We start from the raw sequence: 144,179 nt of genomic DNA, 5'->3' as shown, positions 1-144,179 counted from the left end.
TAGGTATTTTGTTGCTTCGCAGGCCCTGACGAAATTCTTATGTTTTTAAAGTTTAAAAAAAGGACCTTTATTCCCTGAAGTTGAATGGAACAAATATATACCAAACTCTGATGCTGAGAAAGCATTTTTTTAAAAAAATCTTTTTGTTCAGTCCTCATCGTGTCATCGGTCTTCAATAACGTGTTAAAGAAAATAAAATGTTTTTTATTCACAGAGCATTCAATTGTTGAATTTTTTGTTGTCATTAGTTGTATTAACGTTGAGTCGGCCAGATATATTGCCTTATTCGCTTCTCAGTTTCAAAATAAATGATTCCAACCAAATATTATATTTTTTAAGCAATTTACTCTTAAAAATTTATAAATGACCTTGAGATCTTTTAATATAACAAAAAACCTCTCGAAAAGCTCGCCTACTCGAGCACTGCAGGTTTTAAAGGCAGTGGCTCAAAAAAGGCATTAGAGAAAAACTTATAAAGTAGCTTAAGCTCAACATAAAAATCCGCAAATCTTGGATTTCCGTTCCCTTGAACTTTTTCTAAGACTGGTGTTGCACTGGTATTCTATGTTGGTTCAATTTGCCTCGACATTATCCGAAAACATTGTACCCCTTCTGCAACAAGATCTCAGGCATCAGAAATCTGCGCTCACATTTCGCGGACTCAACATCAACCAGGCCACAAAAATGATTTGAAAAATAACTAAAAGATGATAAGTGGGTCTTAAGCGCGACATTATACCTTGGCAATACGTGATCAGCAACTGCGTCAAAAAGCACAGGAACAACTACAACACAGCCTAAAAGATCGAAGAAGAATGCTTAGGTAGGGTAGGTGTTTTGTTGCTTCGCAGGACCTCACAAAAATGTTTTGTTTTCTAAAGCTTACGAAAAGGACCTTTATTCTATGAAGCAGAATTGAACAGATATGTACCAAACAGTGATGCTGAAAAAACATTTTTTCAAAGGAATTATTTTTGGTTCAGTCTTCATCATGCCATCGGTCTTCAATAACAGTGTTAACGAAAGTAAATTGTTTTGTGGACACAAAAGATTCAATTGTTGAATTATTTGTTGTCATTAGTTGTATCAACAATGTGTGAGCCAGATAAATTGCCTTTTTCACTTCTCAGTTTCAAAATAAGTGATTCCAACCAAGTTATATATTTTTCAACAATTTATTCTTAGAAATTTATATATGACGTTGCGATCTTTAATATAACAAAAAACCCCTCAAAATACTCTTCTGCTCTCGCACTGCAGGTTCTAAAGACAGTAGCTAAAAAGGCATTAGCGAAAAACTTATATGGTAGATTCAGCTCAAAAAAAATCCGTAAATCTTGGTTTATTGTTCTTTTGAACTTTTTTTAAGACTGGTATTGCACTGTTATTCTGTGTTAATTCAAGTTGCCTCGATATTATCGGAAAATTTTGATTCCTTTCTGCAACAAGATCTCAAGCATCAGAAATCTGCGCCCAATTTTTTAACGACTCAACTTCAACCCAGCCACAAAAAATGATTCGAAATATAAATAAAAGAGGATAAGTTTGTCTTAAGTGCGACATTATTCGCTGGCACGACGTGATCAGCAAATGTGTCAAAAAGCACAAGAGCAACAGCGCAGCCTAAAAGATCAAGGACGAAAAATAAGGGCAGAAGGCAAAAGCGACGAAAACTGAGCAAAAAGAAGATCCGCAAAGACCTTATAATGTGAGTTTTTCAAAAAACTGTTTTTATCCAAAGCACCTAGGGTAGATATTTTGTTGCTTCGCAGGACCTGATCAAAATATTTTGTTTTTTTTTCACCGCACCTAAAGTAGATACTTTGTCGTCTCGAAAGTGCCAGTTAAAACCAAGTTCTTTTCCTCATTTCTGCTTTATGTCGTGTCCAAGATATTGAAATCCATCCATCCAGTTCACATCATAAAATAACGTTTAACACAACATTTGTCCGGATATTCCTTGCCGTTAGCTTATTTACTCACCAGCCGTCTTGTACGAAATATCAATTGTGTCGAACGCAGATCTCGCGGCGAGAAAAACACTTGATGCACTAATATGCAACGATTGATGAAGGTTGAAGAATATGTGAGCACTGTCAGTAAACATCCACTTAAAATGCAAACAGAATGGGTCATTTCATTGTTCCGCGTTTTATTAGCCTAACACAAAACTCGCTCGAGAAACATAAATATGCCAGTAGAACACAATATGATGACATCAAAGAAACCGTACATAAAGTAGTTAAAAAATGGCAAACTGTTCGAAAAAGAATGAGGAACTGCAAAATCAGTAACTCAATGCGCTAGGGAGGTTTGTACAGAAAACTACTGTTTGCTCGAAAAACAGAAATATGCAGGAGAACACAATATAAAATTAAACGAAATTCGGATCTTCGATATACCTGATGCCAAAGCCAAATCAGTTGAAGAACTGTTTAATGCGGATCACAAACAGGTTGATATTTAAATTGATTTCCATGGCGATCAAACAAAAGTACAAATCATTAGAAAACTGTAGAGAAACAGAATTAAAATTGTACGCAACTCGATACGTTCCTTTTAACTTTGAACATTCCGTGAGAACTGAGAAATCTTCTTGCAAAATGGCGGAAGTAGGCCGATAAAGACTCTCCTATCTTTCTATCTAGAGCTCTGAAACAAGTTGAAGTCCAAATTGAAACAACAAAAGGCGCGCCCTAGAAGCTTGTGGAGTACCTACACTGGATATCGGTACAAAATATGAACAGCCCTTCCCGAAGCCGTACCTCAAGGTTCAAAAGTCAAAGATCTTGTTTAACGAGCAAAAAAAATGCTTAGAAACCATCATTGCAAAACAATTTTTGGCTACAAAATTCATTTCAATGCTTAGTTTACAATACAAGAGCCTTCTTAAACTAGACAGAAGAACAAAGCTTGCCGTGGCGACCGGAAACTCTAAATATGACATCATTATTGCTTGAACTGAAGCTTGGTTGACATTATAAATCAGCGATAGTGAGTTTTGTTGCAAATTAGTCAGCTTTATAGAAGCCAAAGACAAGAAAATCTGAAAAGCAAACAAGGAGGTATAATGATTGGCGTGCAGAACAAAACCATTTTGTTCACAATTGATATAAAATTTCTAAATGAGAAACTAACGTCTCCATTTTTAGGTTCACTCATAGTTATTGATAGCGGAAAGGGACTTATTTTATAGTTGTATTGTATAAGCAAATCCATCATTAGGAGACGCTTTCTAGTATCAGCAAACGCTGAGTCAAAATTGTCGAAATCAACGCAATCTTCTCTTTTTTATACAACAATGAGAGAAGAGAGATAAAAATCATAGTAGTAGATAGAGATTTCAATCTTCTTTTCGTCAAATGGAAAACATTATAGAGTCGGCCGACTTATAAGAGAAGCAATTGATCAATCTGTTTAATTATCAAAAAATAGTTCTCATTGTTTTCTTTCCCACGTTTAGTAAAAAATCATACTAGATCAAGTTTTTATTACTGATTCTAGTTTCTTATTCTACAAATCAAAATTTTTTTGTTTTTCAAAATTTTTGATTTCCAAAATGTTTAATTTATCCGATCATATAATAATAGATTTTAATTTGAAGCTTGCTAGAAACGGGAAAACTGAATTGTTGAAAAAATGAGCCTCTGTAAAAGCAATTACGTTGGTTTGAAGAAAAACTCAAGAATAATTCTTTTTACTCCCAACTCTTTTAGCAACTGTGATCAAATGCTCCGTGAGTGGTATCATTGGTTATTCAAGGCGATCACAAAATTCAAACCAACAAGGAAAAACCGTAGTCTGTCTCCAGTGATTACGCCTGTGATCTCGCAACCAAAGAAAAATTTAGAAGAAATCAGATTTTAGTTACCAGCAGTGACTGGTCGAGACTTAAGCTATAATTATCTAGCAGAAACAATGGACCTAGATCAGAAACACTGTGAAGCGAAGCTTTTGAACGCAATTATTTCTCAGGCTATGTACGAGTGTCTAAAAGCGTACGGAAGGGACCTTCATCGACGTTGTGTGGGCCAGACACCTTGTCTGCAGTTGTCCTCAGGAACTGTGCAATAGAACTTGCGAAAAACAAAACAAACACGGATGTGGTGAATTATCTTCTTGTAACAATGTTAAGCATTGTCTCCAAAATCAGTAGAAAAATTGTTGTACATCTCATATGTCAGTTCTTTAAAAGAATTCATAAGAGATTTACAATACGGTTTTCCTGAAACAAGATCGGTTATTCATCAAATGATTACCTATTCACAAATGAACTTTGAAATTTACAAATTCAGTGATGAGAGCTATCAAGAAAAAATTCTCGGGCCCCCACTTTTTTCCGTTAACGACATACCTGAAATTATATTCAACTCCAAATAAAACTCTTTTTTGCGGTTAATCTCAAATTATTAAAAAGAGAAAATTCAGGAAACACATGCTGAATAAAAAAATTCATACTGGAAAATCGAAAAAATAAATTATATTCAATTTATCAAAATGCTAGTACAAAATTTTAGTCTACATCGAGACTGAGTCCAAGTGTGGTCAATGGGCACTGGGACGATCTAGACTTGTGGAGGACTTAAAAGTGACCTTGGATGAGAACCTCACTTGGAGGGAACTTGTAGAATAGCGGCCTGGTAACGCTAACATGTTCTTTCACCACGCTAAAAGAAACACATCAAATCTCCTAGCGCTTACTCCAATGTTAAAGTATGGATCGCACTGCTATAAGACCTTGAAGTCACGTTACTTCATCATAAATCCAGAAAAATTTTGAATTGATTCTACCGAATCTTAATCATTGCGAACAAATAATACTATTGATCTTATCAACTATCAACTGCTTACAGATCTTCTCCTGTTATCAAATACTTTAAAAAAATACTATGCGCTCAAAATAAGCGAGCATATAAGTATTGTGCAAAGACGGATAAATAATCGTTTTCTGTTTCAATAAAATAAAAAGGATTTGCAACGGTCAAATTTTTCCTACCGAGAGTAAACATTGTTGATTCAAATGCAAAAATTTTTGCAAACTTTGAGACTCAATAACTGAATCTTAAACTTGATATGGAAGCATCTCAATTTTTTGTTAAATGGATAATTCGTGCTCCAGAACAGATATCTGTCTTTGTGAAAAAATTGGTTCTCGATTGAACTATACCTAACAAACTTATATCAGTATGATTTTTCATCTAATTTCTGTTTTTCGCGGGAGCCCTCCCTCTTTTTGCGAACGTCATAATAAAAATAAAATTAATAAAAATAAAAATAGTAATAATCATAATAAAAATAAAAATAAATTACTATTAATAATAATAATAATATTATTAATAATAATCAATTAATTATAATGATAATTATCATAATAACAATAATAATAATAATAATAATAATAAAAATAATAATAATAATAATAAGAATAATAATAATAATAATAATGATTTTAAGGTATTTATAATATTAATAATAACAACAACAATAATAATAATAACAATAATAATAATAATAATAATAATAACAATAATAATAATAATAATAATAATAATAATAATAATAATAACAATAATAATAATAGTAATAATAATATTAATAACAATACAAATAATAATATGGTTTCTTTACGACGCATAGTTATATCCCAAAATTTCTGCCTCAGTATTAATTGTACAAAAAATAGGAGGCACGCTTAGTAGCTGTTTTTCAAAAAAGTGGTTCCGACTTTTTCGCCAAATTGACATAAATGCAATTTGGAAAATTTTAGATAAATCTTTCCGCAATTGTGTCAAAGTTAATGCCCGCTTTTGAGCATGCAAATTTGATTTGAATCTTTTTTTAATTGAGCATGAGAAATTGGTTTATAACAATATACCATATAGGGCTTCCATAATTTTACCAATCTGTTCACCAATGCGGACAAATTGATACAAAATTTAATTGCTTTGTAGGTCGGAATCAGCAATACACCACCAAGACAAAATCATCGCAGACCCAAATGGCATCCCAAAGCAAACAAACGACATCAGCACGAAAAATACCGAAGGGAAAATCCAACGAAAAAAATGCAAAAAAAAACTAAAACTCAAAAAAATGCGTATGAACCCAATTGCACATTGAAACCTGTATTCGAAATCTTCGAATCTACTGTCTTTAAATTGGATATAAAAATTTTTTCATCAACTTAGCCATGGTAAAACTTTGTTCTTTGAGGTATTCAGAAGAGTCAACGTGTCAATAGTCATTAGAAAAGATTATTAGACACCTGGCACTAGACACTTGTCAATGGACCCATCTAAATTTAAGCAAAAACATAGAAGCAAATGGAAAGATTCGAGACAAAATGCAACTGAACCTTAAACTTTTTGTTCATGATATTCCTAGATAGAACCAATGAAAACTTCCCTGAAATCTAAGTTAGATCCCAAGTTTTTCACCACTAAGATCTGGAACACTTACCCGACAGATCTGCCGAGCAGGTTGCCTGGGATTGTAAACAGTATACAGAATAAGAGCTTGCATTTCTGAGACAGAAAACATGGAGATATAGGAAGCCAGCAAGTAAAAACAGGCAGATTGTTAACGAACCTTGTCCTCATATTTTATGCCATTTATTTCCAATGTAAAGTTTTTGTTTTCTTTATAGCTCATTAGAAATAGGCCGAATGGTAAAGACGCAGAATGGAAGCGCTTTGATAAAAAAAAACATATAAAGCTGTAAAGAGACTCAGAAAGTAGGAATTTTTCAGAAAAAATATTAACACATGTAGATAGTCTTTTAGACGTCAATTTATTGCTCTCATTCATTTTTTTAATTATTCAAATGACCATGATATGTGTGTTATTGAGCTTTGAACCATTTTCATTCACTTTAGTTGCTATCAATTAATAAAGCTTTACACCAATTTTAAAATAAGGCACAATTTCGGATATTAGATACATTCTTTGCAAAAGTTAGATGCTTTCAGCGCAGATTCGAGTTACTCTTACTTCGAAAAAAATACACAAATCAAACTCAATTGTGAAAGTTAGCTTGCAAAAAATAGGGTACAAAGCTTGTATCTCAAATCATTGCTTCAAATTTGGACACGGGCTGCGCATTTATCTTGGTTTTTGGCCGATTTTGCTTATTTGTCCATTTTTCAATATTGTCGCATTTTTAATGTATGAACATAGGAAAAACGAACACGAGATGCACAGGTTTGGTTGTTTGAGTGAATATTTGCTCTTAAAATGCCTTTGATCAGCATTAAATTCTTCAATGATGAAGCCTCTATAATATAACAGATATATAGTTCAGAGCTTTGAATATTTGACACGTAACTGAGAAATCAATAAAAAAGATGAATTTCGTCTATAAATAGTTTATAAATAAATATTAAAAAAATGAAATGACAGTTCTGCGCAATACAGCTGCTAATCACCACAATTCTGGACTTAAAGCAATTCTTTTTGTTAGCTCCATTGATAGTTTAGTGGTAGCACTGGCATGTACCAAACTACCAAATTTTGTTGATTTTGTTAATCTGTTTTTTCTGATATCTTCGTTGATTGTAGTCCACTTAGTCAATTTTAACTGATAGAATTCCTTAGCCAGTTGTGGGGTGGTGGAAAATTTAAACAAATTGTCTTCATAAAAGTTTTTGGCTGAGTTTCCGTTAATTGTTCATTAGTTCAACATTTGACGCAGAGCGTAGTGTGGACAAATCAGCAAGCTTTGTGCCCCAAAAACCAGTCTTGCGCACTATAGTTGGATGTTGTAACTCAAGACAGCAATTTGATGAAATATCGAAGCACTTTGAGGAAACAGCGGTCATCATCTTTTCTCAGCTGTTATCATATCTCAGCGGTTTGGCGTCTTCGAAAGCGATCTCGGATGAATGGAAATTCAGATAAATGCTTGTAGTATAAGGCAACACTTTATAACTTTGCTGCTTCGTAGACTCTTCTGAAGTTTTCAGGTATGTAAAGATTGATGAAGGGTGACGAGGCAAGAGCCAAAGAAATTTATCGTTGGCATAATTTCGTTCTGCTTTTTCAATTTTACCAGCGCATCCAATTATTGAGGTCTTTGTCGATCGTACCTTAATAGCACCTCTTCAACGTCTCCTCATCCCGACCCGTTCGCAATTTGGGTAGAAAAACGTGTTAAGTGTAAAAACTGCACTAAGAGTCGCCATAAAAAGCAAGAGGAAAAACTTTTCTTACTTCATGCGTAAATTAATGCATATCCGCCAATTCATATCTAGACGGATCTGTAATAATTCATGCTTATACGAATTGAAAATCAGTTCTAAATAATGTATGTCTGTGGTCATTTTTAGTTCAAAAATTTCAATAAAAATATTCTGTTACTTCTGCTCAAGACCACTACAATAGTGCCCCGAGATCTGCAAACTGCGTGGATCGAGCTGGAGGTACCAAAATTCTTTCTTGGTATGCGAGGCCAGGACGTATTTTTGAAATTTAGGAGCTTTATGGGCTCTAAGAGGTAGTCAGACACTCCTTTTAAGAGAGAAAAAAAGAGTTCAAGAAAAGGAAACCAAGCAGAAGAGTAATAAAGCCAGAAGGGGCCATAGTCCTGACCAAATATCTGTTTGACAATACCAAAATTTTAAATCTTTTACATCTGCTTTGTAGCTTGTTATTTGCATCCGAAATTGTCTATTTTTTGTTTTATAGTCAATATCTACTTTTGTTTCGGAAAGGTAAACCACTTGAAAATTTTTGCCCAAAAAACACACGAATGGATCGTTTTTTAACATAAGAAGTGACCATATTTAGGAGATGGCCGTTTTTTAGTGTCTTTTGAACCTAGCAAATGACCGTCTGTTCTTTTTTTTTTTAGCATTTACGAAGCAATCATTTTCAGTAGGCTTTAGTTTTGTTATTCTCGATCCATGATTTTAGGACTTATGACTGGAAATTTTTGTTTATTTCAGCTAAAGCTATATTTTAAAAGATCTAAAATTTGTTTTTCAAATACACAATTGAGTTTTAATTGCGTACCCGGTTTTCCATGCACTTGTGTTTTGTAACACAACTGAAGTTTTAGTGAAGACACTCCCGATAGCAGTCAACTTTCACAAAAAAGAAATTCGCCCCAAGTATTTGAAGTCAAAACATTTTGATGCGACTCAACTCTTTATGAGCGGTTTCTCTCCAGGGAGGCTTCTTTTGACGTTGTGAAATCCTAATATCGGCTTCTTTGGTTTACATAGATGAAAATGCATAAAAAAATGTATAAAGATATTTTTACACCGTTAGTGCTACCCTTAAAATGGGTGGCAAAAGTGGAATTCAAAAGTGTAATTATAAGAAAAAGCGCGGAAGAGTGTAATAAAAAGATTTAATGGCGTTAAATAAAGGTGTGAAAATAAGTTAACAGTGTAAATAGGAAGAGGGTAAATGCAAGAAAGTACACCTAAATTACACCTTCAATTCTTTTTTAAACTCTTAAATTCCACCTTTTCCACCCTTAAGGGTAGCACTAACGGTGTAAAAATATTTTTTACACTCTTTACACTCTTTTCCCCGTTATTTTTTGGTAAACTCCTCGGCCCGGGTTGATGATATGAAGAAATTTGCTTTTATCAGTTAGGTATAGATATACTAGAATAATTAGGTTAACTTACTCTTTGGCATTATTCGTCCAGAGAACGTTTTGATTTGTCCATCTTTTGGCATTCTTGTGGTTCCACAAGTTTGGAGCCGTGGCTATGAGAAAGATTTCTCCTTGAAAATTACACTCGATTTTCAATTGCCTATTCACATTGATTCTATGTGAATCACTGGTTCAGGTGTTGCACTCAAACAATTTAGCCCTAGCTCTTTTATGGTGTCTACGTCAAAATTTAGCACTTCAACATTTGGAGAAAACAAACCAGATCAACAGAAAATTCTAAAATTGTGCGGTTTTTTTAGCGACTCTTTCAACCAAATCGGACTATTCACATAATACATTGAAGGAGAACAGATATCAACGAATTGTTAGTTTTACGTTTCGATAATTTTGAAACTTGAGAAACTTTCATGTGCGTTTGAGCATTTTGGCCAACATCTGTATAATTTAACCGAATTTTCAAAAAACAAATAAATTTTAATTTCAGAGCTGATTTTGCACACAAACATCTGTCAAAGCCACCGTAAAGATCTTGACTGTTTTTTGCTTTTCAGAGAATTTTTCACATTTCTAAAAAACAAACGAAATTATTAAGACGAAATTATAATCTCTGCAACATTTTCGGAACTTTTATGCCTTCTTCATATATGTAGTTTGTATTGTACGTCTTCATTTTCGTTGACAGTAGTTTTACTTTTACATTTTTTCGAAAAAGTTAGCGCAATTAACTCATCGGCCAAAGATGAAAAAATTGTTTTTTGTGTTCTTTAACAGCTAATATCGGTCTGTAATAGTCATTTAGCGGCTAATATCGGACGAGAATGGTCTTATCATAGTGCAGGCCTAGACTGGGGCAAGATAAAGCTTCACGTCATTGCGCTAAAAGATGTTGTGAATTCAAGTGTTTCTCAATTTTTCTGTTATTTACCAATAAAACCTATATATCAATTCATTAGAAGTGCTCAATACCAAACAAGCACGGTGTCGTTGCAATCAGAATCAACAAAGAAGCTTTGATTATATACATGTGCATGTTCCCTACTTCATATCTATCTTCATACGCACAGCATGCGAAAATTGAGACAGCTCTCATGTATTTATTCTTTTGAGTTTATGATGAAACATGCATCGGGGCTTCATTTTCTTAACTGTTTTTCTCTTTTTCTACTTTCTTAATTTTGCACGCTTCGATGATCATATAATGATCCAAGTTCGAACACGCTTGCCAATATTTCTACTGAGCTGGTAATAATTCTTGTCTGAGCTGAACATTTGATTCACCTTTAGTTTGAAAGTTAAAACGATAAGTCAATGCGGATTAGCCAAGAAAAGTCTAATTCAGTTCTTAGCAAGCGCACAGTCCCTCAAAACAACTTGAATGCAAAAAATGTACAACTTTTGTTAGTTTAATCATCAACTTGTCATTTTTGCTAATACAGTTAGAATATACTGTACACACATCTCTAAATTGATATCTGCTGATAATCTATTCAGCGCATATATTTTTCAGATTTGAGTGAATATGTAAATCAGTTGGTAATTGCCAAATTGGCCGACAGCGGACTATCAAATTATGAGCAATTAAGACGAGAATCCGACCGCACGCACACAGGCTGATGGTAGACGAACTGGTAATATTTTGAAAGTAAGATAAGCCGACCAAGCAGTAATAAGCTGTTGGCTTACTTTCTCAGTTTTTAATTGTCGGCTAAACGAAGCTGTCGATCGGCATTCCCAGCAAATCTTCCTCCCACCAAATCACTTTTACCAAACACTTTTATAGTGCTGTACATCTTTGATATGTGATTAAGCGATCTGTTCAAGCGTATCATTTTTAAGAGCCCTGAAACGAAGTTACTGAGTTGCAGTTTCTTTGATTTCATACAAGAATCTTATATGATTTCTTTCGGTCCATAGTTGATTTCTCAGCACGATCCAGGTATCAAATCAAAAAAAACCATGTAAGATCTTGTAAGACTACCAAGAATTACCATAAACACTTCAATCATGATTACCAGGAATCATCATTACCAGTGTCTAATCGTACCAAAAAAATCTACTTCCAAAAAAGTGACTACCGCTTTCAGGTGCTGACTTCGGGTCAATTAGGGAAGAGCTTAAAATTTTGAAAGTGGTTTTAGTGGCCTTAGAATGAATTAAGAGCTTTACAGTTTAAACGTGAAAAACTCTGACTGGAATTTCATATTGGGCACCACCCTTTCGTCCGCGAAGTTCCAAAGTATGTTTGACAAGCACTTTGTATTAATATAGAAAAAGTGAAATCTGTTAATAAAAACGAATACATTTACTCAGAAATTTAGTACCGGTAGATTCCCGTAATGACACATCTTTTTTCTTTTATTTTACGTTTTCATTTTTGCCGATAAGTTATCGCATATGTGATTCTCTAAAATCACTTTGTGATCCGCTAAAAGACTCTGAGTTCCAATAACTAATTAAAGATGTGTTCCATAAGAAAGACTAAATTGATCTATATGACTTTTTATATTCGGTTTTCATATTCCCTGAAACCAGTTTCTACCTAAAAGGGTTCATTTATTAGAAATATTCCAAAGAATTTCGCGGCATCTAACTTTAAAATCTTTTTATAAATACTTATATAATACAAAGTTATTGTTATATCACCCACAAATAGTCAGATGTGGACTGTACATACCATTTAAAATTTTTAGATGCCTTCTGACTGTACCATATATAACTTTGTAACCTTGTATGTATTCCATACAATTTTTTGATTTCTACAAAGAAAAAAGCATAATTTTTTGCTTTCAAAATTGTGTATGATTCCACTTCGATTTCCAAAAAATAATTAATGATCTTTATCACTACTAAGAAATCATACAAAACATATGTGACTTTTAATGGTTACTAAGAATCATACACAACCTAGTATGAAATCAGAAAAAAATGTATGATCGTTGAGCCGGGCAGCGTTTCTTTTTTTCACGATAGTGTACCTGTTCTTCTTCAAAACTTTTTCAGATTTGTTTATTTTCAGAGCAGGGAGAACCAAATATTTTGTGGTTATGTCATAGATTGCTAGATGAGAGTCTAGGTAACAGCTAAAAGAGTCCTGCAACGTTTCTGATCTTTTCGAGTTATCCGCTTTCCTGCCTCCCGTAGAAAAATGTAGAACAAGTGACAATTTCTGTAGTTTTCTCCAACTTTTCCTCCACATACGTAGAGTCTCACACTTGTAATTTAAATTATTTGCAAGTTAAGCAATCTTTAAGCGAGAGTGACAACTTTTTTTATCGAGCAATAGGGAAATTGAAAAAAAAGTCGAAGAATGGTAGCAGAAACCTCTCCTACAACTCCCATCAACAGGTTCTTCGGTACGTTGCTTTTACGAACATTCCAAAATACAAATAATGTTTTAAATTTCGTTTTTTTTTCAAATATTTTGAATTTTTTTTTGAAAATTTGTTCACCTGATACTAGATGTTTTCCTGAAATGTTAGACAAAATCACTTCATACAGTTGGTAAAATTTGCCAACGCAACTTAAAACTCTAGGCAGTGAAAGCTGTTGATTTGCTTTCAAAAACCATCAAAAAATATTTGAGAAACAACTTTTCGCCAGATTGTTTTTTCGTGTAAGTTCAGGCATATCTTTGCGTTGTTTTTGCATTACTTAGTTCAAGGTAGTTTTGGATTTCACTGACATTGCAATAACTTGCATTTATTGTGTCAATTTTAACGATCAAGATTAAAACCAAAAATCAGGCGGCAGGAAAACTTAAGTGTAAATCACATTAATCAAACTGGACATTTTGATTTGCATGAAATGTTGCAGCGTTGGAACGCTGATGTGAGAAGTGTCTATAGAAAATTATAAGTCACAAAATTGTAAGTGTTGTTAACGTCGCCTTGCACACTCCTCGTTGAAACGTTAACAGTCTTTGTACTACTTGTCAACTGGAAAAAAACTGAACGTCAAAAGTATGTTAGCATCCGTAGTTTTACAACGTAAAAATTCAATTTTTACCGCAGTATTGCCTCCTATTGGAATCCAATTCCTACCGTAGAAATGCCTGAAAAATTTAATTTTTACCTTGTAAAACTAGGGCGTGCTGACTTAATTTTGCCGTCCAGTATATATAAACTGCTTCAATGCACCAATCAACTGGCTTTTTCATTGGCCTGTTAATGGCCTGTTAATTCCTTGTTAAAATTTATTTATGCAATAAAGTGCCAAAATGTGTCAGATTTGAAAACAATTTTTTTAATCAGATGTAACTTGTTTTGTTATTGTATGTTTTAACCTTATATATTAATTTTACATTTTACAGAGATCATGTAACAATTCACCTTTTTTTCTGTATACGATTGCGCAACAGTTAAATTTCAAATTGAGGCAGTCTATATAAGGACGTTCTTAAATAAGTTTCAGTGGCTTTCTGTTACCCTGGCACTAGCCAAATCGGCAGACGTGTTACATTTTCCAGATTACTCCGAAAGTTCGGGGTTCGAAAGTTTTCTGTGCTGAAGGAATATTGTAAAAAATACGCTGTATTGGTAATGAAATATAATCACAATCTATTCAAAAGAACAACTAAAAAATTGTCCACTATCTGAAAAAACCTTCTCAAACGTCTCAACAAACGTTGGCAAGATGCGATAATAAGAGGTATTTGGACAATGCTGGCAATATAAGCTAATAACGTAGCATATATGGCAATAGATTGTTTTTGAAATCGTCCTTATAAGAGAAAAATTGGTACCCCGAAGTTTGAGACCAATAACAAAACCACATTGAATTCACATTATGTTATTAACAGCAAACAACTAAATGAGCAGTGTAGGTCAAAGTATAAATGAAATAAACTAAATATATTACGGTTAAAATTGAGACAATGGTACTATAAAAACTTAAAACTTTTCCATGATGCCTTGCAGTACGACGCATTCTTCGAGTTTTGCTGATATAAATGAAAGAAAAATATTTTCAGATGCTTCTTTAGAGCTACTGATCTTGCATCCATTTCAATTGTATTTTTTTAAAAAACTCACGTTAAGAAATTTATTATGAATGGTTGAGCCGATATTCAGGATAGAGTTTTCTAGTGTAGATGAGTTTATTTTGTGATTGAAGCAGTATTTTTTGGTTCGCTGGCTGTAGCGTAGATTTGATGTCGGTAAGAGTAGTGTTCTGAAGATCGGAAGCTGGTTACTGGTAAATTTAGAAAATAATTTAGTACTTTGTATTCCAAGAAAAATTTTTTTGGCAGAATTTGTTTTAGTTTCAGATCAGAAGAACTGTCGTATTTTTTGCGCTTGAAGCACGTTTTTACAGCCCAGCTTAAATGTTTCTCCAAAGTAATAAAGCAATTGTTTTTTGAGCTGGCCAAAAAAACGACTGAGTAGTGTAAATGACTTATCACTAAGGCGTTCAGAAGTTGTAGACTTGTCTGCTCAAGGAACGGGCGTGATATAATGTTTTTATCCCTGTAGCCATTTTGCGTAATACGTGTTTTAGTTCTTCTTGAAAGTTTAAAGATGCAATCAAGGTATATTCCGATGTATTTCACGCATTTGACGTTTGGTATTTTGTAATTATCAATTAACAGATTGTTTCTTTTCGTTTCTTTTAGTTTTGATTTTTTTGAGAATGTAATAAATTCAGTTTTTGAGTTATTGAGCATTAGACGGTGTTTTTTGTAATATTCAGATATATTTTTTAAGGATTGTTCAAGATTATATGTTGCTATTTTTAGGTCCGTTTTGTATGTAAGAATGATATTATCATCAGCGTATTGAATTATTTCTGTATTAGCAGGTATTTGTTTGTTCAAGTCATTAATGTACAGGTTAAAAAGAAGGGGACCCAAAAATGCTCCCCGTGGGACACCTTGATATAACCCAATCCAATTGGATTCCACACGATTCACTATGGTTTTTTGTAGCCTGTGTGAGAGATAACTTTCTATTAGGTTTAAGGCATTTTCGGAAAATCCTAATTCATGCAGTTTATGATGAAGAATCTTGTGATTTATCAAATCGACAGCTTCAGACAGATCTAGTAGAGCTGCAGTGATAAAATTATTATTATTTATATAGTACCTTATAGATTCAATACAGTAAACGAGGGCGTCAATCGTTGAGACTTTGTTACGGAAACCAAAATGAGTATTGGAAAGCAGCCCAAACTTTTCAAGATATTCTAAAATTTGCTCACGAAGCAAACGCTCAAATTTTTGCTAGTGAGCTTGTAATTGATATTGGTCTGCAGTTCTCAGGCAAAGAGTTTCCTTTTTTTTAAAAAAATTGGAGTAACAATAGCCTTTTTAAGATCTTCAGGAAGTTTTTCTTCAGCTAAAAATTGGTTAAAAAGCTATTTAATTGGATCAGCTAAAAAGAGAAACCCACCTTTAAGAGCTCATGATGGGATATCTGAAGGACCTGATGGCTTGTTTGAGATTAAATTTTTTAGTTTCAGTAAGACTTCTTTTGTGGTTACCAATTTAAAATCGAAACTGTTTTTAGATGTTCTATGGTTGGTGGGAAAAATGTTGCAAGCGATTCCAATGTAATCACCTAATTTAGAAAATTTAAAATTGAGCAATTGGGCCATTTTGTAGTTATCAGTAAAAATATCATCAAAACAGTTTTTGAGGTACAAGATATTTTGGGAGAACTTAGTAGAGTTTCTTGAGTCGTTTATAATATTCCAATTTGTCTTTTCCGAATCTGCTTTTTTAAAGATGCTCTTTATGAAACCATTGCTCTCTAGTTTAATTTTGGATTTTTCAGTCCTTATGAAGACCGTTCTTAGAGGGGCGTGATAGCGGATTACCTCAATCAAAATTTTCTTAAAGACACGATACATGTCTTCAGCGTCAGATGCCGTGTAAAGAACATCCCAATCAATTTGTTTCAGGTCTTGTAGGTATAAACTTTAACAATATTTTGATTTGTAGAAGATTATTTTTCTTCTTGGAATCCGCTTTTCATTCATAGTTACATTCGTTATCATTGCAATAAACAAACACCCTTAATACCCTTTGTAGCACTGCTTGAGATACGCATCGTATCAAAAAATGAGCCCAATCGGCGCACTCTTCAAGGAGTTATAGCAAAAACAAGGTACCGTATCAAATGACCCCAGAGCAGAGATACAGCACATTCAGAGCTAAAATTGACCTTCTCAACTACATAAAACGAGGTGTAAAATGTATATGGGGAGATTCCCCATTACAAATGGAGTTCAACGAGCGTATTCGTGGAGTCAAAGTAAAAAATTTCAACATTTCACATGTAGAAAAGTGAAACGTACCAGTCACATATTGGTCAAAATGACCGTATGTTTCTTGGCCAATTTCTCGAAAACGGCTGAAAGAAAAAAAAACGCTATTTACAGGGATTCAAGTACGGCTCAAGCTAAGTTCAAATCAACAAACAGATCGAAAATCGGTTCACTCTACGAGGAGATACTTCAACATCGATGTACCGTACCAAATGCTCAAATTGACATATTTCGGGTCCTGTTTCTGTACTATAACCAATAACCACTCATTCTCACTTATCATAACCACCTGTAAAATGTATATGGGACAATCCCCATTATCAAGCAAATCTAACGGACGAGCTATGGTGTCTAAATTCAAAGCTTCAAGGTGTCAATGGTGTCAACCGGTTGGTGTCAACCCCTTCTGGGGCTAAAACCGAGGGCAAGTTTACTGGCCAATTTCTCTAAAACGGCCGAACAAAAATAAACGCCCTAGTACAGTTTTTAGCACTGCTTGAGATACGCATTATATTAAAAAATGAGCCCAATCGGTTTATTCTTCGAGGAGTTATAGCAAAAAGAAGGTACCGTACCAAATGACCATGGAGGAGAGATACACCACCTCCAGAGCTAAATTTGACAACCTAAACCACAGAAAACGATATATAAAGTATATATATTCGGAATATGCATTAAACTGGCTATTCAAAACAGTATAATTTATACCAGAAGTGACGAAATTCAAAGGGTGGCCGACCCGGACCGCCCTGTCAAACGCTTCTAGAGGTAAAATCAAGGATAACTTCACTGGCCAATTTTTCTAAAACGGCCGAACGAAAATAAACCCTTAGTACAAATGGTAGCACTGTTTGAGATACGCATCATATTAAAAAATGAACCCAATCGGTACACTCTTCGAGGAGTTATAGCTGGCTATTCAAAACAGTATAATTTATACCAGAAGTGACGAAATTCAAAGGCTGGCCGACCCGGACCGCCCTGTCAAACGCTTCTAGAGGTAAAATCAAGGGTAACTTTACTGGCCAATTTCTCTGAAACGGCCAAACGAAAATAAACTTCCTTAGTACAGTTGGTAGCACTGCTTGAGATACGCATCATATTCAAAAATGAGCCCAATCGGTACGTTCTTCGAGCAGTTATAGCAATTATAAGGTACGGTACCAAATGACCAAAAAAGCAGGGGGACCTGACTTCAGAGCCAAATTTGACCATCTCGATCCCATAAAATGCTATGGAAAATATATATGGGGATACTCCCCACTAACTGACAATTCTAAAACACTAGCATTTATTCCGCAAATCAGCTGTTTTGTTGTACCGAAATTTGGGTCATCCCGAATAGCCCAAAATTTCAACCTATTTCAAATTTGATCATTAATAACTATTTGATCAGGCCGATTTGGGAAACTAACCAAACACTGCAAGCAAGAGGAGTTCAGTGCTAACAAAATGCGACCACTCCCGTTTAATTTGGTCCAGTACTTTAGCAGATATTAACAAAATACTGTTCTGTACCCCATTTTTGGGCCAAAATTCGAAGCCCAAGATCTCCGGAACCGACGTAAAACAACGTGAAACAGCGTTCCCGGCGTATTTGTGGGTGTAATTCCGGTCCACTTCCACGTTCTAGGTCACGGCAAACCTTCATGGTGAGGTGGGAAAAAATTTCCCACCTCACCATGAAGGCTAATATGTTTTGTGTGTTTTGACATAAAACAACATCCACAGAATTTTAATGAAATCGCGAAAAAAGATAAATTGTTGAATTAACCCCAATATTTGACACAATTAGCTTCAACAACATAAATAGTCTCTAGAAAACACAAAACGCACGCCGAAAAACTTGTTCAATTGCGCAAAACACCCCTCTGCCATAAAATTTGAGAAAAAATTTTAATTTTCTGCATTCATCAGTAAATAAGTGTTCTAAAGGATTTTTTCAGGAATGTGACTAGCCATTCCAGAGATGAACGTCTTAACAGCAACAGATTAAGCCAGTAACAACTCATTTTGGTCAAAAATTGAATGAGAAAATCGAAAATGACCAAAAAAGACCCCATATGACCAAAAATTACAAATTTTCTCAAAGTTTGGACATGAATAACTTTTTTCGGTTATTGATTCAGATTAACAATCGAATACATCAATCACAAGGAGTTCATAAGCAACAAAACGCGCCTATGCCCGTTTAATTTGGTGCTGTAGTTTTAGAGAAATCATCGATGACATGAAGCAGACTCGGATTTTTGGGCTATAGGGAGAGCCTAATTTCTCGCAAACACTAGCAAAACGGCTAAAAACGGTGCCACGTAGACAAATCCGAAGGCAATTCAAGTCCACTTATAAGATACGGAACGCCCAATACCTCTACTGCGAAGTGGGAAAAATTTCCCACCTCGCCCTAGAGGCCAGGGTGTTTTGTGTGTTTTGATAAAAAAAGAAATCTAACAAGAATTTCATGATTTCGCAAATAATAAAAAAGTTGTTGAATTGACAAAAACAAAGTACCCTAAAGCTTCAGGGACACAAGCCAAGCCTAAATAACACAATTTGCAAGCTACAATAACCCAAATTAGAAGAATAATTAAATCAGTACTGGAAAACATTTAAAACATCATTATTTTTTAATCTTTAAAAATTTACAGTATAAAAACGTTCGGAGCAGGCCAATTTAGACAACAATTAAAGACTGCAGGCCTTTACAAATCTCCCAGTCAGTAAAACGAGACTATGACCGGCCAAATTGGTTAAGTAACTCTGCAAAAATTGTCAAAAACCATAAGCGTGCCCCCGAAAATATAACTTTTACTTCAATTTTTTAAAATTTAAACATTATTACCTTTTCGATTAGGCTGATTTGGGAACCCAACTAAACATTGCAAGCAATAAGAGTTTAGTTTCAGTAAAATGCGACAATTGCCGTGCAATTTGGTACAGTAGTTATGGAGAAATCTTTGATGACATGAACCGTACCCCGATTTTTCGGCTATTGCGAGAGCCCAGTTTCTCGCAAAATCGCGCAAAATGACAAATAACGGTCCACCCTGTAGTTACTGAATACCCAGAAGTTCTTTTTCGAAATGGGAAAAAATCCCACCTCGCCATAAAGGCCAGGGTGTTTTGTGTCTTTTGACAAAAATGTAACTCGAACGAGAATTAACTGTTTTCGCAAAAAAAATTAATGAATTTCCAAAAACTAAGGATTCGAAAACCTTCAAGGACCCAAACAAAGCCTAAATAATACAAATTGCAAGTAACAATAACCATATTTAGAAGAAAAAATACATCAGTACTGAAAAAAATTGACACATCATTATTTTTTAATTTTTTTTTAGATTTAAGTCTAATCACCTTCTGAGCAGGCCAATTTAGACATCAATTAAAAAATGCACGCCTAAAAAAACTTAGAATCAGTAAAACAGGACTGTGCACGACCAAATTGGCGGAATAGTTTAAGAAAAATCATCAGAAAAATTAAGCGTGCCCCGCAAAAAAATTTTTCGAACTTTTTTTAAATTTAAACATTAATAACTTTTTGAGTAGGCCGATTTCAGGAAACAACTAAACGCTACATTCAAGAAATGTTTAGTGTCAACAAACGAAATTAGAGCCAAGCAATTTTGTACAGTAGTTTCAGAAAAATTGTCAAACACATGAAGCGTACCCGGATTTTTGAGCTAATGGGAAACGCCAACTTCCGGCAAAATCAAGATTTTGCCAACAAAAAACGAATTCCCAAAAACTAAGGAGCCGAAAAGTTCTATAGACCAAAAAAGTCTGAATAACGCATTTAACACTAACCCAATTTAGAAGAAAAATAACATCAATACTAAAAAAAATTTATAACAATTTTTGTTTCTTGAATTTTAAAATTTACAGATTAATAACCTTCTGATCATGTCAGTTTAGACAACAATTAAAAACTGCATAACATGAAAAATTAAATTAAACAAAACGCTATTATGCCCGGCCAAAATGGCAAAGTAGTTTAGGAAAAAAAAACTGAAAAGTGAAGCGTGCCCCTAAAATACAACAAAATTTTACTTCGAATTTTTTTCAATTATAAACATTAAAAACTTTTCGATTAGGCCAATTTGAGAGACCAATTAAACACTAAAGAAAACGGAGGTTAGTGCCGACAAATTGCAGCAATGAGCGTCTCACTTGGTAAAGTAGGTAAATTAGATTGGGAGAAATCGTCAAGAACATTAGGCCTAGCCCAATTTTCGGGCTATTATAAGACCCCAATTCCTAGGAAAATCACGCAAAACTACCAAAAACATTGCATCGTAGACTTATCAAGACGCAAGTAAAGAACACTCATGAATTACTGAACACCCAAAACCTCTACTGCGAAGTGGGAAAAAATTCCCACCTCATCCTAAGGCCAGGGTATTTTGTGAGTTTTGACAAAAAAAATCAAACAAGAGTTTCACGATTTCAAAAAAAACAACAAAATATTAAATTTCCCAAAGCTACGGATTCAAAAAACTGCATGGCCTCAAATAGAGCCTAAATAACACAATTTGCAAGTAACAATAACAATATTTAGAAGAAAAAGTACATCAATACTAAAATGTAATGACTAATTTATGTAATTTCAATGCATTCACTGCTGTTTTCGTGCAATTATAGCACTTTTTTTCCAAGCGGTGGGGTTGTGTAATTTCACCACTAAAACAAGCGTTGAATTTTTGTAATTAAACCGCATTCAGTGCTGTTTTCACCAAATTTTAACCTTTTTTTTTTCCAAGCGCTGAGTTTGTGTAGTTTCACCATTAAAACAAGCGGTGAATTTATGTAATTTCTTCGCTTTCACTTCGGTTCTCACACATTTTTACCACTGTTTTCTAAGCGGTGAATTTATATATTTTCACCACTAAGTTAAGCGGTGAATTTGTATAATTTCAACGCATTCAAGGCTGTTTAACACAATTTTAACACTTTTTTCCAAGCGGTGATCGAGTTTGTGTCATTTCACCACTAAAGAAAGCGGTGATTTCATGTAATTTCACCGCTTTCACTGCTGTTGTCTCACAATTTTACCACTTTTTTCTAAGCGGTGAATTTATGTAAGTTCACCATTAAGTTAAGCGGTGAATTTATGTAATTTCACCGCATTCACTGTTCTTCTCGCAAAATTTTAACACTTTTTTCCAAGCGGTGAATTTATGTAAGTTCACCACTAAATTAAGCATTGAATATATGTAATTTCACCGCATTCATCGCTTATTTTACACAATTTGCACATTTTGTTTCGAGGCGGTGAATTTATGTAATTTCACCGCTAAATTCTGCGGTATAATTATGTAATTTCACCGCTATCAGGCGATTAAGGTTTTTTTCACCGCATTCACCAACTGATTTATGTAAGTTCACCGCATTCACCGCTTATCTTACAAAATTTTCCGCATTCACCGCTTATCTTACATAATTTTGCGTTGAATGGCGGTGACACCTCGACCCGGGGAGAGCAATCTCTAATTTAATGCATGAAAAGTGTTTTTGCATTAATTTGGTGCATCACACGGCCTTGTTTTTTTGATAGCTGAAGTTCCGAATTCAATGTTTCTAACAAGCGACTTTTAAAAAAAACTTGAAGCAACCTACTATTGCTCCTGTTTGAAGTACTTTGACATATAACATGCTGTCCAGTTTTGAACCTGAGCACTGTGTCGCAAATTTGCATTCAAAGCCCCTTTTTTCCTTAAAATACTTCCGTGTGCGTGGCTTCACAGCTTTCTGGGTATCGTTATTGTAAAGGAACTTGAATTGGTCCCCAATTCCAGGTGCCATGTTTTTCTGCGCATAAAATTTTATTGGGCTCAAGTAATGATCCTCATTTTCGCCTTGTCCATTTCCTCTCTAAGATTGTATAGCCAAAATAAAAAACGTGTTGATATAATGTATACGCATGGAATTTCTCATTAAATAAGCTGTTTGTCTTTTTTATTGTTTTCTCAGAAAAACAGTTTCTGATTTTGACTTTGTGAAGGAATTTCTGCTCTCCACATTATTATGGATTCCGGAATAGTTGATCATACATGTTGTCAGCCCTAACAATAGACTATTACCCCACTCACCTGTTACAGTCTGTTGTTCTACTATGGTAATTTTTCGAAGTATGTCTACTTCTTAACTGTTATCGAATTATTTCTACGGAAAATCTTGCTTTATAGAATTATGTTAGACAAGCTTGTGAGAGAAAACCACGGTTTTTGTGTTTCATTTTGGGCGCCCACTCGTTGACAAAAAAACACTTTAGAATGACCAGCTCTTCACATTTTGACTTCAATATCACAACAAAACAATCTTCATGAACTTGTCTGCAAACACAATGCACATTCAAAAGCATAAATGACTTTGTATTTGGGAGAGTCCCATCAAACTGTCAACACTCTCATTAGCTCCGCTATGCTCCGTAATCTACAATTCTTGTTATTGGAGCTGTTGTGATCCTGTGCAACGACGTTCAACACATTACAGAGTAATCGATGCTCCCCAACTGTCTTTGATCAATCCTGATTTACTTCAATTGGATTCACCTCTGAATCTAAATATAGCAGTTCTCTTAAAAAACTTTGTTCATCTGGTTCGTGGCTGTATCAAAATCCACCAATTCCTTGTTTAGTTTGTACGTATGCCCCCTTCTGGAGCGTCGAAAATTTGTTACATCGTACAAAAGTGAAAAGGTTTCACCCAATCCTACATCCTGAGAAGGATAGCTAGTTTGCAGATTAGCGCGGCACACAAAACTGTTTTGAATAGGCATTAAATATTTCAGGTTAGATTATGTTGATCCTCCAACAACTTCTGCCTACCAATCTAGAGACCTTTTTTGATTTTCTGAACAGATGGACATGAATTCTAAAAAGGCATCAAGGTTCTGCAATATGTGCAACCACTGTCTTTTAGCATACCTGTTGTCCTTCAACAGCGGAGGCCCACTAGTTACGCTTCGCTTGGTGTAGTCAATGTTGGGCCCATGAATGTTGATTCACGTTTATTCACTTCTCTGATGTCCCTGCATACCCTGTTAAGGTATCTCTTCTCAGCAAAAAAACTCAGTTATACTGATTGCTTCCTCTTGTTTTTGTTGGGCAAAGTGTCCAGATTCCACACACAGTCGTGTCTTTCTTGGTAGTAGCCTTTTTCGAAACTCATGGCACTGATAATGCCCCTGAACCACTCTAGGCCTTGCATTTCTATACGGAGCACTCATGGAAATTCTGCAGCTCTTGTCCCAACTACGTGTAGTTTGTTGCCCGGTTAAACTTCTCTGTGACCAAGCTTTCACAATTTTTATGTAGACCACTGATGACTAAAAAATTGAATAGTGTCTGTTTGTTTCTTCCCTACTTCTTCTGACCTAGTGAGCAGCTCATGTCCTCTGATTAAGTAGCTGTCCAAATCCCCAAATCGATTAAGCTGCTTGAGAGCCAGCTTAGCAATCAAAGTCATTAGTTTGGGGTTAAATCACCATCTTAATTTTTTGCGATCAAATTATCCGTCAAAATTTTTTTTTTCAATTAACTTATTTTGAAAAAAAGCAGCTCATTTTTTAAAAAAAAAATGGATTAGCTGATTCAACTTTTTAGGTAGCTAAGAAACCAGACAACCAGAATTTTATAAAATCTGCGAACATTTCTAACCCGACGTAGCAAACTTGATTTCTGTTTGACTGAAGTTTGAAATTAATGCGATGAAATATTGACCTTTTTTTCCATGCAGATCTTTTTAATTGCTGATTGGTCAGAACCGTTTTGAAGTTTTTTTGCTAACAGTACATGTCCAACTAGAGCGATTATGATGAATTGGTCAACGTTTATAAGAACCATCATATTATCTATCATTTGGCTGCATAAAATTTTAATAATCTGTCAGTTTTAATTCAAGTATTAAATAAGCTGCTTGCAAAATTATCAGTTTGAATCTGGAGCCAAGAAAAACCACTCAATATGAGAGAGAGCTTTCGTAAATTCAACTCGGCTACATTTTTGGTCACTGCAGCTCTATGTGTTTTGTGTTTGCAGAACAGGGTAGCGGATGCGATTATTGGAGACAACCACGGTCCTTTCGATCTGTCGCTCTATGCGAGAGGAACTCAAATTCTGGACAAAACTGCGGATCTCTGTCCTTACGAAGCAACATCTACGGTATTTAAATTTTCGACTACTTTTTCACCAATATCCTTGCATTTGCGAATATAACCAGGCGGAGTATCTTGTTTAAACTTAAAAATAATCGACAGATCTCTATCTGGGCGGATGGAGACCCAATATCAGACTTTCCCAGTCATATATGCCACCGCAAGATAAAGTGTTGGGTTTTGGCTTCGGTTTGATCCGGGCACACTGATTTTGTGCTTCTATGTCACTAAAAAATTGACAACACAATGATATTACACAATGATATTAGGCATGTACACACAATGATATTAGGCAATCGATTTCATCCAAATCATGCATGTCTTTCCCCCGCTTTTTTGGATATCTTTTTTGTAGGGCCGTACATTAATTTTGAAACAGTTGGAATAAAGAACTACATCGAATCTTCTCTTTTGGATTTCAATAAAGAGCACCAGCTTGGGAGTTCAAACAAATAACCTACCCCATATGAAAAATCCGTATGATGCAAAAAAATTCAAACTATAGGGGTAGCCTAACTTACGTCGATAAAGTTCATAAGGAAGCTTGTAACCTAAAAAAAACACAGTCAAGTTCTTATGTGATCTCAATTATACACATTTCAGACGATACTTAATAAATACAAGGAGGCTCGTTAATGTGCTTACGCACGTAATGTTCCGACCCCCTCTCATCCCCACTCTTGAACTAATTGGCCACCAAATGAAAGCGAAAAATTTCAAAAACATACATATCGTTCAATAAACCAAAAATGGGATACCAAAAAACCAGTTTAGAGGACCGATGGAACCTGTTAAAAGGACTACTAGAAAAAACAATAAAAAAATCAAATAACAAACATTAATTACAACCAAAACTCGAAGTCAATTCTAAAAAAAAATAAAATCAATTTCGCATCAGACAAAACCTAAACACATCAAAATAAGCTATACTTCATCAGAAAAGGTGCGAAGTTCAAAAATATGTTTTGAATTTAAAAACAAATTTTTTCAAAGTGATTAAAACAATTAAATAATAACTGAAAAGGCTAAAAAGTTTATTTATATATTCATAGAAAGCAATTGAGACCGGTCATTATCCAGCATAGGTCATATCACTGCAAAAAGCAAGAAAAATACCCCCAAAATAAAAAGTTCAAGTAAACTTTGCGCGAAAATTGCAGTGAAGCAGTGAAAACCATAATTTTGTCACTAAGGGCATCAATATTTTCCAATTGCAAAATATTTTACAGCCAATTGGACCTACCAATGATGTTATTATTGAAAAAGAAAACAAAAATCTTGTAAAATATGCAAATATTTAATCTCATTTTTTGAAATAAAATAAGGATATATTTGTACATTTCATGAAATCTCTTAGTAAGAGTAGTTACAAAACCAAGATACAAACAATTGAAACTAAAACCGTTATAAAGAGTAACATACAGCTCAGTTGAAACGCGTTCTAACCTGTCTTTGCAGAGACTAGTCGTCTACAACTAGTCTCAAAAATCCAAATATGCTTTTGAAAACGAATATTCCCAAAAACCCGAACAAAGATAGGATTTCAAAAAAGTTGATTAATTAGGTTGCAACTCCTTAGCAAGACAATTTTGCTGGTTATTATTGAGACTACTGAATAAAAAGAAATACAAGCAGAAGCCCAAACTTCACAAACATTTTTACGACATCACAGTGTTCAAGGCATTATTATTTTAAGTTGTTGATTTCAAAAACTGTAAATCAACGCTTGTTTCTCATCTTAACATCAACTGGCCTCCCTTATGAAAGGATTACGTAGGCATCACAACAAAAACACCCAAAGTTGAACAGCATAGAAATATGAATTTTTTTTCATAAAACTGAATGGTCGAAGCCATCAGTCAAAACATATAACCAACCAAGAAGATAACCTTTGAATTAGGTAAAAGTAGTTGAGACTTCTTAATAGTGAGAATGATTACTTGATGACAAAAACAAAAACAAAAAATTGACAAGTGAAAAAATCTGTTTTTTTTTAAAGTGAATTTGAAAGCCGTTAAAACAAATAGCTATAATCTGAAGTCTTTGAAAACTTCAAATATACGTCCATGAAATTCAATTGAGACCTATCATTATCAAGTATATGTCGTACAACAACAAGTAGAAAGACAAACTTTGGCAAAGACAAAAAACCACCACTCACTTTTGCGAGAGAACTGTGTCTCAGCCAAATAGCACAAACATGGAACAAAAACAATGTCCTTTTTCTGATACGGCTCTTCTCATCGCCAGTGCATTGCTACCAATTATCTTGTTTTTCGATTGGACCTATCAATAATTCCTTGTCAGTGCAATAATTCGACATGGAAAGAAAGTGAACTAAAAAAATGTTCAAATATGCACAAAATACAAAAAAAATTTGAAAACTCGTAGTATCAAAACCAAAAAAAACTTCAGTTAATTATAGAATTGCTAAAAACAAAAATTCATAACTCGTCGGAAATGGATTTCTCCTGTTTTTACTGAGACTAAGCGTGAAGTAGAGAAAAAAAACAAGATAAATTAACTGAAAAGTTTGACTGAAAAGTTTGACATTTTATTAAAACCAATGAATTCAGTCAAGAGAGACATTAGACAACAACTGAAAACAATGTCTAGGTTCATATTTGACGTATGTCTTAAAAACTTAGTGGACGTTTGATCGTGGAGACTAAGTTATTGGACTAAAAAAAGCATAACAAGTGAAAGCAAAACATAAGAAGTCCATAAAATTTTACAAAAACAATTGGTCAGCCATAAATACCACAAGTTTAACTCTGAGTTCATGGGGCCTCTATCATTGGGCTTTTTTTCGTAAATAGGCTCTATCAATAATTGAGTCCTGGTTTGATATTGTCAGTAATTTACATAAAAAACTCTAAATGCGGAAAAAATTGTTAAAAAAAGGCAGCGCCCCATTGAAATCTTAAAATTTTTTAACCGCAAGGATCAATTTTGAGATCAAGAGCAGCCCGAAATACACTCATTTGTTCAAGTGGTTGCAAATAGATTGATATTCAAACAATTTTTCTATTTATCAAAAAAATCACGGTTTTTGTTTTTTTTATTGAGTTTAAAATAGCCAAAGACTCGCAATATTTTAATTCCAGAAGACTCTTAGCGCCGGCAGGAGTACCAATAGTTCTTTTTGAGCTTGCAAAGAAAATGATTGCAGTTTCAAGGTGTCCACTTTCGGCAAATTTGAAGAAAGTGGGCTAAAAAGCGTAATTGCTCCCATTTTGACGGAAACAAAGTCAGAATTTTGAAAAAAAATTAGCATTAATTCTAGTCAAAAACACAAACCGAACAATTCAGCAACCCTAGTTTATGTTTAGAGATAAAATAAACTACACCATCGTTAACAATTTCAACAACTTTTTCCAAAAATTAACGAAATTTTCGAAAACAAGGGGAAAATGTGTATTAAAACACGGTAATATCGTCTGCTATTCACAAGACTTTAAACCTCGGTAACTTACTTTAAAATTCGGAAATCAAAGAAATTTTTCTCTGGATCGGCTTTCTAATGATGATTATATCGATCGGCCAAAGTTGTCTGAACAAAAAAACAAAAAAAAACCACAAACCCCCCCCCCCCCCCAAAAAAAAAAAAAAAAAAAACTAAAGTGGGTCGGAACAATAATAAAATTTTTCAGGCTATGGTTTTTTTGTTTTTAAAGCTAAAATAATATTTAAAAACAGATTTGATATAAGAGATTATGCACGTTGATTGACATTTATTTTTTAAAGCTGTACTTTATCTCAATTCAACTTAAAGAATCGTGTTCTAATATGGAGGGGGAGAGGGGAGCAGGGTGCAAAGATTAAAGAGAGAGAGTGGACCACTTTTCACTTTTTATATAAAAGCTTCTTGTCTTTGCGCTGCTCATGTTGGTGGCTAGTTGTTTAGATAATTACAAAATCTTACCTTTTCACAAATCTTACTTATGAGCTAAGCAAATTGGACGACAACGGAAAACACCGTCTTTAATTGAAAAAATAAATAAAATAAAAAGTATTAAACCTGTGACGTTAGAAACAAACTGCCAACTTGAGCTCTGGGTGTTCCTGAAAAAAGCTTTCTGGAACTTTAAATGGAGAAAAGCGATAGGATTTCGAAGACAACTAGAATATAATGACAAGACCTTAATAATTTTGACTTTCTGTAAGTTTGTTGTGCGGGGGAATAAATAATCTCTATTTTGCGGTGCGACGTGACACCACTTCTGTACTATTACAAGCCGACTTCGCGAGTGATATCTAGGATTCGTTTCACTTTTAGTTGGCTCATGTTTTCTGAGAGCAAAATCCGGAGCGGAGACAAGACTTTAGTTCAACAACTGATTTGAATAGCGAAAATGAGATCATGAATTTATTCAAGGTTACAGAGTCAGCTTATCAGCTGAGAAGGCAGTTATTCAGCCACGCTGGAGATGAACAAAATTTAATGAATGAAAAAGCGTGTGAAATAAGTCTACCAACCAATTTAGGGGCTTAAATTAAACGAACTATATTACAATATCTTTAAAATTTTAGTCCAATGATTTCATGTATTATATACGTTTTTGAATTTTGAACTAAATGGAACACAAATTTTCTGAGTAATTTATTTTAATATTGGATCTTTTCCGTTTTTGCCCCCCAGCTTAGTGGGCGCGTATTATTTGCACCCCCCCCCCCCCCCCCCCCCCGACGAACGTGCCATATTTGTACATAATGATATACCATGTAATCATGTAATGACACGTGCTCTGTAACTGGGGGTGCATAACGTATTGGTGGGGGGGGGGGGCACAAACGAAAAGATCCTTAATAATTAATCATTCCGCGGTTAAACAAAATCAGCTGTAGATTTACTGGTTATATGAAAAGCTAGTGATAAAAAATAGTTTGGAAATGTTTTGCGGAGCTGTTTCTTAATCATCTGTGTGAGGTTTTTAACCAACCGCAAGACAGATCAATCTATCTGGTGTTGCATTGGGCGAGTAACCCGAATATCTGATCGGAAGAGTCTGCTGGGATAATTCGTCAATTATTGGAGACATTTTATGTTTCTGTAGGGGGAGCTAGGCAGGCTGTCTCCTGGGTCACTGTAACTACATATGTAGATTGCGCTGGGCTGTGGTTGAACATTTTCTACATCGCGTGATCGCTTTTTGTCTCTTTGGCTTTAGGTCTGTATTGGGTGAATTGAAAGAGTCTTCATAATTACCCGTAATAATTCGAACTTCCTCTCTTACGGCCGCATCATCTGGTGTTCATGCTGTTATCCTCAGTTAGAGAATCTAATTTTTTGGACAGAAGTTGAAGTGTTTGATGCGAGAATTGTTGTAATATGCTTAGCGGCGGCGAGACACGTTCGGAAGGTTGATGTCACGGAGAGCTCAAAGACTTTTTGGGAAAATCAATTTGGCAGAGCGCGTCAGATTTGGTCTCAATCGTTGAAACTCCGCTGCCTAGGTCACTCTTCTTGTGTTCAACATTCTTATCGCCTTTCTGATTCCTCGTAAAGTCTTCGATATGAGAATATATTTTCTCTCCCGCTTTCATCTCATTGTTCCTAGGTATGACACCTTTATCGGCAATTTGGTTCAAAGAAGTTTGCCGTTCTTGGCCGTTTCCGAAATTAGCCATATCTCTATTTTGAATAGTGGCAGATAATATCCCCTGCTATTTGGTTTGAGATGTGTTGTTACTCGTTTTTACAGTGGTAGACCCAGCCGCTAATACTTCGTACAAGCCTTCCAGACCAGATTCTTTTTTGGAATAAGTTTTCTCGGATCTTTCGAGCTATCATCAACTGTAATTTCTCAAAAACTGGAAACAATTGGTGTGCAAGCGTTTATTGTTTAGAGAACCCAAGATTCGACGTCTGTTGCTTGATTTTTACGTTTTAATGCATCGCTGTTAGAACGAGCCTTTTTGAGTTTAACTTCCAGGTTACTCTTTTAACTTAATTGCCAGGATTTTTCAGGCCAAATTGATTTGGGCGTCACGGTTCATCATCTAAATAATGAGAAATTGTATTTTCATAAAATAAATTAGATGATTTTGAAGTAGTAAATATATATTGCTTAACGGGTAATTTGGTTTTTTAACAAAGTTTGCCTTGAAGGGCGAAATTTTTAGTGCCTTTTGATTGCATAATCGTAACTGACATATGACGGATTTAAAGCGTCCAAGGCACCGTTTAATTATTTTGAAAAACACGTTTTAAGAGACATAGAGTGCGATAGTGATCAACAGGATCCTCAATATTATTACGGTTGCCAAAATTTAATTTAATTTAATTTTATTTCCTCCAAAATCAAAATGAAACTTTGATTCGGTTCACTAAATGATATGTGTGGTTGTGATTGTTAAGAGGAAGTAAATGTTTTGAGGTTCTTTTCTATCGCGTTTGTACTGGAATGATTTGAAGGTCCGTTTTGTGTTCAAGTTTGGCCGCCAGCAGTGCTTGGCCAATAAAATCATCCTCCTTGATCTCGGGTGGCTAGTAGACAATTCTTCGACTAGGTATTTCCGCAACGCCTCTGGTATTGCAAATTTCTCATCTACGCAAATGCAGCCCGACTTCAATTGAAGAACCCTTCAATAAAAAAGAACAGATGTGTTGGCATACTCAAGTAAACATTCCATTCGTTTTTTTCAGAATACAATCTAGCACATATTTCCACTATTATTATTCTCACTAGCAAGAGAGCCAATTAGCTGTTTGTTAAAGACTTTTTCCAGAAAGTTTCGAATGTTGAAATACTGAGATTGTTTGTGAGGGGTGTACTTTGATTAGACAAAGGGCCCAGTATCGAGGACATAGGTATCGTCTGTTCTTGTAAGAGGGGAATCGAATTCTGTTTGGAAGTAACGCAATTTTACGGCAAAATTTGCAAAATGAGGTGTGGACAAGGTGAGGTCAAGGTGTGGACAAGGTGGACAAAATGAGGACAAGGTGTGCTTTGTTATTTCTGTGAATTTTCAAAAATTGTCTAGGAATTGAAAATATTTTTTCGAAGTTAGAGAGTTTTGGACGAGTATTTCATATAGAGGAATCATTAAGTTCAATTCTATGATGTAAAGTTCTTGATGGATAGATTTTGAGGTGCGAAAAGTATGTTTATTTATAGTTAAGATGTAAAAGATTGTAATTGTTATTGCGATAGTGTTATGAATTTTGTTTAACGAGTGACGGATCTAATGTTTGCTTGCATACTCGCCCTGGGAAAGAGCAGTTTCAGTTCTTTTATCGGAAATGCATGCTAATTTTAGTTTACGTTTGCAGAAGTGATGCATCTCTTTAATATTGATAGTTTAAAAGAGGTGCAGATGTGTCCGAAATAAATTATTGTTGAAGTAGCCTTACTAGGTGTCAATTTCATTTTTGCATTTACAAAATCTTCATTGCAGTTCTTTCATCTGAAATGCATGCTAATTTTAGTTTACGTTTGCAGAAGTGATGCATCTCTTTAATATTGATAGTTTAAAAGAGGTGCAGATGTGTCCGAAATAAATTATTGTTGAAGTAGCCTTACTAGGTGTCAATTTCATTTTTGCATTTACAAAATCTTCATTCCAGTTCTTTTATTGGAATTGCATGCTAAATTTAGTTTACGCTTGCGAAAGTGATGCATCTCTTTAATATTGAGAGTTTAAAAGAGGTGCAGATGTGTCCGAATTTAATGATTTTTGCAGTAGCCTTACTAGGTGTCAATTTCATTTTCGCATTTATGAAATCTTCGTCGTCTGCTGATAAATTTCTAAAGCTTTTTCGAATGAATGGCGAGAGATACAATTAACCTAACCCAATTTTGGATCGGCAGTTAAACAACTATTACAGGATTTGTTTGATCAATGTTCTTTTTTTGAAGCAATGAAAGTGAAGATTGGTGGAGTACGACTAATTTGTTTTCTTGTCCCTGTAACTAATATTTTGGGTATTCCAAAATCATACGACTCCTATCAGCCCTAATGCTTTCACGTTACAACGTTCCTAGCAAGAGTGTCACAAACTACGGTCAAAAACATCCGCAGGCAGCTGATATAATGCAGCGAATACCTCAGAACGTGATCAAACGCATTTAACGCCTTTTTCAAAATTTGGGATATAAGAACAATCTTCTGATGCGTTCGCTATGTGGTTCCTAAGTTCGCCACAGTGATTATGTAAGTTTTTGTGCAATTAATTTATCTGGTTTCCGTAACAAAGGGTGAATTGGGTGACATAGTCGAGCTAAGTGTGGTATAATGTTAACGATATAGTATACAGAACATAGAAAAGAAGAAACCTTTTGCAGCGTTTTTGCCGGTTCGGGTGCCCATATCACAGACTTTTCGTTTTCGCGCGGCGACATCAATTTGTGCAAAAAATATCAGTCAGCCAATTACAACTTATAGGAAATGACAAGGTGGCAGAATATTGCAAAAATTGTCGAGATTTAACCGTTCAAGTACTTAGCAATAGGAAATTTAGACACGTCTTTTAGACCATTGAGACAATTTTAAAACGTATTTTAAATGTGCATCCTCAAAATTTTTGCTCACAACTACTTTTTCATTAAGGACTTTTTAAGTGTTTTATTAAGCCGATTGAATTAAAGGCCATCGCTTTTTGAACTTCAATGGACCTATCCGTAGGTCAACAAATCCAATTCTAAACATAAATATCTGTAATTTTACCACCTATTATTTCGAATCTGCAGTGCTTAGCTGTATCTGGGTGTATATTTAATTGATTTTACTTTTATTTCAAGCCCTTATCTGAGAAAGACGTAGTATTTTGCGATGCGGTATCGCTAATCTTTTGAGATATCGAATCGGCCAACGTAGCAATGCTCGACATTTGGTATTTGTTCCTATGAAAAGCTTTATTTAGAGATTTTGAGTTTAAAACTAAACTATCTGAGTGATTGATCCCTTCTAACAGTGACTACTATTGGAGATATAATGGCTCGATTTGAAAATTTGATTAAATTCTTTTCAAGTTTCTCTTCGATTATTGTTGGATATTCTGTGTTAATTTTTGTTTATATATTGACTGGAATTCGTCTTCGCTTTTGAAGTTTTGATTGAATTTTTTCATGGTTTCTGGGCGAGCTACATGTGTTATTAGCATCTAATTCAATTTAAGAGATGAGGGAGCACTTTGTAACGCTGACTTTTAAAAAACAGTGAGTAATTATGTTATTTATTAGTTATGTTAGTTATTATGTTAGTAATTATGTTAGTTATTATGTTACCTGACCCTTGAGATGGTGTTTCTGTGATGCAAAGACACAATTTCTCAAAAACAATTTCTCAATCAAAAAAATTGTTCCGTGTTGAACTACTTTAAATTCAACCTCCAGATTGCTCCAATCATTATTATAGACTGACGCTCGATTTTGATCGGCTCATTTGAAAAAGTTTGTAGTTGTGACTGACTTGTTTTTGTTAGCCAACATGCTTGATTGGAGAAAATGTCGCGACGTGTTATGAGAGTGTTCTGTTTGTTATACTATCTGCACTTCCAGAACGCACCAACATTTTTACCGAAAGGTAGCCAAGCTACTATAGCATGTTGACGGTCTCAATTTTTCCCGTTGTTTTACTTAATTACTGCCACCATAACATCGTCTAAAGTGCTATCTTCCGAATTAGATATTTTGGGTTGAAAAGTCCACATGTGACGAAATTGACTGAATTTTCAGTTGTATTTTTCTATCCAGTTGCGTACACTGGTTTTTTGTTCTTCTTGCTTTGCATGTTTGGTTTGGAACGTCTTGTTGTTCTGTAGACTTTAGCAAAATTTCTTCAGACGTTAGCAAACTAAGAGGCGGGTTTGGTGTCGGTTTGTCCCGGTTGGTGTATATCCGAGGAGAGTTTTTTGTTGTTTGCTGGCTGCGCCATGCCGTGCGGGACATATTTATGCTGTGATTCTTGTTTTGAAATTACTTCTGAATTATTAGAAGCGGACTTTGTGAGGTGAGATCTATAATTGAGTTGAATTTTATTTGGCTGGTATTTTCTTAGGGGAAAACGAGGAGTGGAGGCAAGACTTTAATTCAGCAACTGATTTTGAGCAATGAAATTGAGATTATAAGTTTAGCCAAAATAACAGAGTCAGCTAATCAGCTGAACAGAGTTATTCAGCAACGCGGGGGATAAACAAAAAAACAGAGTGAATGAACAAGAGTGTGAAATAAGTCTATAAACCAAACAAGGCGGCTTGGTAATGTGCGATCCCACATAATGTTCCGACCCCGCTCATCCACAGTATTGGCATAATTGTCTAACAAATGAGGAACAGATGGAAAAACACAAAAAAATTCAAGTATTTTTCAAAAAAAACTGGTGTATGAACGAAAAGCTGGCCTCCAAAACAAATAACTCAGTGGAGTAAAAAATGATGCATTAGATTTATGAGATATGCCTGTATTAAGAAAGCGAGCGAAGACGAACGGCAAAATCAAACTAAAACAACAAACATTAATTAAAAAAATTGATGTCCGTTTTAAAAAGCAAAACTTAATAACAAAGTCAAAAAAGCGGCAGATAAAACTGAAAATAAACAAAATAACTTGTAATTCACCAGAAATAATTGGTTATTCACCAGTTCATAACAAAGCTTGGTAACAATTAGACAAAAAAGAACAGAAACTTTAAAGTTAGAAAGTTCTCCGAATTTAAAAAAAACATTTAATTTCAAAGAAATGAAAACCATTAGGAACCAACTAAAATATCCCACATGGTTTACAATTACCAATGCTTCTATAGAAGGGAAATAAGAACTCTTGGTATTCAATTTTTTATGCAGTTACAAGAAGAACAACAAATAGACAGCAATCTTAAAAATAATTAAAACTTGACAGAAAATGCTTTGGAAGCCGTAAAGCCAAATTTTGGCCCCCAAAATATGTTCGATTGCACCTTCGTCAAGCACCGATAATGTAATATGTGGCCGCTCATTATTGAAAAGTTCAACAATTAGACAAAAAAGGAAAATAATGCAAAATTATGTCAAACTTTTTTCGAAAAAATATTTATTTCCAAAGAAATAAAAGCCATTAATAACAAAATGAAAAATTTGAATAGGTTCAACCATTCTTCCTTTGAGACCTGCAAGCCTTTGGGACCTGCAAGCCTTTGAGAAAGAAAACCTTTGAGTAAGAAAGCCTTTGAGACTTGCAATTATCCAGAATTTGTCTTACGTCTACAAAAAGAACGTCAAATACGACAAAAATCAAAAATTCATTAACTTTTTTTTTGTGAAAAACCCGTGTGGAAGCCAGTAAAGTCATAACGATTTCCTTAAAAACATTAGTTTTGTGACACCAATCCCTTTTGACACCTTCTCTTGACAAAAATATTGTCATCTTTAACCTTTAATTAACGAGACCAGGAAACAAACAGACAATAAAAGGAACAAAATTGCGAAGTTGAAATGTTTTTTTTTTTTTCATTTTGGAAAACAATTGTTTTCAAAGTCATGAAAGCCATTATCTATCTTCTAATATCAGATCATCGGCTCATCCACTCTTCTAGGAAAGCCAATCAAACATTGCCAAGCAAACAATGCAAATCATTGTACAGGACTAAAAAGACAAATTAAAAACGACAGCTAAAGACAAAATTAAAAAAATTCATTTAAATTCTTCGAGAAAGTACTGTCGAAGCGGCAAAGAACCACAATCTATATCTTTAGGAATTTAAATATTATCAATTTTGTGTTATTTTGAACGCAAAAAATGTGATATATGAACTGACAACGTGATAATTTGACACAACTAGAAAACATCGAAAATGGGCAAATACCTAAAAATTAAAAAAAATTGTCAAATCTAGTAGTATCAAAGCCAGAACACCGTAATTTAATGCGTAAAACCGCAAAAAAGAATAATTTTGAATTCAGCAGAAAGAAGGAGCACTCTTTGATTGCTGACACTAAGCTACAAAAGACCAAATTAAGAGAAAAATGGAGGAAAAAGTTCAATAAGCCATTTTTTATTTAAAAATCAAATATTTTAAAGGTCAAACTGACAATAAGCTTTCAAGCAATCAACTAGATAAACTAATTTCGAGTTGATTAGGAAACCAATAGGAACTATCAATAGTGACCTTTGATTTGAAATGTTCTGTTATTTAATTAATATAAAAAAGGTCGAATTTTTTTTTATAAAAAACCGACTGACGACCGAATTATTTATGGATTGTAACGGTCCATGATTGGTAGAGAACTAGTCCTGCTGATGTTGATTGTCCATTAGGAATATTAAATATTTGGAATGTCATTGATATAGATATTTTGTTAGTTAAAAAATCAAAACTAAAAGCTGCGTTTTTGATATTCAACGAATAAAGTTAGCAAAAAATGGCAAAGTTTTATTTACAGAGCACTCTCAACAGAAGTTGAAAAGGAATTAGCCCACTTTTCAGTCTACAAAGATTGGGATAGTTGTGTTTGGGTGTGCACTTCCTGCAAATTTAATCAGATTGGACTAAAGAAACTTATTTCGTGCTGTTTTGATTTCGTGCTGTGATGAAAAAGTCTGAATTTTGTGAAATATTTAGCCGGAATTTGTGACACAAAAAAATCAATGAAAATAGCCGACAATATATTTTGTCTTTAAACGTAAAATCAACAACATTTTTTTGAAAAATTTTACTTATTTTTATCAATATTGGCAAAATTTTAGACAAAAATTCCGAAAAAAGGTGAATGAAATCAACGGAATTCACTCTTTTTTCTCGAAAGTTTAAACCTCGATATCTCCTTGTCAAAAACGAAAATCAAAAAATTTTTTTATTTCCATATTCAACGCTGGACAAGCTTTCTAATGATACCAGTCTCAACTCTCTACGATGAATATATCGATCGGCCAAAAATGACTGAACAAAAAAAACCCATTTGAGTATATAGTTCCTCCCCCTCCCCTCAAGAGGGGTCGGAACAATTAGGGGTTGAGTGAAAAATTTTAGATGGTAGATAATAATATTACTCTCTTTATGACACTTTTGGATTTTGATTCAGGATTGATTGTGAATATAAATTTTTTTCAGCGCCCAAAATGAGCAGATTTTCAAAGTTTTGATCCTTTTCAATCAATACTTTCCTTGACAACAATCTCGCTGTAAATGAAAGCGATATAATTGACGGACTGAACATTGTTGATTTTTCATCACATTGGTTCAGACAACTCATAAGAAGCTGATTAGTTGCAAAACTCCTCTGCAGTACTAATTGCGGATTGAGAAAGTAAATGTTTTACGGCTTCCCGGATCATGGTTTTTAATACAACTTAAGTTTTCGAATTAGGCCTTCAGTGATTTGTAAAAATGCCGGGCAATAAGGTTTCAGGCTAATTGATGAATTAGCCTGATACTGGGGAAAATTAATTTGCTCAAACTTGTGGAATTCTATCGATTGTCGATTTTGGTTACGTTTAACCGTGAGAATGAATGAAACAATTTACGCATTTTCTCTTGTCACCATTGTGCAGAGTTAACGCAACGATTTTTTAAAGGACGGAAAAACTGGCCTACATTGTGACAATGTTTTGAACTCACTGTTGTCCGCAAAAGCCCCAAAAGAATTTTCAAAACTGCAAAAGTGTAAGTTTTTGCGGTGTTAAATAAACGCAGAGATAAGATTTGATTTGGTTGCTTGCAACGTTCATCATGAAGTTCAGGTTTAAAACTTTAGTACAGCTCTTTGAAATTAAAATGAAATAATGTTACTCAGCGGGTTGTTCAATCGCTTCTGAATGTGATGCAAATCATTATAAAGGTGTAACGAAGTCAATTAGAGGTTTAAAATTCACTCTGGGAAAATTGAAGCAGTCTTGCCCCTTGTGTCCTAGTCGCAGATTTTTGCACATTCCGGACTCACTATTTTTTAAGGCTCACTATTTAATCAGATTTTAGTCCTCTGGATCGTACGGTTCATACTCACGCAACATTAACAACAGACAAATGTTTATTTTCTGACAGATTGTGCTCGTTTTTGCGGATTATGTCCCTAGTCGAACTGGTACGACTATCTTGCAAGACCTTGAATTAAGTCGACAAATAACATTGGAAAAGGGGCATTACGGTTTTTTACTTTCTATTTTACATTTTTGTACGTTTTCAGGTTAGCTTCAACATTGACAGTATAACAACCCGGTAGGTATTAAAAAAAACGAACGTGTGAATTGCGAATGCGGGATTCGAGATTGGGTTGTTTTAGTTTTTTTTGTTGAAATTAACAACTTCAATTTAATTGATCTTACCTTGTTTTCTGTGCTCTATCTTTTTCTTTGGAAAATCGACAAAGTAAGTTTTCAGAATATTGAATTAAACTGAATAGGTTATTTATAAAAGCTTGTTGAGAAAAAGCTCAACTAACTGGATTGTAAGCAGAAAAGTATCAAGTGTCGTTTGGGCGAAGGAACATGGCCAACGGAACAAATTCTCAATTAGCTCTTGAAACACGCAAAAGCTAAATAAATTGCGTGCCAAATTGTGTTATCAATAATAAATACACTATGGTCCAGTGGCACGAAAGTAAAACAAAGCTTGAGCGGAAAGGCGCTATAAGATTAATAGATTAATAGCTGGAACATTATACTGCCTAAGGAATAATAATGGGGTAGGGCTGTTACATCACCCCGCTTAGGAAGGACATGTCCTCATGTCCCACTATTCTGTCTCCGAACCCGATGAGGACGATGAGCTCGAAGAACGCGAGCGAGGCTTCCTTTTTATTTTCTTGTTTTGTGGATTATGATTTCCCCGAAGTAATTGAGAACGCAGGGAGCGGAATTCGTTTTGGAGACCTCTGAGGTGACGACAGGTCGTTGAACAGGACTCAGAGGCAGACATAGTGTCCGTATTCACCCCTGCATTGCGGACCTTAGAGGATTTTGGCTTTTTAGGTTGTTTTTTCTCCAGCGTAACAACCTTCGCGGAGAGCAGACGATTTGCCGTCCGAGAATCATCTAGCATTTCATTCAGCTCGGAAATGCGAGCTTTTAGTTTGTCGATCTCATTGGTAGCCTGGTAAAGGTCACGCTCGTGAGCCTCACGAGATCGACGAAGTCGAATAAGTTGATCTCGAAGGTCGCGATTTTCAGCCGAGTTGTCAACAGGGATAGCGACTAGATCCGCAGGATCCAGCAGAGGCCTTCGCCTTGCATTGTAAGGATCCTGAAGGCGAACTTTCCCATTGCGGTAAAATTCAACAACCCGCAACACGGCATGCAAATTTGCTGAATACACCAAACCGTTGAGGCGTAAGGGACCGTTGCGAGGTGGACCCATAGCCTGGCGTGAATTGCTTCCTTCGAGCGGGCTGCTTCTCGAACCCGAAGCTGCTGTTGCAGAAGCAGTCTGAACGACTGGAATGTTTTTGGAAGGCGGACAAAAGATGATTGTCATTTCATCCGAAGAAGCAGATGAGCAGACATCCGTGTGCGGCTGAGGATCCCGATTTTGCGAGAGGTTTTGACGGAACTCAAGCGACTGATCACTTGCCCAGTTGCCAGTTATTCCTGTATCTGCTTGAGAGTCCATACTATCGTCCAGCAACGGAATTGCAGGCGAAGAAGCACCTGAAAGAAGATCTGTGTCCAGAAGAATATCAGGGCCTGGAGAAGCAGGCATAGTGTTGATTGACTCTGAGCTTGTCGACATCTAAAACAAGCAATGTCAATCATTTGTGTACAGAAGTGCATCAGGGCTGCTAGTGATTGATGAACGAAAAGAAAAAAATTTTGAATGAAGCAAAAGACAAAATCAGAAAGCGGCAGTTTTTTTTTTTTCTAAGACAGAACACTATAGGCGATAAAGAGTCAACCTGTGCTTAAATTTTTGTTGTGTAGCGGGCAGAATTTAATTGTGCTGACGGATAAATTGAATCAACTATTACAGTGCGATTATCAGGGTTCCCATCAGTTTCATTGACAAGTTGGTCATGATTGACAGGCGCAGATGCGTGTATATTATTTATGTGATTTTGAAGCATCTGCGTAAAAGGCGCAAGGGGGTTAAGAAGCCGGAAATCTGTCCAGAAAGGAACTCCATGAGAAAGGAGCCTAAGCGCAAATACAAGTTTCAATATATAGATAAAGAGCCCTAGAAGCGCTAAAGTTGTTAGCGTAATTACAGTGCACCTCTCGGCGTAGTACCAACCACCACTCGCAACAGATTGCAAATCAATCAAATATTTCCAAGCCGCCAAATTTTCTAGTTCTTCGGAAACGCTTGGATTAAAATGCATTAAACCAGGATGAGAATATTGGCTGCGAGGACCAAGATATACTTCTCGTCCCGAAATTGTTCGGCGCGAGTATTTTAGAACCCGAGCCTTTGCGCTCTGCCTCAAGTTCTGATAAGAAAAGAGACCAGCGGTGTGTAATGAAGGTAAGTTATCACTAAAATCTAGATGGCTGAAAACACTTAGAGATTCGGGCGTACGTGCGACCGAATAATCATCTCCATAGTGCATCCAGATGCCTTCAGACGTGCGGTACATGTAAGGTGCTATGGGATCACAAGCAGTCAAAGTATAGTTTGGATACACAACTTGTGTTATCGGATTCATGAAACGAATTTGCGTATCATTGCCCAAAAGAACAGGAACTTCCTCTGTGCAGTAGGGGAAGTCTGCAATTCGAGCTTCGACTTTAACACATTTGTGGACGTAAAGAACAGCTCCCGCTTTTTCAGCATGTATGCCTAACATGGAACCGGATCCGAGGAAGAGATTAGGATTGTCCAAGTTTGACGCTACAGAAATGAGTCCATTTAAGATCATCTGACGCGTATTGCAAATTTCATTTTTGATGAAATTTACAATTCGTTGACGCGAAAGATGCGCGTTGACATGCACAAACTCAATTTTTGTCCCATAGACTAAGTTTGGAATTGCATCTGTGTTGTAATCTATTTCCGGAAGTTGCTCCGTTATAGGTTCAATGACAAAGTAAACACCAGAGTAGGTTGTTGGTCGGACCTTATATGAGCAAACACTAACAGTTGTGTTCAGAAGTTCTATATAAAAGACGCGGGAATCATCCCTGGAAGCAGTTTTTCCACTCAAATACATTGAATCAGCAGAAGAGATCTGAACGCCAGGATGCTCCGGAGAGAACTCAAATATTGATTTAATCTCACACTGACCGTAGAAATGCGGTAAATAGGTGATTGAGTCATGCTGAAAGTCAGAACCTGGAAAACTGCAGGACGTTGATCTTTCATTGGGATCTGTCAAGATTAAGGACCATGGAGAGCTGGTTTTGTCCAAAGTTGCGACTACTTTGCCGATGGTTAATTTTGCGTTTATAACACCAGATGCGTGAATTTTCGATCCACCTGGGGTAATCCAATCCACAGGCCAGGTGAAGTAAATTCCAGCTTTCTTGCCACCACGCATGAAAGAGTACGAATAGTCAAATACCTTGAAATTGCCAGGTTTGTATGGTCTACCATCAAACAAAAGATCCCCCTCAGTCATTTTAAAATTTTCATCTGCAAAACCTGGAAGTTTGAAATTGCGACCACTCCAAATTGCTCTGCAAACCCAAGTTTCTAATGCATAGAAAGTAGGCACTAGGCGAGAATACTCTTTTAAATACACAGAATCATCAAATCGGGCAGATTGCGCTAATCCGGTAACAGCGTAAGAAGCTTGAAACATGCAAAAACTCATTTGAATATCAACTTCGGGCGCATGAAGAACCAAACCACCAAAAGTAATGTTTTTGGTGCTTAATTTATCAGGCGTACACTGTTCACTCGGAAGAAGCGAGTAAATTTTTGTTGTGAGAACTTCCTCGATGTCATAGCCTACAAGTGTAGAGAAACTGCAATCTACTAGGCAAGTGAACAACAGCAACACTTGCTGCACAAAGAGCATCTAAACAAATCACTCAACATCACTGTCTGAATCAAAATAAGCTAAACGGAAAAATCCTGGATGCCGTGCATGATCAGCAACAGCTCTACGCGGTCGTTGAGGAACTGTTGTGGAACCTGAACCACTTTGATTTTCTGACAAAAAAACTGGCGGTGACGGAATGGCGGAACTTGTAGGGTTAGTAGTGTTTTGTAACCTATCAGAGGTAGAAGCCTGTCTTTCAGATAAATCAACCAACACAAGATCATCGTCTTCAGGGACGATGGGTTGAGGACTTGGTCTTACAGTTTGGTTGGAACGATTTCTGCGCAACCGCTGGTCTGATGGTGTAAAAGGTTTAATGCGATCGTAATGAGCAATCTGTTGTTTTTGAGTTTTGACGTCTTGTAGAACAAAATTAATTTGGTTAATAACCTTTTTCACGCAATGAGGTCCAGACCAGAAGCTCTTTAATTTAGGAGTTTGACCCTGTGAGCACACTGGTGAATGAAGAAGCACCAGGTCTCCTTCCTTATACGAAGGACCATGCTTCTTTTTGTCAAAGATAGCTTTTTGTCGGCGCATTTCCCATCCGTTTTTCTGAATTACGGACTCGAAAATGGTGGAAGATTCAACTAAACGTTGAAAAACATAATCCCGATGACCAACAATTGGAGTGGGCAATGTTGGATATAGCATATCAACAGGCATGCGCATTTCTTTCCCAATAACTAATCGGAAAGGCGATTGACCTGTCGACTCATGAACTGCAGAACGATAGGCCATCATGAAAGATTGAAGATGAACAGACCAAACTTCATGCCGTTCTGCGCAGTACTTTGCCAACCCATCTTCCAAAGTGCGATTTATGCGTTCCACTTTTGCATTTCCTTGCGGGTGGTAAGGAGTAGATCTTGAGCTGGTTAACTGCAGCTTATTGCACATATCTGCGAAAAGGCGCGATGTGAACTGCGAACCGTTGTCACTGTGAATATATTCAGGTACACCAAATCGGGTGACCCATTGATCTAAGAAAGTGCTACAGATTGTCTCAGCCTTGATGTTCTGTAGGGGTGCAGCCTCGAACCAGCGAGTAAAATGGTCTCCAATCATTAGGATGTATTTATAAAATTTCTCATTCAACCGACTTTCTGGGAGAGGGCCAAGGATATCAACTGACACGCAAAGAAAAGGTTCATAGAATGCCCAGAGCTGCATTTCTTGCTGATGTGATTGTTTGGGATTCTTTCGTTTTTGACAAGTTGCACAACCTGAGATCCAGGAGTCCACATCATTTTTCAATCCTGGCCAGTAAAATCGCTGACGTACCCGATCAAGAGTTTTCTTATTGCCTAAATGTCCTGAAGCAGGTGAATCATGCAACTGAAGAAGAACTTTTTGAACCTGGTTAAGTGGAACGCAACACTGATGGAAAAGTGTAGATCCATCCAGTTGTTGAAATAGCCGGTACAAAACACCATCAATAATTTTCAATGTCTCGAATTGCTGCCAGTAACACTGCAAAGCAGATGGTCTACCAAACATTAAGGATCGAGGTGGTTTCTCACCTGTTCGACACCATGATTTGACTACAGACAGAGTTTTATCCTGATCTTGCGTTTCTGAAAAGTGCGGAGACGAAGAAACAGATGTGACAGAAGTAGCAGATAAATTCAAAGGTGGTAATCTGGAAAGAGCATCAGCATTTGCAATAGTTTTTCCAGGCCGATGGACAATTTCAAAATTGAACATACTTAATTTTTCTAGCCAACGCGCTACTATTGCATCAGGCTCTTTGAACGAATAGAGCCAAACGAGGGCGCGATGGTCAGTAATTATCTGAAATTTTTGCCCAAGAAGAAATTCTTTGAAGTATGATGTGAAGAACACCACAGCAAAGAGTTCACGTTTCGTAGCCGAGTAGTTTCTTTGACCTTTTTGCAGCACTTTGCTAGCATATGCAATAACCTTTTCACCATTTTTCTGTTTTTGAGATAGCACTGCGCCAATTCCAGTAAGCGATGCGTCAGTACAAAGAACGAATTGATCCTTTTCATTTGGAAAACCTAAGATTGGAGCGGATACTAGCGCTGTTTTCAATTTCTCGAAAGCTTTTTGGCAGTCTGCTGTCCAATGGAACGTTGTTGTTTTATTCATCAATTGGTACAGAGGGTTCGCAATCAAACCAAAATTGAGAACAAACTTTCTATAGAAGCCAACAAGGCCCATGAACGATCTTAACTGACGAATAGTTTGTGGAACTGGGTATTTCTCCACAGCTGCTATTTTAGCAGGATCAGTGTGTATCCCGTCAGCAGAGACTACATGACCCAGAAATACTAACTTCGTTTGGAATAAGGAACATTTGGCAGGTGAAATTTTCAAATTTGCTTCCCGTATGCGTTGGAACACAAGTTGAAGACGATGTATGTGTTCCTCGAAAGAACGACCAAAGACTATAATATCATCAAGATAAACCAGGACAATTTCATATGTCAACCCTGATAAAACAATTTCCATTAGTCTTTGAAATGCTCCAGGGGCATTGCAAAGACCCATTGGCATCCGTTTCCACTGATACAGTCCAAACGGCGTAATGAAAGAAGTAAGGTGTCGATCTTCTTCATCAATCTCCATTTGATGAAATCCACTGCAAAGGTCGAGGCTAGAGAAGAAAATGCTTCCCTCGAGATTATTTAGAATATCTGATATGCGCGGAAGAGGCCACGATGTTTTGACTGTTTGGGCATTTAGTTTCCGATAGTCAATAACAAGACGATATGACCCGTCACGTTTCGGAACTAACACGGTTGGAGCTGCCCACTCGGAATGAGTAGGAGATATGAGATCTTTTTCTTGGAGTTTGGTTATCTTATCCTTGAGATCTTTTCTTTTAGAAGGATTCATTGATCTGTATGGCACTCGGCTAGGCTGGGCGTCATCTTTCAACTGAATACGCAGTTTATGCAAATTACATGAGCCTAGATCCCATTTGTCGGTAGCAAACACGTCTGCAAACTGCTTGAGTAGACTAAAAGCGTCCTTTTGTTGTTTTTTAGTGAGAGTGCTGAACTTTGATTTAAACAACTGCATCAAAGTTTCAGCTGAATTGATGTCAACAGCATTGAAACCAACAGTTTGAAGGACAGTCTCGTTGTAGGGTAAGATTTGCGCAATAGTTTGCGAAGGATATAAAGTTACGGAATTACAAGTAGGGTTAAGTACTCTTAGCCAAAATTCATTTTGAGAAACTGTTACAAGAGACGAGGCCACTAAAAGGGAGTTTAAACTGGTGAAACCTACGTGGGGCTCAACCAAACCCACAGTCGCGTCAGACGAAGTACGCGAACTGCTTGAAGAAAACTTATGCGCATGATGTGACTTTAGATTACATTTTACGAGTGCTTCACTTCGAGGTGGAATAAGGAAACGCGAATTTACAGAACAAAGCGAAGTCTCAGTTGTCGGAGAATTATCCTCAAACCACTGAGACAACGGACTGATACATTCCAGTACTGCGTCACCTACATCTAATAAACCCCGAGAGAAGTCTACTGCACATTTTTGTTTGTGTAGGAGATCAAAACCGACCACACAAGGAACACTGAGGTGGGCACAAATGTAAAATTTGAAAGAAAACATGGGACCATTTTTAAACCAACGACATGGAAGCAAGCACATACCCTTAAATTGAAGCATAGAGCCATTTATGGCGGATGCTTGGATATCAGATGCTTCCAATGTAAGCGAAGGGCTAAAGTTGCTGAACTTGCCAAAAACATCGGCACGAATTACACTAATTGAAGCACCTGAATCAATCAGGGCAGGCAGTATATTATCGGCGATTATTATTTTGGAAAGAAGCGACTGTATGCCAAAAATACGCTTGTTTTGTGCCATGGGTTATTAAAAATGGAGAACAAACTCTTTCAAGGTGGACTATGGCGATAGAAGAAGCTATCGGTTAGAGTATGGTTTTGACTCTGGGCAATTACGTCGCTGATGTTGAGAAGAACCACAGTTCCAACAATTTTTGCAATTATTTTTAGTATGACCTTTACGATTACAACCATAACAAATAGTTGGTCCGGTGAACCTGACTTTTCTTTCATTACTGATTGAACGACTGTGTGAATTGTCAAGAAACGTTTTTCGCGGAGAGGAAGATTGACGACGTTCTCCGTGTTGCGATGGGCTACGAGAGAAAGTAGGTGACTTGCGTTTGTTAAACGGAGGCAATCTGTAAGGAGAGTTGCTCCTGCGACCCGATTTTTTGTTCATCGGACGAGAACGTGGTTGGTAACTAACTTGTCCGGCCATGAGTTTATCAACTTTACGCGAAAGTGCTTCAATGGAACTCACAGAAGTAGATGAAGGCGCAGTCTCATTTGCATTTGCTTCAAGACGGTAAATTGCGTCGAAGTGGAGTGCTGATTCTAAGGCCGCGTTAATGTCAGCCGGCTTGTTCTTTCTTAACTCTACCCTTACATGAATATTGTGAAGGCCATCAATGAAAGATTGAAGCACAATATGGTCTCTGATTGCCTGCGTGTCTTGGGGATAAGCCTTATTAGCTAGAAGTTTGAGCTCAGCTAAAAATTCACTTACTTTTTCGGACTCGCCTTGAATACGTTTTGCAAGGGATGACCGAAAAAATTCAGGAGGTTCCTGATATTGGCGCAAAAATTGCTTTTTAAGCTCTGAATAATCATTTTTTGTTGCGTCATCTAATGACAGATAAAATTCGATAGCACTGCCTCGTAAGCGCAAGGGAAAAATAGTATGACGCTTATCAATGTAAACCTGTTGACCAGCGCTGTCGTGTTGCGGAGTTCCATCACTATTGAATGCTTTTTTTAGCCAATTTTGTAACGAACTCAAGAGTTCGAATTGTGTTATATAGGCCTGAATATCACTTGTTCCGTTAAAAGGCTCCGGTAGAAGAAGTTTAGCTTCCAGAGCTGCGTCAGCCATTTGTTATTAATTACATGGAAATAAAAAATGCTGCACAAAGTTCCAACCTTGCGATTGGACCGGCAAGTCAGATATCGGTTGTTCAAAATTGTGGGGACCAGAAAAAGCTGGCCTCTAAGAGATAACAGAAAAGAACGCCGAGACTTTTTTTAACTTAGGATTTCAGGTCTCTCGTCTTAAGTTATGTATCGTTGAGGTTGCCGTAGCAGCCGCCGAAACCTCCCTTGCTAAGCCCCTTAGTCTTACTACGTGGGACCTACAAACACTGGGAATGTAGAAGCTGCGGAAGCAAGGAGCGTCTATTTTCCGATAAATCGGATAACGCTTGAGAAGCCTCTGAAATCAGTACCTATTTGTCAAAGCGTTCTAAAGTTAAAGGCAATTATTGCTCATCTAAGAAAAAGAACAACCGTTATCTGTCAAGCAGATCACAAAAACGACCGAATATTTGAGTTATTTTTCTCTTTTTTTTTTTTTGAAAAGAAGGTAAAGAAAAAGCAGATGTTCCTGAAAATTGCAGGATAGCTTATTTTGGAAAAAAAATCCCGAACCTGTCAACAATATAACAACCCGGTAGGTATTAAAAAAAACGAACGTGTGAATTGCGAATGCGGGATTCGAGATTGGGTTGTTTTAGTTTTTTTTGTTGAAATTAACAACTTCAATTTAATTGATCTTACCTTGTTTTCTGTGCTCTATCTTTTTCTTTGGAAAATCGACAAAGTAAGTTTTCAGAATATTGAATTAAACTGAATAGGTTATTTATAAAAGCTTGTTGAGAAAAAGCTCAACTAACTGGATTGTAAGCAGAAAAGTATCAAGTGTCGTTTGGGCGAAGGAACATGGCCAACGGAACAAATTCTCAATTAGCTCTTGAAACACGCAAAAGCTAAATAAATTGCGTGCCAAATTGTGTTATCAATAATAAATACACTATGGTCCAGTGGCACGAAAGTAAAACAAAGCTTGAGCGGAAAGGCGCTATAAGATTAATAGATTAATAGCTGGAACATTATACTGCCTAAGGAATAATAATGGGGTAGGGCTGTTACAACAGCAGCGACGTTTACGGAAAAATCACAGTGTGTGAGAATGGTTATGTGGTTGCAACTGCAAGCGGTACTTCAGTCACTTCTACCCCAATGCTGAATGGTCCCAGTTTTTTGACAACCTCCGAAACTGTCATTGCTGCAGGTCTGATCGACATTACCCGACAAGATAACTTGTGGGACTACGAATGTCCTATCAACTTTGCACTCACCACATATTATCGTGGCCTAACATGTCGACTATATGCAACATACAAACAGTCGTTCGTGGATGACAATGCTTGGCTGACATCGTTTAACATTGATGACTTTATCATGAGTCCTTATTACGATCCAGGAGCTACAAAAGCTAACATAATTCAAACTTGGAAAGCAGCAGGTTCAAACGTGGTCAAAGCTTCAGAAGTATTTAACAGAAATCTAGCAATTGATGACCAATTAACAGCTTCAATTTTCAACCGAAGCAAGGACGCGGGAGACGGAGTTTTTGTCGCGAACCTTGTGAATAATATCATTGTTAGGATCATTCGAACTAATGCCGATTACGCAATCATTGCGAATCTTTCCGGGGACAGTTCGTTCACACCTGTTTGGGCAGTTAGTGTGACTTGGTACAAAGTGGCCCAAGGACCTGAGATCATCGACAAGCAGAACACGTTCCAGCTTGTGATTGCGTGTTCAGACGACGATTCGGATGATGAGGCAGATGGTTGCTACTCAATCTATGACTACTACCAGCTAGAGTTTGTTCAGGACCACAGTGGGCAATTCATGCGGGCCGGGGTTACGGGCTTAAACATCCCCAGTTAGTTACTTTCCCGATTCTGCAAAATCTTGAAGTATACTTAGGCCAAGTTGAGTGTAATCTTGTAATTTATTATGTGTTGTCATTTGAATTTATGTGAGATTCTAGAAAACAAACAACTGTTTTTCAAACAGACACAAAATGTTTTTTTTAAATAACGAAATAACCACAAAAATTGACAGAGGAAATGTAAATATTTGGTCAAGGTGGAAAAGGATCTGTTATACTTGCGTGTTCTGCGCATCGATAAGCATAAGAATTTGAAAGAAAACCAAATGCGTGCTGCTTCTAAAACAAATGGCTTCTATTTGTCCGATATAGTTTTTTAACACCGCATCTATTTACTATAATTGGAAATTTCTGTCCAATCAGCTAATCATGAACCGTTTTCCAAGTTTGACAATTGATCAGGCTAAGTTCTAATATTCTCTCTTTTCTCTCTTTATAAATACCATTTACAGCATGTAATAATCATAGGAGATATGAATTCAATCGTATACCGCTGAGTTCTAATATATTCATCATAACATCAACTCTATCAGGCACTTTTTGAGTTTGTGTTCTCCAGATGCTCCAATTGAGCTACCAGGATCAGGAAGTGCCTCGGCAGCAGACCTCGTAACTGGGTCCAACGTCGGAACCCCAGGTCTATGGGTAATTCAGTTGAACCAAACTGTCAAGTTTTCGTTGAGTGTTCACGCAACCACTGAGAACACCGCTAACATTTCAATGACGGCCGATGATCCGCTGGCTACCATAAATGACGTCATTGCAACCTGTTCGTCTACTGAGGACCCTGGATGTCCTAATGTAGAGTACGAACCGAATTCGGTCCCATTGAATCCAGCGACACTTCAATTGTCTGGATTGAGAGGGGGTTCGGTGTACAACGTTTCAATCAACAGTGCTACGGTTACATCTGGCAATCCGGCTGCTAGCTTCCCAATAACTGTAAAATTTTGCACAAGTAAGTTCACTTCTTAATTTTTGAATTTTTTTTTCAATTTTCAAACTGAAGCTGAGTGACGAATGTCTCTGTAGAAATTTTTTTAGCGACATTTTACCCTCAAATGAACGCAGAGCTTCAGTTCCCCTACAAGAGCATGTTCATAACACTTAAATAACTTTTAGTGGTAAATTTGCCAATATTACCGTTCGGTAAAAAATACTGTAAATATGTAAGAAATGCTGTCAATGCGGTGAAAATACATAATTCCGCTGTGAATTTGAAGTTCTTTGAAAAGGAATCTTGGAATTGATCGGTTCCAAATAATGGAGAACAATAAAGTCTCAGAAATACTGTATACTGGGCTGAGTATACAAAACCGATGCAGCCCGTTTTTTTGGTATTCAAAGGTAACTTCTACTATATAATAGGCTTATTTATTCGACTCGATATCAAATGGCTCTTAATACAAGAGCTTTTTCTGTTAGGAGTTAAGTGCTATCGAACCGGCCTTTTGCTAATGTTCGCTTCCCAAAACTTGTCGCGAATAATATAAACGTCAATTAAGCAGGGGATTGGGGATTGGGGGTCAAAAGAAATAGTTTCTTCCAAAAAATTTTAGTACAAAATCTTCTTATAGAAAATAAAATTATAGCCAGCCAAATTCGTTAACAAAATTTCACCAATTAATTTTTTATGATATTTTTCAACAAGACAGCTATTATAAATTTAAAGGTTTTGTTAAGCTTTAACAAATTACTCGAACTATACAGTTGAAAGCTAGAGAAAATATCGAAACCAGTTTTGCTGTAAATTCAATTATTAGAAAGTGTTTTCGAAAATGAATCAAGTTGCCACCGAATAACCAGTTACGAAAAAACAATAAACCTTTTAAGAAGAAATGGACTGTATTTTAAGTGTTCAGTTGGACAACAAGTGCAAAATGGAAGTCTAAAATGAGAGTAGTTAAAATTTGCATTTTTTGAAGAATAGAACATTATTTCGCGTTCTCAAGGCTCAGTTTTATTTTCACCCGGTAATCAATTTTGTTTCCTAAAATCATAATTCCTTGAAGATTGTGTAATTTTGTTTCTGTTTTTGTTTTTAAGCATGTTTGTTTTTCCTCTTGTATAAAATTCAGTCAGACTCGTTTCAAAAAAAATTTAACGCTATGCATTAAACTTAAATACATATAAGCGTAGAGAAAATGTGCAAGAGATCGTATATATGTTGAAAGAGGTGAAATTAAACGTTGCAGTAGCTGAGGGAGGTTTATACCAAAAAATTTCATCTCTTTATTTCACTTTTTGCATTAATGTTCTTCAGTGATTTCTGGTAGTCATTTTTTATTAGTAATGTGCCTTTATCAGTTTATAAATTTAGATTCCATTCCGTCTCTTTAGGGTCGATGGCTTCCCCTCTTTCCCACAGCTCCATCTGTCTGAAACAAACAAAAATTTAAACTGACAAATTATCAAACTAATTAACACAGCAAAATTTAGACAATTTATCTTTGAATAGCGATTAAGCAAATTGCGGAATCCTCCCGTACCTTAGTCGCAGTGGGTTTCAGCGCTGCACCATTGATTTTCAATTGTAACCATTACTGTACTAGACAAATAGCAGTATAAATACTTTTGCCAGTCTGCGCAGACTCGATTAGGCAACATCCCAGTCTGTCCTTTTTCTTCGCAGCATCATTTACATTATTGGTTAACACTGCACAAATTGTCTCAGATCAGACTCTACATACAAAGAACTAAAAGACTGTACATAGCAAATTTTGAAAATTTCGAATGACTAATATCATGCATGAAACTTTCAACGTGGCGATACCCGGAGCTGCTTTCTAGCTGAACTTCTACGAACTACACCACAATTAACTCACACATCGACCTCCACCGACTTCCGCCGACCTCCGACCTCCACCGACTTCCGCCGACTTCCGCTGACCTCCGACCTCCGCCGACTTCCGCCGACCTCCGCCGACTTCCACCGACCTCCACCGACCTCCACCAACCTCCGCCGACTTCCGACATCCGCCGACCTCCACCGACCTCCACCGACCTCCGCCGACTTCCGACATCCGCCGACCTCCGCCGACTTCCGAACTCCGCCAACTTCCACCGACCTCCACCGACCTCCGCCGACTTCCGACATCCGCCGACCTCCGCTGACCTCCGCCGACTTCCACAGACCTGCACCGACTTCCGACCTCCGCCGACTTCCACCGACCTCCACCGACCTCCGCCGACTTCCGACATCCACCGACCTCCGCCGACCTCCACCGACCTCCGCCGTTTCTACCTGAATGACGTGAATGCACCAATGTATTAAGCACGTGGGGTGTCAACCCCCAGTGTTAATCAGTGTATTTATGTTAACCTTTTTCCAGTGTTTGAATAGTAGACTCAATAATAGTAGTAGACTCAATAGAACTCAATGGTCTTCATATGTTGTGTATTTCAGATTTGATTGAAACTTGTGATTGAAATTCGTGATGTTGACTCGAGACTTTGATTGAATTTTTGTATATCGAAATGGAGCAGGTCGTTATAGCTGTTGAGTTGCATGAATCTATTATGAAATGCCAGCAGGAAGTTATGTTTATAGTTGCAGATCCAGAAAGAAAGTCATGTCATGGTATTGTCACGGTCAGGAAGGTGTTTGACTTTGACAATGAAATGATGGATCTTGTACGCAATTTGCGCAAAAGACGGACACCTTCAAACACTGTAGTCGTGCATGAACGCAAGGGGAAGCGCTAACTGTTCTTTTGTACCCGACTCAGAGTTGTTTTCATTCATCAAGCTGTTTTCGCAATCAGCAGCCATCAATGTTCTACCAATATTCTATATCAAAGTTCTATCAATGTTCTATATCAACGTTCTTTCAATGTTCTATATCAAAGTTCTATCAATGTTCTATAAACGTTCTTAGTGTTTTTTGAACCACTGGTGCTTCTGTGTTATTTTGTTTCAGATTACTAAACATGATACTCTGGTGAATTGACTTTTATTTGTACGGCTCGAATTCGGCGACTGGAGCGACGTGTGACACGCTCGAATTCGATTCAGCCCTTCAGTGAACCATCTTTTCCCACTTTTCCCGTGTGGGCGCGATATTTCCAGGATTTGTGAAGTTGGCCACCTTTTTCACTGACCCCGCAGTTAGAGCTGCCAGCTGAAAATGACAATATTTACTATTTTATAGCAAATTTGAAATGCAATTTCAGCTAGAAGAACAGAGAACAAAGAAAAAAGAACAGAGAACTGGAACCTAAAACTAATGAAACTAAAACTAATATTTATAAATATTATAATATTTATAAATTATAATTCATGTCATTTATAAATTTATAAATTCCTTTATAAATCCTTCATTTATAAATTCATATCTTTTCCCTTTCCCTTTCCTTTCTTTTCCTTTTTCTTTCAAAGGATGAGTGCAAATAGTGCAAAGAGATGATAGTGCGCATGGATTTAATAATAAAAGAGATGCGAGTGCATGGATTCAATAAAGAGTAGAGTAGAGTTTGTAGTAGAGCGAGAACAATTAGGGGCAATTATCTTGCGTTAGCAGTTTGAATTTGATCACGCTCAAGTGGTTTGTAATTACGCCTGGCGAGATCAAAATCAGACTGGCGCCAATTATGTGCATCTTACGAGCAGTCTGTTGCAAGTACATATACATGTAAGATACATTAGGCGAGAAAGAATGTGCATAAAATTTGCATGCATATGACTAATTAGGTTGATAAAATACAGCCGATACATAACCAGAAGTGACATGTACATAGTAATGATCTTCAAAAAATGCATGATGCAAATTGTACTGATTCAGGGCTGCAAAGCTCTTTTAGGTAGTTCCGGGCTACTACATAAATTTTAGGTAATTTAGTAGAAATTTCAATACTGTTTTAGTGGAAAAAGCGAACGCGGAATACGGTTACCTTGACTCTGAGCTATTGTCATGACAGGTACCAAATTGACAAAATTCTGTCACAAATATCCACGCTGCCAAAATTTAAGCATTGTGGATAATTGTGACGGATATATCCCCTTTTGAGAGAATTTGAACTAGTTTTTCCTACTGTCAGTGTTATTCAAACAGGCTTTTAAGCCTGATTTGAAACTTGGGCGCGGATAAAGCTGACAAAATCACATATAGTTACTCAAACAAATTGTACGTTTGGAGATGTAACGGAATTTGTGAATGAATATTGGTAATTTAACTGCTAAATTCACTAAATTAAAGTAGTGTACTCTGCATAAAAGCTTATGAGGAAGATTGACCTCTAAATTTAAGAAAGAGGGGTTTGGTGACGGAGAGTGCATGAGGTGGAATCAGCTAGTAATTGTTAAACAATTTAGAGGAGTCCATCATAATCGTCTTCAGTGACATGGAAGATTATTAAGCTGCAAAAAAATGTAAAATTAACGTGTCGATTTATACTCATTTTAAAAATGTTTATTAACTGTTTGTTGAATCGATAGGTTTGATGTAGTATAAGTTGAAACAATGATACTACTGACTGATTTTACAGGCGTCAGACCAAGCGGTGACTTTTTGTCATTTCATCGCAATGTAAGCAATGATATAAAATAAACTTATCATGAAATTTTGTTGGATTTAATTGTACAATTATTAACCTCCAATGTAGCGAATATTTTGCTCACATTCAACACATTTACTCACCGAGTGATATATGAGACTTATAGGTGAGTCAAATACGTCGAGTTAAGCAATTTTTCCCCAGATTCATGTTTGACAGTCTACAACTCTAGTCCAAAAAACCGAACATATGCGACGTGGGACAATGTGGGTATCATCGTTTTTAATCGTGAGAGTTTTGGATCTTCGATATTTTGCTTTTACGCAGGAGAGATTCGAAATCGTCGTTTTTGGACGCAAGAGAGATTCAGTTTGTTGGGTATTCAAACGAGAGATATCTGCGTATATTTGTTTTTAGACGTAATATATCGTCAGTGTGCCTGGTCCCACATTCAAGAACTTAATGATGCAAGATAATTGACCAAGAATATTTTGCTCAGATTATCTCTCTGATATCGCTCAAAATATCGTTCAAAAACGATCATAAGGTTTACTGTCGTTTTTGTTCGGAAAAGACGATGATGCCGACGATATTGTATGTTTAAAAACAGACGATTTCTTGAATATGATATGCATAAAAGAACTGTAATTGGTCAGCTATCAAACAAACGTCGCTACAATTGCAACTTGATTTCTTTTAGAGTTTTACAAATAAACTTTTTTGGACATTCTAGAGCAACTTTTTTCAACAATTGATTATTTGCAATAAAATTATTTGCTTAACGGATGTGGACTACTTTGAATGATTGAACAATATTCAAGAGGATAAACAACGCTCAAACGAGCAAAATATCCAAGTTGATTATATTAGTTCATAATCACAGTATAATAACAGTATTTTTATTTGTTAGGTAACTTTTTTAGTTTCATCGCAATCGGAGATGATTTTTACCACAAAAAGTACAAAAATAAGAAATCAGAATCAAGATATTTTTCGGAAAATAATTTGTGAAAAGGTTTTTAAAAGCAGTATTTGATGTCCAAAACGTTAATATAAAGTGGCCGTATAAATATGAGACAATTTAAATTGCCTTAAATATATTCATATGTAACAATGTTAAAATTTGGGAAATTTTCGGAATATGTAACAAAACTTTTGGTTAGTATTTTGTTAATTAACTTAATTGATTTAATTTTTTGTAATTATTGTCAGAAAAATGTCTATTTCTCCCCTCTCTCCAGCGCCCGAAAATTGAAAACATTCAATTTAACAAATCAACTAAATCAAACTATTGGAAAGAACTCCAATTCTTCAAATTTTGATTACAGGCTAATTTGCTTCTCCTCGGGCAAGCAATACCATTTAGAGCTAAAATAGGCGAGCCAAAACATTAATAGCAAAAAATTCTATGGTTCAGAAAACCTCAAAAATATGAAAATTTTCCAAGTATCAAAAACAGTGAATGGTGAAAAAAATGCACAAATAATTCAAGCACACGGCTTTAAAAATAGAATATCTACATTTAAAAAACGTTAGAAAAAATGTTACTAATGTTAGTGCACAAATCAGATCAACTTTAAAAAATGTCAATTGTTCAAAGGATAAAATATAAATGTTTGAAGAGTGTTTGCTCCTTTTTAGTGGCCTTTATCATGTCTACTATAATTTTATTGTAATATAACTTAGTATATTATTTAGAATCTCTCTGATCTGAATGCAATCTATTAAAAAATCCCTTAATTGAATTTGGATATTAACTAAGCTTGAAAGTGATAGAGACAATCTCGAGAGCTATATCTAATTTAATTTAAATACGGAAAAATTCATTGGCCAGGATTAGTGAAGTGTTTAATGAAAAACAAAAGAGAGTCTTTTTTTACAATAACTTTAAAAACTTATATATCTATGTAAATGGTAATGGACAGCACTTTAAGCAACATTTGCGACCGTTAAATCCTAAATTTATCGGTATTCGAATTTCTAGTGGATTTAGCGGGATTCAACAGTCAAAATTGACACGAGCGTGTTAACATATCTTGATGTAGCTGTAAGAATTCAAAACAGTGTACCAAATTCAAGTTTCCAATTCAATCTTTTTATATAGTCAACGTCATAAGTTCGTATAAAGCAACGTATTCGTATTGGTGATAGCAACAAGTGGTTTTTTAGGCGGCAATTTTTGATGCTCATGTGGCCGGTATTTTGTCTGATAACGAAATAGTTCAATGCCAGTTACCATTTTGTACCAATGAATACAAAAACCCGAAAATTAATAAGCCGGATCATGTCTTATTTGATAGGTCTTATGATTAGATTTACTTGAAATTATGTTATTTGCACTTTTTCCGAGCTTTATACGTAAATTGGAACGATTTCTATGCGTATTTAAATACTCGATTCTGATTGGCTAAGAAAAATAACGAATTTTAGTATATTTCTCGCTTAGATTTATTTAGTTACTAATATCTTCCGGCCCAGAAGAAGATGCTGGGAGAATTGGTACTAATTTTACAAGCGGGCGAACGAGCGATCCGGAGGACATGCGCAATACGGCGGAGCGTGCGACGCTGTCGGAACCGTAACGAAGTTCAGTGATCCGAGCAGTGGGGTAGTAACCCCTTGGGTTGGTCTCTTCAACTACCCAAACCAAATCACCGGTCTTAAGGTGATGCTCGGCAGGCGTCTGCCACTTGGAACGTCGGTTCAGCGCCAGTACGTATTCTTTGATCCAACGAGACAAAATAGCGTTAGCGTAAGACTGCGCGCGGGCGTAACGTTTACGGTGATCAAACTCATCTACGCCAATGATGGACGGGAGACTACGTGCTTGGTTACCGAGGAGAAAGTGATTAGGTGTTAATGCTCCTAGGTCGGACGGGTCGGCGCTTACGGGCGTTAGCGGACGTTAATTAAGTGCATGTTCGACCAGACAAAAAGTGGTACTTAAAACCTCATCCGTGAGGCGACGTGTTCCAAGGATTGTGTAAAGTACGCGCTTGAAACTACGTACTAGCCTCTCTCAGATGCCACCTTGGTGTGGCGCACTGGGCGGGTTGAACCTCCACTTGATGCCTTTGTGGGCAAGTTCCATGGCGATGTTGATGGTCTTCCACTTTTCGATGTTCTCGCGTATTTCTTTTTCCGCGCCAACAAAATTAGTACCATTATCAGACCAAATAATGGTCGGTGTGCCTCGACGAGAGACGAACCGCTCCACTCCCATTACACACGAACTGGCGTCCATGGAAGGAACGATTTCAACATAAACGGCTCGAGTAGTTAAGCATGTGAAGAGGAAACCCCACCTCTTCTCGGTAGTCCTACGTACAGTAACATACAGCGGGCCGAAGTAGTCGACCCCGGTGTTTGAAGGGAGGAAACTGGTATGCGAGTCTTTCTACTGGGAGGTCAGCCATGATTGGTTGGATAGTGGCAGCTCGAAACTGTCTACACGTGACGCAGCTGGATTTAATTGAACGCAGTGGGGATCGTAACTTAAGGATGGTATAACGTTCCTGTATTTTAGCCCTCAGGTAGTCAATACCTTGATGATGATGTTTGACGTGCGTGTGCCTGAGGAACAACTTTACAAATGCATGGCGTGCGTCCACAACGATAGGATGTTTTACATCAAAGTCAACTTCGACCAACCGCTTGATGCGGCCTGCCGATCGGATTAGACGATTTGGCCCAATAAAGAGTGAAAACGGGGCAATACGGCTACTCCGTTTAACGGGTTTGTTTTCGAGGAGATCTTTTCTCTCGAAGCATTAAATGAATCCCCTTGGACAAGGTACTGGAGATGACGCTCGGCTTCGTCAAGCTCCGTGGGGCCTGTGACGCTACCATCGGCAATACGGTAACGTTCGTGAGAATGTAATAAGCGGAGCGCGTACGCTGTTATCCGTAGCAACTTCTGATAAGAACTGTACTTATCGAAAGGAATTAGTTGCGGGGGCGGTTTCTTAGTTGACTTGGTTTCGGATGCGGCCAATGATGTTTTGGTTTCGTCAGTTTCCTTAGTTACTATACCATGTTTCATGTTATTAACTACTTCAGTGCTTGGTTCGAACGGGAATTGCTTGGTTCTTAAGAAATCTGGACCTCTCAGCCAGCTACTTGATTGCAAAACCTCAACGGACATACCACGAGTGCCGGCGTCTGCCGGATTATCGCTTGAGGCAACGTGGTTACATTCGTCAACGCTAGTGTGTTCTAAGATTTCGCAAACACGGTTTGCAATAAATATTGGGTGCTTGGTTGCAGAGTTACGCCACTGCAAGACAGTGGTGCTGTCGGTCCACATGAAAACCCTGTTGACTTTTACTGTGAGAGCTCGACAGATATCTTGTTTCAATCGAGCGGCCAGTAGCGCTGCCTGTAATTCCAGCTTTGGAACATTCATGACCTTCATAGGTGCTACGCGAGCTTTACCCAGGACAAACGCAAGCTCCGTTTGGGGCCCACTCGAAGTAGTTACTCGAGCTCGGAGAAATGCAACGGCACTGAAAACTTCTTGTGAACTATCGCCAAACATGTGGAGTTCCAGGTGTTCAAAGTTTCCAGGAAAGTAGCTCCTTGGTGTAGTCATTGCGGCAAGCTTGGGTAGTTCTACACTCCATTCGAGGAACCTTTCAGCAGTGCCCTTTGGTAATTCTTCATCCCAGTGTTGCCCGCTGGCACGCCAGATGTCCTTTAGTAACAATCGGGCACCAACGGTGAATGGTGCCACTAGGCCGATGGGATCGAATACCTTAGACACGAGGCTCAATACCAAGCGTTGTGTTAAAGACTTAGTTACTGTACTGGAGGTACCCCGACTCACAACTAGAGTATCATTGTTGTGATCCCATTTCAACCCAAGCACGTGCGAAGATTCCTCCTTAGATGAGGCAATTACTTTTGGTTCGGTGGACTGAGGTGACCCATCAATTCGATCAACCAGATTTGGTACATTGCTTACAAACTTAGTAAGCTTGAACCCACCTAGATGGAGAAGTGGCACCAACTCCTTCGATCTTTTGAGAGCCCTCTCAGGTGACTCCACCGAATCCAAGGAATCGTCCATGTAGAAGTTTTCTAGGACGGCTTTGGTTGCTTCCGGGTACTGAATAACATTGTCTGGGGCCGTGCGTTGCAGTGCATAGTTAGCGCATGTGGGCGAGTCTTTAGCCCCGAATATATGGCGCGTGTATTGATACACTACAACATTTGTTGTGGGGTCTTCCCGGCACAAAAAACACAGTGATGGCTGGTCACAGTCAGGGACACCCACTTGGAGGAACATACCCTCAATATCTGCGGACACGGCGAATTGATGTTGACGGAACCTAAGTAGTACGTGGATTAGGTTTTGGAGCAGGTCGGGGCAAGTGAGCAAAGATTTATTCAAGGAAGTACCGTGGAAATTTGCTGCACCATTTAATACCCTACGCACTTTCCCGGTTTGTTCGGATTGATTACGGGATGATGTGGTAGGTACCACTCTTTATTCGACCGCTGCTCGACCTTGTGAGCATCAGGGACTGTAATCAAGTAACCTTTTTCCAAGTCGTCACGGATGGTACTAGCATAATTTTCTTTCAATGATGTATCTCTCGAGAACCGCTTTTCGAGAGACTTGAGTTGTACCAGTGATGAAAAGTAGTTATTCGGGAGTTGGATGTTGTCATCAGCCCATAACATACCGACATCGTATCTTTGGCCGTTATGGAAAGTTGTTGTTTCAAGTATTTCCTGCGCGCGAGCATCCGCTGCGGATCGTGGGTCAACTTGCTTGAACGCGCCGTACGATTCCATATCATACCCAGATTTAACCTGACAAGCTAATTCAAAATCCTGTTCAATACTGGCTTTGAAAAACACCGAGACTAAACTTGAACTTGACGGGAGTGGGCCACTTAAAACTCAACCTATGGGTAAGCGGACAGCGAACGGTAAGCACTTTTCGTCGGCTGAAAAATACTCTAACGGGCGGATGGCATGGTAGACATCCTGTCCAAGTATCATCTCAATTTCTCCATAGCTATATCTTACTGGATCTAGAACTGCCAAATGTGGGTAAGTTTCTTGCATGGACTTGACGTCAATGATGTCGGGACCTACGTTTAATGTTTCCCTCACGTAGGGACGCTCAGTGAATGCTTCGAAGTCTTGGTCTTTATGAGGTGTCACAGTCAATTGAACCACCTTTGTGTCTATGAGTTCTTCCGTGTTTATACCCTTGACGATCAGTTTTAATGCGGTACCCTGCAAACCGAGTCTAGCTGCGAGACTATCGGACACCCAAGAGTTACTGCAAGCGGTATCGCATAAAACCAACGCCGTAGTACTAGTGCCAGAAGAATTAGTAAGTTTCAGTTCCGTGACTTGAAGGAGGCCTCTAACATCCGTCACGGAAGACATAGTGGTTGTTTTGCTTGGTTGCTCTTGACCAGTAGATGGCCTACTGGTACCTGCATTAGACTTCGAAGTGTCGATGTTGTTGTTTGTTGAGGGTTTAGCTGGAAAAACCCTTTCAGCTCCATGAAGTAAGGTGTTATGGGAGCTGTTGCAACCATCTTTTCTACACTTACGGGGACTTGGGCATTGCCTAAACATGTGTTTGTCACGCAAACAAGAGAAACAGAGCTTTGCCTCAGCAACGACCTTGGCTCTCTGCGTCGGGGTCTTTTCATTAAAGACACGGCATTCCCACAACCGGTGGCTGCCTTTGCATACAATGCAAATAGATATTGATGTTGACGGAGATCTCCGTTGCGGATTAAGGTTACTCTTCTGTTGCGTATTTGCAGCAAATGTTTTTGAAGCAACTTTTGATTTTGTTACTGAGTTGTTGGTATCCTCAGTCCTTGCCTTAGTTGCGGTATTCTTCATTAAATCGTGCACTTCGGCCTTCTCTTTTAACCAATCGTTGAAATCAAGAAGAGTAGGTTTCACCCAATGCTTTTTGACCGTGAAGAGTGACCATGACTCCTTCATATTGGGTGGTAGCTTCTGTACGGCGGTGTTGAGAAGCGCAGCACTCTTTAAATCCGAATCGTATGACAGCGATTTAAATACCCCGACAAGACTTGAAATGCACCCCGAGTAGTTAATGATATTATCACTATTGTGCATCTTCAATGGTGGAAAGCTGTTAAGTTTGTCCAAATGTGCAGTTACGACCGCCTGTGTTTGGCCAAATTTACGTTCTAAGGTCCTCAGTGCGTCTTTGTACATTGCGCCGCAGTAGGCGAACTCAGCTATAGCTGTTTTAACTTTACCTGTTACGAGGGTCTTAAGGTATGTCAATTTTACATCATCAGTTAAGGACTGAGAGTCAATTGCGCTTTTAAATTGACCATACCATTCGTGCCACTGTAGGGGATCCCCATTGTATTGGGACAACTTCCATCCGGGTAGTGGGTCATTCCTCTTGCTAGTTAAGGCGTCAGTGAATGCCTTAATCAAACTTGCATTTTCAGATGCTGGCGCTGGAGGCGTGGTATGCGGTGGGCCACCCCAGCACAATGGTATCGGAGCAGTATGCCCGTATGTTGGATGAATAACCGGCGTGACAAAAGGCGGCGCTATGTTAGTAGTTGTACTAAAGGGGTTAACAAGGATGCTACAGTTTGCTGCGTGGTTGCTATTTGGATTATGTTGTGCACTCATTTGCAAGATGGGATGGCTGATGGTGGGGTTAGCTGTGCTTGGGGGTAGGTTAGGTTGAACGTTGTTGGAGACGGTTGCATTATTTTTCGCCTGGTTTGCGCTTGGGAGAATATTCTGAGGAAAACGCCACAAGTTTAGATCAAGGTTACAGTTCTGGGGAGGTCTTTGTGCTGTAGGACACGGTACCAGGCGGGTTTGAGGTGAATGGACAATGTTTTGTTGTGGAATGTTGGGGACGGGTAAGTATGCTGTTGCGCTCGCTGGAATGGGCGACGGAACCATGGAGGGCTGAGGATTATATAATTGTTGAGGCGGGAATACAGGAGGCGGGTTCACGAGTGGGTTTAGAAGTGGAGGTACATTATGCGAGGAATGGGCAATAGGGACTTGTGTTTGGTGTGGAAAATTACTTTGAGGTGGATTCTGTTGTTGCGGAACATGAGGCATCGACATATGTAATTGACAAGGCACACTGGAGCTTTTTGGACCCAAGAATTGATTTGCCTGTGGGTTTGTTGACAAATCAGGCACAAAAATGGAATTAGCTAGTGCCATAACAGGTGTCGGTGGCCGGGGAGGTTGCATAGGTGGCTGATGGGGTGGGAGTGCGACATTTTGTACGTCGACTTGTACTTGGTTCACTTGGTTCACCTTACCACTGCCTGAGGGACTGTATGCCTGCTCGACTCTTTGATCACTGAGTGGTTGCTGCAGTTGAGCCTGGAGGTATTCCCGATACAACGCTTCTTGCTGAGCAACAGAAATTGCAGCTTCTGGCCGTGTGTACTGAGAAAACATTTCAAGGTGATTCAAGTTACCGGCAACGTTATTTGTGTTTTCTGGAGGGTTACTAGGGGCAGTATCTTGAACAGGAGGGTCAGCGGTTGCTGAACCAGGACGAGAAAAATTTAACTCACTTGCAGCGGTCAATGAATTACCTGCTGGAAAAGAATTTACCCAATCCTGAACAAGTCTCTGACTTCTATCTGATCCCCTATCTTTAAGCAAATTCAGTTCACTTGAGTGGTGACTAAACAATGAATGGTTATCCATTAATTCAGCCTCATCTAATTTAGCTGCGGCAACACGCTGGCGGTGGTCTTCCTCCAATTCTTGAAGTGCCATCTGCTCCATTTGTATTTCAAGCTCTTTTTTTCTCATGACAATTTCGTGTTTTTGTTTAGCGAGGCGCATGGCAGCTTGTTCTTGTTTCTCGGCCTCTTCGCGTTTTAGTTTTGCCATTAGAAAGTCATGTCTACGCTGGCTAGACATTGATGATGCTGTTCGACGTGAACTTCTCTTAGACTGCCCTTGAGGGTTAACGCCCTCACATACGGTGTCTCGGTGAGCAACTGAATCAATATAGCTTCTAGCCGCAAGCAAGTATTTATCATTGTTCTTGGTTACATCGTCCAACCATTGCTCAAGGACAGGGTAAATTGAATCTGGGTTCTCCGCTTTACTGGTCAAGTCAAAGAGTTCTTCATTCTGCTCCACCAGTTTACTGAAGACATCTTTCAACTTAGAAACCAAGCGTTCAACTTTAACCCTCCTGTCTTGACGATCTATGGCATCTGTGATGTCCTTATGGATGTTACATAACTCAGATTGTAGATTAGATCTTGCATTAAAGAGCTTTTTCAATTTCTCTTGCTGTTCGGCCATGATATTGAAATGGTTAATTTATCAATAGAGAGTAACTTTCAACCAAACACGTGGAATGAGGGCTATACCGAATCCAAATGACGACGACTTGATAATCAAGACGTCGAAGAGCGGAAAAGAAGTTACCGAGTAATGAATTAATCGGCGAAAGTGAGTAACAAAGTGGAGAGGGAGTCTAACGTGCTTGAAAGCAACGTGAGACTAAACAGGAATACAGGCAACCGGTGAACGAGGACTGGGTGGACGAAGCATGACTAAACGGGAAATGAGTCGGACGGGGCGGGAAGGACAAGCGAACGGCGCGCAACTCAACAGAGAACGGAACGGAACTGGCGAAAACGCAGGTAAGAAACGGGCGACGCAAGGCACGGGATGGAAACCCGGAACGAGCGACGCACGAATAAACGGGAAATGAGACGGACAGAACGGAGGCGTTGAGCGAGTAGCGCGCAACGAAACGGAAAGACGGAAAGGAACGGGGGAGACGATTAAGCAACGAGCGGGGAGGTCGGGTAGTACTATGCTAGCAGACTACAGCAACAAACTCAACCAAACAAACTAGCCGCAACTCCAGAATAAACTTAAGTCACACCCTAGGAAGGAGGGGAGACGCTACTGCAAGAGGTAAACTAGCACAAGTCATTATGGGGCTTAACATATGAAAATAACAAACTAAATTTACGGCAAAGCAGTAGTATACTAAATGGATGAAAAGAGCAAGAAATTCACTAGCCGTAACTCCAGAATAAACTTAAGTCACACTCTAGCAAAATTCAAACCTAAACAACCGATCAGCATACCAACAACATTAAACAAACTACAGCGAAAGTTAAGTAATATGCAGCGCTTTTGTAGTCTATGAAAGCTGTAAAAGTTAAGAAACAATCTAGCCGTAACTCCAGAATAAACTTAAATCACACTCTAGAAGGCAAAAACCCAAACGAACTGACAATCATACAGTTACACGCAAACATACAGCAGCAGAAATTAAAATACTACAAGAGGAAGGCTAGTAAATTAGTAAAGTTGAAAAGTCAAATGACAATCCAGCCGTAACTCGAGAATAAACTTAAGTCACACCCTAGAAAGCTATAAGACCTAAACAACAAACCATCATAATAGCATACTCAACATACTCATACTACTGCAAAAACAATAACATACTTCATCACATATAACATACTACATCGAAAACCGGAAAAGTAGCGAAGAAAACGAAAAGCGAAGTTTTGGGAGAGCGACGTTTTTGAAAAAAAAACGGAACACGGAAAATTGGAAAGATAAAGGACGAAAAGGACGCAGACGAAACGGCACATAACGGAGCGACGAGGAAAGATTATAGTGGTTCCATAATTTTTTGTAGGCCATAATTTTTTGTTCCATAATTTTTTGTAGGTTTCATAATTTTTTATAGTGTAATGAGTTTCACTCATTTAATGAATCTCCTGAACTTTTTTTTCACACGTGTATTAAGACTTGCCAAGTCTTGGCGAAGTCTGACAAGTCTTAAATGTGTTATGATCATAGCTCTGGATCAGTACTGATATCTAGACTTAGAATTATACTTGCCCAGTACTGATATTGACTTGGCGTTCGGTACGGGCTTCTTGTTGGAGAGATTTATGCCTCTGTCCAATTTTTTTCTATTTTTGGTCAGATTTTTTGCAATTTCTTGAAAAGGGAACGGTAATCCACTAAAATGGACTGTCTTAAGCTTGAAAATACGGTTTATCAATATTCGGTATTGATTTTCTTAAGTTTTTAGAATTGCATCAAAATTGACCAAAATTTTTCAAAATTGAACATTTTAGCATAACGTGTTCTCAATTTTTTCTTTATCAGAGGTTATTTTTTGATATCCGAACCGACTTAATCACTTTTTACAAATTTTCGACAATTCGACCAAAAAATTTCAAAATCGATGTTTTTTTGTCTCAAAAGTTATGTTTGTGGAGGTTAATGGTAACCAGTTATACGGAAAATTTTGATTGGACTACCCCATTTAATATCAAAGTTCAGGGGATAGGATTGCCGTCTAAAATTGTTTTTAATTAATTCACTGCAAAAATTGTTCTGTTCTTACAGTCTTTTTTTGTCGGTTTCCTCTTTGGAATCCATTCTGAACTTTCCTGTGTGACCAATGTGAGGGACTTTCAAGTTTCCTGTGACGACCAATGTACCCTGAGATAATGCCGACAATATTTTGTTTGTTAGGTTTCCTTCTTTGGGATATCTGAGCAAACCCTGTGAAGTCCTTTTTGACCCCCGTAGCAGTGAAGTTTCTTGAATGAAGTCTTTTTGACGATTGATTGGGAATTCGAATGATAAATTTGACTCAATTAGGAATCAAGTCGTGGAATCCTCGCTCGGCTAGCAGGAAAATCAACTGATTTTTGCCTTTCCAAACGATAAATGTCGAGAGCTAAATTACAATTACCAGTGTTAGATAATTTGTCCGAATTGAACTGCGCTGAACGATAGAGATGCGGTTTCAAACTAACGTTTATAACAAAGATAATACACCGTGTTAGCCTCCTAGCATTAAATGCCCCAAAACGATAGTAAATTATCAAACGGTGGAGGCATCAAAATTTAATTTCCTGAGACAGCAAATAGAAGAAATGAATGCTCCCGGTTCGCGGCACCAAATTGTAGCTGTAAGAATTCAAAACAGTCCACCAAATTCAAGTTTCCAATTCAATTTTTTTATATAGTCAACGTCTTAAGTTCGTATAAAGCAACGTATTCGTATTGGTGATAGCAACAATTGGTTTTTTAGACGGCAATTTTTGATGCTCATTTGGCCGGTATTTTGTCTGATAACAAAATAGTTCAATGCCAGTTACCATTTTGTACCAATGAATACAAGAACCCGAAAATTATTAAGCCGAATCATGTCTTATTTGATAGGTCTTATGATTAGATTTACTTGAAATTATGTTATTTGCACTTTTTCCGAGCTTTATACGTAAATTGGAACGATGTCTATGCGTATTTAGATACTCGATTCTGATTGGCTAAGAAAAATAACGCATTTTGGTATATTTCTCGCTTAGATTTATTTAGTTACTAATACTTGAGATAAAGAAAAAAGGTTGAAGAGTGTCTAGCAGCCTGTGTTTTTGTTAAAGAATCTAGCTGCAAACTGAGGATACAGATGTGTCTAAAAAATTTTCTAAAGAAGACATTTTGTTGTTATTGCAAAATGAGGCAAAAGAGCGATTTTTGTCTAGCTAATTTTTTTTAAATGAAGAAATTTGAAATGCATATCTGTGATGTCTTACAAAAGCTAAAAAAACGTTCTCCTACTTTTTTTTCAAAAAATGTGGGAACAATATGAATGCCAGTCAGTTAATTGTTTTAGAAAAAAATCCGTCCTTATACTCATCAATGACGAATCAACAAACAACAAACTATAACATTTTATAATTAAGCTGAGAAGAAACGCAACACTAAAGGTATTTTTGAATCTTTTTAATACTCTTGCAACATCCTTGCCAACAATGATCTTGGAAGACAGGTGTCTCGCGTCTTCTGAATCTAGAATGATTTTACGTGGCCAGTGTTTTAGTGGAAAAGCAAGTCTCAATAAATGCGTTTGTTTGGAACCGAGTGACCAGAACGTGTCCCCACTTTTCACAAAAAAATGTGAAAATAAGTCACGTGGAAATAAGCTTCTTAGTTCGTGAAAATGGCATACCTAATTCATGGCATGAGTAGTCACGCAACCCAATTCCACAATATTCAACATGTAGTTAGCATAAAACTTTAATGGCCCGAATTTTATTAGTAAGTAATCGAGACCAAAGTTTAAGACTCAATTGTTGCACACTCGCCCCAAAAACACTTTTTGTGAAAAGTGTTAGCAGATATATCGATTTTGGAAGCAAATTTAAACTAAATTAGCCTATTGTGTCATTTCCACATACGCTTAACTCTAATCTTAAAAATGTCGTAAAAAAACCGATAAAATCGAATATCTACATTTGACCACGTGATGGAAGAGTTTTGCGAAACCCGGCTGTTTTCCGGATCTCGTATATGATCTTTATGTTGTTATACAGCATGTTACTATTCAAATAAAACAACACGTGAGTTTGTTGGGTGTGCTTAAAGGGACAGAACAGATACAGCAAATTTTATTTATTTAGAACCCACACTGGCGGGAGCCACCATAAGGAAACTAAACGACACCGCAATTGAACTGGACATTGGAGCAGGGTCTGGATTTGACCATGCCAACCTTTCCTTCACTCCAGCTGACCTCCCGGTTGTAACCCTGATCAACTTTAGTGACTTCCCCATAACTATTCAGCACGCTGCTTTGAACACAAGCAAGGAGTATAATGTGAGTGTTGTGCTGACTTTTGGAACAACAACTGACTGCGGTGAAAGTGGAGTACTGGAATCGGACACACCTTTCACCGTCTTCTTTTACCCCGATGGTGAGCCCGAATGCCAAATATACGAAATTTAGTTTATTTACAAAAAATCTCAGATATTAATGATGTCTCAGTAATTTTCTTTATATGGTTACTGACAAAATATTTTTGTCACAAAATGACTCTAAACTGAAGAAAACTTTTTTTAGTTTCTTTTAACTCAATTTTTTATATTCCCTACGTCAAAAATTGTCTTATTGAAATGCGAGAAAATAGTCAGTATGATTGGTTCTAGTTGACCACACCAAACATTTATTACGTTAAATAATAACCGAATATACCGAATTCTGCTGAACCAAACAAACCGAAGCGTTATACCGTTCCAGAAGAATAAATGTTTCTCTTGTTTCGTTTCAAGAGTAAAAAATAAGACAACAATACATTATTTAAATCACAAACCGTGACCCTAGCTCTGACATCTCATATTGTGAACTATACGATACAAGATAAAGAGAAATAGGCTGTACTTTTCAGTGAATACCTGTGGATCCAATCACAAGAGGCGAAACGTTGAAGAGGTTACTGAAGGTTGTGCCCAGCTAGACAATTGTTGTTTTGAAATTGTCCATTTTTGTTTACAGTTCGACTGTCATTGAGCATTGACTCAGTAAGTGAAGACACCGCCAATATTTCTATCATACCATCGGATCCATTAGCAACCGTGTCCAATGCTGTTGCAACATGCAACTCTTCGGAGCATATCGACTGCACACAAGTGCAGTATGAGCCTAACACTGTTGGATCGAACCCTGGATATCTGGAACTCTCTGGACTTCGAGGGGGATCTTCGTACGAAATCACAGTGACATCTGCAACTATTTTCAGCTCGCTACCACAGCTTAATATTCAGGCTGTGATAAAATTCTGCACGGGTGAGCTGTTTAATAAATCGCACCTTTCCCATTATAGACTTATCCCAGCTTGCTGCTCATATAACACATAGCCCTCCCCCATATCCGTGAGTACACAAAAATGTTTGGGGAGCTGCAAAATCTTGGGGCTATAATAGGGAAAGACTTGATAAATCTTCAATAATGCATAGAAATTTGGTATGTCTAATGTTTTTTGACAGTTTAATTATCTGCATCGAAAACAAGCAGTTTTGTAAGCTGGCTGAAAATATGGCTCAGAGAGACTAAACAAGCACGGAAAAAGTTTACAATTTCTAAGAATGAATTAGTAGGTTGTGTCGCAAATAACACTTGTAGTGGAAGTGTTAAACGTTAAAGACTCAACGGCGCGAGTAAAAAGCGTGTTAAACGTTTTTTTTTCACCGTTCCACAGAATGTTTCTACGAAACTCAAATTTTGGAGTTCCCATGAGCCGTGTTATACATCGATTATACGAGTATTTATTTCTAGAATATTCTGGCTATTCTGTTAAACCAAACATAATATCCTAGGATCTTACTAGGATATTCTGTTTGGTTTAATCAAAACAAATAATTTCTAGAGATTTGTAAACAGTAAAACTAATTTTAACATATATGTTATGCTTGACATGGAAACCACCAAAACTTAATCTGTGTAATTGTCAAAAATGTCGACAAACTAATTGATTTTGTAGACAATCTGATCTCGGGATTGAAAGACATACCCAGTTTGCATTGTGAAACGATTATAAATTGAAAGTAATATAAATTGTAAAACACCCCCAAGGCTAACGGTTATCATGCAAGATCTCATATGAGATTGCGAAGCAGCTGGCTTCACAAATTAGACCTCGTTAATAGCCCAGAATATGTCCATTATTTTCTATAAATTGACAATATAGACGAAATTTTCTCTTAATCGAAAAACCAAAATTTTGCAATGGTATTAATTGGCTACGTGGCAAAAATTGAGTGGGGGGAAAATATATGTCGATGAACTCATTGTTTTGTTGTGCATTTGTATCGTATGTAACAAAATTTGAGAGACGATAATGATAACAAAACAGCAATTTCATTGAAGGCTTCTTTGGATATTTTTGGCCGAAAGAATGGTCATTATTCAGTAAAATGTTTTTGTTGGTCGATATGAAAGAAAATTTGGAAAATTACATCAAATGCTTGCACAATTTGTCAGATTTTCTCAAATAAACCGTTTGAGATCAATAATCGGGTCAAAAATGCAGATCATAAAAACAGTGTTTAAAAACAATATAAAGACAGACTCAAAACAGATGAAATTTAAATAGTACCTGGATTGAGCAAAATAAAGACTAAATAATTTTTTCACAAAGCATAATGAGAGAAACAGAGTAAGAGGTGAAAGTGGACTTAACATTGATGAAGAGTGTTTCTAAAAAGTTTTTTTGCAAACAATGATAAAAGTCTCAAAAAAGTTTTTCATTGAAAATGAAATACAACCAACAACAACATGTGCAAAAGCAATTCTTGAACTGAAAAAAATTTTTGAAGCATTTAATCAGTAACAGGTTTTCTTCGTGTAAATTTCAGCTTTCCTTTCAATACAATAATTCGTTTTTCGACAGAACACATGGGCAAAAGTACGGTAGACTGAATAATTTTACTGCAAATCAATGTTTGGTAGAACATATGACTTAGAAATCATAACGTAAAATCTGTCGCAAAATGCGCCTCAAGAAAGCACCTTATGAATCATACCAAGTTCATCAAAAACAGATTATCTTTTTCTCATTTTCGGTTTCTTAGACACTTTGCTGATGTCTTAATTCCTCTTGAGACGTTTGCGGACGGGTTGACGTCCAAATAGTGATATTTGTATTCTTTTGACGTATCGTTTAAGAATGAGTACCCGGGTCGTGGAAAAATTGGAAAAATATGTAAGATAAGCGGTGAAAAATTGTTTTTATCACCGCAACTTTTGTAAATAATTTTGCGGTAAAATACGCTGAAATTATGTAATTTCACCGCTATAGTAAGCGGTGAACTTAAAAGGGGTTTCACCACCCATACAAGGGTTCGAACCTCTCACCTCCTGCATGGCATCCACTTCTACTTCCACTCCGCCATCTCTCAGGAACTTCAATCATTTTTGTTTTGAATGTAAATCAAATTCACTCTACTTTCTGTAAAACATGCGCGGTGATTTTCGTAAGATTTTTAGCGGTGAAATTATATTTTAGCGGTGAAAAGTGGTGATTTTTTGTAAGTTCACCGCTTACTTCAGTGGTGAAATTACATAAATTCACCGCTTGGAAGAAAGTGTCAAAAAGATATAAGAATAAGGGGTAAGTTTAGGGAGGGGGGTTAAATCTAGCAATTCCTCTTCCTCCCTTAATCCACATGAATTTCCGCTCATTCACTGCTGATCTCAAAAAACTTTAACACTTTTTTCTAAGCGGTGAATTGTTGTAAGTTCACCACTAAGTTAAGCGGTGAATTTATGTAATTTCATCGCAATCACCGCTTATCTCACATAATTTGGACTCTTTTTCAGAGCGGTGAATTTATATAAATTCACCGCTTGCGATTGTTCGTGTCTACAGAAAGCAATTTACTATTATTAATAATATTATTATTTATTTATGACTCATGAAAAAAACCGTTTTAGATTTTCATTGGCTGTGAAGAAATTTTTGCACAACATTGGCCCACCTGCCTGTTAGACTTTTGAAAGTCTTTTTGGTAGTTTGATATTTGGAACTGGATTGTAATTTGACTATTTGCAGTTCCCACCGTCACCCAGCTTTCAGTGACCAGGCTAAGCACCAACGAATTACAGCTAGATATTGGTTCAGACTCTGGGTTTGACTTCATGAACCTCTCAATCAGTCCAAAAGATGTTGCGGACATCACGGTGGCCCCAACCGATTTCCCTTTGACCTTAACATCGGCTGATCTCGACACCTCCAAAGAGTATAATTTGAGCATAGTGCTCTCTGTCGGTTCCGTTACCAATTGTGGGGAGGGCGGAGCTATAGTATTGGATCCGATATATGACTTCTACGACCCAAATGGTAAAAATACATGACACAGCAAATTTTCCCTGAACTGCTTAGACATTTTTTCAAGTGTTTTTCAGGCAAGTTCAACGTGAATTTTATTCAGTGATGCTTGAATTTTTGAAGCAAAATTCAGGTGAAATTCAGGTAACTTCAGGAATTCTTCATGTGAAAGGAATTCGCTAGAACGATTCGGGTTTTTTTTCAGATAAATCTACCTGAACTTTTTCAGCGTGTTTATCTGGATCTTCAGTTAACATTTTACAAACAGCGAGAGTTCATAAGGAAGTAGTTCAACCAAAATTTAGTATAAAACTTTTTCACAAAGTAGAAATTCTTGTTCCGATCCCACATAGCGGGGGATGAACTATTTGCTCAACTGGTTTTTTGTTCTTTCAATTTATGCCGATCAATGAAGGTATTGTGAATGATGAATGATACCATTTGAAGGCCCGTCAAAGGTCGCTAATATAACTAATGAATTTGTTTTGATATCGTTTCTGCGTGCAGTTCAAATTTCTGTGAATATCGGCTGTTTAGTTTCTGTGAATATTTTTAGTATTTTTGCAGCCTTAACAAATTTTTTTGCACAAGTTTTGTTTGATATTGGAAAACAAAAGTAGTATCGTATATATACAGGAAGATCGGGAGGGGGGGGGGGGAGATCCTTTGGAGATCCGTTCGGCAGAGGGGGATCACTGATCCCTTAGGGGAGATCCTTCGAGATCCTTTCGGCAGAGGGGGATCACTAACACCTTAGGGGAGATCTTTTATGTTAAGAAAGTGGTAATTGCGCTACATGTATTTGTCTGGTGGCTTATTGTTGGTATATATACTTCGCGAGTGTGAGGGAAGATCCTTCATGTTAGCGGTATTTTCGCTACATGTATTTGTGTGAATATACTTTGGTTGGGAGTGGTCAATCCTATGAGGTACGATTAAAATTCATTATGCCAGAATAATATTTGTTGAAAAGGATGGCCAAAACGATAGCAACCATTGATCTAAAAAATATTCATGAAATTTACCTGGAGATAAAGAACAATTATCCAAAATACGGTGAAAGGTTTCTGTATTTTCTAGCTGCTTGCCAATACCTTGATCCTGATATTGATTTGGAGGCAACATTGAAGCTGAGACCGTATGGAGGTCTAATTGGAATTGATAATTCGTCGCTGGACAACTACTTCAAATCGTTCAAAATACTTCGACTTCATGCAATACTCCACGATGCATCGGGTTTTATAGCAGAGTACAGTCGTAAAGGCCCTGGATACTCCTATGTGTTACCTTGTCCAATTACGAACGAGTATTTGGGTCACATCACGGGATTGGCTTTTTGTTTGTTTGTGAAGACGTTCAAAAACAATTTGATCACTTTGTTGGAATGCTGAAACAAGAAATAGTGATATTGGATTTTGAAGGTTTTCGTTACAAGAAAACTGGTTTTATAATAAAAGAGTTATCGCTTTGTTCAAATAATTATTCGGACACAATTCTTTTTCTTCCGCCAGTTTCCTACAACTCACTTTCCGCTAGTGACAGGAGATCTCATAAGTGGGTTACTAAATTTTTACATGGTTTGTCTTGGAACAGCGGTACTTATCCTTATTGGTTTCTATCACAAATTTTTGTCGCCATTAAACTTCGGTTTCCGTTAGGGAAATTTTATGCCAAAGGGAAAGAGAAAACAGAATCACTCCAAACTCTCTTGCAGAAAGAGGTAATAGATTTGGAAACTCTTCTATGTCCGAAAGTTGAAGATATTAAATCGCCAATTGATAATATTACTTGTGCTCTCCACTCTTTCTACCTACCGGAAAAGCAAAAGAGGAAACATTGTGCTAAAAGGAAAGCACAGCTGTATTTCTATTGGATCTCTCTGCCATCCAATGAGCCGTCGAGTGGAGAAGGCAGCTCCGTCAGTTCTTCAAGTGAATTTATCTCCAAGTTTGACAGTATGCAGTTACATAACGAATGATAATCATTTGACATTGACTTTTTTAAAAGAAGAGAAAATAGAATCACGGGGACAGAATATTCTGCGAAAACAACAGATTCTCTGCAACACCAAAGAAATTGAGACGCTGAAGAAATATCTTTCATTACTTGAATATTTTCAAATGTATCATGTCGTTACAACAGAAAATGAGAAAACTGAAACTAACCCCTTTACCTACGCCCAAGTGGCCAGCACCAGTTCAAGTACCTCTGGACGATGACAATCTCCCTGATGAAATTAAAATGTTGGTCAGTGAAGGCAACGTAGAGTCTATTGTCTACTATGGAAGTGGTTACGGAATGCAGGCAAACTATAAAGTGACTTACAAAAAAGACGACAAAGACTCTAGATATACTACTTATGAATTCTTTTGGATTGAAAGAGAGACTAACAAAAATGCAATTTAAACTAAAAAACAGAGTGTAAATTCATTTTTGCAAATAACTTATTTTCAAATGAGTGTTAAGGAAGACCAGATAGACTCCGCTAATGTAGGGGGTTTGAATGCTTTAGTTTTTGATGAGGAAAATCATGAGAGGCGTTCGTGGAAGTTTTTTAATTCTCGGCTACCACGTTCCGAAGTCGTCTATTTTACTCAAATTTTGATAATACTTTTTCTTATTGTAGTGTCTTTAACCAAGCTTGTGTTTTCCCAACTTGATTGTGAGGAATCAACATTTTGGTTTTCATTGCTTTCGTGCACAGTTGGCTACGCTCTTCCAAATCCAAAGCTATGAACAAAATAATATCCACTAGCGATAGGCTTTTTATGGCTGTTTGTGGTCCGTCGTGTTCTGGAAAAACAGAACTTATATTCCAAATGTTATTGAGAAACACCTTCTATCCAACCTTTAGTTCTATTTACTTTTTCTATCAACACGAGCAGCCAAAGTTCAGCACAATAGAGCGTAAAGTGAACATTTTTTTCACTAAGTTTTCTGGATTCGAATTCATTTCTCAGCTGGAAAATTGTCTGCTTGTGTTTGACGATTCGTGTGAAGAAATTTTCAATGACAAAGAATTTTCAAAACTTGCAACTGCGGGACGCCATAGAAATATTAGTGTGATTTATGTTAAGCATAACTTATTTCAACAGAGTAAATGGTCGCGAACGATTGATTTGAACACAACCCATATCATTTTGTTCTAATCACCTAGAGACATACAGCAGATCACCTATGTCGGAAAACAGTTGAACAATACAAATTTTTTGAAGGAAAGCTATGAACTTGCAACAAAACAACCCTTTGGACACTTACTCATTGACTTAGATCCAAAAACATCAGACTCCTTGCGTTATTGTTCAAATAGTGTACAACCAGGTCCAACAATTTTTTATCTACCGTCCTCCAAAGCGGTTATCACTACTTTGACAGATGAGAGAGAAAGAGTTATGTATGCTAAAGCAAATGCTCGAGCTGCCCGAGAGCAATTTCAGAAAGTTCCTCAAACAAGCACCAAATAGCTTTAAAAACTTTCTCTGTGAGTGTTTGCTCAATGTGATCAATGGCAACGTTCCAGTGAACAGGCAGTTACTTAAAAATCAGGAGAAATTATTTCAACAAATATTATCAAAGAAAACAAGTTTGGAGAAAAAACGAAACGTTTTAGCCAAAAAACCAGAACTCATTCGAGCGTTGGGATTGTCGTGCTATATTTACTTGAAGGCAGAATAATGCATGCAGAAGAGTTTGTTTTGATCCCTAAAAGAATGTTCATTTCAAAAAACCCAACCAAGGAAGAAATATTTGATAATCCAATGTATCAGCAAAAAGCAACTCAGTTAGCACTCCTACAGAGGACTAATCCCAATTTTGAACGAAATAATGAGAAAAAAGTACAAGATGCGGACACTAACACTGATTGGTCGATCAAGAGAACAAACAGTAGCGGTGATGTGACAAGTGATGCAGACGATGTAAGAAGCGAATCGTTTTTTAGCGATGACAGTGAAATAGAGCCAATAGTGAAAAAAAGGAGGGATTCAGCATTCGACTCAATAATGCTAGAACTGAAACTAGTGGATGAAAACAAAACAAAAAGAGCTGCAATTATCCTAAATAAAATTTTCAATTCAAAAAATGTTTCTATTAGTGAAGAGACCAACATTCTGCACATTAACGATGAGCTTCAATGAGTAGATGTAACAAGCTTTTTGTACAATTTACAACAACCCACAAAAAAAATTGACTGGTCAAAGTATACCAAAATCTTGAGTGAACTTGATATATCAGCTGACTTGGTTTATAATACTCACGCAAAAAAAGTTGTAGATCAGTTTTACAGTGAAGATGAAAAGGAAACTGTATCCAAACAACTAAAGCAAAAAACAAAAAAAGAGCAGGAAGGAAGACGATCTGAACCAACGAAGAAACATGCAAAGCCAAGAGTCGATGAAAGTAAAGAGAAGACAGCGGAAGAGGCGCGTAGAAAAGACTGGGATATCTATTGACGATGTGCGAAAACTTGACAAGCTCTATTTAAACGGTCCTGCGTCATTTGGAAGCGCAAAGAGATTGCAAAACTTGAGTAAATTATCAACGAAGAAAATTAAAATGTATCTGGAAACGAAACCATCTTTTAACAAATACCGATCACGTCGCCTCAGGTTTCCAAGGCTTAAAGTTGTTGTTAACGACATAAATGAGATCTGGTCCGTAGGTCTAGCATATGTTGATAAACTTGCAAAATACAACGGTGGTGTAAAATATCTGCTTGTGGCTGTTGACTGTTTGTCAAGATATCTCAGGGTTGAGCCACTGAAAACAAAATATGCCACAGAGACAGCACAGGTCTTCAAAAAGATGATCAAGCATAAACAACCTGAGAAAGTTTGGGTTGATGATGGTACAGAGTTCCTAGGTGCCTTCAAAGCCCTATGCACTGAACGCGGAATTCATTTATACAGTATATTCAGTGAGAAAAAGTCTGCTTTTGCGGAAAGAAATATACGCTCTTTGAAAAATATAATCTACAGATATTTAGAAGAAAAGTGGACTTATTCATATCTAGACAAATTGGATGCGTTTGTTAAAACAATCAATTCTAGAGTAAATCGAACGATAAAGCTCGCTCCGAACAAAGTCACGAAGAAAGACGTTCCAAGGCTTGTGTCCTTGACTGCAAATACAACAAATTCTCAAAAACCCAAATTCTATATTGGTGATTTTGTGCGCATAGTGAAAAAAGAGCAGACTTTCGGGAAGGGCTACAAACAGTCATTTACTGACGAGATATTTGAAATCGCATCTATCCCGACATTGCATCCTCCCACGTATTCTCTTATTGATGCGGATAAAGAAGTTATCCAGGGTAAATTCTATCAACCCGAACTTCAACTAGTACGAGAGTCTCCTCTAAAAAATGGGAAGTAAACGATTCGAAGACGAGTTTACGGTACATGTTATTTCTAGCGCTTCAATGGAGATCTTTGATCAAAACACACTAGCTTCGTTCAGAAATTCTTTCAACGATGAAATTCAACTATCTGGCGACTGGAGGGTAGCTCTAAGCGAAATTATTTTTCCCACCAAAATTCAGCATGTGGTGAATGGGAATTTGATAGCATATAGTCTTAAGGGTTACGAGGAGTCACAAAGAATCTCATCTGATGCCAATGTCATTTCTCGACCTTACAGTGGAGAAAAAATCTCTTTCATGACTGGAAACTTTGAAACTGTTGCTCAACTTTTATTTACTATCAAGCGAACAGTTGGACTACCTAATTTTTCGTTTCGCGAAATCAAGAGTACTGGAAAATACGAAACACTTTTTGGTAAAAATGAGGGAATCACTTTTCCTAGTGAAGAAATACCCAGTATTGTGGGTTTTACAGGAATTCCAGATAAACATGGTGTACATATTGGGTACAAAATGAATACAGCTACATCAAATAAATTAATGAAGAGCGATGAGACAAAAGCTTTTTATGGAGAATTCCCTGCTGATCTGTGCGCGGGAGAGCACTTAATATTCATATACACAAACATTATCGAGTATCAATATGTTGGTGATGCTAAGGCGCCTTTATTACGTGTCATTGATTCAAAACAACGTCTGAAAATCGGTAGCGTGTGTGAACTTGAACCAACAAATAGAATAGTTTTTTCAAATTTGGACTATAAAAAACTACTTTCAAATACAATTCAATCAATTTCCATAGAGTTACGTACCGAAACAGGTCAATTAGTCCACTTTTCAGGAACCGGTAAAGTAATATTGACGTTACAGTTCAAAAAATTTGGTGATTAAAACAATGGAATCGTACTATACCAATCAAGCATCTTCGTTGCCTTATTTTTCTGGACACTATAGACAAAGAGGAAGTGGCTTTGGAGCTTTAGCAAGTGGCATAGGTCGAATCGCCTTACCGCTTGCACGAAAATTCATTCTACCCGCAGCAAAACGTGTCGGAAAAAGAACTTCTATTACAAAGTGTGCCAGAGTTAGTGGATGTTGTCAGCAAAAAAAAATCCGCAAAGCAGGCGTTGAAAAACACTATTTCGAACACAGTTAAAAAGCAAACAGGAGGCTCATTAGCATTGCGAATGAGACGACAAAACCGAATGAATCGGAGACGGTCTAAACGATCTCGCTCAAAAGCTAGAAAAAGTACTAATGTGAGAAAGACAGTCATTTCAAAAAATAAACAGCCAAAAAGAAGTCGGTCGGATTTCTTCGCTAGAGTTAAAGATGATCGGTAATATGTTACCAACAGAGGCAACGCATAGTTCCCTGGATTTGTTTGAAAAACCAGCGCTTCTTGTAACTTTTGATGGTAGTTTTTGTCAAAAAGTAGGGCCAGTGTACAGCCCTAACGGACCCATGCTCGAATTTGAGGTGGCTGGAGACAGAAATAATTTTATTGACCTACAAAAAATTTTCCTGGAAATCAAATGCAAGATAGTTCAAGGTTCTGAAGCCGATTTGAAATATGACGCTGGAGCTGCAGCAGACGTCACCAAAACAGACGCCCCTTACTTCTGCAATAATGTTTTACATTCGCTCTTTTCTGACTGTACAGTATCTGCCAACGGATTAAAAATTTCAAATGCAAATGGAAATTATGCTCACAAAAGTTTCATTGAAACTGAATTTTCTCATAACAAAGATGCTAAAGCAACTTGGTTGGCATGTCAAGGTTATTCCTACGAAGAGAACCCCGGAGCAATTCTGGCAGCTGAAGTTAACAGACGAAAAACTTTGGTTAGACAATCTGCCGAATGTACTTTTTATGGAAAAGTAGCTGTAGATTTTTTTACTTGCGATCAACATCTTTTGAGTGGTGTGACGCTGCGAATTTCTTTTCGACGATCAATAGATGATTTTGTCACAATTTCCGACGATGCTGCAAAACCCTACAAAGTAAAAATTATAGAAGCTAATTTGTATGTAAGAAAAATGACGTTGAACGATGACGTGGTTTCTGCAATTGAAAAAACTTTACTATCAAGTCCAGCGTCCTATCCGTATTTGGAGACCATAACAGAACGTTTCTTGCTTCTACTGGATTGCAAAGCTGGAAACAAGAAGATGTTTTCAGCAGGGAGCCAATTCGACGTCTAGCTATATGCCTTAACACAAATGAAGCCTTTTTATGAAGCAAACAACTCAATCCTTTCCACTTTCGTAAATTCAATCTGGAGCAGCTTTGTATTTACCGAAATGGACTTCCTGTTGCTGACAGTCCAATAAATACAACTGATGACAAACGCTTATATTTCAACACAATGTCAGACTTAGCCTATATTGACAATGGTCATGGAGTTAAATTGTCTGAGTACCCGAGCCATTTTATTATGGTGTTTGATCTCACAAGCACTCAGCAGGCGTCGCATGATTTTATTCACCCTGAACTCACCAATTGTTCAATTTCAATAGAACTCAAGTTTTCAGTTGCTTTGCCAAGTAATATAGAAATTTTCATTATTGGTGAGAAAGCTAGCACTATTTTCATCGATTCGGCTCGGAAAATTTCTAAAAATCATATTCTGACAAACTGATGGATGAAGACGAAATCAACAGCCTGATTCAAGCATGTAAACTTCTAAAGTACAAATTTAGTGGTGTCTTTGCAGCTGATAATTTTCCCTTGAAATTGTCACAGAACAGATTGATTATTGTGAATGTATCCAGCTCTGATTCTATTGGAACACATTGGACACTTTTGTGTAGGAAGAATGGCAATTACATTTTCGCTGATCCGCTTGGACAGAAATTAACATCATACAAATGTTTGTACAACAGACTGGCCTCTGCTGCTCTTGATATTCAAAACGTGTATGAATTGCTTAGAAATCAACCTATACAAACACAAAACTCTATATTGTGTGGCTTATTTTGTATTTATGTTGCTCATTACATTTATAACAACAAAGAAATTGTAAAATTGAGTGATGTTGATTTGATTCGATTTGCGCTTCATATGATAATCTAACTAACTCTACTACAACTCTGCTTAGTTGAATAAAGTTTTTTTTTCAAAATTTTATTTTCTCTTCATACACTATGCGTAAAAACAAAACATCAGTATCAACAAGCAAATTACCATATCCGGTCAAAAAAAATGTCCATTATTTGGCAGAAAGCACCTGAGTGTGGCCCAGACAAGATATTTTGAAATCTCTTTAGAGATTCACTTGCAAAGCTATCAGTTTGAGTTTGTTGGTTATTGGACTTTGTAATACAATTTTGCAATGACTTTTGATGGAGCTGAAACTGTACGCTGCTTCCTTGCTGTAGTCGTCGTCGATTGTCTTCATTCAACGTCACGTTGCTGTTGTTGTTGACTTTTTGATTAGCAGCTACGTTAGAGAAGTTTGGCAACAGTTTCTGAATTGAGTGGGAATCTATGCTCAAATTTTTGTTGTATTCAACCGCCAAAACAAGCTTTTGAAAAATTTCTCCATTCAGCTCTAGGGTATTTGAATTGGCAAACAAAATCTTAAATGTTGTGTAGAGACAAGGCACTGTATAGCTTTTTTTAATTTTTGATTTGTCTGAAGACTTTGTCACGTCTGATGTATCCACCAAAATATGGTAATGATTAGTTTTCAAAGTGCAAAAGGGGTTTTCAAAATGAACACACACAGCACAATTTTTTACACCATTCAACTCCGGTTTTTCATCGCAAACTGAAAATTTGAACGCCTTCTGAAATTGTTTGAAGAAACCCGGCGATCGTTCAAACATTGCTTCAACCATTTTGATTAATCTGTGGAAGCAGCCGAGGATGAGGACGCTGATTCGTATCCAGAATCTTTTTCTGCTAGTTTAGGTTTTTTAGCCACCGGTTTTTTAGTAACCGAGGTATCTTTTTCCCCTTCTGACTCTGGCACCGAGTTTCGTATCCTGCCACTTTTTTTCATAAGTTTGTCAAATTCCTCTGTTGTAAGGGATATTCTCTGTTCAAATTCCTATTCATTGTCTTTTCTCTTAAAAAGTTTCAAAAAGACATACGTCCCGGTGTTTTCATAGGTTTTGAGAGTAGCTCTTATCAACCTCTTTTCTGTTTTGGATATATCGAAATAGCAATCACCGTACTCTTTGTCTTTGCTTGCAGTGAAAGGCATTTGTACCGAATTAGCTTGGAAGTTTTTGTTGTAGAACGTAGTCAACTGTTAGCGAAAGGTTAAATTATTCAAATGTTAACTATTCATTCCAAAACGGTACTGATAAGGGTGTTTCAAGTGATTTACATATATCACATGTCTTCAGAGGCCCATGTATTTCCCATATAATTTATTTATCGCGGAGTTATATTTAGATCAACAAGAGGTATTTATTGGCATTGCCTTGATAACACACATACACACATACACAAATACACACTGGTAATAGTCCCTAACACCATGAGTTTCAAAGAAACTAACTGATAAGAGGGGAATAATACGTGTTAGGTGTGATAATTCCATCGTAACAAGGAACCAGAGTGGTTTCAATTACAAGCAACGTGCTCCCCACCTCAGGCGCGCGGCATGCGTGGGTTATACGTGTGTGGTCGACTTATCCAACTTGGTCCAAATTAATGAAAAACACCTGGCGTTCAACTAAAATTTTGTAAATACATGTGCAGTTTTAAGGCGTGTGCCTAATTCTGTTATAAACAAAGTAGTAAAGCACATATGTTTTCAATCAAAATTCCGGGCCAAAATAGTTGGCCTTTGGTTGTGCCGGGGGCAGATAAGAGAACTGCCACTGGACTCACATTGTTAACTCGCATAAACTACATGGGGGTAAATTTCCCGCTACATTTTATTTCATTTCGGTTCCGAAACAGAAACTCTTTAACTTTGTTGAAAGTCCACTATCTGAATAGAAGTCAAATTTTGTGAACAAGTATCCTTGCGCTTAAAATACCTTCACAACTTTTTCTTGTTCAATTATCAAAAACATTCAATTTGCTTATCTTCTCTTCAAAGCATTCCAAAATTTTTTAAAACATTATTATCTCTTCAAAATTCTTCAAACGCAGAAAATGTCTTTCCATATCCTAAGCGACCAAAACAATGTCTGGGAGCGAACAATTGTGTACCAAACCTTTTACGAAAACTTTGTGGTTTTTATCCAACAAAAAAGGACAAACGAGAAAGAGGAGAATTGGACAACCCTTGAACACTTTATGATACCTAAAATCTTCATTAACTTCGTTGCAACCTTGCCGGACAAAAAGGAGAGTGAAGATTGCGGTGGAACCTTTATCACTTCAGGCGGGTTCGTTCCACCTTTGTCGTTAACACATCCTCTTTACCCGTATGACATTGTGACGCTGCCAAAAGAAACTCGAACTATTCTATACAAATTCGATTGTGACTGCGTGCCCTTTTTCGAAAACCAGCTAGGAGTAGTTCGGGCCTGCAATGACCTAGCCGATTTGTGGGGCCTTCCACATTCTCCCGAGTCACCACCACCAACACCAGGATGTGTTTCAACGCCAACTTCTGATCCTAGTGCCACTGTGTCTCCGGAGAGCTCACCGTCTCTGTTTTCACCCGTTACAGAGGAGAAACTTGCATGGAATTTTGGCTCACTACCAACTGCAAGTCAATTGATGCAGAATTTGTCTGCGACCGACTTCAGAACACCATCTGGCTCGACGACACCAACAACAATTTTAGAGACCGGTGCAAGCTTGGTTGCAACAACAACAACAACAACACCCGACAACTCCGAGACGCCAAAAGTCACTCTCGCGCCAAGAAAAAGAAGGTCCATTGAACCTTGTGAAAAACTCTTTGATTAGAATTTCTGAAAGGAAACCTAAACTCTCAGTTTGATTGTGTGAAGAATTGCTTATTGGAGTAATCAAAAATTGTTTTTATAAAAATGTTGAGTCAATTTCTTTGATTTATTTGTTTCGATTCTGTAAAGGAGATTAAATATTTTTCGTGTATAAAATAAAAATTTAGTATTATTAGTTTGGTTTTTGAAAATAGAAAAAAAATTCGAAGGACTAAAGACAAACTGAAATTTTTTTTTTCGAAAACCTGTAAAAGTGACTAAATTCGCCATATGAAGAAACATGTATAAACATGGTTTTATAGAGCACAATATCGTCTACAAAATAGGACTTGAACAACTCTATTGAGAGGTGGAGTCTTTGCCCATTTTCAAACCATTTTTCAAACAAATTGCTCGAAAAATTGGAAAATTTTTGAAGAAAAACGAAAAAAAAACAATGAAAACGAAAAAGTTGGATAATTTTGTAAGGAGACATTTTGCTGAGCGCAAAGTGTTCTACAATAGAACTCTTAACAAAAATTTTGGAGGAGCACAATTTTATGGGTCACAGAGAACAAAATCTATGTTTAGTCATATATTTTTGTCTTTAACTTATCACCCTACAAGTGGAAGACTGATGAGGAAACTACTGAGAAGTATCTCATACGATGTAAAACAACACGCTCTAAATTTTTGGTCCCCATAAACTTTTTCATATCTGTAACAGAAAAAAAGTTATTTGTAAAAAAGCAAAAATTTTGTGAAAACTATAAATTTTGAAAAATTTTTTTTTCTTTCAAATAACTTGAAAATATGCAATTTTTCATTGTTTCAATGTTATCTCTATATTTTTTACTACAATTTGAAGGTGTTACTTTAGAAATTCCTCATAAAAAGTTTTAGAGAAAAAACACTTTTTTTCTGAGAAAAAGGTCAATTTTTCCGAAAAATCGAAAAATATTGATGATGTGGTTGTTTTGCTGAAAAATACTCAGAGTGAGTTTTTCTTACGACTTTGTAACAGAAATAAAAGGTTATGATGATCATGGCCAAAAAACCCCGGGAACACGGTTTTCGCAAACACCTGTTTTCAATTAAAAACATGTGGCTGCCAGATGTTTTGAAAAATCGTGTTCCCGAAGTTTTTTCAAACTTCTGTAAAAACCGGTCTTCATAAAATCTCACGCTGTGAAACTTTGATCATAAGCATGATGAAGCTAGCTGCTCGCCAAGTATGATTTCCATTAAAAATTGCGAAAAAAAAACAAAAAAATCGATTTTTTTCCAACTTTTAAAAACATTTTTTCTTAGTTTTTTAAAATCTTTCAACCCTCAACGGATTCTGCTACAACCTCCAGTAATCATTGATGGGACTTGTTATACTAAAATTCAAATCTATTTTCAAAAAAAATTTTTTTTCAAGGTTTTCGGTTAAAAAAACTGCGATAATCAATTTTTTTATGCCTAAAAAGAGATATTCAGTTGCGCTAGAACACCAATAAAGCAATTTAACCATATAAGGTTCACTAAAACACGTCATTGCATAGTCATTACGCATATATTGCATAGAAAATACGCATAAGTCTCCCACTATTACGGCAAAACATTGGTATTTGCATTTTAATTCAACTTTGCATAAGACATGATTGTAGCCCTCTTTGGCCAGAATACCAATCATATATGCAAATGTTTTTGCATAAAACATGATCTACGCCCTCACTGGCGAATGATGGAATTTGCATAAAGCAGGACTAAATTTGCATAAAATGCTAAACGCCCTCTTACGGGATAAAAAAAATGTTGTTTCTAAATCTTCATCCATCTCCTAATTTAATTAATGGGGCTGTGAACATTGGGCAATGATATTATTCACTCTTGTGTAATCCTTTAGTTAACTGATTGGAAAGAAACTTTGTCCCTAAAAATTTCGTTTTGAACATGTTTTAAAATTCAACCAATCAGAACGTTGGTTATTTTTAGAGAGTTGAAGGTTTGGTTTAGCTCGAACTCAAAACCATTTTATCTTCAAATTGATCCAACAATGAGTTTCTCGTGCAAATTTTGTAACGCCAAATTCACATTTCGCACCAACCGCAATCGTCACCAAAGGAACTTGCATCCAGATGAAGTTGGAGTGCCAGTGTACCGCTGTGAACACTGTGATTTCACTACAAGAGATCTACGAACTCTCGAACGAAATTTCGGAAACCGACATAATCCGTTAGTACAATGTTGTCTCTACTGCTACATTGGCTTTGATTCTGCTGATCGCTTTGCCACACACATAAGAGATCAACATGGACTGCCCTCGAGAACTAGTGAAACAAGCAGAAGACCAACAGAATCCGCCTTTCAAGGAGCACTTCAAGTTTTCACTATTGATGGAACGGAGGACGACCAAGATCTCATGGAGTTCATGCTGAACAATAGAGACATCATAACGGACCTTATAAACAGCGAAGTTTCGACTGCAGCCAAAAAAATTCAGTTTGTTGTGTCTCTGGATCTGTACAAAGAAAGAAACGAAAACGACAACGAAGAACAAGCTATCGAAATCTTTGCTAGCTCTGAAATGACTACAGTGTACTTGGATGGACTCTCAAACAAAGATTTTTTCAAGATGTTGAGTAAGATGTTGAATATTCTCTTCATGTTTTCGTCACAAGGCAGTGGATGGATTCTACGCAAAATAAACAGACTGGAAATCAAGATAGCCGCCTTTGCCCCCGTGCATGCCTCGTCATATATAGCTCTACCTGGTTTCCTGAACGGATGCCGTTCATTGCTCAACATACGAAACCATTTTGATCACAACTGCTTCGTGTATTGTTTCGTTGCCGCGTATCACATCAAAAATCGAATCAATTTACTGACAGAAGGTCGATCGGGAACTGAAAAGACGAATCCAGATACGTACAAGAATGCGGAACGACAGCCGGTTGGAGACTATCAGATGCCCATGCCCATAAACAGGATCCCATACTTTGAGGACGCCAACGACGTTCGCGTCAATGTTTTCGGGTAAGTGTTTCTTTAATAATATCAATAAAATTCAAATAATCCCGCTCAACGAATCAAAATGTTAAAACTGTATTGGTCTTCATGAATCTGTTTTGTTTACAGAATCGAGGGAACACGTTTGGTGATGATCTACGTTTCCAAAAAGTCAAACAAATCCTTCACAATGGACCTTCTTCTCCTCCACGATGAGAATGCCCATCACTACGTTCTCATCTTGAATCTGGAACGATTTGTCGCATACTTCAAAGGTATAGCGCACCGTGCAGCGCAGCGTATTTGTCGAAATTGTTTTCATTTGTGTACAAACAGAGAAACTTATCAAAACCATGTTAAAACATGCAGTGAACATGCAGCAGCAGAAATTGTTATGCCAAAAGAAAGCAACACTTCCCTACAGTTCAGAAACTGGAAAGCACGCTGGTTTCTTCCTATCGTTCTATACTTTGACACAGAATCTTATCTTGTTCCAATCGCTACAGCACAACCCTCACCCTCTACTTCCTACACAAATGCAATTGAAAAACATGAACCTTGTGGTTATGCAATAGCAGCCATAGAACACGGTAAAGCAACTCCTGTCTACTTTGAACTCAAAAGAGGTGACAACTGTATGAACGAATTTGTAAAATCTTTGCACGTACTGGCGCGGGACATCTACAACCGAAAACGAGCTTTCTACGGACCCTACCGAGGACCCGTTCCAGCGCGTGAAAATAACACAAGATGTTGGATCTGTGAAAACGAAATAAACGATGAGGCTGAGCTTGTTCTTGACCATTGTCACTACGATGGTCATTTTCTAGGGTGGGCGCATCAACTCTGTAACACTCGTCGCAGAACATCTAACTTTACGCCAATGATTGGTCATAATATCAAAAAGTATGATATTCATCATATATGTCTTGCACTAGCAGAGTGTGAGCCAGAAACGAAGTTTGAAGTTATTCCTTCTACGGACGAAAACTATATATCACTCTCTGTTGGAGTGTTCATAAAAAATTTTGAGTCGGAGGCCGGACAACAAGTACCCATCTTCGAATACATAAGGTTAATTGACTCGTTTAACTTCATGCCCCAATCACTCGAGTCCTTGGTAGCTGATCTGCCTGACAATCGCTTTGACATTCTACGCTCTAAGTATGAATCTTACTCCAATAGCGATTTTCAACTTCTCTGCCAAAAAGGTTTTTACTGTTATTCCTACATCACATCAGAACAAGTGTTTGAAGAAAAAGTGTTGCCTCCATTATCGGAATGGAAAAATACATTGCATGGCGGTGAAGTCACTATCAGCGAAACCGACTACAATCATGCTCAAACAGTGTTTTCAAAATTTGGTTGTCAAAACATCGGCGACTACCACGACCTTTATCCAACCAGTGACACTTTGCTCTTGGCGTGCGTCTTTGAGGCTTTCAGAGATATCTGCTATGACACGTACGGTTTAGATTGCGCACAGTACTATGGAGCATCAAATTTATCAGGAGATGCGTTCCTCAAGGTGTGCAAACCCGACCTGCATTTGCTAACCGAGAGTGAACAACTTGAACTTGTAGAGAACATGATGCGCGGAGGAGTGTCTTCAATCTATGAGCAACGACTCTTTCAAGCAAACAACTGCCATCTGCCGAACTATGATGCTTCTAAGCCGTCTACATATGCGTTGATGCTAGACGCAAATAACCTCTACGGCGGCGTAATGCAGAACGATCATTTGCCCTTGAAGGATTTTGCGCTAGATGCACACATCACGCTCGAGGAAGTACTCAAAATTTCGTCAACGGCACAGCATGGATACATAATTGAAGTTGATATTGATTATCCACCCGAACATCATGAAGCTCATCAAGATTACCCTCTGGCGCCATCCAAATTGAAAATCAAACATTCTTGGCTGAGCGGTTACCAGAAAAATTTGAAAGTACAGATGCACTTACCTGAAAAGTCATCTGGGCCAAAACTCGTCCAAACGCTGTTGCCTAAAAACCGCTACACGCTACATTATCGGCTTGCCCAATTCTACAATTCAATGGGGCCCAAAATTACAAAACTTCATCGGGCATTAAAGTTTGAGCAAGCGAACTGGATGCGACCCTACATGGAGCTAAATACCAGTCTCCGGATTGCTGCCAGTACTGCTTTTGGCAAAAAGTTCTATAAGGGCATGAATAATTCAGCGTTCGGAAAAACGTGCGAGTCGAAAAGGAACCGTGATCAAGTCGTTATTGTTCGAAATGCTCAAAGTGTGCTACAAAGAACGCAAAACTTTCATTTTAAATCGTTCAAAATCTTTGGAGAGAGCATGGCTGCGATGAAAACTGCAAAAAAACGGATTTATTGGAACAAACCCGCTATTGTAGGGGCATGTGTACTTGATCTGGCGAAATTACACATGTTCCAATTCCATTATACAGTGATGAAGCCAAATTTTGATTGCAAAGTTCTCTACTCGGATACTGATTCACTGCTATATCGAATCAATACAATAGACGTTTATGAAGATATACGTCAAAAAATTCATATTTTGCAACATTTCGACTTCTCTAATTATCCACCACAGCACCCGCTCTTCTCCAAAGTGAACGAATATGTCGTCCTGAAGTTTAAGGACGAGTTTGCCAGCGTGCCTATTCAAGAATTTTGTGCTCTCAAGCCGAAACTCTACTCAGTAATTGCAATTGGTAAGTTAGTTTTCATCACACTCACACGTATCAATATACAGCTTGTTAGTTGAGACTGTTCCTAATGTTCAATATTTTAATTTAGATGGCGGGGAAAAGAAATCAGCTAAAGGCGTCACAAAATTAGCACAACGACAACTGACGCATGACAGATTCAAAGAAACGCTCTCCTCTGGTCGTTTGATCCGCACGCAAAACCATAGAATAGCTTCTAGCAGCCACCAACTCCATACAGTAACCATTAATAAAGTGTCGCTCAACGCTTTCGACGATAAACGATACATTCTTGAAAATGGGATCGATACGCTGCCGTTTGGTCACATAAATATTGTCCACGATCGTTTCTTCGACGAAGACGACAATATCGATAATGAATCGTTGAGTTCCTGGTCGTCTGGAGAGTTGTACGAAATTGAAAACCAGAGGGAAATTGAAACCACAGTTTAAACGAATACTGACAACGCTGAAATCCCTGACCCCGGCTTCGTAAGAACCGCCGCAATCACAGAGTCTGATATTGATTCTGATGAAATTGCCGATGAAAATGAGATAGAAGAAGAACGTCCAGTGTATAACCCATTTATTGATTATGAAGCGATAGAATCAGACTCTTAATTAACAAAACAATGCGCTATTTTGTATGCAATTTGACGCTTTTGTACGTGTTTAATTCTCTTATCTATAACAGTTTCTATAACAATTCTATTCTATATGTTGTAACGTATAAATTCAGCTTTAATTCAAATCTACTTTGCTAGGTTTGCCACGAATACGCAAGAAAAGTTGAAACTGGAATGGCTTTCCAATAGCGCAATACCAACAATAAGCCACCAGACAAATACATGTAGCGCAATTACCACTTTCTTAGCGTAAAAGATCTCCCCTAAGGGATCAGGGATCCCCCTCTGCTGAACGGATCTCCAAAGGATCTCCCCCCCGATCTTCCTGTATATATACGATACTACTAACAAATTGAAAATTGACCAATAACGTTTTTGGTGTCATTTTTCAAAGATGACAATGAGCTGTTGATTTAATTAACTTTGTGTTTTTGCTTTTTTTCGTTATTTGATAATACAATTTTTTTAAAAAAATAAAATCAAAAATCAGTTGTTTCTGGGGGAACTGTCAGAACTTCTCAAAAAGACTGCCCTAAAAATTGCTTGAACGATCATCATAAACTACAAGGAAGTCTAATTGAATCTGTTCTACCTGAAAAATACAGTTTATTGAAAGTTTTTCAATTTAAATCCATTAAAGCACGTTTGTTCATATTATTACCCTTTTTGCTCCTTTTCGAGACTTATTATTCAACATTTGACAAAGCTACTTATTACTCAGAGCCACGATGCGAGAACATAATTGATTTCATTATAGTTTTTCGAATCTAAAGTAATCAGATTGTAGTAGCTTACTAACTTCACTTTTTTGTTCCGACCCCACTTGTGGGGGGGGGGGGGGAGGGGGAGGAACTATATACTCAAATGGGTTTTTTTTGTTCAGTCAATTTTGGCCGATCGATATATTCATCTTAGAGAATTGTGAGTGGTATCATTAAAAAGCTCGTCCAGCGTAGAATTCGAAATTAAAAAGATTTTTTTGAATTTCCTTTTTCTCGAGGAGTTAACGAGGATTGATTTTCGTGTGAACATGTGATATTTTGTTCAATTTTAGTATATTTTGTGTGTAATTTAGTGTAATTCTTCAAACTACGATAATTTTTATAGAAAATTTTGATTCAAACTTACACTTCACGCCACAATAAGAACCAATATTGAGTTCCTAATAGACGAAAGGCGATAAAAAAGACTAGTTCTGGTCTCAGAGGGAAGTTTATTATCAAAAAAATTATCGAAACCTATTTGAGAGCTTTTTTTAAAAAAAATCATTTTTTTTGTTTTCTATGTCACATAGAGACTATTCACTTTTCATCCCAAGGTTCCGTTAAGACTGTTTTAGAGTCTAATGAAGCCCAATGAACGAAAAATTCGTTTTCAAAGAATCGCTCGTATTTTTTTTGGCTATGACTCTGAACTTTAAATGAAAATCTGATTTCTTTTGAGGTTTAACTAAATTTTCGGAATCTTATGGCATAAACTTGTTTTCTAAAAGTGCAATAGAATTCATGATGAGCATTAAGAGAACCTATCTAGAGCTTTGATTGGACAACTAAAGGCTGTTAAGACTTTAAAAAAGGTTTTTCGAGAATTTTTTTTTAACATTAACCGATCATAAATTTATTTTCGTGAAATATACGTCAGTCTCGGCAATGACAGGACACCCTTTTCTATGGCAACCAAAATAATCTGATTAGTGGTTTTATCTTCTATCTATTTGTTATGTGACTTCAATGCCACAAGTTTTCAAAAATTTCTTAAAGTTTTTGGATATTTTCTTATTATTGGCTCCTCTTAAAATCTGTTCTCATTATCTTGATATTGATATCGTCCATTGGCTTTAAGAAGATTTTTAGTGGATCATGGATAAAACTTTTAGATAAAAGATTATGGTTTAAATGGATTCGACACTTTCTTCGCGCCCTTTTCCACTGAATTTTTTGTTTTTGCCTATATTTGTTGTTGTTTCCAAAGTCATAAGATATATTGTGATGTCTTATCGATTCACTATGATTGAGAAAAATCCTTGTCCAAATGAGGGACAACAGAGCGTATTTTTTGGCTTCCGTTGAAAGCTATTGGATTTAATGGCTGTTTAGACTTTAAAAATGATTTTCCGAGACATTTTTGTAAATATTAAACGATCTTAACCCTTAGTTCGTGAACTGCAAGTCAGTCTCAGTAATGACCCGATCTCTCTTTTCTAATTCAGAAATTAATCAGTCAGCGGTTTTACGTTCTAACTATTGGAGTTATGACTTCGACGCACGAGTTTTCATAACTTTTTAAAATTTTTGGATCTCTTTTTCTTAATTCTGGTTCCTTATGGACTCTTAACAAATTATCCTAATATTGATAGTTCCATTGGCTTAACCATGACGACTTTCAATGGATCATACAAGAAGTTTTCAGAGCAAAGCTTATAGTTTAAAGGGCTTCGACACTCCTCGCGCACTTTTCTACCAATTTTTTGGATTTTGCCTGTGTTTTTTGTTGTTTTCATAGTCAGTAATTTTTTGTAATGACTGATTGATGAGTTAAGAATGCCAATTATCCTATAAATTTGTTTGTTGTCTCATCGAGGCATAACTTAGCGTATTTATTAGCTCCCGTTGAAGGCTATCGAATGTAATGGCGCTGATAGTACGGTTCTTCTCAAAAAATTTTGTTGTTTTAATGTGTTTGTTCATGTTTGCTAAAATACTGGAGTCAAATTGTTAAAAAAAGAATCCCATAGTTGTTAGAAATTATTTTATTTTGGAAAGTTTTTAACTGAAAAGTTCATTTTTTAATGACTTTGACACTTTCCTCGCTCAATTTTTTTATGTGGCTGTGCTAGCTTGTTTTTTTATTCTTTAGGCAGCCCGTAAAATGCTGACCAGTCTCATCAGCTTGTAAGTGAGGATTGATTGAAAAATGTTAACCGAAGAAGACCTTTTATAGCGATTAGTCTTCAAGTTTATAATATTATACATTTTTGAGATTTTAAGGATCTTTTGAAGTTTTTCAGTTTTTGTTGTTGTTTTCGTTAACTTGTAACGTATTCTCATCATTGAGAGGTACCATGTATTTTTAAAACTAACATGTTTACTGATATTATGACGTAACTAATATTTTGTTCGTTGGACAATCTGTTTCACATAAAAAGTTATGTGAGTGGTGTATTTCTGTTTCTTTTTCGCTTCCTTTAGCACAATCGCGTAATAACAGATCCCAATTATGATCAAATTTGGCCCAATTGAACTTATTTATTCATTCAGTATATATATATATATATATATATATATATATATATATATATAGCTGAATTAGTGTAAATGGAAATTGAAATAAAAATACATAATATTCAGATAATGTCAAATGATCTTAATGGCTTCACTAATTTGTGTTTTCGCATTGTTTGTAATTTTTCTGCCTCTGTTGTCGGTTCCTATGGCTTAGTCTAACCAAAGACAGATCCTATTGGTTTCATTATGACTCTTTAGTAAATTCATTGAGAATTATTTCGTTAAAGGCTAATGATTTTTAAGAGTTGAAATTAATCGGTTTGAAAAAAGTTGATTGATTTTTGAATTTCGCCTCATTATTTTTTTTGTAAAACTGTTACCTAGTCTCATTAAGGAAAAATTCCGTCTGCTGTGTATGTAGTAAAAAATAAAATCGTGTAGTTAGTGTTTTGTCTAATTGTAATCTGACGTTGTTACTAGGTGCTTTTAAAGTAAGTATTAAATTTTTGACGTGAAACTTTTGTTTTTGCTTTTTGTAGTCGTTGTTTTTTTCTCCAAGTCATTTCAATGCAGATGTCGTTGTAATGAGGCATGGAATTATTTATTTCAATTATTAGTTTGGTTGTGTAACGGTTTTTTTGAATTCAAACTTCTACTTTTGATTATCGCTTTGTCAAAATTGTAAGTCAAAAGACAGTAATTTGAAAAAATTAGATGAGCGCGGGTCGGAACATCTTGCGCTAACGCACATCAACGAGCCTTCCTATTCTATTTTCAAACTTGATGGATAGCCAAATTTGCATAGAGAACTGCATCAAGCTGGAAAGGAATATGGATTGTTTGATAAACAAACTTGAATTGGTAAACTTTTTCAAACTCCTTTTGAAGCAATGCGAGAAAAATTGGTGTTTGGAGAAATTTTTGGTATGTACAGATTTTTCAACAAACAAAACAGTTTTTTCGTGATTTTGCAAGAATGCCATCAAAACTTAACGACGTTTTGTAATGGTGCATTGATATCGTTGATTTAACCGACCAAGGAGCAGCTAATTATTTTGGGACCGACTCTATAATATATTGGAGCTCATTTGACTTTTTCCACGTGGTTTCCCTTTAGATGTCTTTTTGTTTAGGTTAAAAACAACCGGGGTTTATTAAAAAATAGTTTAAAGTTCTAGATAGATGATGTTATTCATTTTACGGTTTTGGTAGTTTCCTAGGCTCATCAATATCTGACAAGTTTTTCATTACAACGCAGAGGTATACCAAAATCGTCACGGGCAGATATGCCCTATGCGTGTATCTCGTGTTCGTTTTTACTATGTTAATACATTGAAAATGGAACAATATTGCGGAAAGTAGCTACTTTAGCAGAAACCGGCAAAATGGAAGGGAAATTAGCAACACGTTTTCGCAAAAGTGTCCTAATCCTAGCCAGGAAATACAAGTACAAACATAATAACTTCTTTTTCGCACGGCTTGTATCACGCATCTGCTCCATTTATGTATCAATTTTTTGCACGCAATGTACCTCGATTTCGCATATAATCCGCAATTGAGCCTAACTTAATTACTATATTTTTAATTAAGCCTAACTTATTACTACTAGTAGTACTTTATTACTACTTTACTACTACTCATAGTACTTTATTACTATTTATTACTACTTATTAGTACTATTTATTACTACTTATTAAAATCGGCCAGTCCCACATTGATATACAAAGCCTTTGATGTGCGAGGGATTTTTCGGGAAAAAAATCAGTTTTTGTGGTTGCATGTAGTTAAAGCACTTTAAAGCTTTGAAAGCTTCAATTAAATGTTTATTAAACTGCTTATTGCTTGCTCAAAATGCGCGCGAATAATAGATACCTAAGTTGAGCGGAAACGTGCCACGAGACTTGTAACCTACTTTTCGTTCCGAATGTTCTTTTATTTCACAAAATTGGTGGAACCCCTTTTGCGAAAAGTAAGATACGAAGGATGTCTCCTAATTTTGTTCATTGTATGTATCTAATTTTCGAGCAAATTTTACAAAGGCGGAAAATTTGGGGTATACCTCTGCGTCGTAATGTTTTGTCTCATCCTTTTGTCTGACTACCGTCAAGATCTTAACGTCTTTACAGGCGTGCATAACTGAACCTGTTTAAAGTTGTCAGCCAGTGGCTGGACATAAACGACTTTTTCTCATTTTAATAAAATTTTTGCGAGATTGAGTAATTGTCCCGAATTGTTTGCTCATTTTGTTGTCGTAAAACGTATTTCAAATAATGGCTTTTTGTGGTTGGCTTGCCAATGCAACGTCAACACATTTTCTGATGCCTTTGGTTGATAGCCAAGAAATCGAAGAAAATCTTTAGTTGACTTTTCAAACTCGGCAGATGAGTTGCATCGACTGAAGACCAATTTTGTTGTAGTTTTATGAGCATTCGTGACTTATAAAACTGCGCCATAAATGTAATCCAAACTGCGAATGCAAATTTTAATTGAAATTGAATCCAGCAAAGCCTGATTTTTGTAAGACAAAGTTATTTGAATAAAATTAGTTTTTGAAATCTGGTTTGAAAAAGAAACAGAGTTAAGATCTCATTTTCGTTAGGCAAAATTAGGTATTCACTTGGTAATTGTTTTGCTTGAGAATTTGTATTAGATGAGTTTTTTTTGTAAAAATAATTTTTTGACAAGTTCAATTGTGTCCATTCTATAGATATAAAAGAAATGACTTCAGAGATATACACGTCTCTGTTTTAGAACCGATAAATTGTTACTGAGGTTCCAGTACTGTGTTTTCCATTGAAGTTTTTTGTTTCTGTCACACTACTCATGATATTTTTGTCTAGTACTACTTCAATAATAAATCATTGAGGTAGGAACGTGGCAGTGTTGGACTATTGTGCGCAAACGCACATTACCGAGCCTAATTATAGTGTTTTTTACGCTTAAATCTTTAATAAAAGTTTCTTAGTTTCCTGTTTTTCGTTATTGCTCTCCGATCTGCTGACGTATACAGTTTATTCAATAGATAACGTTTTTGGACTCTATAACTAAAAGCTACTAAAAGGTATAGTGATAAATACAAATCGTTGCCTCATGGTTTTTTTTTCATTTGATCTTCAACTTCAAAGTTTTTTCAACTTTTTCTTGATCTGATCAATTTTTGACATTTTAGATTAAAATCATTGTTTGCGGTTGGAATTTAAAACTTATTGTAGATTGTATAACAGAAAATTTTTCGCTGTTTGTTATAGTTCAAAGAATTCCAGTGGCATTTGGGCAATGACGTCCTTGATGAATTGAGATTTTGTGTTCTCTCACGTGAATTGTTTTTCGGCCCACATACTTGAGAGTCAACTTCCCTAACATTACTTGATGTACTAAATAACAAATCTCAATTTAATGGAAAAGGTATATAGACAATGGCATCACGGTATGAAATTAGTTTCAGGTCTGAGATAGGCTTCAACTGGAATTAAGACATCAAACATCAGTTCGTTTTAAAGATTGAGAATTTTTCCATATCTCATTATTTTTAGCACTTGGTTTTTATGTTTTTGATACTGCGTCTACGAGTTTATCATTGCTATTTTCTGACCCAAATATTCATTCATTTTGTAATTGAACAGTTCATATACCCACAAGATTCCGGAATACGGTGTCTCTCATTTCAAATTGAACGGCTCCATTTGATGACAGAAACAGCGATGGCACTACGACGAAATTTAAATTCATCATCAAAAATTCATCATTTGTGCCCCCCATCTTAGTTGGTGCATATTATGTGCACCACCAAAGCACGCGTGCAATATTTTTTTGATTTACTTACTAACTATATGAAGACAGGTGCTCTATAACTGGGAGGGGGATTCATAGCGTTCCGGGAGGGGAGGGGGGATCAAAAACTTCTATCCTGGTAGATTTCGGGCGTCAATATGTTCCAACTTTAAACGCCTGACAAATTTACAAGATTCTACAATCTGAAGTCAATGTTATTCTGACTTCCACCACATACTTGATTTTGTTTCAGCTCGTATCTGTTCGTCCATTCCCCTAGCAGCCTCGAAACTGCTTTCTGCTCTACTTTGCATCATAATGATGACGTTGCGTCAGGTGGAGTAAAATTACGACGCCATGAATCGGTAAGGAGTGCTAGACAGCTTCACAACAAACAGTAGAAAAAAACCTACTTGATGAAAATCATTCTCACTGATGTTCTCTATCAAAATAGTGACACCGCCATTGTCACAGCTCGTGAAAATTATTCACGTGGGAAAAGCCGACAATTTTTTTTCTGAGACTATTATCATATGTTCAACCTTTGTTCTCTCTCCTTTGTGATTGATAGCTTATTAATGCTGTAATGATTGTCGTTGTGGGGTTAAATACGTTACAAGGACGTAGTGATATCGATGAGAATTTTGTAAGTATGAACGAAGAAATACCGAATTTATAATTTTTATTAAATTGCACTTTTATATTTGTAAAAATAAATCGAAATAAGTTGTTTGTGTGAAAATTTTCTCTTTCACAGGGAGCTCCTTTGTCTGCATGGTTGGAAGATTTAAGAATTGTGTCAGACAATTGGCCGAAGCAAACTAATGACTAACTCAACTTCGATGGAACGCAATTAAATTCTTCGCAGGAACCATCTTTATACTGAATTTATCCATCATCAGAAAACTAAAGCGACCCCACCAAATACATATAGTAGAAATATATATTAAACTGCATACTGCTTATCTATTTGATTGCGTTATTAGCCAACACTTCATGAGATGAGTTATTCGGAGACGGACAGTGTCATGGCAATTACTCGATGCCCAATTCGCACTGTTCAGCACTTATAATTTACAATAAAATACCCAAACATTAATCAATTATCGGTCGTCTAGGAACAACATTCGACGTTTTCGGAAACGATAATAGGCATTCTGAACACTGATGGAGATGGGGTACTAGATTGCCAGGAGTTCATACAAAGCCCCTCCGTTTCTCGTTTCAAATCTATGAAATGGACAAGGACGGTAACAACGATCTTTACCAGTTCACAAAATTCTTTCAGTGCTACCATCATTGATATCATCAATGTAGCTGCTTTTGTTCACTTACCTACAACCTACGATTGCGTCAAGACGAGTGAGAGAATTTTGACTGCCAAAATAGACTAAGACTCATGCCAGCGGTAACTTGTTTATTTTTGCTTTCGCTTGGCTGTAAATTTGATCCCAAACCGGCAAATCGTGTAACCACCAGAAACCACTTAATCGTTTGTTTTTGTTTCATTTCAAGCATTCTTTAGCAATCCCTTAGTCATCGCTAACCCCCCCCCCCCCCCCAACCCCAACCCCCACCCACAGCCAAAGAACTATTTTTTAAACAAAAATTGTCCAGTTTTCAAATCTCAAACTACTTGTGAGTTGAATAAATTGAGTTATATCGTAGAATTTCTATGTTAAAAGATGCATTTGTATAAAATTGCGCAAAGCGAAAAACAGTTTGAAAAAATTGACTACATTTCTAAAAAATTGCAAAAGTTTCAAAAAAGCAGTTCATAGATTGTGAGTCTTAACTCTGCATAAAAAGAAGTTGAGTTCACAGAAAAAAATTCATATTTGGTCAAGTTTTGCCAAAAACAAAAAATCAATACAATTAAGCCTCGGAAAACTTTTTTGATAACCCAACAGAAACTCAATTAAGGTCGGAGTTTCAGCAAAGCTCTCATCAATTATGGTTCAATTAAGTTAAGATAAAAACATCATATGGTTATTATATCAGCTGTCGGCTGTCAGTCATTCAACTGTTTCACGCCAAAAAAACTGCGCCTTAAGCGTTGCAAGACCGTTAAAAAAGGAGTTTACGCATTACCTGGTGTGAGTTTTTAACCCCAGGGCAGTGAAAGTACGTGAAATTGCGCAGTTTTAAATGAATCAGTTGTTTTTCGATAAAAGTAGGCTAGTTATATGGCCTGATGGTATGAACAATTTTTTGTTTCGTCATCGCAGCACTACTAGTACGTCGCTACCACCTTCTCAGCTCACTGCAGTGCTTGAAAAGTATCAGGAGCGTATGGAAGCTGTTGTGTATATATTTATTTAAACTTTTTCGATTGACTAGTGTTTTTTCAGATTTACAATAGATGAGGAATCATACTTGCTGACTGCGTTACAAGCATTTGTAGGCAATAAAATTACACATAAATTTTCCCAGGAAAACGCCATACTCATGAAAAGACTTTTCCTCGACTCAGTTTTTTAATTCGGTTTCCTTAACCGAGCAAGAATTGAGCAGAAAAAATTGGTTGGAGAGTAGCCAAGATTGAAAAGTTTTTGTCAATTAAAACTCGAGCATAAAATTTTGGTTCGAGTAAAAGTCGAGCGCAATTTTTTTTGTGTCCTGCTCAAGTCCGGCTGTTTGCTAAAGTTGAGCTAACGACTTTCATTAGGTTAATCCGTAACACAGCACGGTACCACTTTGTACCACTTTGCAGAAATTGATTGATATTGATTGAATTTCCGAAAATCGCTTGAGCTTCAGAAAGGTGTGAACGCTTTTTTTGAATTAAATGTCTGAATTCCATCGCTCAACTGTTTTTCAACTTCCTCTTGACGTATGGCAACGCTAATATGGGCATTAATCAATTCATTTACTTGGCGAAAACGACAAGTTTTTATCAATTGACATCATAGTTTGAATAAATGAGTGTAACGAGAGCATCCAGAAAAAAAATGCAAAAATAAATGTTAGATACTAGACGAATTTGAGTGACAAATGCATTGATAAATTTTACCGTTCTGATCATTGAGCAAAAAGTGTTCGAAGTCATTCAACAACGCTTTGTTTAAGCAAACTTTCACTTCAGTTAAAAACCATCGAATTTTTTTTAATAAACTCATCTTATTTGCAAATTTGCAAGAAGTTAAATTCTCACCGCAGACTTAAATGGATGTCATAATAATTTCAAAGCATCATTCTCAAGGATTCAGAACATTTTCATATGTAACACGAACAACATTAATTCACCCTCCTCAGAAATGATTGCTGCGTTTGTCCCCACTGATGTTACACAGATGAATGACAGATAAATTCCCGATCACTTGCGCTGAAACTTTGTATGAAATGCGCAGAAAAAATGCTGAAACTTATGCATGAAATGTGCTGAAAATGTGCTCAAATTATGTAAGAAATGCACTGAAGATGGATTGAAATTTTGATTTTTCAGCGCCCTTTCAAATTTTCAGCGCATTTCAGCGCATTCAACTCATTTCTTACAAAAAAATCCGCTGAAACGGCGCTGACATCTGGACTCGGGTCAGAAACATTGTTCCTGTAGACGAGCTCAGCTTGAAATCTCCCTCGACTGAGGTCCCAGACCAGAAGTTGATAAAATCAAACCAGAATGAACGCACAACGGGGGTCATTTGCCCCGTGATGAATAACGGCATTAAAAACAGATTAACACGAAATTCTGAAAATACCCCCTTTTGTGTTCCGGTTACCAATATTGTGTAAGATCGGCCTCAGAATGATCGCAGCTATGTGGTTGTCATTCCCGGGTCGAATGTTCTCCCTAAAATCTTCCCATTTTGTTGTAAGAGTGGTAAGTAATTTGTCTTGGGGGGGGGGGGGAGGGGGTAAATTAATGTAAGATTGTGGGGGTAATTTGTTCAGAGGGGGTAAAATGATGCAAGAGTTGGGCTGCAATGGGAGGCCTTTTAAGGAATTGCCCCCCTCTGACAGAAATTGCCATGTAAGAGTGGGCTGCAATGGGCTGCAATGGGAGGACTTTTGAGGAATTACCTCCCCTAACTAAAATTGCCATGTAAGAGTGGGCTGCAATGAGCTGCAATGGGAAGACCTTTCAGGAATTATCCCCCTTGACTGAAATTGCCATGTAAGAGTAGGCTGCAATGGGAATTACCCCCACCCCCCCCCCCCCCCCTCCTGATTGAAATTGCCATGTATGAGTGGGCTGCAATGAGCTGTAATGGGAGGACTTTCAAAGAGTTACCTCCCCTGACAAAAATTGCCATGTAAGATACGAGTGGACTGCAATGGGCTGCAATTGGTGGATTTTTTAGGAATTAACCCCCCCCCCCGACTAAAATTGCCATGTAAGAGTGGGCTACAGTGGGCTGCTGGGATGACTTTTCAGGATTTAACCCCCCAATTGGTTGGACTTCTGTGACAGAGTATCCTTACTCGTCAAAAACTCTATCTCTACGATAAACTCGTTCATGCTATCTTTGCACCTGTATAGTTCATCCTTTTTCGGTCTTACATGATCTCACCTAGTGATAATTCACATGTTTACTGTTGCTTTATTTCATAAATATATTCTCTTTTGAGCTTGATTTCATTCGTATACTTTTATTTTCTCTTTTCATGCCAGTTTTGATAAGCTAATTGAGAGATCAGAGAATCAACCCGCGACTCAACGCGTGATAGCAGTGAAAGAAGTAGAAGTCAGTTCAAATTAGGAATGCATGCATTAGATTTCGCACTGCACAAAATGCGCGGCTTTAGATGAAATGGGAAAATCGATGTCAACAACAAATAGAGATTCGGATCATATGAGGTAATAAACCCTGGAATCAGTCGGAGAGAAAAACCGTGCCAGTGATATATCTCAGCTTAGGAACCGAAGGGAAGATAATTGTACGTAGCCGTAACTGCATCTCATGATGGACATACCAACAACAGCATAACTTTGAAGTCTCACGAAGGAAGCTTTTATTAGGCCTAGAAATATCACTTTCGATCTCTCCATTTTTTGCTTACCACAAAACAAGCAAAATTGAGAGTCAATCAGGCATATCTTTTGAAAACAAAAAAAGTTGTTGGAAAATTATTATTTGGGCAGCCAGAAGGAAACTTGAGAAGGAGCCTAGTCATAACAAACATTCAGGTTACAAAAAACCATCGGGAACTTTAAAAAAAAAGTCAACCACGGCCAGGTATTAAGTTTGGCATTTGTGTCCACTCATTGATTAACGTGGACCGCGGAAACCGAGATCAGTTTTAAAGTTCCAATAGCCAATCCGCTTTGCAAGTGAATGCAAAATCAATTTTGCAAAGCAAATACACGGCCAGATTTTCAACTACAAACCCGAGCCACAAGTCAAAAGTGTCAAAATTGCGGCCTAGACAAAATTTGCAACCCCTGTTGTTTGCACAATCACATTGCACAGGACCGTCGTAAAGCAAAATCTAACACTCAAAGAAATTCTAGTTCTAATTCCAATGCTCTGGATAATTCCGATAATTCATTTCCAAATGAAAAAACATTCAAAGCTATCATTAATAGAAATTACAATGGTGATTTCGATTCTGACTATAGCAGCACAGACGATAACATGTTTGCAAGCTTGACAAATACATCCTTCCAAACTGAACCCTGAAACAGAATACTCCAGATAGGTAACAGCAATTTCTGTCTATACTCATTGATTCAGGCAATGTCTGTAGCATTCTGAACACGTCTGAGCTACAGAAATAATCGAAAGTTCCTCACCCGTAGCCTAATGTGTGTCGTAGGCTATTTTATTCCGGTAGGCTCTTGCGATGCGCGTTAGCCTAATGCTACGAGCATTGTGATTCGCGGAGCAAAATCAGAACAGAGTCCTTTTACTTAACTTGCAGCGCGAGTTCGAGAAGAGAGAAGAGCAAACTGAATTTGAATTGTATCAATTGAAATTATAACTTAAGTGCTTATCATTAAAGCTTGAACGTATGATCAGACATGTCTCATCACGAAGCAGGAAAAAATGTAAATAAAATAAAAGCATCTCGTGACGTGAAGTATGAACAGGAATGAAATACTAAATGAAGGGCTAGTGAAATGAACAAATTAAATACATCATATGAAATTTACTGCACTAAATAAATAAATTGAATGTATATGTACTCAGGCATCACACAGCCCTTGTTGTGAAAAAGAAAAATTTTACATATTGTACAATTTTTTTTGTGGATAGTAGTAATAACAGCATTTACAAATTAATACTTGGTCCTCGGTTAAAAAAATAATTACAAAATAATTACTTGTTATAATATCTAATAAGAAATAATACTAAATTATGAGTTGGACAGTTTTTCAAATTTTTCCTGATTAGTGTACGTTTCAATCATAGGTCTCCTGATTTTCTGTCTCGTATACTGACATTGACCTTACACCGTCGTCCAAGGTCGGGGTCTGCTGGTCAATTAGAAGTCGAGCACGCGGGTCGGGAGGTGATAATTCTTCAATGACAGAGGAGATGTTTGCTTCCACGGTTTGTTGAATTGCGGTTGTCTGGACTGTCTCAACAACCGGAACAGGTGGGCATTGAAACTTCTCGACGTCTCCCGCTCGGCGTGGTTGTTTCGGAAGAGGAGTTATCAAAGCCGTAGTACTGAGGACTACAGCGGTTCCTGTCAGAGGCAAGTTTGCTTTTCATTGCACGGGCTGCGGGTGCGACTTGTTGTTGGGCTGACAACGATGCTGAATTTTAGGGGCAATACCAAATCGCTGTAAGGGACTGCCTGTTCCTCGTTTCCTTGATTTCAAATCGCAGGGAAATTTAGAATTTTCGGTATGCGCCCTCGCATCCCGCATGGTATGATAGATTGAGAGAATGAAACTCCGATACCGGGTTCTCGCCTGCGGTGTTTGATATTCTTGTCACCTTTTAGCTTGCGGGTGAATTGTTTAACATGGCTCTGTATTTGTACGTCCAGCAGCTTTTCACAAGTGCATAGCCCACGTTGGTCTGCGTAGACTTTCAGTGGTGTCTGTCTCTTCTGTAGAGTGCCCAAACTAGCAATATCACTGATGAGCACTGTCAATATGGGCTTGCCTGGTTCTTTTTTTGTAGAAGTTGTGGGGCTTACTTTTATGATGTTCAAGCAGGGAGCTAAGACCTGATACAAGCCATCCAGATTCTTTATAGATCGTCGTTTACCATAGAACTTTCGCCAAATTTGAGCTACACTGCTCTCTCTGAAAATGGAACTGGCTTGCAGACACCAGAACTGAGAAATCTGGACTCCCCATCTATGCTCTCTCATTCCGTTTCGCTTGCTTTCCGCGTTGTACGGATCATTCCTATCTCAAACTCAATGTCACTCCTGTAGGCGTTGAGCCATTTATCGTCTGGCAAGATGACCTCAGGGTTAACTGTGTCTTCATCTAAATAGTGATTTATAATGTTCTCGTATGAGAGGTTAGAAAATTTAGGTTTAGTGGAGACTATGCTCAGTGGGGTATTAGGTCTCCGGACAAAATGCGCTTCGAAGGGCGAAATCTTTGTTGTTCTCTGTTTACATATTCGCAATTTGTGAATAATGATCTTTATTGTATGCTTGACATGGAATGCATGAGTAACCGATTTTTAGTCTTTGATACATGCCAGTCTAATCTTAATCGTTTGAAATAGTCTTTCTACCAAATCAATAGCACGATAACCGTTAACAGGAGATTCAATAATTTTACTTTCTTTTTCATTGCAGAAGGTCTTTAGCTGATTTCCAACCAAACTTTTTGCTTGATCCAGACGAGTAGATCAAGAGATTCCAAGGTTTTCAATATACATATTCAAAAATTTTAAAACATATGGTCCGTTAGTTTTTTCATAAACACATGCAGTAGGATATTAGAGAAAAGATCTATCGCAGCTAAAAAAATAATTCATTCCATTTTTCAGCGAAAATTGGTCCTCCAGTATCAATTTCAATTTCCAGATTCCGGTCACCGCAAGGTACATGAGGTCGAAACTGCTTAGCAGGGATAACAGACTTAAGATTCTTACCAATTGCTGTGCATGGCTTGCACTCGGTTGCCTTAACGATTAATTCTCGATTCGTGTATGGCCACCAGTAGTTTGAGGCCATGCATGTCATTCCCCAGGTACCTGGTTGGCTTGTATATAAGTCATTTATTAGTGTTTCGCGGAGGACGTTGGTTATGGTTTTTTTCGCATCTATACAGACGCAGCTGGAAAGAACATGGAGATCTCTCCAATAGGAATGTATGTAAGGGTTAAGATCATTAAGACGGGTTTCGTTGTTGGTTGAAACACAATCACGGACCTCTTTAAGGACTGCGTCTTTGCTGGTGAGCGCTGCAATTATTGATTTACTGAAGATATCATTCACAAAAATGTTAAATGTGGGGACTCGGGGGCTGGGAGTTAGGGGAGTGCTGACACTTGATGACAACGCTGGGGAAATTGGAGTTCTTGGAATGCGAGGGAGATTCGCGGTGCGAGTAGCAATTGGGGAGTTTATAGTTTGATTTTAAGTGCGAGAGGAGCTTGGGGGTTAGAGGGTGGATTCGCGGTGTGGGATGAATTGTTGAATCTAAGTCTTGTTATGCGCTTTTTAGAAAGCATTTTAATTTTATTTGAACAGATTTGGTTAATATCAGGATAACTTCCAAAATAAGAAAAGATTTTGAATGAGGTTTATACGACTCAATTCTAGAGTTATTTGGGGCCAAAAGCACTGATTTTTTTGTTTATTGATTTTCAGAAACTTTTTCGGAATGTCTCTTAATTGGCGGGATAATAAGCTTAGCGAATTGAGTATCACGCCTCGCGAAAAACTTTTCATTCCAATTTTGTTTAAATTGAACTGAATTTCGCTTAGCGAGTAGAGTGTTAAATGGTTTTTGCAACGCGGGGTTTGTATATTTTAAATTGATTTAATTACAGCTAGTATTTGTAAATTGATTACGCGGTGCGGGGGATAAATAATAATCTTGCCTATGTACTTGAGTGGCAATTGTGCTAATTAAATTACATGCTTTTGTTATAGGTTCACTTTTAGGTATGATTTGAGTTGGGAGATCATGCGCTTGTATCAAATTGTGAAATGGGGTGCAGATTGACTGGATTGTAATTTTAATGAACTGACGGATGCAGATATAAGCTTTATTTTGGCAACGATAAATTCCTCAACCTATGCGGAAATTTTTTTAGCTTCTTGATTTGGGTGTCTTGAAATGTAGTCGTCCAATCCCATTTTTGCCCATGGCATATGTCAGAAGAGTAACATTTTACGCGTGTTTTGAGCTGCCGAGTGTTTTGGTTGAAATGACTACTTTCAATAGCATTCGCAGTACGATTTGTGATTTCAGATAAACAATTTTTTATGCTCATCAGTCCAGATAATTTTAGATGACGTTTTGAATAGCGGTTGTAGTCGGTGACTAACTTGTCCAAGGTTAGGAATAAATTTAATAATATAGTGTACGGAACAGAGAAAAGAGCCACGTTTGTTTAGTGTCTTTGATGCTTCAAGAGCTAAGATAGCTGAGGTTTTGCTCTCGAGAAGCGAAATACCCGATTGTGAAACATAATATCCAGAAAAACGACATTTTGGAACATTAATCTTCAGATTTACTTCATCCAGCCGCTTTCGACAATTCAGAACATACTGTTTGTGTTCTTCCTGCGATCCTTTAATTATAAATAAAATATCGTCGAGAAAACAATAGTTATTCCTTAGACCAATGAAGGTGAAATTCGTAGCTTTTCAAATTCTACCGGCATATCCGTTAAACCACAAAAACCAGTTTGAAATCTATAAGTGCATGCCATGGCGCCGCTAATTATAATAAAATTGGAGTGGTTTGCTGTATCAGGAACTAAATTCAATAGAATGTACGCGTACTTTAGGTCTAGTGTAGGGAGTTAGGTTGTACGTTGGGGTGCGAAAACACTAATCTGTTGGGATATAGATCCGATAAGCGTATCAATGTTAGGCAATTGGTATTTATTTTTGTGGATGGCTTTGTTTCGTATTTTGAATCCAGTGCAAGTTTAATTGCCTGGTTTTTTGTAACTCTGACTACAATAGGGGAAATAAAACATTTAACAAGATAATCAGTGAGTTTTATTATGTGTTTTTCAGCTAATTTTTTTTTGATTTCCTTGTTAACTTTATACTGAAGATTAATGGGTATACGTCTAACCTTTTGGTGCCTCAGTTGAAAATTCGTGTATAATTTTGATTTAGCCAAGTGATTTTTTGATCTTCTGATAAGAGAGAATATGTTAGGGAATGTTAATGCAATGTGTTTTTTGAATTCTGAAAATGATGAAATGGTATTGACTTGATTGTTTGAGAAGGAGAATGATTGCGCTTTAGCTTTTCTTATTTGGTCAAACGACCCTCGACCAATTAGTGATTTCAAGACATCGGCGAAGACCGCGAATGTGGCCGAATTTGAAGTCCATCCATTGCTCGAAACTGCGGCCTGTACTTTACCTTCATTGCGAATCGGTTCAGTTGAGAAGGTCCTGAGTTTGGGAATTGCGTTATCGTAAATCCAGAATGCTTGTGGGTTGCTTCTCACTACTTGCAACGCTACAGACCAATTGAGAATGCTACATACGCTCCCGGAGTCCACAAGCAGAGTAGTCGAGATATTGCCGATCGCCATTCTCAGAGGTTCTATTTTTGCAATATCGTTTTGGATGAGAGCGACCATTTTGTCCTCCCCGCTGCTGTAGTTGGATTCGTAGATTTTCGAAGATTGCAGGAACCTCAACGAATCTCCGGGTTGCAGTTCTTCGTCCACCTTATTTACAGTTCTCGTCTTGGCATTTTGGGGCTGCGAATTCTTTTGTTTTCGGTAAACTTTAGCAAAGTGATACATCAACCAACAAGTTTTACGCGTTTTGCCATTGGCGATGCACTTACTGCGACAATTTGGAAGCCAGTTTCCGCCGCATTTCGAACAAAAAAGAGATGAGCGTTTTCCCTGTTCATGAAAACTGTTTGAGAGTGATCAATTTGGTAATAGCGAACTAGCTGGAAAATGAATTGCATTCACGCTGGCCGGGATGAGGGCCTTATTGTGTAGTTGTATTTGATGTTGATTTCAAATCACGAGTTGCATTTTAATTGCCAACTACAACGCTTGTCTCTGCTCTACTGTTTGTTTAAGGAATTCTTTTTGTATCTTGGGATCAATCAAATTGGTGATGAACACATCACGTATTTTCAAAAACGCAAGTTTCTGCTAATTTTTTAGGCTCACCAAAGAACTGATCAACAGTTTAGCCTCGAAGTTGTTTTGTTATCAAGAATACATGACGACCGAAAGTGATGTTCCAGGGATGTATGGAAGCAGCCTGAACAATCTACCAGAATTCCGCTGTGGACGACGTATCCATCATTATATTTGGATTTTTGCAATTCAGGATCCTTCTTCCTTCCACCCCGATGCTCAAGTAGAGCAGTGAGACCATTTTCCGGTCCGGTGAGTGGCCAAGGCATATCCCCGCACATAATGCCGATTTCAATCAATCGTTGACAATTGTTGTACCAGTTCATTTTCTGTTGTTCATTACGAGCAATCCTTTCTCTCTCGGATTGTGCTGATGAACCAAATTTTGTCTCTTCGTAGATGGGTTACAAGGGGAGATCCACTTTTTCAGATTTCGGTCCGAGAAGAGTGTCAAGGATGATATTCTCTTTTGCAAAGAGGGCCGGCTTATATTGTACTCTCCACTTTTCCCAACGAAGAAGAGGATCGGGTGTCGGTTTCTCCCAAAATGCATCTATTCCGTGTGGTGTACGCTTGTTTTCTAGCTGCGCTATTTAGTACGCTATTATATTTCGGCAGAATCTTGCGATGCGCGTTAGCCTAATACTACGAGAATTGTGATTCTTTGGAGCGAAATTGGAACTTAATCCTTTTACTTAACTTGAGGCGCGAGTTCGCGAAGAGAGAAGGGCAACTGGTTTTAATTTGTATGAACTGAAATTAAAATTTAAGTGCTTATCAACAAAGAGTGACCGTATGATCAGACATGCCTGATCACAAAGCGGGAATCAAAGGCAAAAGAAATAAAAGCAACCTGTTACATGAAGTATGAACAGGATTGAAATAATAAACGAAGGGCTAATGAAATGAACTAAATAAATACATCACATGAAATTTTATTCACCAATTAAATAAATTGAATGTAAATATGCTCAGGTATCACATAGTGCATTAGCTTATGTTGAGGAATTTTAAGTTTGAACGTTATCAAACATTACATCTGATGCCCGAACCTTACAAAACACTAAAACTATTTCTGCCACTCAATTAAACGAATTTTAAGAAAATTTACCCGCAGAAAAAATACCTAATATGGATTCACCCAATGTAATTCTGCTATTTTAAACATTCATCATGCACTGCCTGCTCAATAAATCCACAATTGTATAAATCAATTAAAGGAATTTTCTTTGGCTAACTTTGTAGTAGTGATTTGCACAGCTGGTGGAAACTTGCCGGGCAAAACACCACTAAAAATTAGCCAGAAATATTTCCTTTAACTGGAGTATACAATATGCATCGCGCGTTCACCTGTCTCAAAAAATTGAACCTCGTCCAGCCAAGTACTACATTCGATTTTTTTTGCTTGTAATTCTTCCCGTTGAAAAAAACTCATGCAGTGCGCCTACACTTTCCTCTATGTGCCAATTCACACGAAGCTCAAATTACAAATAAAAACCATTCTCTGATACAAAATAAACTTTCAGCAATACACTCCGTGTCACAAAACATTGTAATTACCTCTTGCCTTTCAAAATCCAATAAAAATTAAACAATTTAACCATGATAATCGTTCAGTCAAATCCGCACCGAAGATTCGTTTCCATGATAGTATTGATAACTAAAATAAATCAAAAACTTCCCGTGATAAATTGGTAAACCTTAAAAAAAGTGTTTTTGCCCAATCAAAGTTTGAAAAACAGTTGCTCAATAGTTCAATAAATTCATTTTCTGCATCGCACCGTCTTTTGGCAGCGGATTTGTCTCCATAGGTGCAAATAAGCAATTTTCGATGCAATCGAAGATGCTCTCATCAAGATCTTACCCGAGAGTCATTGCGCAATCGGTATAATATGACCACTCATTACTAAAATTAAAGGACGCCATGATTGTATAAAATTAGAACATTAAGATACTAACTCCCTTAACATAAAAGCAGCACTTAAATCAGCCCCTCATATGCATACAGAAAACAACACAGATATTGCCGTTCGAATCAGATTTTGGCCGTTGTGCCAATACGCCGCTTAGCAACAATATTATGTGACCTAAATATACTAATTTATTTTATGCCGAAACACTTAAACACCAATTAGACACAGGTAATTGAAACAGCTACTAGAAACAGCTACTACCATTGAACTGCTACCGGAGGAAAACTAGGTAAAATGCCGCAGCAACAAATAAGTCCACAGAAGTATGTAAGGCACACGCGACGGTAGACGATGACAGGAATCTCCAACGGACGGTAAAAATTGGTTCGTCAAACCGCAGAAACCATGCAACACCATACTTCTTTTGAAGAAGAAAGCTGTCAACTTAAAGCGAGCATGTAAAAGAAAACCGCAAAACATATCCAGGAAGAACTTTGATGGCTTATATGAAGTTTTGGCTCCTGGCTCTGTCGTACTAAAGGTCGATATTTACACTTCAATAATACAAGAACCACAAAAATAGGACGCAATTGTTCGGAACAGTGATTTTGTTGAATTCGACATCCGCGAGGATAGGGGAACCAATCTCCGAGAGTATTTCAAATGACGTGGCCTTCGATTGCTTGAAAACATTACAGAAGCTAAAAATGGCACTCATATGAAAGAATCAGTCCGAATTCAGAAGGGAGGCCGAAAGATGAAGCAGTGAAAAGAGGACAACCGAGTGGCATTTCGTCAACCCGCTCCAAAATTGCACTTGCGGTAGCGTATATTGGAAAAACCACTCAACCTAGCGCCTCAATACTCAGGCACAGAAGATGTTCAACCTCCAATAGCAGCCCCATCGTTGAAAGCTATGCTCAACGCTCTTTCTGGCTGGGCTGTATTATGTAGCCATTATCTTTGGATGTCGTCGTCAAGCATGTTCGGGTTGGGAACATCTTCCTCGCGGAAACCTTTCACTATAATGAGATGAAACAATAAAAAATTAAGTTTCTCGCTTGCATGATTTCAACTTCGAGCAGGCCCCACATTAATTTTCTCATGGAAAATTTTCTGTTGTTTTCGCTAAAAGAGGATGAATTGATCAAATGTTATGGTTCTCGGTCGCATGAATTCAAAATTGGGCATGCCCAACAGTATTTATGTTGTCAGGTAATAGAGGGCGTCTTGAGGAAATGCGTCATCCTTATGTATTTAAACTAAAGTTTAGGAACGAAGTTTTTTGGTCGCACATTGACCAGCGTTGTCAACTCATATTATTGCATCTTTGGCAATTTTTCGACATTTGAGATCACATTGGAGTTTCAGCTTGTTTTTTCGAATTTGTCATTCTCTCGCACAATTTTTCGTTGGATTCTCAACCAGTTTCACATATTCGAGTTCCAGTAGAAGTTTGAATTCAGCGGGTTTGTCTTCGAGCAGGGTGTCTAGAGTTGTGTTTTTGCACGCCGATTTTACTTATTTGATTTGAATGCGGCATTTTTCCATTCTGACTTGATTTGTGTTTCTGCTTTTGGGAGCTTTCAAATTTGTTCTCTAGAGAGTGGCGTTTTCCTTGATTATCCTGAAGTCAATCCCTGTTTTACTTAAAATATTGATAATTGAGGCCCGAAAATTAAGAAAAATGAAGTTGCAGGTTTGTACCACAGGTTGTTTTGGAGTGCGGAAACACCAAATAGGCATAACCGTAGTTTTTTTTCTTTATTAATATAACAAGAAGGCTCATTAATGTGCATTTGCGAATAATGTTCCACTTATCTAGTTTTTTCACTTTATTGTCTACCAAATGGGAAATAGATAAAGAAATCAATATAACCTTCAGCAAACCATTGAAATAATGATAACAATATACTGTAGAAGGCCGACGAGACTTGGCATTGATGTGACTACCAGAAAAAACAGCAATGAAATTCAATATTAACAAATAAAAATTCAAACAAAAACTCGTTTTGTTTTTTTTAAAACAATTAATTACAAAGTCAAATTGGCAGCAGATAAAACCTATGCTAAAAAAAATCTCATCATTATCAGAAAAATTTGCGGCCCTTGTCCTCAGTTCGATCTCACAAGAAATCGACAAGAAAATAACAAATGGGCCTAAATTTTAAAAAAACACGTTTATTTTCTGAAAATAAACGAATGGCAAACTGATGAAAAACCTTATGTATCAATTAAGATTTTCAATGATAACTCCATAGAAAATGATTGAGACTACTCATTATCCAGGAAACAACTACAATGAGAGCGAAAACTACAGGCACAATTTAAAAAAATTAGAATCAGCACGAGTCCGATGTCCCAGCAAATGAAACGTTAACCTGTTTACTAAAAACACTAAATTTTGTATTTGAATTTTTCTAATGGTAACAAAACCGGTTTTTGTTTTGACACTGTGAAAAAAAAAAGATTTTCAAAAAAGATATGAAAATAAGTAAGAATCACAAAATCTTTACAAAAACTCGTAAGAGCAAGAACAAAGACTATTTGAGGCAAACAAAATAGTTATGAAGAGCAAATTGTATTTCACTAGATAATGGATGTGACTTTTTTAAAGAGAAAATAAGCAACAGAATTAAATTTAACAGAAATGAAACTGGAAAATTTCAAAAATCCATTGTCTTATTTTAAGTACAAATATTTTCGAAATTCATAACAAACATTAGCTTTCAGCTAAAAGAACAGACCACTTATCTTGCAAAGTGCCTCTTATTATTAAAATTAAGTGATAAGAATATAAAAAACGGTAGATTCGAGCAGAAGTGAAAAAATGCAATCAAATTTCCACAATGTTAAAGCCACTAAATTTGTAAGATAATAACCTCGAGAAATTTAAGTCTTCACTTGCGTCTCCATTGAACATCATTGAGTCGTTTAGTATTTTCAAGTACTCTAGGACTATCTCAAAATTACAAAAAAAGAAGCAGAAACATTCAAAATTAACTAAAACTAGCAAAATACTTCTGAATCAAGCATGTTCGGGTTGGGAACATCTTCCTCGCGGAAACCTTTCACTATAATGAGATGAAACAATAAAAAATTAAGTTTCTCGCTTGCATGATTTCAACTTCGAGCAGGCCCCACATTAATTTTCTCATGGAAAATTTTCTGTTGTTTTCGCTAAAAGAGGATGAATTGATCAAATGTTATGGTTCTCGGTCGCATGAATTCAAAATTGGGCATGCCCAACAGTATTTATGTTGTCAGGTAATAGAGGGCGTCTTGAGGAAATGCGTCATCCTTATGTATTTAAACTAAAGTTTAGGAACGAAGTTTTTTGGTCGCACATTGACCAGCGTTGTCAACTCATATTATTGCATCTTTGGCAATTTTTCGACATTTGAGATCACATTGGAGTTTCAGCTTGTTTTTTCGAATTTGTCATTCTCTCGCACAATTTTTCGTTGGATTCTCAACCAGTTTCACATATTCGAGTTCCAGTAGAAGTTTGAATTCAGCGGGTTTGTCTTCGAGCAGGGTGTCTAGAGTTGTGTTTTTGCACGCCGATTTTACTTATTTGATTTGAATGCGGCATTTTTCCATTCTGACTTGATTTGTGTTTCTGCTTTTGGGAGCTTTCAAATTTGTTCTCTAGAGAGTGGCGTTTTCCTTGATTATCCTGAAGTCAATCCCTGTTTTACTTAAAATATTGATAATTGAGGCCCGAAAATTAAGAAAAATGAAGTTGCAGGTTTGTACCACAGGTTGTTTTGGAGTGCGGAAACACCAAATAGGCATAACCGTAGTTTTTTTTCTTTATTAATATAACAAGAAGGCTCATTAATGTGCATTTGCGAATAATGTTCCACTTATCTAGTTTTTTCACTTTATTTTCTACCAAATGGGAAATAGATAAAGAAATCAATATAACCTTCAGCAAACCATTGAAATAATGATAACAATATACTGTAGAAGGCCGACGAGACTTGGCATTGATGTGACTACCAGAAAAAACAGCAATGAAATTCAATATTAACAAATAAAAATTCAAACAAAAACTCGTTTTGTTTTTTTTAAAACAATTAATTACAAAGTCAAATTGGCAGCAGATAAAACCTATGCTAAAAAAAATCTCATCATTATCAGAAAAATTTGCGGCCCTTGTCCTCAGTTCGATCTCACAAGAAATCGACAAGAAAATAACAAATGGGCCTAAATTTTAAAAAAACACGTTTATTTTCTGAAAATAAACGAATGGCAAACTGATGAAAAACCTTATGTATCAATTAAGATTTTCAATGATAACTCCATAGAAAATGATTGAGACTACTCATTATCCAGGAAACAACTACAATGAGAGCGAAAACTACAGGCACAATTTAAAAAAATTAGAATCAGCACGAGTCCGATGTCCCAGCAAATGAAACGTTAACCTGTTTACTAAAAACACTAAATTTTGTATTTGAATTTTTCTAATGGTAACAAAACCGGTTTTTGTTTTGACACTGTGAAAAAAAAAAGATTTTCAAAAAAGATATGAAAATAAGTAAGAATCACAAAATCTTTACAAAAACTCGTAAGAGCAAGAACAAAGACTATTTGAGGCAAACAAAATAGTTATGAAGAGCAAATTGTATTTCACTAGATAATGGATGTGACTTTTTTAAAGAGAAAATAAGCAACAGAATTAAATTTAACAGAAATGAAACTGGAAAATTTCAAAAATCCATTGTCTTATTTTAAGTACAAATATTTTCGAAATTCATAACAAACATTAGCTTTCAGCTAAAAGAACAGACCACTTATCTTGCAAAGTGCCTCTTATTATTAAAATTAAGTGATAAGAATATAAAAAACGGTAGATTCGAGCAGAAGTGAAAAAATGCAATCAAATTTCCACAATGTTAAAGCCACTAAATTTGTAAGATAATAACCTCGAGAAATTTAAGTCTTCACTTGCGTCTCCATTGAACATCATTGAGTCGTTTAGTATTTTCAAGTACTCTAGGACTATCTCAAAATTACAAAAAAAGAAGCAGAAACATTCAAAATTAACTAAAACTAGCAAAATACTTCTGAATCAAATTGATTTAGACCTAAAAACACCAGTCAAAACCTTTCACAATCAGAGGAATTTTGATTTGGTATTTGGTTCAATAAGAAACTAAAAAGATCTCTCAAAAATAAAGGTAATTTAAGAAAATGATACGGAATTGTAAAATATGAAAAACGATACAAATATTAAAACAAAAATAAAAAAGAAGTATACTTGTACTAATATTGAGAGAACAATTTGAAAGTTGTTAGATCCATTAGCTAAATACATAAATTAGTCTTCGAGTTCATTTATATATCGATAGCTGGCTTTTGAGACCTTTTATTATCAGATATTTGGCATACGACATCACAAATTATCAACATTTACCGGGCAATTCAAAAGAAAAACTACCAATTTCTACAAAAGAACGGAGTTGTTTCCCTTAAAACATAAGGTGTAAAAGCAAAAAAATGTTCAATTGCACTTTTTGAGCGCTTTTTTAAACAGGATTTTCCACAAAAGTGACAATTAACCACAGAATCAAAAAAGAGCACCAAAAAGGGCAATTATGCCCAAAGAACAAAATTTTGTTTGAAAATTTAAACTACCAAAAGCAAGTAGATGTTTTTAAAAAAAAACATCCACAAAGACTACTTTTTGTCTGATATAAAATATTGGACATGAGTTTACAGAGCACAAACTAAAAACTGACAGAAATTAGATAAAAAGGACAAATTCTACAGATAAACGAAATTTGTCTTATAACAAATTTATTCAATGTCTTAAGAGACATTAGATAAAACACGAATGCTTTGTATAGGTTTACTAACGCCTCTTGAAAATGCCATTTGGATCTTTAGGTTTACTAAAACTCTTCGTCAAAATTATAACATCAATTAGGTTTTCTCTGAAACTATATTTTCATTCGGCTTTATTTTCACACATATAGGAGCTGTCAAAAATTGAGCCGTGAATTTAAAATTTTGCCGGTAATTAACATAAAAAACAATGAAGCAAACTATTTTTTCAAAAAATAAAAAATTTTTAATTGTGAGAATCTTTGATGAGATCAAACCTATCCTTGATTTTACTCAAACTCAAAAAGCCACACTGTTCTCCCGTATTTTTGTGAGGTAGATCACTCGGTAAATTAGTTATTTCAAAAATACAGAGCAATGATGCTTTTTGTGTAATTTTTACACATGTGAGTTGTCAAAAATTGAGCCGTAAATTTAAAATTTTGCCGGTAAAAAACTTAAAAAACAATGAAGCAAAATATTTTTTTTTAGAAAACGAAAAATTTGTGATTGTGAAAATCTTTGATGAGATCAAACCTATCCTTGATTTTACTCAAACTCAAAAAGCCACACTGTTCTCCCGTATTTTTGTGAAGTAGATCACTCGGTAAATTAGTTATTTCAAAAATACAGAGCAATGATGCTTTTTGTGTAGTTTTTACACATGTGAGTTGTCAAAAATTGAGCCGTAAATTTAAAATTTTGCCGGTAATAAACTTAAAAAACAATGAAGCAAAATAGTTTTTTTTAAAAAAATTGTGATTGTGAAAATCTTTGATGAGATCAACCCTATCCTTGATTTTACGCAACCTCAAAACGCCACACTGTTCTCCCGTATTTTTGTGAGGTAGATCACTCGGTAAATTAGTTATTTCAAAAATACAGAGCAATGATGCTTTTTGTGTAATTTTTACACATGTGAGTTGTCAAAAATTGAGCCGTAAATTTAAAATTTTGCCGGTAAAAAACTTAAAAAACAATGAAGCAAAATATTTTTTTTTAGAAAACGAAAAATTTGTGATTGTGAAAATCTTTGATGAGATCAAACCTATCCTTGATTTTACTCAAACTCAAAAAGCCACACTGTTCTCCCGTATTTTTGTGAAGTAGATCACTCGGTAAATTAGTTATTTCAAAAATACAGAGCAATGATGCTTTTTGTGTAATTTTTACACATCTGAGTTGTCAAAAATTGAGCCGTAAATTTAAAATTTTGCCGGTAAAAAACTTAAAAAACAATGAAGCAAAATATTTTTTTTTAGAAAACGAAAAATTTGTGATTGTGAAAATCTTTGATGAGATCAAACCTATCCTTGATTTTACTCAAACTCAAAAAGCCACACTGTTCTCCCGTATTTTTGTGAAGTAGATCACTCGGTAAATTAGTTATTTCAAAAATACAGAGCAATGATGCTTTTTGTGTAGTTTTTACACATGTGAGTTGTCAAAAATTGAGCCGTAAATTTAAAATTTTGCCGGTAAAAAACTTAAAAAACAATGAAGCAAAATATTTTTTTTTAGAAAACGAAAAATTTGTGATTGTGAAAATCTTTGATGAGATCAAACCTATCCTTGATTTTACTCAAACTCAAAAAGCCACACTGTTCTCCCGTATTTTTGTGAGGTAGATCACTCGGTAAATTAGTTATTTCAAAAATACAGAGCAATGATGCTTTTTGTGTAATTTTTACACATGTGAGTTGTCAAAAATTGAGCCGTAAATTTAAAATTTTGCCGGTAAAAAACTTAAAAAACAATGAAGCAAAATATTTTTTTTTAGAAAACGAAAAATTTGTGATTGTGAAAATCTTTGATGAGATCAAACCTATCCTTGATTTTACTCAAACTCAAAAAGCCACACTGTTCTCCCGTATTTTTGTGAAGTAGATCACTCGGTAAATTAGTTATTTCAAAAATACAGAGCAATGATGCTTTTTGTGTAATTTTTACACATGTGAGTTGTCAAAAATTGAGCCGTAAATTTAAAATTTTGCCGGTAAAAAACTTAAAAAACAATGAAGCAAAATATTTTTTTTTAGAAAACGAAAAATTTGTGATTGTGAAAATCTTTGATGAGATCAAACCTATCCTTGATTTTACTCAAACTCAAAAAGCCACACTGTTCTCCCGTATTTTTGTGAAGTAGATCACTCGGTAAATTAGTTATTTCAAAAATACAGAGCAATGATGCTTTTTGTGTAGTTTTTACACATGTGAGTTGTCAAAAATTGAGCCGTAAATTTAAAATTTTGCCGGTAATAAACTTAAAAAACAATGAAGCAAAATAGTTTTTTTTAAAAAAATTGTGATTGTGAAAATCTTTGATGAGATCAACCCTATCCTTGATTTTACGCAACCTCAAAACGCCACACTGTTCTTCCGTATTTTTGTGAAGTAGATCACTCGGTAAAATAGTTATTTCAAAAATATAGAGCATTGATGCTTTTTGTGTAACTGTTGAGTTAAATTTGCAGAACAAAAACGCAAAACTTTAAATAATGGGGCGCCTTATTCCAAATAGCGCTCTTTTAGAGATTACGGAGTCTGTTTCAGCGGTTTCTATGTCTCTACTTTGGGCAAATTTGAACAAAGAGAAAAAACTGTGAAACGTTCACAAAATTTTAAATCTCGATTACTCCCTCTTATAAACAAACTTTGAACAATTTTTTAATTCCACTTTCTAGGATGTATGAGCTTTTCTACTGATACCACTCACAACACTATACGATGAATATATCGATCCACCAAAATTGACAAAACCCATTTCACTATATAGTTCCTCCCTCCCCACTGAAGTGAGGGTGGGAACAATAAAAGCCTCCTACTGTGTGGACCGAAGAGTGTTCGCCGTAACTGCGTTTTCTTCGTTGTGCATGTGCCTGCTATTTAAGAAGCGTCTAACCATAGGCCCATACTCCAATACAAACGATATGATGCCCTTTTGTCACTTTGTATATATATATATATATATATATATATATATATCTATATATATATATATATATATAATTATATATATACATACACCATATATATATATATATATATATATATATATATATATATATTGTATACATATATATTTATATGTATTTGCCACACAAGCTATTTTGACAGTTTTTGCCATGTGTGCTTAAATTTTTTATCTGGCTATACATTTTGAGCTTTCCTTGCTCTATCAGATAGTTCCAGGTGCCGTTCAAAAATTGGATTCTTTAGTTTAACTTGATTCAACATTCCTTCCTACTTTTTCTGGACAAATCACCTTTTTGTCCAGAGAGGGAACATCTGGCTTATCTAGTAGTCCCTCGCGTTTGGATTGTGCTGAGGTTTCAGGGACAGTGTCCTTGTAGATGGGTTCAAGTGGTGATTGGATTTGATCTGAATAAGGGCCAAGTAGCGTATCGAGTGTGATTTTCTCTTACTCTGAGAAATTTAAGTGAGTCTATCTTTTTTTGCCAATTGAGAGGATTTCTAGGCTTGGTTTCTCCCTGAAATGCTCCATTGTTAAAAGGGTCCGGTAATGAGAGGCCTTCTGCGTCATGTCGCACACAAACAGATTTGTTTACTGTATTTCGAAACTCGAGTTAGATTTCAATTTTAACAAGAGATCTTGCTCAGCGCATTCATTTAGCTAAATGTAGCATTGGTCTTCGCTTAGAGATTCATCTTTCAAGTTCTAGCTTGCTATACCTGTGAGCGAAGACAGTTGGCAAAACTGAGGATTTCATTGAGCAACTTTACACGAGAAGCAGATTCAAAAAAGGATCTTAGCAACTACTAAGAGTCATGAAAAAACAAAAATCCATAATGCGAGAGTTTGAACAGCAGACATACATGTGAAAAACTATAATAAATGAGTACTATCTGAACTGAACTTGACATCTGAGAAAGAACTTGCAACTAAAACCAAGTAATACATATATAATTTTTGACTGCATTGGATTAAATATATGAGTTGACACCATCAATTGAAGTTAAATTGACAATTTTTTCTAAAAAACAAAGAAATTATTATAATAATTTTCTTTATTTGAATTTTCAAGGGCAATTTAAAAAAATAGAAACTAGAAAATAAAAAATCCTACCTGTAAAACCAAGGTTGTTGGTCAACGCGGAATTATCAGAACATCTGAAAGGGTTCGTCTTGGATTGTAAAATTTATTTTTCTAATCCTAGATTTGAGTTCCAATTGTTCTGTTTATTTATATTCCCTTGATCAATATTTTTGTTTCCCTTCTTTATTGATATTTATTCTTGACACAATTTTGTTTTTTGTTTTTGCTAAATGTTGTGTTTGCGTTTATGGGTTTGTTTGTGCTTCCGATTTTTCCCTCATTGCATCAGTTCTTTGCAAATATCCATCAACGAGAGTTAAAATTACTACTCTGATAAACAGATTCTCCATAACGTGCGGCAATCCAGATAGTGGTCCCCATGTCGAAATTACCCCCTTGATCCCCCCACTGATGTAAGGGTAGGGGTAATTGTCTATGGGGGGTTAAAACAATGTAAGATTAGGGGGTAAGGGGTAATGGGGGAACTGCATATTTTACCACCTAAAGATAACCCTACAAAAAGAAGTAAGAATCGGGGTAATTTTAAGCGGTTAAAACGATTTAAGATTAAGGAGGTAAAGGGGGGATAATGCGGGGGAGGGGAATTTTCAGATTTTACACCCCAAAAAGAACCCCAGAAAAGATGTAAGATTGCAGGGTAATTTTTGAGAGATAAAACGATGTAAGATAAGGGGTTAATAAGTAAATTAAGGTGGGAATTGTTAGATTTTATTCCCCAAAACTATAATAGAAAAATCGAGCCTTACGTTTTGCTCAGTAATTTAGGTTATCGCTTATCTTTATAGTTTTAGCGAATAGCTAATCAACTTGAAGGATTATTTATACAGCGGAAAATGAATCGGGTAACATGTGATTAAACTGATATGAAAAAACTTCGTCAGCCCAAGTTTAGAAAATCACGCAACTGGAAAAAGTTCAGCAGCAAAATTGACACAGAAATCAATTTGAACTATTTCTGAAATTGAAATGAATTAATTTACTTGGATGGTTAGTTAGAGGTACAGAATTGATGTATTTGATAACAAAAGAATTTCTCCTCTAGTGGTTGCCCAAACCAAAACCCAACATTAAATTTTTTTAAGGGCGTTTCTCATGTTTTTACGCTATCGAATACATATGTTTCATTGAAGTTTTTGCAACAGTTTTTGAATTTGTTATTCTTGATTTGTTATTTTTAAGGCATGCTGGCTGAATAAGTATAAAATGCAGAATGTCTTTGTGGTAGATTTAATAGTCCTTGATATGTTCTTTTAGTACAATTTCTACTCGAAACTGGGGAAATTGAATGATAAACATTATAGTAGCTAGCGTCTGTTATTCTTTGGAGTAACTCAGGTTGACCACCTTAGAGGAAACTTTGAAAACTTACTAAGACTTATACGCTGCCTAAGAAAACTTACAAAACTTTGTACGGCACCGCATAAGGCCGTAATAATTTTTCTACGGCACCGTATCCAAATGATGTAATTGCCAATTTCTAAAGTGTACCTTCCTAAAATTGGTTTTAAAAACAACGATTATCTCATACAAGTCATTTTTTCTTTAATTTTTGGCACTTTTTACATCTATGAAAAATTAAAAAATTTAGTACGGCGCCGTATAAGGCCGGTCCCAATTTTGTAATTTTCCGTGGTATGTTTTTTCAAACATTAATTTGCTCTGCAGGCACACCCAACGGTCAAAAATTTTACTTTGAAACAGTTCGAAATAGAGTAAACCTGTTACGCTCCTTGTCAGGATGTGCAGAACTTTGGAAGTCTAATGATATCTTCTGGAGTTCATGTCATTAATCAACCAGAAAAATGTTCAAATCCACAAATCCTTCAAAAGCGTCAAAACTGAGATTTTGTTACAAAGAAGGCCAATGCTTAGGTAATAGCTTTAAATTGAAGTTCGGAAAAACAAAAGGTTTGCGGTTTAAGTGGATCAAATAAAATTTGTGTAGAAAAGGCTTCAGTAAAAGAAAGGCTTTCTCTATGTTTTAAAAAGTCTTCTCTCGAAAGTCTTCTAAATTGAAAGGCCTGTTGAATCTTGGATATTTTAGTATTTTTGGCCATTTTTGGTGTTTCTTCGACTGTACCCACTATTTGATTTGCATTTAATGTAAAAATTCCGTCAATTTTCAAATTTTGCAAAACATCGTTTTTTGAAAAATCATTTTTTTTCCATTTTTATTTTTTATCGGTCTTCTAGAGCAAAATTTTGTAGCCTTTGACCGTTAATCATTAGTCTACCCAGTCTCTACACCTATGAACACGACGAAATTGAGTCACAAAGTTGTAATATATCTTCCTTCTTTGTTTTCATGTTTGCTTTGTTAGGTGTTTTGACTCCTCTAATACATAGCCTCTTTTTTTTGCAAATAAATCTCAAAGTTGAGTTTATTTCGGCCCTTTGACGTTGGAAATCTGTTAGTTATCACTAGTAGACGTGTCTAAGTCGAGAACGGACAATAATTTGTGTAGAAAAGGCTCCAGTAAAAGAAAGAATTTCTCTAGGTTTTAAAAAGTCTTCTCTCGAAAATCTTCTAAATTTAGAGGTATGTTGAATCTTGGATTTCTTTGTTTTTTTGGGCCATTTATGGTGTTCCCTTCATTGCACCGAATACTTGAACTTAACTAACGTAAAAATTCTGGCCATTTTCATATTTTGCGAAAAATTGTTAGGATTTTTGAAGATTTTATTTTATCTTAAGTTTGTCTGTTTTGGAGAAAGCTTTTCGAGCCTAGTATTTTTTACTTATTGCTCTGCTCAATTCTCTCATAGCTTTAGTTTGTAACTCCGCCGTAGCCGGTCCCCAGCCCGGATGAGAAAGGGGGAGGGAAACACACCGAGAACATACTGGAAAAGTCTCAGAAGTCGGCTTTTCAACTTGACTGGATCCTTTTCCGACAATTTTCCAGCTATTATTTTACCTTAAAAACCTGATTAATCTCGGTACGGCCTTACTACGGCCCCTTATTAATCCTGATATGGCATTAGCACGACACCTTATAAATCTTAGTACGGTTTTTTTCCAAGACTTATACGGTGCCGTAGTAAGGCTTTAGTAATTTTTCCAAGTCTGGTCAACCTGGGAACTCACAGAAAACTCTTGAAAATTGTAGTTCGAATACCGAGATGATCTTGAGTTCTAAACCAATTTCAGTTGATTTCCCATCTGCAAGCTTAAATCTACTACAACTGTAAGATGAAAGTAACTATCTCAAGATCTAATGATGGCTCCCTCAATATGAATCTGGGCTCCTTTTCTATTTTTACAGAAAATATGATCAACCGTCAGGAAAGGTCTGATCAGAGACAGTTTCGAGCGCACTTCGAGCGCACACAGTGTTTCGAGCGCATTTTGGTCTGATCGGAGGATACTTTGGTCTGGAATGGTCTGATCAGAGGTTACTTTCGTCTGCCCGGGTCGAATGTCCTCCCTAAAATCCTCCCATTTTGTTGTAAGAATAGGGGTGGGGTGGTAATTTGTCTATGGGGGGTAAATTGATGTAAGAGTGTGGGGGTATTTTGTTCAGAGGGGGTAAAATGATGTAAGAGTTGGGGTGCAATGGGGGGATTTTTGATGAATTACCCCCTGACTGAAATTGCCATGTAAGAGTGGGCTGCAATGGGAGGATTTTTGAGTGAGGAAATACCCCCTGACTAAAATTGCCATGCAAGAGTGGGCTGCATTGGGCTGCCTTGAGAAGACTTTAAAGGAATTACATCCACTGACTAAAATTGTCATGTAAGAGTGGGCTGCAATGAGCTAAAAAGTGAGGACTTTTCAGGAACTACCCCCTGACTGAAATTGCCATCAAAGAGTGCGCTGCTATGGGTAAAATGGTGTAAGATTGAGGGGGTAATTTGTTCAGAAGGGGTAAAATGATGTAAAAGTTGGGCTGCCAAGGGGGGTAAAATGGTGTACGAGTCAGGGGGTAATTTGTTCAGAGGGTTAAAATGATGTAGGAGTTGGGCTGCCAAGGGGGGTAAAATGGTGTGAGAGTGAGGGGGTAATTTGTGCAGAGGGTTTAAAGTGAGGTAAGATTTGGGCTGCCAAGTGGGTGAAATGGTGTGAGAGTGAGGGGGTAATTTGTCCAGAGGGGGTAAAATGATGTAAGAGTTGGGCTGCCAAGGGGGTAAAATGGTGTAAGAGTGAGGGGGTAATTTGTCCAGAGGGGGTAAAATGAGGTAATATTTAGGCAGTCAAGGGGGTAAAATGATGTAAGAGTGAGGGGGTAATTTGTCCAGAGGGGTTAAAATGAAGTAATATTGGGACTGTCAAGGGGGTAAAATGATGTAAGAGTGAGGGGGTAATTTGTTCAGAGGGCGATAAAATGAGCTTAGAGTTGAGCTGCCAATAGGGGTAAGATGGTATAAGATTGAGGGGTTAATTTGTTCAGAGGAGGTAAAATGAGGTAAGAGTTGGTCTGCCAGGGGGGGGGGGGTAAAACGGTGTAAGAGTGAGGAGGTAATTTTTTCAGAGGAGGTAAAATGAGGTAAGAGTTGGTCTGCCAGGGGGGGGGGGGGGTAAAATGGTGTAAGAGTGAGGGGGTAATTTGTCCAGAGGGGGTAAAATGAGGTAATATTTAGGCAGTCAAGGGGGTAAAATGATGTAAGAGTGAGGGGGTAATTTGTCCAGAGGGGTTAAAATGAAGTAATATTGGGACTGTCAAGGGGGTAAAATGATGTAAGAGTGAGGGGGTAATTTGTTCAGAGGGCGATAAAATGAGCTTAGAGTTGAGCTGCCAATAGGGGTAAGATGGTATAAAAGTGAGGGGTTAATTTGTTCAGAGGAGGTAAAATGAGGTAAGAGTTGGTCTGCCAGGGGGGTAAAACGGTGTAAGAGTGAGGGGGTAATTTGTGCAGAGGGTTTAAAGTGAGGTAAGATTTGGGCTGCCAAGTGGGTAAAATGGTGTGAGAGTGAGGGGGTAATTTGTCCAGAGGGGGTAAAATGATGTAAGAGTTGGGCTGCCAAGGGGGTAAAATGTTGTAAGAGTGAGGGGGTAATTTGTCCAGAGGGGGTAAAATGAGGTAATATTTAGGCAGTCAACGGGGTAAAATGATGTAAGAGTGAGGGGGTAATTTGTCCAGAGGGGTTAAAATGAAGTAATATTGGGACTGTCAAGGGGGTAAAATGATGTAAGAATGAGGGGGTAATTTGTTCAGAGGGCGATAAAATGAGCTTAGAGTTGAGCTGCCAATAGGGGTAAGATGGTATAAGATTGAGGGGTTAATTTGTTCAGAGGAGGTAAAATGAGGTAAGAGTTGGTCTGCCAGGGGGGGGGGGGGGTAAAACGGTGTAAGAGTGAGGAGGTAATTTGTTCAGAGGAGGTAAAATGAGGTAAGAGTTGGTCTGCCAGGGGGGGGGGGTAAAATGATGCAAGAGTGAGGGGGTAATTTGTCCAGAGGGGGTAAAATGAGGTAATATTTAGGCAGTCAAGGGGGTAAAATGATGTAAGTGTGAGGGGGTAATTTGTCCAGAGGGGTTAAAATGAAGTAATATTGGGACTGTCAAGGGGTAAAATGATGTAAGAGTGAGGGGGTAATTTGTTCAGAGGGCGATAAAATGAGCTTAGAGTTGAGCTGCCAATAGGGGTAAGATGGTATAAGAGTGAGGGGTTAATTTGTTCAGAGGAGGTAAAATGAGGTAAGAGTTGGTCTGCCAGGGGGGTAAAACGGTGTAAGAGTGAGGAGGTAATTTGTCCAGAGGAGGTAAAATGAGGTAAGAGTTGGTCTGCCAGGGGGGGGGGGGTAAAATGGTGTAAGAGTGAGGGGGTAATTTGTCCATAGGGGGTGAAAAGATATAAGAGTTGGGCTGCCAAGGGGAGTGAAATGCTGTAAGAGTGATGGGGTAATTTGTTCAGAGGGGTTAAAATGATGTAAGAGTTGTGCTGCCAAGGCGGGTAAAATGGTGTAAGACTGAGGGGGTACTTTGTCCAGAGGGGGTAAAATGAGATAAGAGTTGAGCTGCCTACGGGGGTAAAACGGTGTAAGAGTGAGGAGGTAATTTGTTCAGAGAGAGTTGAATGATGTAAGAGTTGAGCTGCCAAGGGGGGCAAAATGGTGTGAGAGTGAAGGGGTTATTTGTTCAGAGGGGCTAAAATGATATAAGAGTTGAGCTGCCAATAGGGGTAAGATGGTCTAAGAGTGAGGGGTTAATTTAATCAGAGGGGGAGTAAAATGATGTAAGAGTTGGACTGCCTAGGGGGTGAAATGGTGTAAGAGTGAGGGGGTAATTTGTCCAGAGGGGGTAAAAAGATATAAGAGTTGGGCTGCAAACGGGGGTAAAACGGTGTAAGAGTGAGGGGTAATTTGTTCAGAGAGAGTTGAATGATGGAAGAGTTGAATTTCCAAGGGGGGGTAAAATGGTGTAAGAGTGAAGGGGTAATTTGTTCAGAGGGGTAAAATGATGTAAGAGTTGGGCTGCCGAGGGGGGTAAAACGGTGTAAGAGTGAGGGGGTAATTTGTTCAGAGAGAGTTGAATGATGTAAGAATTGAGCTGCCAAGGGGGGTAAAATGGTGTAAGAGTGAAGGGGTAATTTGTTCAGAGGGGCTAAAATGATATAAGAGTTGGGCTGCTAATTGGGGTAAAATGGTGTAGGTGTGAGGGGGTGATTTGCCCAGACGGGGTAAAATGAGGTAAGAGTTGGTCTGCCAAGGGGGTAAAATGGTGTAAGAGTGAAGGGGTAATTTGTGCAGAGGGTTTAAAGTGAGGTAAGAGTTGGGCTGCCAAGGGGGTAAAATGGTGTAAGAGTGAGGGGGTAATTTGTCCAGAGGGGGTAAAATGAGGTAATATTTAGGCAGTCAAGGGGGTAAAATGATGTAAGAGTGAGGGGGTAATTTGTCCAGAGGGGGTAAAATGAGGTAATATTTAGGCAGTCAACGGGGTAAAATGATGTAAGAGTGAGGGGGTAATTTGTCCAGAGGGGTTAAAATGAAGTAATATTGGGACTGTCAAGGGGGTAAAATGATGTAAGAGTGAGGGGGTAATTTGTTCAGAGGGCGATAAATTGAGCTTAGAGTTGAGCTGCCAATAGGGGTAAGATGGTATAAGATTGAGGGGTTAATTTGTTCAGAGGAGGTAAAATGAGGTAAGAGTTGGTCTGCCAGGGGGGGTAAAACGGTGTAAGAGTGAGGAGGTAATTTGTTCAGAGGAGGTAAAATGAGGTAAGAGTTGGTCTGCCAGGGGGGGGGGGTTAAAATGGTGTAAGAGTGAGGGGGTAATTTGTCCAGAGGGGGTAAAATGAGGTAATATTTAGGCAGTCAAGGGGGTAAAATGATGTAAGAGTGAGGGGGTAATTTGTCCAGAGGGGTTAAAATGAAGTAATATTGGGACTGTCAAGGGGGTAAAATGATGTAAGAGTGAGGGGGTAATTTGTTCAGAGGGCGATAAAATGAGCTTAGAGTTGAGCTGCCAATAGGGGTAAGATGGTATAAGAGTGAGGGTTTAATTTGTTCAGAGGAGGTAAAATGAGGTAAGAGTTGGTCTGCCAGGGGGGTAAAACGGTGTAAGAGTGAGGGGGTAATTTGTGCAGAGGGTTTAAAGTGAGGTAAGATTTGGGCTGCCAAGTGGGTAAAATGGTGTGAGAGTGAGGGGGTAATTTGTCCAGAGGGGGTAAAATGATGTAAGAGTTGGGCTGCCAAGGGGGTAAAATGGTATAAGAGTGAGGGGGTAATTTGTCCAGAGGGGGTAAAATGAGGTAATATTTAGGCAGTCAAGGGGGTAAAATGATGTAAGAGTGAGGGGGTAATTTGTCCAGAGGGGTTAAAATGAAGTAATATTGGGACTGTCAAGGGGGTAAAATGATGTAAGAGTGAGGGGGTAATTTGTTCAGAGGGCGATAAAATGAGCTTAGAGTTGAGCTGCCAATAGGGGTAAGATGGTATAAGATTGAGGGGTTAATTTGTTCAGAGGAGGTAAAATGAGGTAAGAGTTGGTCTGCCAGGGGGGTAAAACGGTGTAAGAGTGAGGAGGTAATTTATTCAGAGGAGGTAAAATGAGGTAAGAGTTGGTCTGCCAGGGGGGGGGGGGGTAAAATGGTGTAAGAGTGAGGGGGTAATTTGTCCAGAGGGGGTAAAATGAGGTAATATTTAGCAGTCAAGGGGGTAAAATGATGTAAGAGTGAGGGGGTAATTTGTCCAGAGGGGTTAAAATGAAGTAATATTCGGACTGTCAAGGGGGTAAAATGATGTAAGAGTGAGGGGGTAATTTGTTCAGAGGGCGATAAAATGAGCTTAGAGTTGAGCTGCCAATAGGGGTAAGAAGGTATAAGAGTGAGGGGTTAATTTGTTCAGAGGAGTTAAAATGAGGTAAGAGTTGGTCTGACAGGGGGGTAAAACGGTGTAAGAGTGAGGAGGTAATTTGTTCAGAGGAGGTAAAATGAGGTAAGAGTTGGTCTGCCAGGGGGGGGGGTAAAATGGTGTAAGAGTGAGGGGGTAATTTGTCCATAGGGGGTGAAAAGATATAAGAGTTGGGCTGCCAAGGGGAGTGAAATGCTCTAATAGTGATGGGGTAATTTGTTCAGAGGGGTTAAAATGATGTAAGAGTTGGGCTGCCAAGGCGGGTAAAATGGTGTAAGACTGAGGGGGTACTTTGTCCAGAGGGGGTAAAATGAGGTAAGAGTTGAGCTGCCAACGGGGGTAAAACGGTGTAAGAGTGAGGAGGTAATTTGTTCAGAGAGAGTTGAATGATGTAAGAGTTGAGCTGCCAAGGGGGGTAAAATGGTGTGAGAGTGAAGGGGTTATTTGTTCAGAGGGGCTAAAATGATATAAGAGTTGAGCTGCCAATAGGGGTAAGATGGTCTAAGAGTGACGGGTTAATTTAATCAGAGGGGGAGTAAAATGATGTAAGAGTTGGACTGCCTAGGGGGTGAAATGGTGTAAGAGTGAGGGGATAATTTGTCCAGAGGGGGTAAAAAGATATAAGAGTTGGTCTGCAAACGGGGGTAAAACGGTGTAAGAGTGAGGGGTAATTTGTTCAGAGAGAGTTGAATGATGTAAGAGTTGAGTTTCCAAGGGGGGTAAAATGGTGTAAGAGTGAAGGGGTAATTTGTTCAGAGGGGTAAAATGATGTAAGAGTTGGGCTGCCGAGGGGGGTAAAACGGTGTTAGAGTGAGGGGGTAATTTGTTCAGAGAGAGTTGAATGATGTAAGAATTGAGCTGCCAAGGGGGGTAAAATGGTGTAAGAGTGAAGGGGTAATTTGTTCAGAGGGGCTAAAATGATATAAGAGTTGGGCTGCTAATTGTGGTAAAATGGTGTAGGAGTGAGGGGGTGATTTGCCCAGACGGGGTAAAATGAGGTAAGAGTTGGTCTGCCAAGGGGGGTAGAATGGTGTAAGAGTGAGGGGGTAAAAAACAAATTAACCCCCCACTCTTACATCTTCTTTGGTCTGTTAAGGGGGGTAAAACGATGTAAGGGTTCGGGGGTAATTTCTCTATTACCCCCGAACTCTTACACCGTTTTACCCCCCTTGACAGACCAAAAAGATGTAAGAGTGGGGAGTTAATTTATCTTTTACCCCCTCAATCTTACACCATTTTACCCCCGTTGGGAGCCCAATGCAGCCCAAAAAGATGTAAGAGTTTTGAGCTGCATTTTCCTAAAAATTCCTTCCATTGGAGCCCCACTCTTACATCATTTTGGGCGGAAAATTTGAACCCGGGTGGCATGGCCTGATCAGTAGTCACTTCCGGATGGCACTTCAACCTGGGGAGCCCCGCCCGATTCATCTGTGTTCGTCACAATTTAACTTTTGATCGAGTTGGTGTCTGATTTTGTGCTAATTTTTTCCAACCTAAATTGTTTGTTTTAGTATCAAATGTGCACAATAAAATTGTGTGACCTGTTGATTTGATTAGATCGAAGTTGCCTCAATTGTGTGGGATACAATCACAGTATAGAAAAACCAATGATCGTGGAACTGAGACTTGGGCATACCAAGGGCAATTTCATCGTACAATTTCATCTTTCGAAGAAATCTTGTTGTGATTTAAGTTTAAAAGATTTTGGGAAATTCAAGAGATTGGCTACAGCATCATCACGGCTGTACGTTTTTTCTTTCTGGTCGCAATTTTAGAGTATTTATTTTATTATTATTTTATTTTGACAAAAATTTTTAAATTAAACAAATTCATTACTTTAACCAACTCCCTGATTTTGGTCGATACTTTAAAGTATACTTTTTGATCGAAACTATAATTTGTAGAGGGCCCTGTTTCGGAAACATATAACTAAAATTAACGAACAAACTTCAGTTCAACGGACAGGGTTTTATAGCAGTGCTTATGTAGGAAAATGGAATTAGTTCGAATTGAAAAGAATTTCAGTCTGATTCTGAAAGACATTTAACGAAATGGAAACTAAATGCTTACCTATGTCGTTACCGTTCCTGAATTATTGTAACCATTTCTCTGGAGATCTATTTTATGCAGGAATGACTGTTTTTGATTAAAAATATATGGGAGAATGATTCGAATAAAGTTGATCCGCTTTAAAACCACTGTGTTTCCTGTTGTTATGATTTTAAAAATTTGAAGGTTTCTTTAAACCGTTACTTTAAAACTTCGCTGTTGTTGTTCATTTCAGAAACTTTTAATGGTTCCAAAAATACTTCTTCGAACTAGAAACATCAGTAGAGCTGGGGAGTGGGAAAATTTGATGCTAAATTTATCCGTAACTTTGCAAAATTTAAAAAAAAATGGACACTGCCTAATAAATGTGTTGATGTTTCTCCTAAAGTCTGTATTTGTGTTGTGTTTTATTTTACTGATAAATTTTTGTTGCTTCACTGCTGAATGCAAAATAAGTTATTTTCAATAACCACACCTGAACTTGTTCAAGTAAAAGTTTACTTGAAATTCAGTTCAGGTGTATTTCAGGTGCTGTTACACCTGAACTTCACCTGAACTTCTAGTTACTTGAACTTGGTTCAAGTAAATTTACCTGAAATTTTTTAGTGTGTACATACATTCCCTTTATCCGGAAGTTCACTGTTTCCGCTAAAAGTGCATACATTTTTTGGTCATGTCAAATTCCGCTCATTTCCTGCATTTTTTATTCCGATCAAATTCCTCTCATTTCTTGAATTTTTTTCCGCTCAAATTCCGCTCATTCCTTGCATTTTTTATTCCGCTTAAATTCCGCTCATTTCCTGCATTATTTTTTTTATCGATTCCGCTCATTCCGGTCAAATTCCGCTCATCTCTTGCATTTTTTGAGCGGAATTTGAGCGGACTCCTGGACTTGGGTTGTTAAAACAGTTGTGGGTTCCTTTTTTGTGTTCGGAGTGATGTTTCATTGCATATCTTTGAGCAGTGTGGAAAAGACTATCGTTTTGACTCTGGTTACTGATTTTTATAGTATCTGTTGATACAAAAAATACTAAGAGAATTTGGAGTACATTAGAACTATCACAGCATATCGTCTTGGCAAATAAAGTTTTTTGTCCAGAGAATTTCATGGCATTTGTCCAAATGACTTGAACTTTGTTCGTTTCTTTATCTATACCCAGGTCGAGATGCCCGATCTTTTTGTAAGAAATGCGCTGAATGCGCTGAAATTATGTAAGACATGCACTGAATGCGCTGAAATGCGCTAAAATTTCGAGATGGCACTGAAACTTTCAGTGCATTTCTCACATAATTTCTCACCTTCAGTGCATTTCTCACATAATTTCAGTGCATTTTCATCTCATTTCTTACATAACTTTCAGCACCTTTTCAGCGCATTTCTTACAAAGTTTCAGCGCATTTCTGACATGATTTCAGCGCATCTTCAGCACATTTCTTACATAAGTTTTAGCACATTTTTCAGCGCATTTCTTAAATAATTTCTGCGTTTTCCATATCAAAACTTTTTTATTATAAATTCAAATTAAATGGGAAGCATTTCAGTTCTCAATAGCGCAGTGGATTAACTGATAGATGAGACACAATGATGGTTCGAGCCTCGGAGTGAAAGAAAAGAGCTGAACTTTTTGAAATTTCAGCGGATTTCAGCGCATTTCTTACATAATTTTTGGAAATTTTCTCGACCCGGGTATCAGTTCAATCTGAGATCTCATTTTCAGACGGTTCAGCCAAAAACGCTTAAGTTTGGTGACATTCCCCCAAATTTTCCCACATCAGTGAATTGATTACATCAAAGAAAGGTTTTGCTGATCCAAATAGATAACGGCAGAAGATCAATTCAAGAATTGAAGTAAGAGGCGATGCAATTAGGCAACTTTGCGCAAGAAAAATTGATGAAGCATGAAAGTGGTTTAATTTGAACGCACTTGTAAACATCCTTAAGTCTACAATTAGTTTGGTTTTTTCAGCTCGTTTAATTCAGGAGGAAATATAATTAGTTTTCCAAATTTGATTTGGTCTTGCTGCAAAATAACAAGTAAGTTTCAAAGTGTTTAATAACAACATTTGAATACCAAGTTCGGCAATGAGAATAAAAACATCACAATGTTGTAAATAATTGCCCGGTTGTTAATATGTAACAGAGATATCTTGAGTAAAGGTGATATGACCAGGGCCACAACAGAGATGATCGGGGAAGAACTAGTAAAATTTAAAATTTTATTATGTTCCCTGATTTTTACTGTAATTTATAAAGTAGTTAATTTTAATCAAATTAAAAAAAAAGATAGTTAAAATTAATCAAATTAATATAAAGATCTTTAATTTTTATCAAATTAATATAAAGATCGTTAATTTTAATAAAATAATATGAAGACCGTGAATTTTAATCCAATTAATATAAGTGTCGTTTATTTTAATCAAAATTTTATAAAAATAGTTAAATACACACAATAGAACTCTTATCTAAGGAAAAACTTCCCTCACTTTATGCAGAGCCACGAATTCATCATCAAACTCAACACCATATTTAAAATTAAAATTTTCTACTAATTTATTATAACTATCTATATCAATAAATAAAGATATCGTCGTTCTTATTATACACATTTTCAATTGTCTTTCCATAGAATGCACTATTCGTCAACTTAAAGAAAACATCACCAAATTTTTCACCTCTACCTTTAGCCTCCTTTCTCTTCTGTATTTTAAATTCTATATGGGGTCTTAGTCATTCACTCTTTCCATATTGTAATTTATTTTTCATTTTTATGCAATCTAGATTCAAACCATGATCCAAAAACCCAATATAAAATTTTGCCATCAAATAAATACTCCTATTTATCCGTTAACTTTAACATTAATTTTTCATTTGGCTTATAATTTTTATTTTCATTTTGATAAATAGTAAAATTTTCACCAATTGCTTTTGCCTTTTCCAGAAAGAATGGGCTCTTCTTTGTTTTTTGTTCTGTATTTTTATTATGCTTAACGTCAGTAGTACAAATATAGCCTATATTAATATCTAATCTAGTATAATTATTACTATCACAAAGTATAATCTCATCAGTAGGTAAAGCTTGAACCATAGCCGAGGAATATAATGAATAGAAGTCTAATTTCTTTAAATATTTTTCTTTATCAGTATAGTTAGTACATATTTCTGTCTTACTACATTTGACATGACAATGACCTAACACTGAAGTTGACCCAACCCTTTCACCTTGTTGTATGTTATCATAAATAATATTTGTCTCCTCTTTATAATCTTTATGTTATCACTAATGTATTTTAGTCCGCATCAACAAGTTAAACCAGGAGTTGAATGTGTATAACCAAGACCTATTTTTACAAAATCCTATACATTGATTTCTAAATTTTCAAATGCATTTACTGTGAATATTACATCTGTTTTAAGATAAATTAACATAAAATTTCTAATTATTTTACAGCCTGTCTTGGCACATCCGATGGTCCCCCCTATTTTCCAACAATTTATTGCTTGATTTTACTCCTCATCACAAATTCTTTTCTGTTTCATTTTTGAATAAAACTCTTATTTAGGAGGTAATGGTGTTTCATTAGGTTTATTAATACTATCTATCCACTCAAAAGAAAATATAAATTTTCTCTTTTCTAACTCAAGCTTATTTAATGTCACACACTCTTCATTACAGAATGTTTTACTTATAGCGTCTAAGCTTAGTGAATGGAAAAATCTTAACATATCCAACGCTTTAGCATAACCTATTTCTATACTTATATAACTCTCATCAATCTTTTCTAATACGCTTATTCTATTTCTCTTTACAAGTTTAGTTATAAATAGATTTTTATTGTAATTAGATGAATTATAAGCATATAAGGGTACAAAAATTTTTTCAGCTGGAAAATTGCATTGTGTTAGTATTTTTTTTGTAAGCGCTATGTTTATTTTGAATTTATCTCCAAATAATTTATTATAAAAGTCAACCTTATAATGCACAAGAAAAAATAATATGTTTTCCATCCTTTAATATACATTCAAAATGATTTACTATAATGAAAGGTTCTCTATTTTCATAATGGAAATTAATAAACTTTAGATAATCATCTTTAGGGAATTTTCTTTTTCCAATCATCCGAACGCAAATGTAAATGTTGTTTAAATGCATACTAAGTTCTATGAGACACACAATATTTTAAAGATGGATAAAACTTAAAACTAAATGATTTTCTTAATGAAAATGTTTTATCGTTGCATATTATGATTATCCCACAAAAAATATTACACCCCTTAGGATTATTATGACTGATTATTCCTGGGTTAACAGTATTGTTTCTATTTAGATTAAACACAATAAATAACATTTTGTCTTTGTTTAATTTTTGTATTTTCTTTAAATGATTTAAATCATAAGGAGTTCGTATATCAGGTAATTTTGTCTCTTTAAAAAACTCTAGTTTCATAAAATTAATAACTCTATTGGGATTATTTTTTGCTGGATGTAGATAAGCAATTAGACACCATACCCAACAATATTCCTCTTTATTCTTTATAGTTATTATTTGATTAGTTTTGATTGGGGTTTCAACATAAAACCCGTACTCAAAAAATATATTTATATACACAATTTTTGATATTCCAACCCGATTGATTTATCTCTTCTTCTTGCATTCTAGTTTCAAACTCAATATTTAATTCAACAAGACTCCCTGGTGTATTGTATTGTCTGAACGTTGATATAAATACGAATTTATGTGATTCTAGTTTATCGTAAGTTGGTTTTGTATATCGTACTTCATCAGATGTGTTGAATTTAATATAGAGATAAATATTATGTAATTTTTCCAAATCTAGAAATTTTATACTCACAACTGGTTAATGATAATTTACTTAATACTATCTTATGTCTGAAACCCAATTCTACTACTTTTAATTGCCGCTTTTCATCTGTTGATTTCCTTTTTTATATTATTATTATTAGTTTGACCAGACTTATATTGATTATTTTCATTATCATATTCAGTTTTACAAATATAAACTTGTTCTTCAGGTTGAGTTATATCTATATCAACAGTTAAAATATTAACATTATCTTAATGTTACTTTGTTATGGAGTTTTTTTTTCAACAGTAATTTTACATAGAGATGATTTACATGCTATAATTTCATAATCCTCTTCAGACTTTGCAAGTTCTCAATATGTTTTCTAGTATTAATTTTATGTTGTTGTGTATTTAAACTATCACAATGAAATAGTTCTTTTATATAACAAGGACCCCTCTTCATCTATATTTTGCTCAAAGCCTTCATTATTAGTTTCAATTCTTTTGAAAAAGAAGGTTCAATTTATCTTTGATGAAAAATATAAATGCTTAGGTTGAATTATGGCTGTTCCATTATGACAAGAATTTATGCACAGCCATGAACTAGTAACATTACAAGAACTGAGCGCATTAGAAAAAGAAACATATAGGAGAGAAACTAAGAAAACAATACATGTTTTATAATTTCATTTCTACGAGACATTCTATCAATTTTCTTATGTTTATTTGTTGGTAAATGTCTTTAGCAAATCTTCAATGTTATCTTCTGATTACAAATATCTTATCAACTTTTTCTATTAGTATTTCTCTTAGATGGAAATGTAGGTTCATCATCTGAATTCGATTATGAAGATGAATTCGATTATGAATTTGATCCTGAATATGAATGTGAATCTGAACTTCAATCTGAGTCTTTTGATTTTGAACTTTTTTAGATTTATCAGCGAAGCTGCTTCACCGATCAGTCAAACTGTTCCGCAGATCTTAGGACTCATCTTTAAATTTTTCGGATTCTTTCTATTTTGTCCAGATATTTATTATTTAAAACACTAAACATATCTAAAGCCCTTATCTCTTCAGATTTATCCATAGATGAATCTTTAGTTAAATCCTTGTATTTATCTTTAGATTGATCTTTAGATGTATCAGCAAAGTGGTCACTCCCTGGATTGGCAATGCCCTTTCACAGATCTTTAAATGAATAATTATCAAATATTTTAAGTTAAGTTTTAATTATATCTTCAACGCCGGCTTTAGATTTCGATTCCACTTCACTACAACCAAATTGAACGTTTTCTTCATAGTCACGCATACTCATTTTAATAGAAAAAATTTTCAATTTTTATTCATCTTTATAGTTTTTAATCTCTAAAAATGAATAGTACTAAACGTGTTAACTATAAAGCCTGGTGCTGGAGTTGTGATGATTGTCCGAACAAACCTTTCGCAAGATTTCTATGAAATGAGACTATAACATTTAGAGATAGACATAATCAAATGGATAAACATTACATTGATCCCATTCAATGTCTAACCTGTAGAATGTATAAAATAAATAAACATATTTTAAGATATTGACATAAACATTTTAGATGTTGATTGTGCATATATCTCCATAGATATAGATTCAGACACACTAATGAGCAATGCAAGGAACATGTTGAAAAAAATCAATATTAGAGTTGAACGTTATAAAACGGGTACATTAGAAACACGGATAGAACTAAAAAGATGAGAAAAAATGATGATTTGAGTGCTAACTATTATAGTTACCAACATGAAATGGCTGAGGAACTTCGTTATGGTATAATTTCACATAAAAATTAGTCTTTTTATTTTTTAATAAAAGTAAAACTTTGGCATGTGACTCAACGATTGGTTCAATATATATAAAAGCTTTTGTTTAAGGGATGATTTACCAAATAAAGAAAAAAGGACTACTAAAATAGTTAATACAAAGAATGAGGGATAGTTTAGAACGAAATATTTTTGCAAAGACATTTATATGTTGCATTTTAATAAATATGTTGAGTATAAAAACATTAAAATACAAGATGATGTTTAAACAAAAAAAATAATTAAAGCCTAATGGATGAAGTTGTTGCAATTGGTGTTGGAGTTGTTGGTACATGGTTTATGATGTATAATTATACATATCAAGATAGTAATATAAAAACGGCTGGTCTTATATCTAAATGGGCAATTACAAAAAAAAACAGAACAAATTCAAAGATTAAAGGTAGATCACACTGTTATAATGCTAGAGATGATAATGACCGAAGCATTGATATTGTTAGTGAGCAAGGAAGTATAGCAGATAATAGTGATAGTAAAAAAATCAGGGAACCTACAAATGGTAGAACATGGGTAAAGCGTCATAACAATAACTATGGTGAAAGTTGTGGCCATAACTATAACCATATTGATAGTGTTAGCTTTGCAGACCTATCCGGGAACGAGCTTCACCGATGACGCTAGCTTCATCAGTAGGTTTTAAAGTCTTTATTATAAAAAAAACTAATCATAACAAAATAAAATGAACAGCTAAGTCAAACCAAAATAAGCAAACTCTGTGATGAATATGTAGATAAAAAGACAAAAGCTTTATATCAAAAGTAAAGGATACGATAAATAGGATACAATAGAATGTGATAATAATGAAGATTTTGGTGTTTTTTTTTTGTTTTGTTATGGATAATAGGGCCATAGAATTGGAGCCTCTTATAGATGAAATCGAGTTAGGCGGGTGTTATTACAGTTTCCTTAGCCATTATATTATATATCAAAAAGATAAAACGATAGTTGCAGATGTGATTACAAATTACTCATCGGTGTTTTTGTTAACAATGGTTGTCACATTAATGATAAGGCTAATGTTGAAATATGGACAAAGCCCCATCAGGAATACCTTCTTGGTTTAAGACGAGCAGAGCTCATTTGCAGATGATAAGACTATTAATAAAACTATTAACAATACGAACGATAAGACCAATGATAAGACTGTTAATGAGATATATCATAATGACAAGATTTATAAAAATAATAACATTAATCTAGTTAATCAGGGAACGTGTTTCGCAGATGACGTTAATCTAGTTAATCATTGGACCTGCTTCGCAGATGACATTAAACAAATTAATCAGGGAACCTGCTTGGTTTACCATGAGCAGAGCTCGTTCGCAGATGACACAACTAAAACATGCGTGTATTAAAGGTTATGCCACAAAGAATGTAGTATTTTTTGATAAAAAAACATCTAAACAATGATTAGCAGAAAAAAATGTGTTAAATATTGTCCTTCTCGTACTTCTAGAGGTAATATTTCAACTCATGCTAACAAGATGCATGACGCAAGCTATAATTAAGCGCAAATTATTAAAATTTCAATAAAATAAACGAGAATTGATAATAGTATTAACCAGTTATTGACAGCATATAGAATTTTTTTAAAAAAAACTAGTAAACTGTTTTAGTAATATGTTTTAGTAAACTATCTTGGATACACAAAGTTTAGGTATAAGTGAAAACTTTTTTTTTACTATAGAAAATTTTTTACAAACAAAATTTTTTACATTCGATGATAAGGCCAATAGAGGAAATAACAGTTCACCAGTTCACTTGAGTTCTATTGTGTGTAATTGACTGTTTTTATAATAATTGGATTACAATCAGCGACGATAATATAAATTTGATTAGAATTAACGATCTTCATATTGAATTGATTAAACTTAACGATCTTTATATTATTTGATTAAAATTAACGATTTATGTATTAATTTGAATACAATTAACGACATTTTTATTAATTTCATTAAAATTAACAATCTTCTGATTAATTTGATTAAAGTTAATGATTTTTTTTAAATTTGATTAAAGTTAACAACATTTATAAAAATACAGTAAAAATCAAGGAACTTATTAATAATTTGCTAACTTTTTAATCATTTTTAACTTTTTCTAGTTCTTCCCCGATCTTCTTTGTTGTGGCCCTAGTCATAGCACCATTACTACTGTAAAAATACGCGAGTTTGATGACGTTTCCCCAAAATTTCCACCATCAGTGAATTGATTACATCAAAGAAGGTTTTGCAGATCAAAATAGACAAAAGCAGAAAATCAATTCAAGAATTGAAGTAAGAGGCGATGCAATTAGGCATCTTTGCGCAAGAAAAATTGATGAAGCAAGAAAGTGATTTAAATTGAACGCACTTGTCAACATACTTAAGTCTACAATTAGTTTGGTTTTTTCAGCTCTTTAATTTCAGAAGGAAAAATAATTAGTTTTCCAATTTTGAGTTTTTTTGTTCTGCAAGATAACATGTAAGTTTCAAAGTGTTCAATACCTACATTTGAAAGCCAAGTTCGGCAATTATACCCTAAATCAGGATGATGGAATTAGAAAATATCACATTGTTGTAAATAATTACCCGGTAATTAATATGCACCAGAGCTATCTTGAATTTCGCCTATGGCTCAATTGTTGTTTAAATGAAGGTCTGAATTGGTTCAAAATAGCGTACAATTGGACCATCAAAAAACGCACGGGGCCCGGATTGATATTCAACGCTAAAATTGCTAAAAATTTCAAGAAAAATGCGGTGAAAAGATGTAGGAATTGTGGTCCAGGATGAAGTCCGCGACCCAAGACAATTATTGGCCAGACCAACTTAGGTCACGGACAAGGGATCCGGTGCAACCCAACTCAATGGTCTGGACAAAATTTGGGTCGCGCCCTTCCGTCTGGCCAATGGCAATTTTTGTCTGTTCGGTCTGGCCAATACCGACCTTTCGGTCTGTTTGGCTTGACCAATATCTACATTTTGTTCTTTTCGGTCTGGCCAATACCCTTATCTCGGTCTATTCGGACTGGACAATACCCTTGTTTCGGACTGTTCGGTCTGACCATTATTAATATTTCGGTCTGTTTGGTCTGTCCAATACCTACATATCGGTCTATTTGGTCTGGCCAACACCCAGATTTTGGTCTGAGTGATCTGGCCAATACCCAATTTCAGGCCTAGAGGTCCAGCCAAATAAGAGCGGGTCCTCTTGTATAAGTGCGTGCTGTATCGACTGTTTTTCAAAATAGCAGGACATAAATGGTAACCAACAGCTACTTCTAGATGATTAGACTACTTCATTAACTTTCATTTGAAATTTACATTTGTCTTTAAATGGACGTTTTTTTTTCAATAATTTTTATAAATTTAAAAAATCTCATATTCATTTGTCATTCAAAAAATGAAACGAACAAATTATTATTTTTATTGCATGCTTCAACACGTTTAAGTGGGTCTGCCAACGGTCTGGCCTAGGATCTGTTCGGTCTGGCCAATGGTCTGGACAACGGTCTGGCCTAAAGTCTGTTCGGTCTGACCAGTGGTCTGGAAAGAGTCTGTCCAGTCTTGCCAATGTTAGCCAAAGTCTGTTTGGTCTGGCCAAGGGTGGCCAAAGTCTGTTCTGTGTTGCCAATACCTTTCTTTAGGTATGGTCGGTGTGGAGCCCACTGTCCGCGACCGAAGTCGGTCTGGCCAATACCTGTCTTGGGTCGCGGACTTCATCCTGGGGGTTTTTACCACGAATGTGGTGAAAAATGCAGTGGCTGGGGTAGGGTACGTTATATAAATGCACGGGTGAGGAAAGACTTTGAGTTGTGCTGAGTTAAGTCTGGTCATTGACAAATTTGAACGAGCAAAATACATATCATAACTAGTTTTGCAGCCTGATCATAAACGCCGTTAGAGAGCCACATTCTGATCATAAATGAGCTCGAAAGAACCTAAATCTGATCATAAATGACCTTGAACGAACGTAAATCTGATCATAAACGACCTCGAACGAACATAAATCTGATCATAAATGACTTCGAACGAACCTAAATCTGATCATAAATGACCTCATACGAGCCAAAGTGTGGTCATAAATGAATTCGAACTAGTCAACTCCGGATCATAGACTCCTTGAGCGAGTCAAACTCTGATCAAAAACAGAGCTGATATGCGGGTTTTAATCATCGCAGAGCTATGCAGGCAACGCATCCGCATAATTAAGCAATACCCGGGTCGAGATGTCAACACCGTTTCAGCACATTATTTTGTAAGAAATGTGCTGAATGTGCTAAAATTATGTAAGAAATGAGTTGATTGCGCTGAAATTAGCTAAAACGCGCTCATTTTTCAAAATTTTCAGCGCAAAAATCTTACATAATTTTGCGCTGAAACGCGCCGAAATTTTTTTAAAAATGTATTCAAATTTAAGCGTATTTTTAAAAATTATTTAGCGGATTTAAATGCTTTCTGATACCGCTTCTTAAATTGCTAACCATTTAAACTGCTCTTACATTAACGACAAACCTTAAAAAATACTTCTGACAGACCGTTTTTCGTATAAGAACCCGGGTCGAGATGTCAGCGCCGTTTCAGCGCATCTTTTTGTAAGCAATGCTCTGAAATGCGCTCAAAATATGTAAGAAATGCGCCGAATTTTCAGCGCACTTCTTACATAATTTCAGCGCATTTCTTCCTAACCTGTCTGTTAATATAAATTCAAATTAAATAGGAAGCGCACTTTTTACATAATTTCAGCGCATTTCTTCCTAAACTGTCTATTAATATAAAATCAAATTAAATAGGAAGAATGGCGTAGTGGATAGAGTAAAGGCTACGGCACCGGACAGCAGGGTTCGATTCTCAGTTCTACCTATTTATTGAAAATTTTCTTACATAATTTCAGCGCATTTCTTCCTAACCTCTCTTAATATAAAATCAAAATAAATAGGAAGACTTAATTTCAGCGCACTTCTTACATAAATTCAGAGAATTTCTTCCTAAACTGTCTAATAGACAGTATAGGAAGAGTCAAGGCGTAGTGAATAGAGTCAAGGCTACGGCACCAGAAGTGGTCTTGCGCCCTAGCTACGGCACCGTAAGTGCTCTGAAAGAAGTGTAAGAAGTGCTCTCAAATGCGCTCAAAATATGTAAGAAATGCGCCGAATTTTCAGCGCACTTCTTACATAATTTCAGCGCAATTCTTCCTAAACTGTCTATTAATATAAAATCAAATTAAATAGGAAGAATGGCGTAGTGGATAGAGTCAAGGCTACGGCACCGGACAGCTTCTTACATAATTTCAGCGCATTTCTTCCTAATTTGTCTATTAATATAAAACCAAATTAAATAGGAAAAAAACTGTCTAAATTTTCAGCGCATTTCTTCCTAAACTGTCTAATGTTTCCTGTTTAATTTGATTTCATATTCATAGACAGTTTAGGAAGAAATGCGTTTAACTTATGTATGAAGTGCGCTGAAAATTCAGCGTACTTCTTACATAATTTCAGCGCATTTCATCCTAAACTGTCTAATAGACAGTTTAGGAAGAGTCAAGGCGCAGTGGATAGAGTCAAGGATACAGCGTAGAGGATAGAGTCAAGGCTACGGCCCCGGAGACAGTTTTAGAATAGCGCTGAATTCTCAGCGCACTTCTTACATAATTTCAGCGCATTTCTTCCTAAGCTGTCTAAACTTTCAGCGCATTTATTCCTAAACTGTCTAAATTAAATAGGAAGATTGGCGTGTTTCCTATTTAATTTAATTTTTTTAATAGACAGTTTAGGAAGAAATGCGCTGAAATTATGTAAGAAGTGCGCTGGAAATTCATTATGTAAGAAGGGCGCTCAAACTTTAGCGTGTTTCTTGCAAAGTTTCAGCTTTTTGAGCGCATTTGAGAGACAGTTTAGTAAGATTTGCGCTGAAATTATGTATGAAGTGCGCTTCTTAATTAATTTGATTTTATATTAAAAGACAGTTTAGGAAAAAATGCGCTGAAATTATGTAAGAATTGAGCTGAAAAATCATTATGTAAGAAGTGCGCTGAAATTTGAGCTTGTTTCTTGCAATGTTTCAGCATTTTGATCGCATTTCAGAGACAGTTTAGGAAGAGCGCATTTTTGAGCGCATTTCAGAGACACTTCTTAAAAATTTTTAGCGCATTTCATCCTAAACTGTCTATTAGACAGTTTAGGAAGAGTCAAGGCGTAGTGGATAGAGTCAAGGATACGTCGTAGTGGATAGAGTCAAGGCTACGGCACCGGAGACAGTGTAGGAAATGCGCTGAATTTTCAGCGCACTTCTTACATAATTTCAGCGCATTTCTTCGTAAACTGTCTAAACTTTCAGCGCATTTCATCCTAAACTGTCTAAATTAAATAGGAAGATTGGCGTGTTTCCTATTTATTTGATTTTTTTTAATAGACGGTTTAGGTAGAAATGCGCTGAAATTATTTAAGAAGTGCGCACTTCTTACATAATTTCAGTGCATTTCTTTCTAACCTGTCTAATAGCCTAAACTGTCCAATTGCCTAAACTTCTGAGAGACCGTTTTTCGAGACAACCTGTCTAAAGGCTACGGCAACGGACAGCAGGGTTCGATTCTCAGTGCTACCTATTTATTGAAAATTTTCTTACACAATTTCAGCGCATTTCTTCCTAACCTCTCTTAATATAAAATCAAAATAAATAGGAAGACTTAATTTCAGCGTACTTCTTACATAAATTCAGAGAATTTCTTC

The 144,179-nt window shown here is 36.6% G+C and overlaps 1 protein-coding gene across 4 annotated transcripts; it reads left to right on the top strand.

The window, feature by feature from the left end:
• The first annotated feature begins 24,873 nt into the window (after positions 1-24,873).
• LOC142349280 (uncharacterized) lies at positions 24,874-130,327 on the top strand. 4 transcript variants are annotated; one of them, XR_012760812.1, is made up of 9 exons: positions 24,874-25,047; positions 48,988-49,713; positions 50,282-50,680; positions 68,687-68,980; positions 69,559-69,849; positions 72,614-72,901; positions 97,678-97,789; positions 98,182-98,832; positions 130,316-130,327. XR_012760812.1 is itself a non-coding variant. In XM_075400739.1 (8 exons), the coding sequence occupies exons 1-7, from the start codon at positions 24,906-24,908 to the stop codon at positions 97,767-97,769; spliced, it is 2,166 nt and encodes a 721-aa protein (XP_075256854.1). In that variant the 5' UTR covers positions 24,874-24,905; the 3' UTR covers positions 97,770-97,789; positions 98,182-98,972. The 4 variants fall into 4 exon arrangements, 3 of the variants coding, with proteins under 3 accessions (XP_075256854.1, XP_075256853.1, XP_075256855.1); XM_075400739.1 differs by lacking the exon at positions 130,316-130,327 and having other exon boundaries at positions 49,054-49,713; positions 98,182-98,972; XM_075400738.1 differs by lacking the exon at positions 130,316-130,327 and having other exon boundaries at positions 98,182-98,972.
• Positions 130,328-144,179: the final 13,852 nt, after the last annotated feature.

The sequence above is a fragment of the Convolutriloba macropyga genome, chromosome 11, assembly GCF_964194025.1.
Source record: "Convolutriloba macropyga chromosome 11, txConMacr16.3, whole genome shotgun sequence".
Lineage (NCBI taxonomy): Eukaryota > Metazoa > Xenacoelomorpha > Acoela > Convolutidae > Convolutriloba > Convolutriloba macropyga.
The sequence above is the reverse complement of the archived record's forward strand: the minus strand, read 5'-3'. Positions and strand labels throughout refer to the sequence as shown.

What these genes read in the sequence shown, in the direction of transcription:
- LOC142349280 (XM_075400738.1), top strand. Translation starts at nt 24,906, where the DNA reads ATGTGTTTTGTGTTTGCAGAACAGGGTAGCGGATGCGATTATTGGAGA. An exon ending in TACGGGCTTAAACATCCCCA is followed by an intron (nt 49,714 to 50,281) that starts GTTAGTTACTTT and finishes TGTGTTCTCCAG; the next exon opens with ATGCTCCAATTGAGCTACCA. An exon ending in CGTCTTCTTTTACCCCGATG is followed by an intron (nt 68,981 to 69,558) that starts GTGAGCCCGAAT and finishes TTTTGTTTACAG; the next exon opens with TTCGACTGTCATTGAGCATT.